At 44.9% G+C, this 121896-nt stretch overlaps 2 protein-coding genes across 2 annotated transcripts; one reads left to right on the top strand and one right to left on the bottom strand.

The window, feature by feature from the left end:
* Positions 1-16092: 16092 nt before the first annotated feature.
* On the bottom strand, positions 16093-61461 carry SLC37A3 (solute carrier family 37 member 3). Its single transcript, XM_040345743.1, has 15 exons — positions 61352-61461; positions 58742-58919; positions 54095-54209; positions 51108-51200; positions 45352-45435; positions 44763-44908; positions 43945-44041; positions 42585-42669; positions 41322-41509; positions 36137-36278; positions 32130-32231; positions 31074-31121; positions 30048-30199; positions 20539-20604; positions 16093-17217 (listed from the first exon to the last, which is right to left on the bottom strand). Exons 2-15 carry the CDS (start codon positions 58840-58842, stop codon positions 17125-17127), a joined length of 1512 nt encoding a protein of 503 aa, XP_040201677.1. The 5' UTR covers positions 58843-58919; positions 61352-61461; the 3' UTR covers positions 16093-17124.
* A 15663-nt stretch (positions 61462-77124) lies between these two features.
* On the top strand, positions 77125-104415 carry RAB19 (RAB19, member RAS oncogene family). Its single transcript, XM_040345742.1, has 5 exons — positions 77125-77321; positions 80766-81065; positions 96183-96453; positions 100392-100575; positions 103510-104415. The coding sequence occupies exons 3-5, from the start codon at positions 96217-96219 to the stop codon at positions 103773-103775; spliced, it is 687 nt and encodes a 228-aa protein (XP_040201676.1). The 5' UTR covers positions 77125-77321; positions 80766-81065; positions 96183-96216; the 3' UTR covers positions 103776-104415.
* Positions 104416-121896: the final 17481 nt, after the last annotated feature.

Genomic DNA, 121896 nt, shown 5'->3' with positions numbered 1-121896 from the left:
ACAGTGCCTGCGTTTGATGGGCACAGTGGCTGCAATTGATGGGCGCAGTGGCAGCAATTGATGGGCACAGTAGCTTTTTTCGTTTGTTTGCGTCCCCCCAAAAAGTTTGAGCACCAGCCGCCACTGGTTCCAATGCTTTTTGGTGCATTTTTTTAAGCAGTCCAGTGCATTTTCCTCCTCTTTTTTTCTTAATCTTAAATAAGGACATGTGGGTTCCAGTGCGTTTCATATGCGTTTTACAATGTTCCAGTACAGTCCAGTGCATGAAAAATGCAGCATGTTCTACTTATGTTTCTAAACTGGAACGCACTAGAACTGCAAGCACTGGTGTCAACTATGCCAATGAAAACCATATAACAGTGATGGCGAACCTCGGCACCCCAGATGTTTTGAACTACATTTCCCATGATGCTCATCCACTCTGCAGTGTACTGGAGCATCATGGGAAATATAGTTTTAAAACATCTGGGGTGCCAAGATTCGACATTACTGCCATATAACCTACTTTCTATGTGTTTTTGATGAAAAAAAAAAAAAAAAAAGCACTGGACTGCATGTGGCGTGAACTGGCCCTCAGGAAACGGGTCTAATGCAATGGCATGCAGTTGACAAGAAGTTGCTAAAACAAGCTGTAGAAGATAAGCAGCACATCATAATCAAAAAAAATAAGAAGGGTTGCTATGGAAATGACTACCGCAGCTAAACGCGGCCGCATGTAACTGCACGTAATGGCAATGTACAAATGCAGCTAATCCCAGTGCCCGGAGCCTTGAATTTCACAGAAAATGTACATGCTTTTAACTGCGGCAAAACTGCCGTCCGCGTGAAAGGGGCCTTATGCCGCGTACACACGATCGGTCCATCCGATGAGAATGGTCTGATGGACCGTTTTTATCGGTTAACCGATGAAGCTGACTGATGGTCCGTCGTGCGCACACACAATCAGTTAAAAAAACGATCGTGTCAGAACGCGGTGACGTAAAACACGACGTGCTGAAAAAAATGAAGTTCAATGCTTCCAAGCATGCGTCGACTTTTTTATGAGCATGCGTGGATTTCTAACCGATGGTTGTGCCTACTAACGATTGTTTTTTTTTCTATTGGTTAGGAATCCATCGATTAAATTTAAAACAAGTTGGCTTTTTTTTAACCAATGGATAAATAACCGATGACGCCCACACACGATCGGTTTGGACCGATCAAAACGGTCCATCAGACCGTTCTCATCCGTTTAACCGATCGTGTGTACGCGGCCTAAGTGTTACTGAACTGCCGCAAAGAAAAAATCAGGTCTCCTTCCAGACAGGACTGTACCGTGTGGCAAAGCTGTATAAATCCCAGGGCTGGATGACCAGATGTACAACTCTCTTTGCATATAATGCAGCTTTCTTATATATATTTCATTGTTGTATTTAATTAATTAAGGTGACCAGATTTTTAAAATGAAATCCGGAGACGTTTTTTTTTTTTTACCAGTAATGGCTGCAATCAGCGACTTTCTGCCCGTCGCCGCCCGCCTCACAGCCTGTCAAGTCTTACTCTCCAGCCCCCCGGCTACTACTGGGTGGGGAGCGGAGGAAGATCACCCCGCCAGGGACGGCAAGGAGATAAGCAGGCAGGCGGCTGCTCGGGACTTGAGCCAAGGCAGAAGAAAATGCGAGCGGAACTGAATGGGCATGCGCCCGAAACGGAAGAAATGGTCCCTCCGCTTCGACCAGCACATGATCAGAAAGGGGCTCAGATAATGGAGAAAAATACATCCCCTAAGCTAGTGTGTAATTCTGAATTTTTTTCTTCAATTCTGCACTGACTGTCTTTGAAATGGCCCCAGCCCCTGTTCACATCCAATCGGGGGACAAAACGGGGGACAGACTTGGTCCGGGGACAGTGTCCTCTATCCGGGGACTGTCCCCTGAGACCGGGGATATCTGGTCACCCTATATTTAATGCTTTGCCTGAAGTTTAGCTTTCATTACACATTTTTGCAAAACATTTGTAGAATATAGCCTGTTTGTAGCCAGTCATTGTCTGCGATGGCCCATTTACACCTGCGGGAGCGAGTCCCATGTTTGTGCAGCCAAACAGACGTATATTTCCTAAAGCACTTCCCCAAACCCTCAGGACAGGCCGATAAACAAACACAAGGGACGGAAGACATCCATCACCAGGCCCTGTACATGAGCCTCTGTGTCCTGTCTGTGTCTCCATTACCCCGTCTGGACCAGAGGTCAGAGGGATTTATTTTAGGAAGCTCAGGTCAGCAGGGCAATCAGTCCTCTTGAAACAATGCACTTTTTTAGTTGGTTTAACAAGGCCTGTCAAGAGCCCCTTGTTTGGACCCACGTCTCTCTCAGGTTGAAGGCTAATTGCGGGCACCACAGAAACTGCCATTCCAGGCTAAGTGGCTCTGCTAATGGCCGCCTCTGTAGGCCGGTGTTTACACTGGAGGCAGTTCAGGCCATGCTGAAGATTTGTGACAGTAGGCTCCTTTTATAAAAAGTTGTGGAAGGAGGGTGTGTGAGAAAAGACGCCGTTACCCCCAGCCAATTATCAGCCAAGAAAGGTCACCTAAACTCCAGGCTCTAAGGCAAAGTTTTATTTGGACCTCCAGTGAGGCCTGGTGGGTGCTTGAAATGCGGCATAATAAACATGAAGGTTACACAGAGGTAGCATAGCAAGATTTGTTACTAGAGTACTACAGGGGTACCGAGCTGATTGCATTGCTATAGCCGCATAATTCCATTCTATCAAAGTTACCCATATGATGATAGTAAATCATTTCAGCAGCGTGACAACATGTTATACAGATAAGGACACTTACTAGAGTGATCAAATAAACGAGTGTAGCAGTGCTCTATATTACACAAACAAGCTACTTTCATAAAGGAGGTACATTGCCTTGAAAAAGTATTCATACCCCCTGCAATTTTCCACATTTTGTTACAACAAAAAAATTAAATGTAAAGTGGAAGGAAAATGATAAATGGTTTTCAATTAACACATGAATATGCTTTGATCTAAACCATTCCATCAGTGGCGGTTCGTCCATAGAGGGCGCTGGAGCGCCTCCCCCTCTGGCTCTCGCCCGCCGCTGAGTCTAATAACATACATTCATGTATTGCATGAATGTATGTTATTGTTGCCAGCTGCCGCTGGTCTATTCAGAGATGGCCGGAACTTGAGTGCCGGCCACCTGAATAACGGCAGCTGGTTGGCTGTGCGGAAGTGCCTATCAGAGCCAGCGGCTCTGATAGGCTTTCCGAGTACAGCCCTCGGCTCCCGGATGTCTTATCCTCGGGACGTACGGGGGGTGCGTTCCTTGGATAAGACTGACGGCCGTTTTAGCCAATCAGGTTCCCCGATTCTAGTTATCGGTAACCTGATTGGCTGAAGCGTCACCAAGGCGGGAGAAGACATTAATGGACGTGGAAGGAGTAAGGTAAGTGCATTTTACAGGGCACAGCGGCGACAATGGGCACAGAGGCGACAAAGGGCACAGTGGCATCAATGGGCACAGTGGTGACAAAGGGCACATTGGCATCAATGGGCACAGTGGCATCAATGGGCACAGTGGTGACAAAGGGCACAATGGTGATAATGGGCACAGTGGCAACAATTAAAGGGCACAGTGACATGCACAGTGGCAACAATGCGCACAGTGGCGACATTTAAAGGGCACAGTGGTGACAATTGGCACAGTGGCGACAATTGGCACAGTGGCGACAATTGAGGGGCACAGTGGTGACAAAGGGCACAGTGGCATCAATGGGCACAATGGTGACGATGGGCACAGTGGCAACAATTATAGGGCACAGTGACATGCACAGTGGCAACAATGCGCACAGTGGCGACAATTAAAGGGCACAGTGGTGACAATGGGCACAGTGGCGACAATTGAGGGGCACAGTGGCTGCGTTTGATGGCATGGCACAGTGGTGACAATTGATGGCATGGCACAGTGGCTGCCTTTGATGGCATGGCACAGTGACTGCGTTTGATGGCATGGCACAGTGGTGCGAATTGATGGCATAGTGACTGCATTTGATGGCATGGCACAGTGGTGATAATTGATGGCACAGTGGCTGCGTTTGATGGCATGGCACAGTGGTGACAATTGATGGCACAGTGGCTGCGTTTGATGGCATGGCACAGTGGTGACAATTGATGGCACAGTGGCTGCGTTTGATGGCATGGCACAGTGGTGACAATTGATGGTACAGTGGCTGCGTTTGATGGCATGGCACAGTGGTGACAATTGATGGTACAGTGGCTGCGTTTGATGGCATGGCACAGTGGCTGCATTTGATGGCATGGCACAGTGGTGACAATTGATGGCACAGTGGCTGCATTTGATGGGCACAGTGAGGCTGCAATTTTTGCGCCCCCCAAAAATGTTGAGCACCAGCCGCCACTGCATTCCATTGTAGGTCTGTATGTTTAGGGTCGTTGTCCTGCTGGAAGATGAACCTCCACCCCAGTCTCAAGTCTTTTGCAGACTAACAGGTTTTCTTCTAAGATTGCCTTGTATTTGGCTCCATCCATCTTCCCATCAACTGACCAGCTTCCATGTCCCTGCTGACGCTGTGTTTAGGGTGATGGGCAGTGTTAGTTTTTTGCCACACATAGCGTTTTGCTTTTAAGCCAAAAAGTTTAATTTTGGTCTCATCTGACCAGAGCACCTTCTTCCACATGTTTGCGGTGTCCCCCACATGGCTTCTCGAAAACTACAAATGGGACTTGTTATGACTTTCTTTCAACAATGGCTTTCTTCTTGCCACTCTTCCATAAAGGCCAGATTTGTGGAGTGCACGACTAATAGTTGTCCTGTGGACAAATTCTCCCATCTGAGCTGTGGATCTCTACAGCTCCTCCAGAGTTACCATGGGCCTCTTGGCTGCTTCTCTGAATAATGCTCTCCTTGCCCGGTCTGTCAGTTTAGGTGGACGCCCAATGTCTTGGTAGGTTTGCAGTTGTGCCATACTCTTTCCATTTTTGGATTATGGTTTTTATAACCTAACTCTGCTTTAAACTTCTCCACAACGTTATCCCTGACCTGTCTGGTGTGTTACTTGACCTTCATAATGCTGTTTGTTCATAGAGGTTTTCTAAACAAATAGTGAAAAAAAGGAATTTATATGCGCCCTTCAACCTTCTTCCACCCCACTGCGCCAAACAATGTAAAAACCCAAAGAAAAGCAGCTACTTAAAAAATGTGAATGACATGTGAAAGATTCTGAATGAACAAAATAGTAGCGCTATGTGCAAAAATTATTTTGAACAATCCTAAATAAATGTGAAAATAAATGCAGATGTTACGTGACATACGTCCGGGTTAACGAGCGGACGGTGTATAAAGGGGAGGTTATGAGACCGTGTAACCAATCCTATTGAAGAAGTCCTGAGCGACGAAACTGGTCTAGGAGTGGTTACACGGCACACTACTCGTGTTCCAGGAAAACGTTTGGAATACCGACGACCGTGTGTGTAGTGCTTTGAAGTGAAGAGTGGAACGAACGGAACAGGGGGTGAGACTGACGATTTACCTCAGGTCTGTGTTGCCACGCCACCAAAGGGATGTCATAAAACCAGAGTGATGCCATAAAACTGGAGTAATGCCATGATACCAGGGGAACAGTATGACACCATGACAGCAGACTGATGCCAGAGTGATCCCATGACACCAGAGTGATGCACAGTATCGTGGCAACACCATCACACCAGAGTGATGCACAGTATCGTGGCAACACCATGACACCAGAGTGATGCACAGTATCGTGGCAACACCATCACACCAGAGTGATGCACAGTATCGTGGCAACACCATCACACCAGAGTGATGCACAGTATCGTGGCAACACCATCACACCAGAGTGATGCACAGTATCGTGGCAACACCATGACACCAGAGTGATGCACAGTATCGTGGCAACACCATGACACCAGAGTGAGACAATGATACCAGTGTGAAACACGATACCCGAGAGATGCCACTGCAGCTCCTCAGTTAGTTTCTTCTCCAGCATGGGGAACAGTGAGCAGCACAGTACTGACATCATCAAATGTCACTCAGGATCTCTGGGGACAGTAGTGTTTTAAATGCATGGTGGTGCATTAGCATTTATTGTGGTGTGCTGCAGTGCACGTTGGTCAGCAAGGTGCATTGGGCTGCCATTTGGAATGAATATCTCTACATTTGCACCAAAGCGTGTGTTGTGGTAGTGTGCCAATGATGTGAACAGGCCCAAGTCACTGTTCTGATGATTTTTTCCAGCTGATTGCTATTGTTTCTTTCAGTGGAGAAGAATGCACTCTTGGTAGTGCAATTATGCACATTTATTTCACGTAACCATTTGCAGCCTATTATTGAATGCATAAAGCTAATTGTCGTTCTAGATTAGCGTTTAGACTGTAATGAGAGAATAAATGCCTTTTGCACTCATGAGCTACTGTGCACTCCTTCACAATATAATGACTATGTAATCTTCCCTCTGCTGGTCACACTGTGCAATGACATGCAAATAAACACAAGTCCTTTGTTCTTCCTGGATAAAATAAGGGTCCTATTGCCAATGTAATATGCAGACACAGACCAGCATCATTATGTAAAGAAGTGTAGCAGGATCTCCCAACTATCATAATAAAACTATTACAAAAAGAGAATGCAGACGAGGAGCTCATCGTGAGGAAAATAACATTAATCTGTTTTCAAATATAAAATTTTACAGTAAAAGAAAAACCATGCAGCCACTTTCACATAGCATACGCAATGTACAAACTCAATAACCAATCAGAAGACACTCGTTATTGGTAGCCACGTATTGCCATTCTCATGTTTTTACCAACTAAAGCTGGCCATACACTAGTAGAATTTTAAGAATCTTTCATTTTCCATTCCTTAGTGAAGTCAAATCCACATTTGTTTTTGTAACGACAAGAACAGTTTTCTCAAACAAATGAACAAAATGTGGTTTGATTGGGAAACGCTATTCACTCCAAAATCGAATGTTGAAGGCAAATGTTTTTTGAAGTACATTCGAATCATATTCATCAAATGTACTAAGAATTTTGGTATGAATGTTTATTTGAAAATCTACTACTATATGCCCAGCTTAAAGCAGGACTTTGCCCATAAAAGCTTGAAAAAAAAATGTTCTTTAGCAAGAAGCAGATTCCACTATTCCATTTTGCTACCAAAATGAATTTGTGCTGTAAATGTTTGAGGCTACCATTTTGAAGCCCAGAGCCCCCGAGCAGCAGTAAATATGCTGTCAGCAGATCTACATTTTGGCACAGTGCCAAAAAATAGAGAGCAACTTAGCCTGTGCAGAGCAGGGTGAGACAGACATTAGGGCAGTGGTCTCCAAACGGCGGCACATTGCTTGCTTTTATCCGGCCCATGGGACATTATTCCCTCCACTGTCAACAATGGGGCATAGCTCCTGCCTCTGACAATGAGGCACTATTACTCCCACTGATACTAAATTATGGGGGACTATTCCTCCCACTGACATCGATGGGGCACTATTCCTCCCACTGACACCAATGATGGGCCCTATGCCTCCCACTGACATCGATGGGGGACTATGCCTCCCACTGACACCAATGATGGGCCCTATGCCTCCCACTGACACCAATAATGGGGGACTATGCCTCCCACTGACACCAATAATGGGAAACTATGCCTCCCACTGACATCGATGGGGCACTATTCCTCTCACTGACACCAATGATGGGAGCACTATTCCTACCCCCAAATAGGAGATGCCGTTAACTCCCACTGACCAGAGTCCAGCTCCTCTAAAGTTTAAAGGACAGTAAACTGATCCTTTGTTTAGAATGTTTGGAGACATCATTTAAAATAAATGTTATATGCATTACTAGCCTAAAAGCAGATGTGAGGCTGTGGGGCTCCAGCACTCTTGCCATATTGTGCAATGAAAGGTCCGCACTCCCCCTCATCATTCTGCCGCTGCCATTAGCTCCCAATTTTCTTCTGGGCCAGAGGCTTCTATCTGGATGAGGGAATTCCTGTACATGCAGATGGGAGTTGGTTTGTCCCAACACTTGGCTCTTCCCCCACCAAAACATCAAACATTATTCCTAAGGCCCCATGCACACGAGACGCTGCCAAACTCGAGTTCAGAGGCATTTGGGCATTTTTTTCAACTGCCCCTGAACACATTTAATGTTATCCTATGTGTCCATGCACACAATCACGTTTTTTGGCGTTTTAAAGCAGTTGGGTTTATGTCTGTTTTTTCAGACGCAAAATTTTGGGTTCAGAAGCGTTCAGTTTTCGCGTTTCAGACGCAAATCGCGGTAAAACGCTGCTAATCGCGGAAAAACGCGGTACCGGCGTTTTGCTGCGATTTCGTTTATAGGCATTTTTAAAGGTGACCTATTTTTTTACATTAGAAATCTCAAAAATGATGGCAAATGATGAAAAACCATAAAAAAAGCCATAAAAAAATGTAATTGCTTGCATTGCATTGTGGACAATCCACAACTTGTGGCAGGTGACGTGGCCAGTGGCCAATCCGTAACTTGTGGCAGGTGACATGGCCAGGTGACGTGGCAAGTGGACAATCCACAACTTGTGGTAGGTGACGTGGCCAGGTGATGTGGCAGGTGACGTGGCCAGGTCACGTGGCCAGTGGACAATCCACAACTTGTGGCAGGTAACATGGCCAGGTGATGTGGCAAGTGTACAATCCACAACTTGTGGTAGGTGACGTGGCCAGGTGATGTGGTAGGTGACGTGGCAAGTGTACAATCCACAACTTGTGGTAGGTGACATGGCCAGGTGATGTGGCAGATGACGTGGCCATTGGACAATCCACAACTTGTGGCAGGTGACATGGCTAGGTAACGTGGCAGGTGACGTGGCCAGGTCATGTGGCAAGTGGACAATCCACAACTTGTGGCAGGTGACATGGCCAGGTGATGTGGCCAGGTGACATGGCCTGGTGACGTGGCAAGTGGACAATTCACAACTTGTGGCAGGTGACGTGGCCAGTTGACGTGGCAGGTGACGTGGCCAGTTGACGTGGCAGGTGACGTGGCCAGTGGACAGTCCACAACTTGTGGCCGGTGATGTGGCAGGTGACATGGCCAGGTGACGTGGCAAGTGGACAATCCACAACTTGTGGTAGGTGACATGGCCAGGTGATGTGGCAGGTGACGTGGGCAGGTCACGTGGCCAGTGGACAATCCACAACTTGTGGCAGGTGACGCGGCCAGCGGACAATCCACAACTTGTGGTAGGTGACGTGGCCAGGTGACATGGCAAGTGGACAATCCACAACTTGTGGCAGGTGACGTGGCCAGGTGACATGGCAGGTGATGTGGCCAGTGGACAATCCACAACTTGTGGCAGGTGACGTGGCCAGGTGATGTGACAGGTGACGTGGCCAGGTCACGTGGCAGGTGACATGGCCAGTGGACAATCCACAACTTGTGGCAGGTGGCGTGGCCAGGTGACATGGCAGATGACGTGGCAAGTGGACAATCCACAACTTGTGGCAGGTGATGTGGCAGGTGATATGGCTAGGTGACGTGGCAAGTGGATAATCCACTTGTGGCAGGTGACATGACAAGTGGACAATCCACAACTTGTGGCAGGTGTCGTGGTCAGGTGACGTGGCAAGTGGACAATCCACAACTTTTGGCAGGTGATGTGGCCAGGTGACATGGCAGGCGACATGGCCAGCGGACAATCCACAACTTGTGGCAGGTGGCGTGGCCAGGTGACGTGGCAGATGACAATTCACAACTTGAGGCAGGTGATGTGGCAAGTGACGCGCTAAATACACGTACACTGCTGCTCTCTCAGCTGCTCTGGTCTCACAAAATGGCTGAAATGGTTAAATAATACTGTTTTTTGAGCTTAGGGAGGGTCTTATGATGTTTCTTAACCAAATGCTTATAAACGCAAACGCCGCGAAATTCGCGGCAAAAACGGGCGTTTTAAACGCCGGTTTTTGCGTTTGAAAACTTGTGTTTAGATGAGTTTGCATTTGCTTCTCGTGTGCATGGGGCCTAAAGCATCCTTTTTACAGCATTAGCAAGATGTGAACCTCAACATTAAGGTCTAGATAAGGCTACACCTAGGATATATAAAAACATTCATAAACACATAGAAAGACATAATCGGATCAAGCTTTTTAAACATATGACCCAAACCGATCCCATAGTAATGGTATAGCAGCAATGAATTGCTCGAAGTGTGGCAAATTCTATGAACTCTATGGAACCAAAAACCAGAAAAAAATAAAAACCCTGGCCCTTTCCATAAAATGCACAGATGTGAACTACATCCATAGGAAACCATGTTAAATAGACTGTAGTGTGTTTCTGCAAAACTAAAAAAATGCATAGGGGTGAACCAGACCTAAAAGGGTTTGGTTTTCAATATCTCGCCAAAAGAGGATCTATCAAGGCCCATGCCATCACAAGGGATGTTGTTCATCATTTGTGATAGTAAAGTTAATCAAAAAAATTAAAAAAAAGTTAGAGGTGCAGTGTAAAAAGAAAAGCCCATATCAATAAGATAAATAAATAAAGTTTTTTTTTTTAATGCCAACACCCCCCCCATGCTCACACACAAATGTGACTATGCATACATATATGAATGGTGATCTCATGTGAGGTACTGCCACAAATGTCAGAGTGAGAGCAATAATTCTAGCACCAGACTTCTTGTGCAACTCTAAACTGGTAACCTGTAAATGCTTTAAAAGAGTTCCCTATGAATAATTTGATGTACCATATTCTGTCTTCATTCCACGGGCATGTGCAATTTTAAAGCGTGACATGTTTGGCATAACATCTTTTAGATCTTACAAAAATATTGAGAATTTCGCTAAAATTAATTGATATGTATATTTTCCAGAAAATTTGCATTTGATAAACTGCTGTTCACAAATTGTGTAAACAAATTGCAACTACCACCATTATATTCACTAGGATCTCTACTTATCTAATATACATAATAATAAATTATAAAAATATATAACGTTTGGGGTTTTTAGGTACTTTTTAAACCAAGCTCTTTTGGGGCTATCCCCCCTCCCCTTAATATCACTGCTAAAAGGGACAGAAAGCGAGGGGAAATTTTACCTTTCCCTATTCTATAGTAGTACATTATTCCGCATACACTTAAAAAGGTAACTCTACTCTCGTGGGCAAAAAAATTGCAACTAAAGAAAAAGTATATAGCACATATAATTGCGACACTCATCATATTGCAATTGAATGTTATTAAAAATGACCTTTCCTTTTCAATCTGCAGCCACTGTAATTTTCTGAGAATGCATTGTAATATGGCTACCTGGAGTTGTTCTGTACTGACCACTCCCCAGAAACATTTCCTGCTTGTGTGATTGGCTCACCAATTTTCCCAGAAGTCTGCCTAATAAGTCAGATTTCAGGCATCAATACAAAAAACAACTGTCACTGCCCCTACCTATGACTGGTCTTCACAGCAAAGAGCGCTGGAAAGGGCGAAAGTATTTCAAAAAACCCTTACTAACCAACCAAATTCACCTGTCTAACAGTACGTTAAAAACAGGGGTTTAGTTTCACGCATTTGCAAATACATGCGTAAGCTGCAGGCCCCAAGGCTCCCTGTGTACTGCAGTCCTAACTCTAAAATTTAAAGTCTCCTCAGTGGAAGGCATCCCCTGCAACAAAAATGTCATTTTTGGCAAGATTCTTTCAATAGGAACACTTCTAAAAAAGGGATGCAGGCCCAGCAGATTTCCTCATTAGTGCCCTGCAGCTGCACGCCTGACAGTTAGAGCGGTTGTATACCCGCAAATATATATCTTTTTTTTGTTCACCTGTAAGGCAAAAGCCATAATGAGCTAGTATGCACCGCATACTAGCTCATTATGAAATACTTACCTTAAAACGAGGTGTAGGGAACTTACCTGGTCCACGCCGAGCGAGATATCATCTTGCCTGGCGTGTCTTCCGGGTATCGCCGCTCCAGCGCTGTGATTGGCTGGAGCAGCGATGTCGTCACTCCCGCGCATGCGCGCGGGAGACTTCGGGCCGGCCCTTTAGCCAAGGATCTCCGCTGCGCATGCGCCGCTGCAATCAGCGGCGCATTGCGGGGGGGGGGAATATCTCCTAAACCGTACAGGTTTAGGAGATATTCTTTATACTTACAGGTAAGCCTTATTATAGGTAAAAGTAAAAAAAACAAGTATACAACCACTTTAATTATGAAACCACGCCCATTAGACGCATTTAGAACAGAGGAACAGACAAACACACACGGATTACTTCAGAATAACAAAAAAGGTAGGAATCTGCAACAAAGGTCGTTATATAGATCACCCAGAGGGAAAAGTTTTTTTTTTTTCTTAACAAAATTGGAGTTACGCTAAAAAAAAAAAAACCACACACAAACATTCTGTAATTTTTCCAAACTGTATAGAATCACAAAAACTGACAATACTTTGCTCAACAGAATACTTTATTATGTGGTCCAAAAAAGAAGATCTCGATCCCTTAGGTAAAAACAAACAAATCCATGACATGAATGCTTTAAAATGAACCCAATATAAGCCATATCCCTTTACATTTCACGGTTTACAATTTGAGCGAATGCAATATAAAAGTTTGGTAAAAAAGAACCATTTCCTTTACAAATATACAAGAGTACATATGATTCTGCCCAGAGTCGGCAGTGACAAAAACGGATAAACACAGCTGTCAATGGAGATCCAATACATTAATACATACACAAACTACTAGAGGTATCGATTCTGGTCATTTATTCAATAGCGTTGCTTATTCTGTAGTGTTCTTGTATACCTTTTCTGTTCATATGGCATACAGAATTTAACATTTCTGATGCTTCACCAATTATCCTGTACACAAAAATGTTGTTTGCTTTGCATCACACTAGGTGCGATGCAGCTTTTTCCCTTGATGCAGAAAAATTCAAGTAATTAAATAATGAAAAATAATATACACATAATCTGTATGTACGTCACCCATTTCTGTATTGTTTTATTAAAGCTGAACTCCAGGCAAAAAGCAAAATACACAGCTAAAATGCATACAAATTCTTTCAATGCAGTCATTTTTCGGAGTCACCTCTTCCGAGCTGCACAGCCAGGACTAATTCCACATACAGCGACCTCATTTTCTCCAATTTACTTTAAGCGTACAGCATTTTCTCCACTGTTTCCTGTCCTGTGACTGGACAAGGAGGGAGCAGCAGCAAACCGATAAGGCCTCGATGTGCTTTCTACCGGGTCAGTAAGCTACCAGTGTTAGAATGACAACACTCGTGCAATGCCGTAGAGCCAGATTAGCAGGCACGGTTATTCTTCCCTCTCTCAGCCCTGCAGTGTTGATTACAAAAGCTAAAATAAAGCCAGGATTACTAAACCGTCCTCATTCAATGTGGAAGAAAAGGATTATTTTTCAAACTCTTTTTCTGAGGCGACCTAGAACCTTGCAGTATCATGTTTGATACATCATGTATTTACTCAATGTGCACACACTTTAAAATTTCCCGATATGTGAAGATCAGGCTACATTCATTAATTGTACCGCATAATGAAATATTAAAAAACATCCTCCCAGTAACATTTAACTTTTGTAAGTGTTCGAAATTATGCGAGCCGATGAGAAATGTATTTTTAAACTTACTTTATTAAAATGTTCACATAAAAAAAAAAAAAATACTGGTCCTTATTCTAGTACATAAAATGATACCTGTCTTTCACAGGTATCCTGTCCCCACTTACAGGGAGCCTGTGCCATGGCCCTTGATGTCACTGCTCAGCTCCCTCCTCCTCCCCCCCTGCCGGGCCAATAGGAAAGCGAAGTGGAGCCTCGCGCATGCACAGTAGGGTTCCTGGCATTAAGCCGTAAGGCTACACTGCCGGGTTCCCTTATTTGCAGTGGTGGCGGCAGAACCCGACAGCTGACAGAAACATCATCTGCGATGCCGACATTGCTGGACTCCTGGACCAGTAAGTGTCCTATTATTAAAAGTCAGCAACATACAGTTATTGGTCGCCAGTGACCAGCCCTGAATGTTAAGGTGGTTTTCCTGTTAAGTAGGCTCAGTATAAAGTAATGGCTCTCAATCTAAATTCAGTATGCAGAAGATACGGTACGTAAGGGCAGAATTTAATTTCCCCCTCCCCTCCCCCCTTGTTCTGAGGTTTATGCATATCAGTGAGATTCTCACTGGTGGCACAATATTTAAGGCAAATGTGATTAGAAAGATTGCGGCAAAGGTGGAGTGTATATGCAGAGAATAGGCTCATGTATTATCTTTCAAACCAGTATACCCAAGACCTGCCCATTCTATGCAGAGCTGGTGCAGCTCTGCATAGAAACCAATCAGCTTCTAGGCTGTCAAAGCTTAAAGGGGTTGTAAAGACAAAAATATGTTCCTCTTAAATTAAAGTAGCTGATAAAGTAAAAAGTAATGTTTTGCATTATAACTAGTTTGATACCTGTTGAAATCGAGCTCTTTTATTCACCTCCAGCTTTTCTGAATCATTATTCTCACTGACTTCCTGGTTTGCGGTGCGCATTCATTCTTGCTACATCACGGCCTAATGGGAACTACAGTTCCCATTAGGCTTAGCCTCCATGCCTGTGGGGGATAAGAGAGCATCTTCACGCAGGGCTACAGTCATAGGGAGGGGGTGAGCACATTCTGCTTTCCACCATGCAAAACAGCTCAGATGCTGGTGGAAAGCAAGAAGAGGAGTGACAGGTAATGGCATTTTCAGACCTGGATTACTGTATTTTGGAGGTCAAAAGGAAAAACGAGGTAAGTGATATTAAAATGCTCTAGCTTACAGCAATCAATGGATCTAATAAAAAACTAACCTTTTGTGTTCCTTTAACTGAACAAGCTGAACTTAGAAATCGATTGGTTTCTATGCAGAGCTGCACCAGATTTTGCACAGCAACCCCATTCTCAGGGCCCAGGGACTTTTTATTATAGCAAAACAGAGTTTTTTTTGTTCAACAGACTTCAATGGAAAAGCTGCAGAAAAGCACGTAGTGTGTTTTTTAATCTGGTCAACAACAAATTGGCCAAAAAAAAAAAAGCATAAAGAACGCAAACATGGTAAAATCACGTGTGCAAAAACGCACTGCAGAAACAGATCAAAAGCAAACTGCATAGGTGTGAACCGAGCCCAAGAGCCCATTCACACAGGGGCGGCACGACTTTGGGGGGCGACTCGGCAAGGCGACCTGAAGAGGTCTTCAGAGGAGACTTGCAAAATAACTTCTGTATAGAAATCAATGCAAGTCGCCCCCAAAGTCGTACAAGAACCTTTTTCCGAATCGGAGCGACTTGTGTCGCTCCTATTAGAATGGTTCTATTGCACAGAGCCAGAAAAAAAGAGGAAAACTAGAACCCCTAACTGGACTTTTAAGGCACTTGTGGTGAACAAATTGTGTATAAGGAAAAGTATATCTTTATATAATATTTATTAGAAAACTCAAAACAATTAATTAAAAAAAAATTTGCATGATCGGAGGTAGACATGAGATATTTGTACCTCCGATCATGTTCATTTTTATTGAATTAATTGTTTTGAGTTTTCTAATAAATATTATATAAAGATATACTTTTCCTTATACACAATTTGTTCACCACAAGTGCCTTAAAAGTCCAGTTAGGGGTTCTAGTTTTCCTCTTTTTTTCTGACTTACATTTGGATGTGGCACTATACAGGATAGACACCGATAACTCCTTTCCCGCTATTGAACAGAGCGGGACACGACTTGTCAGGTGGCTATCGCCTCCAACGAGTCGCTTTTGTGTAAATGGGCTCTAAAGGAGCTACAGTTTGTGATCCTATTTCCCTGTGAATGGTTATACAAACATTACATTAATTTTCTGACACAGCATTTCTCATTGTACAATTGCTTTTTTTAGAACATGGGATTCTGGGTTGGGGACTGAGTTCCCCCACTTTTATTCCCAGCACCAGTAAAATTAAACAATTGCCTGAAGCTGCTGTTGCATGGGCAATATTAAAAAAGGAAATACAAGTTGGTATTGGGCTGTATGTAGAACACCAAAACGGCCAATTTATATATATGTGGTCTGCTTTATCCAGTAGGACATCTGTATATTTGCCTGGAGTCCAGCTTTAACAGTTGACAATGATAAAAAATACAAATAAAATAATAGCATCCAAGAACCTTAACACAACAGACCTGTTCAAAAAATTCCCTTTTCATTGTTCAGAAATAAACTACAGAGCCGCTGAACACAGTCTGCTACCTGGCAGCGTAAAAACAGATCCATACATCGATACATGGCACTATCCAAAACTTCAATCAGGATCCTAAATATCAGTGTGATGAGATGTCTTTGCACTGGCCTTGCAGAGGCAGTCCAAAAGCAGAAAAAGCATGAAAGAGAATCCATTTAAACAGATCCCATCCATTCGAAGAGCAGCTTTGTCAGAGATACAAAAATGAATATAGGAGGTAGGCAACCACCCCATGGCAAATGGCTCTTGAAGATTAAAAGCGGGCAGGGGGTTGTGGGTAAAAATAAGTCTTATAATAGGCAAGTTTTTAAAAAAAGTTAGCTTTGCATCTGAATAAATGTAAGTCTTCTAGGCACAGCGAGTCATCATAGTACCAAATCTGTTCAAGTGAAAGAATATTTAACAAATAACGGATGATAAAGTGCTGCTTGTAGTGTCTCTCGCTTTAAATCCCCTTTTTTTTGGCTTACATTGCCAGGTGCCGTCTGTACGGTGAGTGTGACATCACAGTACGAACATGAGTACAAAAACAAAGCACAGAAAAGGATGTGGATTGCAGGGCATTTTAAGAGGTCAAACCTGGAATTTTCTTCTTTTTGTTTTTGATAACAAAGGTTTTTTTTCCCCACAACACTTCAAATCCAGTGTGAGAAATAACAGCTAAAAGCAATCGCAGATTGTTGTAGCATGTCTGTAAAGCAACACATTTTACAAAAATATAGATTACTAAAACTGACAGACGTAATCCACAACAAACTCTTGTCCTCCTTATCCCCGGTCTTTACTTGACTCCCAAAGCAAGTTCTGATTGTCTCATGTGGATGTGAACAGGTGTCAGTGGATGTAATTGTCACCCTGCCAGTCGGGAATTGCGTCGGTTCCTCCAGGCTGGTCTCAGCTCCCGCACCAGGAGTGGAATGATGAATAAGAGGGTAAGTAAAGTCTGCGGGCACAAAAAGGCATAAGCTTTAGTTAGGACAATGGGATGCACGCCCTCATACATTATCTCATGAAATGACACTGTTAATATTTATTTTTGTAAATTAAATTCTGCATAAAACATTTAAAAGCTTCATCAGTGCACATGGATCACATGGAGGAATCGGGAGGAGAGTCGGCCGGACCAAAAAAAAAAAAAAAAAAGAAGAAGAGGATCTCCCTTGGATCTGTAACGCTGCCTGCTGTCAAACAAACTCCGGCCTCCTATCATAGATGTCACATTACTTCACTTTCCCAGCATTGGACCAGTGTGCTTTCTATCATAGGAGCTGGTCCAGGAAGCGATCTGGCTGGTTCTCCTCTTTCTCGCCTTCCCCACAGTTTCCTGGCAGATTGCTAGGAGAAAACCGTCTCGCATTTAACCTCGCCTACAGGCGGTGCCCACCTCCCCTCCCCTCCAGCTCTACACTGTGGAAATTGAGGGCTGCACTAGAGGCCAGTGACATCACTGAAAATGCAGCCTATTTATTAGAAACCAGTGACATAATTACAGCATTACCCACCTCTCCCCCACCCATGTTTTGCCCCTCTTGCCTGTAGTGCTGCATTCTCTTCAAAACACACACAGAGAATCCAGCACTGCCTCACTGCAAGCCACCATTCAGGTGCCATAGGACCTGCACTGCCATCTAGTTCCCCCTTCAGCCGGCTGCCTCTTCTGCATGCACCCCCCTGGCCCAACCCTGAGCTGCTGTGTGCCAATTTGGCAGCCTCCCAGAAGAAGTGATGCAAGTATCCCAGGAGGCTGTAGGACCATGTACGTGTCATTCTGGTCTGAGCTGGAATAGTGCGGGGCAAAAAAAAAAAAAACTCTTTTTTTTTTTTTTTACATTTCCAGCAATACTTCTTGGGGAGTAAGGGAGTGTTAAATGGAACCAACTAACTTTTTGGAGTTAGGCTCTGCTAGTCCACTCATTAGAAACCAGCGACATCACTGAGAAAGCAGCCTATCCACTAACCATAGAGTCTATCCTTTGCTAGAGACCAATGATATCCGAGAATAGAGCCTATCCTTTACTAGAGACCAATGATATCACTGAGCATAGAACCTATCTTTTACTAGAGACCAATGATATCACAGAGAACGTAGCCTATCCACTAACTGAAGAGACCAGTGTCATCACTGCAGCCTATCCATTCAATAAAAACCAGTGACATCACTGAGAATGCAGCCTATCCATTCACTTTAGACAGGCCATACTGACACAGCTGACAAGCTGCAATCCCAAACACTGATAAGCATCTGCATTACTTGAACTGTTTAGTCTGAAAGCCGCCTGCTTTCAATTTAACAGGGACACCATGACCCAACATAGTGGAAGAGTAAACAAACCTTTGTATATTGTGATCACAATCTGTCCTCAAAAGGTTTACTTTCTGGTGCAGTTATCTGCATACCACTTGGCTGCTCCTTATACACAAAATTCCAAGGTAGCTTGCAAGCTCCAAAATGAACAAAACACTACAAACCCCTTCAGGATAAAAGGGTACAATGAGATATTTTCGATCCTTGACAGACTACAGGTCATAGCCAGGACTAGGGAGAATCTGATCATCACTAAAAAGTGACCACAGGACTTAAAGGATAAGTTCACCATTCATAAACATGTTACACCCATATTCAGAGTGTAACATGCTATGAATGCACCAGCCCCCCTCCGTCCGATCCCGGTGTGACAGCAGATTGGGGGATCTTCTCCCAGTGTCTGCTGCTCACCCGGCTTCGGCACTCATGCACAGTCCTCCATGAATGGAAAACGACGTGGTCTGGCAGTCGTTGTGGCTGTCGGCTTGTCGTTTTCAATGAACTACCATGGCATTGTGAGCGCTGTGGTAGTTCATGGAGTCTGTCAGAATGTATTGGCTTCCTCGTACGAGGTAAGGTCAAGCCAATACACTGACAGATCTGCAGGAGACCCGTATGGCATCGGCAAACTGCTGATAGCTGGTACAATGCTTTACAGGTTCCCAAAAATAAATGCATTTTTGTTTTACCTGCAAAAAAATGTGCATTTATTTTTTTTTTTGTCAAAAGGTGATCTTATCCTTTAACAGGCACCCAAAGCATTAGCAGAAGAGACTGCATTACAAAATGTAATCTAGGCAAACTGCTAAAGACACAGACGAAATAGAATGCAACAGTTTTGAGTGCCACATCATTTGTATTTCTATCCACCCAGTCCTCAGATCAGCCAGGCTGAAGACACTTTCTCATTTAAAAAATGAAGGAATACAGTGATGTCTTCATATCAGACTGCTGACTAGATAGTGAAAAGAAGATTGTTGAAGGTATTCCACTTCTGTCTTTGCTCACTCCTCCTATCAGCATGTCCCTAGTTAGCACTTCTGCAAGCAAAACACCTTAAAGGGTCACTAAAGGAAAAAAAATGTTTTGCTGAAATTACTGTTTACAGGGTATAGAGACATAAAAGTTAACGGATTCCTTTTAAAAATGATTAAAATTAGATAAAAATCAATCCTATAATGTGCCTACAGTTTCACTTTCGTTTTTAAACTGGTTTCATGTTTCTGTGAAATAGAGAGAGACACAGAACAAAAACAAACAAATCCAGGGCAGTGTTTTGTTTTTAAAATGAATCTGATGAGGAGTTTTAGACACACAGCTTGGACCACAGTGAAAAGCTGCCATGAGATTTTTCATAAGGAGCCAGACAAGCAGGAAGTGTGGAGATCAGAGCAGAATTACAGCAACTTCAAAGCAAAAACGAACAATGAGGACATGAAACCAGTACTGCAGTAAGGTAAAGGAAGCTATTTAGCTAAAAAAAAAAAGGTTTTCCTTTAGTGATCCTTTAATGAAGTACAGATGGAATATACCCAAGCCAATATTGCTCTATACTAAATAAAATCTTAATAGCCAATTTTTTCATTCAACAAGGGAGCGTTGTGGTAAAAATCAAAGTCCTCTAATTTCACCTTAATTCATGCTCGATATAAAATGAATGAGACAGAAGACCTCTGGATCTCCATGTCCCATGGGAGTGCAGTTAGACGCTAAGGGGCAGAGCTGGGAACCTTTGTCTGTAGAATCAAACACTCCTAATGGATGGACAGTAGCAGGTCTGAAGCTTTGGTCAGGTCTTGAATGGTACAGTACTTTTTGTCCCCAGCCCTTATAAGGTCCAACAGCATGAGAGGATGTACAGCACACACAAAACAGGTCTCCAGCCATTTTTTCCCCCCATTTATTCCACTTGTCATTCAGCCCTGCTGTGCCACAAACATGGGTGAAATGCAATCTTACCATGAGAATGAAGAAATAAAAGACCCACATCCAGCCCAGTCCTCCTTGGATCACCGACACCAAAACCTAGAAATTAGAGCAAAGTCAGTGATGAGACCCACAAAGACTGATATTCTATGATGTTCATAGTAAAATGTGTACACGTAACAAAAATGCTCCTTCACATTCGGCAAACCTGGTATACTCAGGCAGAAGAATTGAGTATATCTAAAGCTAAAACATTTTTGTTTGGTTTTAATAGCATATAGAAGGGTTAAAACCCATCAGGTTTTTCTTTTTCTTGCTGCCTGGGTCTCATTGGGGAAACTTCCTCTCAAATCCATCTATCTTAATTTAAACAGAAACAGGAAAATCCATTGAAAGTGAGAGAAACCCTAGATGATTGTCACCACATGTCCCCATTGGAGGATTCCCGCTCTATTCTTGCTTTTGTGACAACTCAAAATTGTTGGATTTCCCCCTTTCTCCAGTTTTGGTGTGCAGTCTTACAGTTCACACTGTCACAGTATTAATCTAACTTCCTAAAGGAATTCAAAGTACAAACCAACCTTACAATTTTCTGGTCTCCGTTAAAAGAGAACCAGTCTTAAAAAGATTAAAAGAGAAGTGCAGGAATAAAAAACAAATATGCATACTCCCCTAGATGGCTGCAGCATTGATCAGAACTGCAGCTGTCCCGCCACCGCTTTACATCAAGAACTGAGCAATCAAAGACCACTGCTCACTCAGTAATCAGGTCTATTCCGAGCAGAGATTGGCGACTGTCAGTTTCCAATCTTTGCTCAGCCCCTCCAACGCTCACTAGACTGTAGAGCGAACTGAAGTGGCCAACTCAGGCTTTCAGCGGCATGCTGAGCAGCCGAGCCAGACATCTGGGCAGATCCTGACATTATTGTCTGGATCTCTGCAGCGCCTGGGCAGGCTCTGTGATGTCTGCCAACAATAAACTTTAGCCCGCTGTCAGTGGAATCTGAGTCCCAGGAGCGCAGAAAGTGCACTACTATTACCCACAGGAGAAGTATGGCCAAAAGAGCTTTAGCAATACTTCTCCTTTAACCACTTCCCGCTCGGCCTATAGCCGATTTACGTCCGGGAAGTGGTTATGAAATCCTGACAGGACGTTCCACAACGTCCTGCAGTATTTCATGCCGCGCGCGCCCGTGCGGGCGCGCATCGCGGCGATCGGTGATGCGGGGTGTCAGTGTGACACCCTGCATCTCCGATCTCGGTAAAGCGCCTCCGGCGGAGACTCTTTACCACGTGATCAGCCGTGTCCAATGATGGCTGATCACGATGTAAACAGGAAGAGCCGTTGATGGCTCTTCCTCACTCGCGTCTGACAGACGCGAGTAGAGGAGAGCCGATCTGCGGCTCTTCTGACAGGGGGGGGGTTCGCGCTGATTGTTTATCAGCGCAGCCCCCCCTCGGATCGCCACACTGGACCACCAGGGATGCCCACCCTGGACCACCAGGGAGGGCAAAAAAAAAAGCCTGCAAAAAAAAAAAAAAGACGTTAAAAAAAAAAAAAAAGCATTCAAAAAAAGAAAAAAGATGCCAATCAGTGCCCACAAATGGGCACTGACTGGCAACCTGGCAAAATCAGTGCTGCCCCACAGTGTCCATCAGTGCCACCCCACAGTGTCCATCAGTGCCACCCCACAGTGCCCACCTATCAGTGCCCATCTGTGCCACCCATAAGTATCCATCAGTGCCACCCATAAGTGCCGCCCATGAGTGCCCATCTGTGCCGCCTATGAGTGCCCAGTGCCGCCCATGAGTGCCCATCAGTGCCACCTATGAGTGCCCATCAGTGTCGCATACCAGCGCCGCCAATCAGTGCCACCTCATCTGTGCCCATCAGTACTACCTCATCGATGTCCATCAGTGCCATCTCATCGGTGCCCATTAGTGCCGCCATATCAGTGCCCGTAATTGAAAGAGAAAACTTATTTACAAAAAAATTAACAGAAAAAATAAAAACGTAATTTTTTTTCCAAATTTTCAGCCTTTTTTTAGTTGTTGCGCAAAAAAAAAAAAAAAATCGCAGAGGTGATCAAATACCACCAAAAGAAAGCTCTATTTGTGGGGAAAAAGGGACGCCAATTTTGTTTGGGTACAGTGTAGCATGACCGCGCAATTGCCATTCAAAGAGCGACAGTGCTGAAAGCTGAAAATTGGCTTGGGCGGGAAGCTGCGTAAGTGCCTGGTATGGAAGTGGTTAACCACTTAAGGACCGGACCAATATGCTGCTAAATGACCCAAGGGGTTTTTACAATTCGGCACTGCGTCGCTTTAACAGACAATTGCACGGTCGTGCGACGTGGCTCCCAAACAAAATTGGCGTCCTTTTTTCCCCACAAATAGAGCTTTCTTTTGGTGGTATTTGATCACCTCTGCGGTTTTTATTTTTTGCGCTATAAACAAAAATAGAGCGACCATTTTGAAAAAAATGCTATATTTTTTACTTTTTGCTATAATAAATATCCCCCAAAAACATATATAAAAATATATTTTTTCCTCAGTTTAGGCCGATACGTATTCTTCTACCTATTTTTGGTAAAAAAAAAAAATGGCAATAAGCGTTTATCGATTGGTTTGCGCAATTACAAAATAGGGGATAGTTTTATTATTTTTTTTTTACTACTAATGGCGGCGATCAGCGATTTTTTTCGTGACTGCAACATTATGGCGGACACTTCGGACAATTTTGACACATTTTTGGGACCATTGTCATTTTCACAGCAAAAAAAGGATTTTTGTACTCACCGTAAAATCCATTTCTCTGAGTTCATAGACGGACACAGCATCCTTTGACCTTAGGGTTATGCTTCTTCCTACCAGGAGATTTAGGCAGAATTCTACAGCACTTAAGGTGTTAAAAACTTTCCTTCATGCCGCTCCTCCCAGGGGGCGTGGCTCCCCCAGGCATAACCCCCACTCTGCTTCAGCAGCCTCAGTTCGTAACAAGCAGTACAAACAAAGGAGGGGTGGGTGCTGTGTCCGTCTATGAACTCAGAGAAATGGATTTTACGGTGAGTACAAAAATCCTTTTTTCTCTTTCGTTCATAGACGGACACAGCATCCTTTGACCTTAGGGACGTCCCCAAGCAGTGTCAAAAAAATTCGAGGGGTGGGAAAATAACACAGCAAAAACAGGTTACACCCCAAACAAAACCGGAGTTACTCAACGGAGGAACTCCAACCTTAAACTGCCGCCTGTAACACCCTGCGGCCGAAGGAGGCATCAGAAGATGCACTCACATCCACCTTATAAAACTTTGAAAAAGTGTGGAACGACGACCAGGTCGCTGCCTTACACACCTGTAACACAGAGGCTTGGTGTCGGAAGCCCAGGAGGCCCCGATCGCCCTGGTCGAATGCGCCATGACCCGAAAGGGAGGCGCCCGCCCCTTCAGGACGTAGGCCTGAAGCACAACCTGTCGGATCCACCTGGAAATGGTGGCCGACGAGACTGCCAGGCCCATACTGGGACCGGACACAGACACGAACAGCGAGTCCGACTTCCGGAACGGAGCTGTCGCCGACAAGTAAACTCGAAGGGCCCGAAACCACATCCAGAGAATGTAAAGAGGCTTCCTTCGGGTTCTTCGGCTGAGGACATAATGATGGAACAACAATGTCCTCGTTAATGTGAAAAGGCCGAACGACCTTCGGAAGAAAAGAGGGCTGCGGGCGCAGCACCGCCTTATCCTGATGGATGACCAAGTAGGGGGCCTTGCAAGACAAGGCCGCCAGTTCAGACACTCGTCTGATAGAGGTAATAGCTACCAGAAAGATCACCTTCTGCGACAAAGTCAGCAAGGGGATCTCCCGAATGTCCTCAAAGGGGGCACGCTGAAGCGCCGAGAGGACCAAGTTCAAGTCCCAAGAAGGTAGCGGAGGGCGCACCGGGGGGGCCACATGCCGGACCCCCTGCACAAACGTGCGAACCAAAGAGTGCGCTGCCACGGGACGCTGAAAATAAACAGCCAGAGCAGAAATCTGACTCTTGATCGTGCTCAAGGCAAGAGCCTGGTCCACTCCCCGCTGTAGGAACAGCAGGATCTGGGACACCACGTACGTACGGGGGTGCCACTTCATCTCCTCACACATAGAGATGTATGCTTCCCATGTACGATGGTAAATTTTTCGAGAAGTGGACTTCCGTGCACGCATCATGGAAGAGATTACCGGGCCCGACAGGCCCCGGTCCTTCAGTACCTGGTTCTCAACAGCCACGCCGTTAAAGCCAGTGACCGTAAAGCAGGATGGAAGATCGGGCCCTGAGACAGGAGATCTTCCCTCAGAGGCAGGCGCCAGGGGGCGTCTGCCACCAGACGTACCAGGTCCGCGTACCAAGAGCGACGCGGCCAATCTGGGGCGATCAGGATCGTTGGAATCCCTTCGGCTTCCACCCTGCGCAGCAGGCGGGGTAGGAGCCTTAGAGGAGGGAAGGCGTAAATCAGGTGATATTGACCCCAGGGAGCCACCAACGCGTCTGACGCGTCTGCCCACGGGTCCCTTGACCTGGCCACAAACCGTGGCACCTTCCGATTGAGACGGGACGCCAGAAGGTCTACGTCTGGAGTGCCCCATTTTTTGGCACAGGATCTGAAACACCTCCGGGTGGAGAGACCACTCCCCTTGATCCAGAGTCGTGCGACTCAGGAAGTCGGCTTGCCAATTCCGAACTCCCGGAATGTATACCGCCGACAGGGCCGGAACGGACCTTTCGGCCCACCGAAGTATGTGAGCGACCTCCGTCGCCGCGGCCGAGCTCCTTGTGCCGCCCTGATGATTGACGTACGCCACGGCCGTGGCGTTGTCGGACTGGATCCTGACAGGACGGCCCTGTAGCTCCAGCGACCACCTGACAAGGCACAGCTTGATTGCTCGGAGCTCCAGGATATTGATCGGCAGGCGGGACTCCTCCCGAGTCCAGCGCCCCTGGGCTGACTGGGTGCCCCAGACGCCCCCCCAGCCGAAGAGGCTGGCATCCGTCGTGACCACTGTCCAGCGGCACGGAAGAAAAGACTTCCCGGACCGAAGCACCGGAGACGTCAGCCACCATGCCAGGGAAGATTTGGCCAGATGGCTCAACCGAATCTGGCGATCCAGAGAAGATGGGACCCTGTCCCATCGTGACAGAATCTCCTTCTGTAGTACCCTGGTGTGGAATTGGGCATACAGAACCGCCTCGAAGGAGGCCACCATCAGACCCAGAACCCGCATGCAGAAGCGAAGAGATGACCACTTCTGGGTCAACAACTGTCTCACTGCAGATTGCAGGGTCAGCAGGTTTTGCGATGGGAGGAACACTTTTGTCTCCCCCGAATCCAAAACCAGCCCCAGGTGTTCCAGCCTCTGGGACGGAACCAACACTGATTTTCTGAGATTCAGAAAACCAGCCGAACTCCTGCAGAGTCCGACACGTGATGGACACGTCCTCCTCTAACTCTGAGCCTGAAGAAGCTCTCAGGAGAAGGTCGTCCAGGTATCCCACGATAGCGATCCCTCGCTGCCGTAGCAAGGCCAGGATCGGGGCGAGCACCTTGGTGAACACCCGTGGTGCCGACGCCAGCCCGAACGGGAGGGCCACGAATTGATAGTGGTCCTCCCCGATCGCAAAGCGCAGATACCTTTGGTGGCTTGTGCCAACGGGAACATGCAGGTATGCGTCCATGATGTCTAAGGACGCCATGAAGTCCCCCTGGTGGAGGGACGCTATGATAGAACGGACCGACTCCACCCTGAATCGCTGCACCTTGACAAAGGAGTTGAGGGCCTTTAGGTCCAGGATAGGGCGAACCCCTCCCTTCTTGGGGACCACGAACAGATTGGAGTAGAACCCCCGAAACCGTTCCAGCGAGGGGACCGGCACAACCACCCCCCTGTCCAGAAGATCCTGGACAGCCCCGGACAGGGCTAGCCGACGATCCGGAGGAAGCTGGAGGTTGGATGGAAAAAATCTGTTTTGGGGGACAAGAAAGGAACTCTATCTTGTACCCCGAGGCGACCACCTCGCAAACCCAACGGTCGGATAGAAGAGAATTCCACCGATCCACGAAGTCGTGAAGCCGTCCCCCCACCCGAGACCCGGGCGGGGGCAGACCTTCATGCGGAAGCAGGCTTGTCCGCAGGCTTGTTCGGTTTTTTGAACCAGGGGCGCTTACGCCCGGCAGCAAGGGCTTTTGCACCTTGCGGACCTTTTCCAGCCGCACGAAAAAACCGCTTAGGGGGTAGTAAAAGTAGGACCTTGCTTGCGGCGAGGTTCCCTACCCTTCCCCGACTGAGGGAGCAAGGTGCTCTTACCTCCAGTGGCATCCTTAATGATGTCATCCAGGGATGCCCCCAAAAGCCGTCCGCCCTTAAAAAGCAAATCTATCAAGGCCTTTTTTGAGGACTGGTCAGCCGACCAGCACTTCAGCCATATAAGGCGGCGCAGAACCACTGCGTAGACAGAAGCCCTGGAAAGCAAAGGAATCTAATCCATATCCGCCTCGCAGAGAAACTTCTGACCCTGAATCAACTGTTCAGCCAGGTCCCTAGAGGACTCGGAAGCACCCTAGACCTCCAGATCCTGCAGCAGGAGCTTCGCCCTTTCAGTTAGCGTCTGAGCAACCAGGGCGCCGGCCAGAGCCGGCCTTACCGCCGAACCCACCACCGAGAACAGGGAGCGGGCCACGGCCTCCACTCTCCTATCAGCGGGGTCCTTGAAAGCAGGAGCCCCCTCCACAGGCAACATAGTAGCCTTACTCAGTCTGGACACAGGAGGGTCCACCGACGGAGGAGTGACCCACTTTTTTTTTTTTTTTTTTTTTTTTTAAAAGTCCTCCTCCAGGGGGTAACGGGTAGCAAAGCTTTTAGGAATAGTAAAAGCCTTTTGCGGTGTATCCCATTCCTTATACAACAAATTGTCCAAATAAGGAACACAAGGGAATACCTTAGCGGTACGCGGTGGTTTGCGGAATCCAAAAGGGACTGACACCGCTGGTGTCTCCGCCACATCCTCTAAATGAAGAGTCTCACGCACCGCAGTAATAAGAGCTCCAACAAATTCCTTGTCAGCAGACTCCGCAGCAGAGTCATCCTCGCTGTCCATGTGGGTTAAGCCCGCATCCTCTGACATGACAGAACCAGAAGCATCAGATTCTGCGTCAGAGATATCCCCAGAAACAGCCTCCGGGGGGGGCGCTTTTTTACCCCCCAACCGAGCACTGGCTGCTCCAAACCTGGTGAGAAAAAGACTCCAGGACAGCCGACACCGACTCAACAGATGTGGCAGGGGAAGGGGCGCTTAAGGGTTAATTCCGGCATTGTGAGGAATGAGGGGCCTGATTCAGGCTCCATATTGCAGCTGCCGTGTCACCCCCACTGCCAATGGCAGGAAAAAAGTCCCCCACAGGTCACCTCCCGGCCGCTAGAGCACAGTATGGGGCCCCCTGAGACTCACCACCCTCTCGTACAGCGCGGTCTGTGAAGGCAAGTGTGTGCTGAGGAGAAGCTGCAGCGCTGCGTCTGTCCCCTCAGATAATTCGCGGTCTTTTTTCCCCGCCGAAACGGCCACTAGAGGCCGAACTAGTGCTGAAAACGGCGCCGGCCACAAGAAAATGGCCGCCGAATAATACAAGCGCGGCTCCGGCAAAATGGCCGCCGTTGCGCAGTTTTAAAAAGACAGTGTACCCAAAAATGACAGTACACCAAAACAGCACACAGCACACACAAAAATGCCCAGAATGTCCACCACAGTCCCCTGCAGTGACACAGAACAGCCCCAGCCATACCACGAGTGAAAAAAATGAGCCCCAGAGAAAAAAAAACCCTGCACAGCCGTCACCCAAAAGGGGAAGGAGGGAGAGGAATAAGGGAGAGAGGAAAGCAGGGAAAAACCCTCAGTCGACCTCCCAAGGGAAAACATTCCAGCCAGACCACTTACCTGAGTAAGGGGCCACTACTTACCTGTCCTGCGACTACCCGGCTGGAGGTATCCCAGACAGAACCAACGTCCGCGAACGGCATGGTTGTCAGCCAGACACACTGTGACAAGGCCATAGAGACCGGTCATATGTGTGCCCTAGAACCGAAGTTCCCCGGCCGCCCCTGGAGCAATGGGGCCTGTCGTGGACGTCCCAAAGCGGAGCTGAGGGCCGGCACACGCTCGAAGGCCGAACCTGGGGGGACTACAAGGGTCGAGGACCCAGCCTGTCACCCAGTCGGCTGTTGATAGAAGAATCGCAGGATTCAAAAATAAAATAAAAAAGCGAGGAAAAACTCGCAAAAAGCAAAAAAATTTGCAAGAAAAAACTCCAGAGTCCAGGACTCCAGAGAGAGCCTGACTCTCCTGACGGTTAGGCAGAAACAAACTGAGGCTGCTGAAGCAGAGTGGGGGTTATGCCTGGGGGAGCCACGCCCCCTGGGAGGAGCGGCATGAAGGAAAGTTTTTAACACCTTAAGTGCTGTAGAATTCTGCCTAAATCTCCTGGTAGGAAGAAGCATAACCCTAAGGTCAAAGGATGCTGTGTCCGTCTATGAACGAAAGAGAAAAATGCATTTAAATTGCATTGTTTATTGTGAAAATGACAGTTGCAGTTTGGGAGTGTGTGTTTACAACTGTAGGGGGGTGTGGCTGTAGGTCTGACGTCATCGATCGAGTCTCCCTATAAAAGGGATCACTCGATCGATGCAGCCCCCACAGTGAAGCACGGGGAAGCCGTGTTTACATACTGGCTTATTTAGCTTTACTTTGAGGCTGACACTTTAGCTTCAGAAGGCCAGAGATTTGAGGTGAAGTTTGACAGCTGTTGTCATAAAAACTGCTTGACCTCACATCCTATCCCCCTAGCATTGGAATAAGTCCAATAACAGAGGCATATAGTAAAGAGAAATCCAACACTAAAAGGCTCCGTTATAGGTCTCTGTTATGTACTGTCAGGAGCTCAGAGACAGTCTGAGATGTCAGTGAGTTTGAAAAGCGGCAGTTGTCAGACTTTCATATGAATGTGAAGAAATTGGTGCTTGTTGTGCCAGAAAACTGGTGCAAGAGATGTGTGCCACATTTAAAGGATGCAAGAGAAGCAGCTGAAGCCAATCTGCTCAATATGCTAGGTTTAGCGCAGACGCATAGTAAACAGAGAAGATTACCACTAACTAAAGGGCTTGCACCTCTTTGTTAATTAGGCTTAGTTGTGCTTTGTTTTCTCAGTTTTTAAAAGTGCAGCCCCCCCCCCCCCCCCATCAATGTTTTAGGAAGGTCAAATATAAAGATTTAAAAAAAAAGTCAGCTCTGTCACTATAATAATTTGGCAATCTACACATTCAATATAATTTGCAGCTGACAGCCAAGGTTGTTCATGGGGGTACCAGATCAATTACGCATTAAGATTCAGATCAATTCCTACAACAAGCACAAAAAGGACAGGTAAAACCAAATGTGTGTCTATATAGCAGCTCTGCAATGAATTGGCACCCTCTTAAGATCACAAACCTTTACTCAGCATGTTCGTACTCACTTGGCCCACAGCAGCTCCCATGCTTCCAGTTCCATCTACAATGCCAGTTACTGTGGCTAGGGCCTCACTGCTGCCTCTCACCATCTCCTGTCGGCCCAGGTCTGCAGAGATCGCTGAGCTGATCATGTTTGAGGGACCACCAATGAAAAAGCCTAGAGGACAAAAATGCACCACTAATTATCGTTACAGGAAACAAGTAAATACATTCTATTACGGCAATTGTGCTATTAAATGAAAGGGGTTACTTTATATCTCAAAACAGAATCATGACATTTTCTATATTAGGATACGAAAAAAGTAATCAAGTTGATCCCTAGGCATTCTAATAGAATTCTGTATTCACTAATACACCATTACAATTTTTTTTACTTTTTTTAATGCAAGCATTAAAAGTACCTATACATTATAATTCAGACAGGAAGAGGCAGTACAAGGAGCCAATTAGTTCATGTGAGGAAAAGGGACATTCTGATAGAACAGAGCAGTGTGACAGACGAGTTCAGTCTACTGTAACTCTCACTTTCCAGTCACAGCCTGGGGGCAGGTCTCTGACAGCCTGAGCTCAAGGAAAGTGGGTTGAATGATGCCGACTATCATGCAACATGAAAGACTGAGGACATCTAGTGGTGGAAATGTGCTGGAGATAGCTCCTGATTGAAGTCAGCATTGCAGCAAAAGCTATTTTGAGGACTGAATTACTCACCAGCCCCTTATTTCTCAGAGGTCACAATGGTAAGATTTGAAAATGGTAGCTTGTGTCTCTGCCCTGCCCACAATGCTATTACAGTGTTGTTCCAGCACAGCTAAACTCCATACTGGTTTATATTACATTATGAAAAATCAACGGGAAAGACAGCATCATTTAGCTTTGTAATAGATGTAATGGTTGGGCAGATCTGGAAGTTGCTGGTATGGATAATTTGCTACTAATCCTTGAGATATAAGAAGAGCGCATGCAATTCAAGTTGTCAGAAGGCATGCAACACTGAAATCTCAGTTTTTGGTGGGCTGGACTTTAGAACTTACCAGTGATTGCCATTAAAAAAGCATTCAAGGGCTTGTTATTTGGGGAGCCTAGAGAGAGAGAGAAAAACAATTATACTCTAAAACAGTAAAATTATATATATTACACACACACACACACACACACACACAAAGTATAGTTTACATAATGTGTGAAAGACAGATCAATGTCTAGAATGGCCATTACAGGGCTGAAAAGTTGTATTTTAAAGTCCCACTCTGGGCTGCTGTTAAATTTATGCAGTCAAGTAGCAAAAACATATTATGCAGTCTGTCACAAATATCAATATGGAAAGGTTTTTCGGAATTCCCCCTGTAACAGTTTTGTTGCCTGCTTTTCCTGCCAGTAGATCTGTACAACGCTTTTCCTTCTGCAGAAAAATTGCACAGCAGCGCTATCATGTGGATAGGTTAGTGCAAGACAGGACATGTAGTTTTAAATGGACTTGAGACAAACAGGAAATCAGCTAACAGCATGCGCAGTACTCCCGGTTGGAGAATTTGATAAGTTGTAAATTTTGACAGAACACCAACTGCAGTTGCATGACACAGCGGGACATCAAAAGGTAAATGAGGCTGCAGATGGGCACTGATGAGACAAGTTGGCACAGTGAGGCTGCAGATGGGCACTGAGACAGGTGGACATAGTGAGGCTGCAGATGGGCACTGAGACTGCAGATGGGCATTGATGACCCTCTTTTCCACTTACAGTAGATACTGCATTTTCTCACCCTAGGCTTATACTCAAGTCAATACGTTTTCACATTTTTTTTCTGTGGTAAAATTAGGTGCCTCGGGCTTATATTCGGGTCGACTTGTACTCGAGTATATACGATAAGTTCACCACAATTTTTTTTAAATCTTTTCAGGTGTGCCGTGAACATTTTTTGATATTTTTGGTGGGCCACTAGCAGTACAGATAGTAAAACAGTTATAGGGGGACAAAACGGCTGTTAATATTGACAGATTACAAAAAATATGTTCTTTTTGGTTTTGCACAGTTACACACTTTCATTCCTTCACTGCAAATCTATGGATATTGGAGGAGACATGACTTACGGCTGTATCCAAATAGGGATCCCACTGCACACACCAGACTAATAGCCAAGACAGGTGATCTTTTTTGCATGATGTCCGAAATAACGCCCTGGACTGTTCCTCCTGTGACGAGACACAAGGCACCAATCAGGATACATATAACTGATACACTTACAGATCATGCTTTTGAATACTGAATACTTGCAATGGGTAAGTGACATGGAGTAATAAATCCACTGGATCAATGTGATAGCAAGGAAACTAGCATTTTCAGAAAGGTAGGACTTTCCTGCATATTTCTTTTCCTGAACAGATGTTCCTTAACCACTTCAATACTGGGCACTTTAACCCCCTTCCTGACCAGGCCAATTTCCAGCTATCAGGGCTTTCACACTTTGAATGACAAATGCGTGGTCAAAGTGAACTTGTTATCATTGTTTTTTAGGCAACTAGAGCTTTCTTCTGTTGGTATTTATTCACCACTCGTTTTTTTTTTCCTACTTTAGCAAAAGAGTGAAAATTTTGAAATTTCTTTGACATTTTGTATGCAGTCAGCTAGCTGGTGGTGAAGAGGGGACACCATTGTATTCATTCACTAGATGTACTGTGTGACAGAGATATACATGTCTCAGTAAAGAATAAACAGAAGTACAGTAAAACCTTGGTTTGCAAGCATAATTTGTTCCAGAAACATGTTTGTTATCCAAAGCACTTGTATATCAAAGCATTTTTTTTACAGGGTATAAAAGAGAAGAGGGGCACCTCTAAGTGTAGCAATAAGTTGCTAAATGTTGTACTTTCATTAAATGTAACCATATTGCTACACTTGGAGGCTCCTCTCTTATTTGTTATACTCAGTTGTGACATGACGCTACTCTTATATCAAGACATCGCTTGTATATCAAGGCAAAATTTATTGAAATATTTTGCTTGTCTTGCAAAAAAAACACTCTCAAACCAAGTTACTCTCAAACCAAGGTTTTACTGTACAAATTCTTTGGCAGGTAAATAATTCCAAAATATGTATCGGCTGTTTGTCTGAAGTTTAGCCGAGTGTGGAAAAGAACATAATTGAATACCTGCACATTCTCTTCACCACTATAATACAGACTAAAACACACGTCTGTTATTCAGCTGTATTCCAGCAGTCAGCCCACCTCAGCTCAGTGAGTGAGACCGTTTTTATGGGGTGAACAGATGTGCAGTGCCAGCAGGGTGACTGATTCAGTATAATTAGGCTGCGGAACTTCCCATATAGTCTGATGACAGACGGCATCAATGTGGCCCACCCGTGTGATCGTGTTATGACTACCTCCTGAAGGCCCTTCACCCATCATCTGTCACCAGCCTCTGCAGTTTTTTTACCCTTAAATCCAGTAATAGGAAAAAGTGCTGAAATGATATAAAACAAATTAAAGCTGGACTTGAGACATCCCTTCAGTTTTGCACAGTTATACAGGCTTTTCTCCTGAACTATAATCGCTTACTGCGGTTTCACTACATACCGCAAGCTTCTCACACTGTGTATTAGTAGCTACAGAAAGCCAGTTAGAACCTGCATCAAGGACCATCCAGCATTATCTAAAACGTTCTCCTCCCCAACCTGTCACCGGCCTGTCCCTTTCATTCATTGGATTTCCATTTTTTCAATCATGGATGCTCACCATCACATGTGGGAGCTACCATAGCTTCCCATTTTCAGTATAGCCCCTCCCACCAGTCATAATCTGTCTACGTTGCATAGAAAAGCACAGAAATCGAGTGATGACTGCGCTGGGTATCATTTAGAACTTTCATGGTGGTGGTGGTTACCAGGGAAAGCAAAATGTAGGCAGAGTAAACCTTAACTTTGAAGTGGTTGTAAAAGCACTGTGCTTAATTACTAGAATCCCCTCTGTTATTTGAAGCCATGTTGCAGTGCCTTTCTTTTAAAAAAAAATGTATGCAGTGCAATACCTTATTTCACAGTGCCGATTTGTGGTCATGTGACGTCTCGCAGCTCTCCTTCCCCAATCTGAGGGCTACAGTGGGAGGGGCTGAGATTCCCCACTGGCATCAGCCGGGAGGAGAGGGACGGGCGGTCATGTGAATGGTCTGCGGCACTCTGAAATAAGGTATTGAGCTGCATAATTTTTATATTACAAAGACACTACAACATAGATTTACCGTATTTATCGGCGTATACCGCGCACTATTTTGCCCTGAAAATCAGGGCAAAATCGTGGGTGCGCGATATACGCCGATACCCGCTTTCCCGCCATGAGTTTGAATACTGCGCCCGCATATAGCGAGCGCAGTACACTCGTGAATCTTCGGCCAGTCTCGGCGCCTCTCGTACTGACGTCCTGACGTCCTGACCGTACAGGACGTCAGTGCGAGAGGCGCCCGAGCCTGCCCGAAGATTCACGAGTGTACTGCGCTCGCTATATGCGGGCGCAGTATTCAAAGTCGTGGCGGGAAACGAGCGGGAGGACGCCGCCGAAGATGGACACCGGACCCGCCGAAGATGGACACCGGACCCGCCGAAGATGGACACCGGACCCGCCGAAGATGGACGCCCGACCCGCCGAAGATGGACGCCCGACCCGCCGAAGACGGACGCCGGACCCGCCGAAGAGGACACCCGACGAGGCCGCAGAAGGACGCCGGACCCGACGAGGCCGCAGATGGACGCCGCGCAAGACATCAAAACTGTAAGTACAAAACAACAAAAAATCTTTTTTTCCCACAGGATTGGGGGCCACTTTGGGGGTGCGCGGTATACGCCAGAGCGCGTTATACCGCGATAAATACGGTATATAAAACAATGGGGTTTGTAGTTATTGGGCAAAGTTAAGGCCCGTACACACAATCAGAAAATCACACACAGCTTTTATCCAAAATTTTGCAAAGGGACAAACATGAAAATGTTTCTCATACGATATCAGATCATTTTCATTTAATCAGTACAGTTTTCATTCGAAAATAGAATACATTACAGTACATCACTTCTGAAATTTTTATTCTGGTCTGACCAAAATGTTTGTACTTTAGTAACCTCTTCATTTTTGATAAGGAGACTAGCATGCTAAACAAAATGGAAGGTCATTCATTCGATAATCTCATGGTGTGCCCCAGGCTTTATTTTTAAATGCATAGCAGCAAGAGGGGAGGGGCGGGGTAGATCGGTACTGCACCAATAGCTGACAGGCAGGGAGGGAGGGGGAGAGGGAGAGACTTCAGGCTGACAGGAGGCACATAAACCGACCACAGTATCATCGATCAGCAGCCTTGATTCCCGTGGTTAACACACACACACACACACACACACACACACACACAGGCAGGTATTTTACAACAGCGAGGGACACAATTACTCCCACAAGCACTAAGCTGTATATTGTGCTTTAAAAGGAACAGGATCTTTCCAACATCTGCAAAAGTTTAACTTCCTCTCTTGGTGGAAGTACAGAAAAATAACTGTTGATCCTGACAGAAATCCAGTAGGCACCAATGTTCCTGTAGTGAGCCAATAACTCTGCTGCCTCTGCTGAACTGAAATCTCAAGTAATGTAGTCAGGCCTGCCTGGTTCTCATCTGCTGGGTTTCAGAACATCTTTTTTCCTCTTCTTTTATAACATTGGCAGGCATTCTGTAGCCTGCAAAAAAGACCTAGGCAGGGCTGACAACACTGCTTGGGATTCATTGCAGCAGAGGCAGCACTGTCAGCTCAATATAGTAACTTAGAAGCTCAATTCATTTTTGACAGTATCAACAGGTATTTTTCTGTACTTGCATGCATCTGTGTTTTACAAGGATAAAAAATGGGAAAATATGCGCATGTAATGCAAAGATTATATATATATATATGTATGTGTATGTAATTATATATATATATATATATATATATATTACAATTTTTTTTTTCTTCATTTAAAAATTGTTCCCAAACATACTTTGCATTCCATCGCACCTGCAGGGTGATCTGTCCCTATACCAGCCTTCAGCTCCTACAAATGGATCTCATAAAACAGGAACATTTCACTGACCTATAATTCCTCCAATGTCATACCAGATAGACAGCTGGTCTGCCTCTGCCTCTTTCCAGTGGAAGTTTATGCTCAGATAGAAGGGAAGCCAAAAGAAGAAAGAGTAATTCACCAGCTTCAGACAGGCGTAGGCCAGAGAATACTGCAAGCACATGAGGGAAGAGTTACAATGTGACCTATAACATATGGACAAAGCACACAAAGGCAAGTCCCTTTTGACACAAAAATAATAATAAAATGAGAATATATATATATATACATATATATATACACACACACAAATATATATATTAGTGATGCACCGAAATGGAAATTTCAGAACCGAAACGAAACCGAAATAAAAAAAAAATTCAGTCCGAAACCGAAAATGACTTTTCTTTGTTTTCCCCCTATTTCATTTTTTTGGCACAGTGGCTGCGTTTGATGGGCACAGTGGCGACGTGTGTTGGCACAGTGGCTGCATGTGATGGCACAGTGGCTGCGTTTGATGGACACAGTGGCTGCGTTTGATGGGCACAGTGGCATAGTGGCTGCGTGTGATGGCATAGCGGCTGCATGTGATGGCACAGTGGCTGCGTTTGATGGGCACACTGGCGGCAATTGATGGGGCAAACTGGCAGTGGCAATAATTGATGGTTATAGTGGCTGCATTTGATGGCACAGTGGCTGCACGTGTTGGCACAGTGGCTGCACGTGATGGCACAGTGGCTGCACGTGATGGCACAGTGGCTGCACGTGATGGCACAGTGGCTGCACGTGATGGCACAGTGGCTGCGTTTGATGGGCACAGTGGCTGTATGTGATAGCACAGTGAGGCGGCAATTAATGTTTTTTTTGGTAGTCAGATAAGGCAAGCATGGCTCAATAACACACAAACGTTTTTTTTAAAAAAACGTTTGTGTTATTGAGCCATGCTTGCCTTATCTGACTACCAAAAAAAATATCAATTGCCGCCTCACTGCCACTGTGAAAAAATGGCAGATAATTTTTTTTTTATCTGGTCACCTCAGTTAACCACTTACCCCGCAAGACCCGCCCCCCTCCCGGAACTAGCCATTTAACATGAACAGTTTGTAAAACTTAATTTCTTACAGGTTTTGTGCCGTTTGCTTACTTTTTTAACGGAGTACACTTCTAGGTTCCTCCTAGGCAGGCAGTGCCTGACTGTGTCACACTCACAGGCTCCGTCCGACACAGCTCCCTGCGCGCTCCGAGTCCTCCCTCGCCTCCGGGCCGTGACGTCACGCCGCTCACGCCACTGGACTACACCAAGAGACTCCCCCATAGGGGGAGTCCAAAATTTAAGTAATAGGAGCTAGGAGGACACGGTGGAGCGCGATCGGCAGCCGGCACACAATTTGTACAGTGCCGCTGCTCGCGCTATGTACAGGTCTGGCGGCCAGCGTGTGGGTCTGCGGGAGCCAGCGCCGAGCTGGCTTGCCGCGATAGAGACAAAGCCGTCATAGAGGCGACGGGAGATCCGACTTGGATTCCCGCCAATTCTACACGTGTGCGGCGTTTGTTATGAATCCTGAGGGGGAAGTCCCCGCCGGATTTTAAATAAAAATCCGGCATGGGTTCCCCCCTCAGGAGCATACCGGGCCCTTAGGTCTGTTATGGGTTGTAAGGAGAGCCCCCCCTACGCCAAAAAAATGGCGTAGGGGGTCCCCCTACAATCCATACCAGACCCGTATCCAAAGCACGCTACCCGGCCGGCCAGGAAAGGAGTGGGGACGAGCGAGCGCCCCCCCCCCCCCCTCCTGAGCCGTACCAGGCTGCATGCCCTCAACATGGGGGGGTTGGGTGCTCTGGGGCAGGGGGGCGCACTGCGGCCCCCCCACCTCAGAGCACCCTGTCCCCATGTTGATGAGGACAGGGCCCCTTCCCGAAAACCCTGGCCGTTGGTTGTCGGGGTATGCGGGCGGGAGGCTTATCGGAATCTGGGAGCCCCCTTTAATAAGTGGGCCCCCAGATACCGGCCCCCCACCCTAAGTGAATGGATATGGGGTAAATCGTACCCCTAACCATTCACCTGTAGGAAAAATGTTAAAGTCAATAAACACAACACAAGAGTTTTTAAAATAATTTATTAGTCTGCTCCGGAGGCCGCCCCCTGTCTTCTTTAGCTCCGTTTACCAAGGGGGGCTTCTTCTTTGATGTCTTTGGGTGGGGGGCGCTCTTTGCCGCCGTCCGGTTCTCTTCCACCGCCGGGGGGGGGGGGGTCGCTTTTATAAAAGCGCCCACTCCTCGGCGGGTTTCCTCCGACGTCTTCGGCGGGGGGTGGTGTGCTTCTTCTTCTTCCGCTATCCGGGGGGGTCTTCTTCGGCTATCCGGGGGGTCTTCTTCACTCTCCGGGGGTCTTCTGCTATGTTCGCCGCTCTCCGCTGTGGACTCTGCGCACCCCGGTTCTTCCTCCAGCTGTCCGGTGCCTTCTCCTTCAGCGCTGAACGTCTATCTTCTTCTTCCGTGCTGTGACGTATTCTTCTTCTTCCGGGCTGTGACGTCATCTTCTTCTCTTCTCCAGATGTTGACACGCCGGCTCTTCTCGCAGAAATGACGTGTGCGGGGCTTGCATCGGACCTATATAGGCCTCACAGTCCCATCATGCTCTGTACCTACCCATGTGATACCTACCCACATGGGTAGGTATCACATGGGTAGGTACCAGAGCATGATGGGATTGTGAGGTCTATATAAATCCGATGCAAGCCGCGCACCCGTCATTGCAGCGAGGAAAGGCGACGTGTCAACATCGGGAGAAGAAGAGAAGTGAAGAACATGACATCACAGCACGGAAGAAGAACTCACAGCACTGAAGGAGAAGAAGACGTACAGCACGGAAGAAGAAGGCACCGGACAGCGAGAGGAAGAACCGGGGTGCGCCGAGTCAACAGCGACGAACATAGAAGGAGACCCCCGGAGAGTTGAGAAGACCCCCCGGATAGCGGAAGAAGAAGCCCCCCCGCCGAAGACGCCGGAGGAAACCCGCCGGGGGGAGGGGGCTTTTTTAAAAGCGACCCCCCCCCCCCCCGGCGGTGGAAGAGAACCAGACGGCGGCCCCCACCCACCCGAAGACGTCAAAGAAGAAGCTCCCCCTGGTAAAAGAGCTAATAAAGAAGACAGGGGGAGCCTCCGGAGCAGAAAAATAAATTATTTTAAAAACCCTTGTGTGGTGTGTTTATTAACTTTGACATTTTTCCTACAGGTGAATGGTTAGGGGTACGATGTACCCCATATCCATTCACTTAGGGTGGGGGGCCGGTATCTGGGGGCCCCCTTATTAAAGGGGGCTCCCAGATTCCGATAAGCCTCCCGCCCGCATACCCCGACAACCAACGGCCAGGGTTGTCGGGAAGGGGCCCTGTCCTCATCAACATGGGGACAGGGTGCTCTGAGGTGGGGGGGCCGCAGTGCGCCCCCCTGCCCCAGAGCACCCAACCCCCCCATGTTGAGGGCATGCAGCCTGGTACGGCTCAGGAGGGGGGGGGGGGGCGCTCGCTTGTCCCCACTCCCTTCCTGGCCGGCCGGGTAGCGTGCTTTGGATACGGGTCTGGTATGGATTGTAGGGGGACCTCCTACGCCGTTTTTTTCGGCGTAGGGGGGCTCTCCTTACAACCCAAAACAGACCTAAGGGCCCGGTATGCTCCTGAGGGGGGAACCCATGCCGGATTTTTAGTTAAAATCCGGCGGGGACTTCCCCCCTCAGGATTCATAACAAACGCTGCACACATGTAGAATTGGCGGGAATCCAAGTCGGATCTCCCGTCGCTTCTATGACGCGCTTGCTGGGATGTGCTGTCACTATTCCAGTGAGTGCGAGATGTCGGCGAGATCTCGGCACCATGTCGCCGAGAATCAGCGCGATGCTGTCGTGCTAAAAACACAATATCACAAACACCTACTGTACTACTGCACATCTTTGAATACATGTAGCATCTGCAGCTGAACAGCAGATACAAAGCTCAATGCTGCCACCTGCAGGTCCCTGAAACATCTGTGGAATAGGTTAGCATCTTCATGAAAAAGGCTGCCCATAACATTAATTAAAAAAGATAAAAAAAGAAGAAGAAGAAATCATCATTTGTTTACACCATTCATACATTTGATGTAGATGGGCTAATCCTCCCACTGTGGTATTGTATTCTGACAGTGGGGAGCCTTCCCTGCCATCAGAATACAAAAAAACAGTGTTGCTGGCTATAGCTGACAGCACTGATTGTCCTGGAAAAACCTGACAGGCTGTTTGAGCAGTGGGTGGCTGTCGGCACCAACTAGCTCATCAAAGACCGATTTAAAAATAGGCTGATACATTTTCACCTGGCTCAGTCAAACAGTGACTGCATCCCATTGGATGCATTCAGTCACCATTTGTATATTCAGAAAGCTGCGGGTGCACAATAGCCAACTTTGGAGATCCCGCCATCTATACTGAACAAGAGAAAATCAAGCCATGTATAGCTAGGTTAAAAGATCAGAAATTCTGATATTCTAAGGATTGCAACGGTGTGGCGATTCCCAATCAGGCTACGTTCATGCTGTCAAAGTCCATCAAGTTCAACCAATAGAAAAAAAATAAAAAATTATATGCAGACATCTCTGTACAGGATAAGCATTTGGTGGTGCAGGAGGTACAGTATATACCATCAACGATTTTTAGCTTTCATCACAGGTGCTTTAAGAAAAAGTAGGGAATGGTTAGAACTTATGACATTGCTCTTATTGCTTTATGTGACTTTCTTTTCAGTGACACCTGCACCCCCTGCTACTTGTACAGGTGTCACAGACAGGAAGTGTGGTAAAACGTGTAAACCCAGTGAAGTGACTGGCCTTGGGTGAAACAAAGCTTACTAGATACCCGTTTATCTACATTCTTCCGTTCTCCATCCAAAGTCCAGAAATTACACACTGCAGAGCTCAGTGAGGAGAGCTCTGAGAGCTGATTGAAGGGAAGAGACACACACACATTTACTGGCTGTCAATCAGACTGTGTGCTGGAGTCTGCATCGCCTTTTTTCTGTGTCAGGAAAACAAGATTCATGCAGATAGAGGAACGGGCAGCAGATCAAACTGACACTTGCTCTGGATTGAGAAAAGTACACACTGTAGAAGAATATGCTTTGCTCATATTTCATGTCTGCGTCTTACAACCACCTTAATGCTAGACTTAAATAGAAGTAGTTCTCACCAGCATCACTCCCGGTAAGCACCAGGCTTGCATAAAGCTGATGGCTTTAGGTGTACTGGCAGTATCTGGAGCCTGGATAGAATAACTGGCATCACTGTCCACCTCATTATCCTCACTGATAAGTGGTCGATTTGCCTCTTCCTCCTGGTCTCTGCTCTCACCCTCCTGTTCCCCGGCATCTGGTAGACCTGTGGCAGAGAAACATTCATTGGGCCAGTGCAGGCAGACTTTGATGGACAAATGCAGCTTGCTTCTGATATCAGTTTGAGATGCTTCTGAGATCATTCGGAATTGCTTGACCTGCTTCAGATGCTTTTATATTCCCACTTGTATGGGGAGAGAAGCAGTACAAAAGCCCATCTGAAGATACTGAATTAACCATTTGCACACGGTTAGACATCCTTACATATTTCACGCAAATGTTTGCATAAAAACAGGGATTCTTGGTTTGTACATATTGCTATTCATGGTCAAGCTGGCCAATTGCAACAAAGTGATCCCTCTGTCCTTACTCCAATGTGCAAAATGTCAAACACTTATTTGCTCATATCATACTTTAATTGGAGATTTACTAAAACTAGAGCACTCATAATCTGGTGCAGCTGTGCATGGTAATCAATCAGCTTCTAATTTCAGCTTGTTGACAATAAAACCTGGAAGCCGATTGGTTTCTATGCAGAGCTGCGCCAGATTTTGCACACTCAGTTTTAGTAAATAACCCCCATAGTGACATTATGCTTTAGGCCCTGTACACACGACCGAGTTTCTCTGCAGAATTCAGCCAGAAACTCGATCGGAGCCGTATTCTGCTGAGAAACCCGTTCGTGTGTACACTTTTGGCCGAGGAAGCCGACGAGGAACTCGTCGAGCCAAATAGAGAACACGTTCTCTATTTCCTCGTTAGTCAATGGGGAAATAGAGAACACGTTCTCTATTTCCTCGTTAGTCAATGGGGAAACTTGGCTCGTCGAGATCCTCGGCGGCTTCACAAGGAACCCGACGAGCAAAACGATGTGTTTTGCCCGTCGAGTTCCTCGGACGTGTGTCCGGGGCCTCAGACAGACACAGTTTCAGGAGAGCTACAAACTCAGGTGTGGTTATTGACTTGCACTATACAATAGAAATGGAAGTCAAATCCAAATATCTTACATATACAGAACATATGAACTCTAAATGGGTGTGACAAAAGCCCATCAATGCTGGCCCATATAATGGAACTTGTCTATGCAGAAATCTCATTATTCAACACTCCGCTTATCTTACCTAGCTCCTTTGGAGAGGTCACCAGGCCAAAGAAAATGATCACACCACCAGCAAACTGCACACATGCCGTTACGAGGAATGCATACTGAGAAAAAGAACAAATACTTGGTCATAGATCTGTCAAAAATATTAACTACAAATTTTTAATAAAAGTGTTTTATAAACCAAAACAATAAAACTTTTTTTTTTATCCTTTACGGTTTGTTAAATAGCCCACGTGAATCATTTTGTTTGACAAGCGCAAAAGAATATGTTAATCATAGCAAAAATCTTGTGAGCTGGTAACTTCCCATGTTCTCTTCCTGTGCTCTACTGTTATCAGTTACACTGTTCCAAACTCTGTGGACTACAGAACACCACCTTACTTAATGGAGATGAGCGAGAATTCTGTAGTGCAAGCACACTTCCCAATCTAGAGGGACAGCACTGCTTCTCCAATGATACTGTACAGCGAGTGAACATTGTCACTCTAGGATGGGAATCACTACTAAAGATCTGAAAAAAAAAAAGATATATTGATAAATTGTTGCGACGACGAAGCTCAACTTGGACTGTTCCATACTCTTCCAATTGGTAAAAATTGATTTTAAATATTTTTTTTTCCCCTTTTCATATCATCTTTATATGTATTTTATTTTCTCACCCCCCCTTCTTTTCTATAAGTGCCCATATATAGACGGGGCCAGGGTGGGGGACATTTGATAAAATATGTAACATTAATAAATAATTTTTTGCAAATTTATTTTCAATCACAACAATAACCTCTGAAGAAGACCTTTAGGGTCGAAACGCGTTATTTTTTATATATGCTATGTTTACAATTATCAAGCTGTATATTAGCTTTTTGTGTGCTGTAAAAAGTTATGGAGTTTTAAAATGCTTTTGTAATACCGCAACTCATATCTTAACGATACTCCCCCCCTTTTTTGTATGTGATATTCCCAAATAAACCTTTTTTACACAATGCAACTTAATTGATTATTTGAGCTGCCTAAAAACCCCACTGGGGAAAATTCCTCTGATGTCACTTTCGGGGTGAGCAGCAATTTCTCTCTACATGACGTGTTTTGTCCCTTTTGCAGTTTTCGTAAATCGACCCCACTCTCTAATAAGAGCACAAAGCTTTTTGTGCAAGAACACAGAAGCTATGGTTTTGCTGTCTCTGGTGGACAGATAATTTTGTGTGTGCAGTCAGAAGTTAACCGAACCTTCAGTATAATTAGGTCTACAGTGCAAATGACACTTGTCTACAAATTGGCCTGGTGTGTTTTAATACATAGAAAAAGAAGCTGTAAGTAATTTAAACACCTTTAAATTGCATCGCAGCCCTAATCTCATCATTGTTAAAGTCAGCACATACCTCATAGCCATATTTTAGAACAGATGATGCAAGGAAAGCCCCCAAAATATTCCCAACAGATGCGCAGGCACTCCAGAGACCAAATACAAGGCCACGTCTGTACAAGTTAGAAATGGTAAATTAGTACTTTTTACAATGCAAAATAGGTATATTGCAGAAATGTATTTGGATCCCCAAGACAAGTGAGAGCAAATCTCTCTAAAGTGGCACACCAAAATGTTTCTATTACTTTAAGTAGGGAAGGGTTGGAACCACTGTCAGGTTTTACTACAGAGGCAGTAATCCTGTCAGAACACAATAGCACAGCAGGGGAGATTGCTGTACCAACATACCACAAATTTACCCCGACTTCCTGGCCTGCTGATAACAATTTCATTAGACAGGAAGTGGAGAGAAAAACTAAATCGACCTCATTGACACAGAAGACCATGAGTCTCATAATACAGAACTGTTTAATAAAATGTCTTGTAGATGGTGCTTTCTTAGAATCCCCAGTATGCTTTACAAATGGTGTCATGGAAGTAAAATGTAAAAAAATTAAATAAAAAAAAATTAAAAAAGTTTATGTATATTCATGAAAGAAAGAAAGAAAGAAAGAAAGAAAGAAAGAAAGAAAAAATAAAAAAAAGAAAGAAAGAAAGAAAGAAAGAAAGAATAAAAAAAGAAAGAAAGAAAGAAAGAAAGAAAGAAAGAAAGAAAGAAAGAAAGAAAGAAAGAAAGAAAGAAAGACCAAAAACCATCTCAGTGTCTTTTGGCATGAATGCTTAACTGGTTTTCAACCAAGTGATAAACTCCAATAGTAACTGAAACATACATACCCAGATTTTCCAAACCAGTTCCCCATAACAGCGACCACACAGGGCCAGCCTGTGGACTGAAGCAGACCATTTAGCACCCAGATTAAGCAGTAGAAGACCTTGTTATAGAAGTGAAGCCACTCTGTGAGCGTGCCGAACACAAACATCTGCAAGGAATAGAAGATTCAGGATTGTGAGGGAGGTCAATAACTGCTTTAGGACAGAGAGGGTCGGCAGTGGTCTAACAAAAGCCATAGCTATGGGGCCCTGGATGGGATCTGCAGTGCATCTCTCCCCTCACAGGCTTTGCTGAGACAGCGGGACCCATGGGAAGTGGCACTCGAGGAGGAGGAGCCAGACAGGGGACCCGAGAAGGATGTTTGGGGCCACTCTGTATAATTCCATCGCACACAGCTCTGTGAGGGGACCACTCCTCCAGTAAAATTTACATTAAACCATCTATAGTTCTTGCTAAGAACAGGCAGTCAGCTTCCATATGTTAAATTCTTTTTCAGTTAGCAAATAAAATGCAATGACTGCTTGCTGTGAAAACAACTTGACTTTTCAGGAAATACTGGGGTACAAGATAACGTGAAAAATTAGTACTCACAGTTACAGCCGATGAACACATGCCAAAAGTGAGTACATAACGCATGTTTAAACGGTCGCCTATAATCCCGCTGACAAACAGACCCTGTTATCAAAAGAAACATATTTCAATGTAGATACCAATTTTCTTTCATTAAAAAGCAACCCAGGAAATATCATTTGAGTAAAAGCATCACTTCCCCAAACATGACCATATTCATTCAGAAAAATGAAACTTCTCCATAGAAGTGTCACGTCAACACTTTAATTCGAAGGGCTTGTTCACACTTGACTAAAATTTCCAACACTTAAATGCTCCTATAGCGTTAGTATGGGCGTTAGACTCTCATTAACGAAATTTAGTGTGGGCATTAAACTGGCATTTTACAAGCTCTTAATGAAGAGTTAAAAATGTTCCTCAAATTCCCTATGGGCAGATTTGAAGCGTTTGAGGAGCGTTAAGGCGCATTAAAACTGCTCCACAAATGCCTATTCCATTACAGGCAATGAACTAATCTTAACATACCACAACTGCCTGCCAAAGCATTTGCGAGGCGTTACCATAGACTTGAATGGGCCTTCAATTTTGAAGGGACACAACAATACCGCTTCATGTTTTGATAGCGAGAACAGCACTGTATGCTGTTTATTGTATCATCTGCATAGGCGTTGGAGGGGCGTTTTTAAGGCCTCTCAAATGCCTGTTTTAAAGCAGGTGTGAACTTAACCTAAGTGATGTTCAAAATTTCACATGTTGAAATATTTGTATGTGCTTTTATAGCTGGAGCACCATAACGAAAGACCATATGTAAAGTATGTTTGGAGAAAACATATTACATGCACATTTCCCAGTGTTTAATAGCTTTAAAGATATCTCTCTCTACCTCTCATATATATTACATACATACCAGTGATGGGAATGGGGAATGTTGGGACTAGGAGCCGAACCAATATGTCCAAGCCCACATGGAAGCTTTCACTTGTACAGGCTAATTATCTGTAGCCAAGGCATTCCAGACTTTGTAGCCACATGTATATATGGACCTTGTATGGGTACGGTTCTGGAGTAGAGAATGCCCCAGCTACAGAAGAATGGTCCGACAGCTGAAAGCTTTGTGGTGGACTCGCAAATGCGGGTACGGATCCTAGTCCAAACACGCCCGAGCATATCACTATCTACAACCCCCTCTCCTCATCTCTATAACATAAGGCTGGGAGAAAACAGGTAAGGCCCCATGCACACGAGACGCTGGTAAACGCGTGTTCAGTGGCAGTTGGACAGCTTTTTCAACTGTCCCTGAACACATTCAATGTTATCCTATGTGTCCATGCACAAAGTCTCGTTTGTTGCCATTTTTAGGCAGTTGCGTTTAACCTTGTTTTTCCAGAAGCAAAAAAAATTGTTTCAGACGCAAAAGTTTTCCACGTTTCAGACGCAAAACGTGGCAAAACGCGGTACCGGTGTTTTGCCGCGATTTCATTTATAGGCGTTTTTAAAGGTGACCTATTTTTTTACATTATAAATCTCAAAAATTATGGCAAATGATGAAAAACCATTAAAAAAACCATAAAAAAAAATGTAATTGCTTGCATTGCATTGTGGACAATCCACAACTTGCGGCAGTTGACGTGACAAGTGGACAATCCACAACTTGTGGCAGGTGATGTGGCCAGTGGACAATCCACAACTTGTGGCAGGTGGTGTGGCAAGTGGACAATTCATAACTTGTGGCAGGTGACGTGGGAAGTGGACAATCCGCATCTTGTGGCAGGTGATGTGGCAAGTGACACGCTAAATACAAGTACACTGCTGCTCTCTCAGCTGCTACTCACTCTGGTCTCACAAAATGGCTGAAATGGTTAAATAATACTGTTTGAGCTTAGGGAGGGTCTTATGAAGTTTCTTAACTAATTGCTTATAAATGCAAACGCGGTAAAACAGACATTTTTAAACGCCGGTTTTACCCTTTAAAAACGTGTGTTCAGCAGAGTTTGCACCGGCGTCCCGTGGGCATGGGGCCTTACAGTTACATAGTTGGTGAAGTTGAAAAAAGACACAAGTCCAACCTGTGTGTGTGCTTTTATGTTAATAGTACATTGTATACCCTTGTATGTTGTGGTCGTTTAGGTGCCTATCTAATAAATGTAATTATCCATGCTCCCTGCTGAAACTGCTTGTGAAAGAATTCCACATCCTTACAGTAAATAACCCGCTATCCGATTTAAGGTTAAAACCGCTTCTCTTTAGTGAAGAGACGACCGTCTTTTTAAATTCACTTGCTCTGAAAAGTTTTACCCCTATTGTGGTGTCACCAATGCGGTATTTGTACGTTGAAATCATATCCTCCCTCAAGTCTCTCTTCTCCAGAGAGAATAAGTTCAATGCTTGCAGTCTTTCCCCATAGCCGAGATCCTCCAGTCCCTCCATTAGTTTTGTTGCCCTTCCCTGGACTATCTCCTGTTCCAGCACATCCCTCCCAAGGAGTGCAAAATCCAGAATTGGACAGCATACTCCAGGTGCGGCTGGACCAGAGTCTTGTAGAGTGGGAGAATTTTCGTTTTCTCTCTAGAGTTAATCCCCTTTTTAATGCATGCCAATATTCTGTTGGCTTTGCCTGCTGAGCCTGTCATCTACTAGGACCCACAGGTGCTTTTCCCTTCTAGATTCCCCCAAAAGGTTCTCCTCCTAGTGAGTAACTTGCGTTCATATTTAGGGCACCAAAATGCATTATTTTAAATGTTTCAACATTAAAACTCATTGCCATGTAGTTGCCCACCCCATTAATTTGTTTAGATCCTCTTGCAAGGTTTCCACATCCTGCGTAAAAGTTATTGCCTTGTTTATCTTAGTATCGTCTGCATATACTGAGATTGAGCCGTTTATCCCATGCTCCAGATGAATAGATTAAATAGGATTGGTCCCAAGACAGAACACTGGGAAATTCCACTTTCCACAACAGACCATTCTGAGTACTCCCCATTCCCCACCACCCTCTGGACACCTTAGTTTGTCTGGTAAACGTATATGAGGAACTGTTTCGAAAGCCTTTGCAAAATCCAGATACACCACATCTACATGGCTTTCTTTATATAGATGGCAGCTCATCTCCTCGTAGAAGGTTAATAGATTGGTCTGGCAAGAATGATTCTTCATGAAACCATGCCGATTACTGCTAATAATACAGTTTTATTACTAAAATCTTGTATATAGCTCCTTATCATCCCCTCCAAGAGCTTGCAAACTATCGATGTTAGGCTAACTGGCGTGTAGATCCCAGGGATGTATCTTGGCCCTTTTTTAAATATTGGTGCTACATTGGCTTTTCTCCAATCAGCTGGTACCATTCCAGTCAGTAGACTGTCCATAAAAATTGAGAACAATGGTCTGGCTATCACTTGACCGAGTTTCTTAAGGACCCTCGGGTGCAAACTGTCTGGTCTCGGTGACTTATTAATGTTACGTTTTTCAAGTCTATTTCTAATTCTCTCCTCTGTTAGCCATGAGGGTGGTTCCTGTGACATTTTATGAAGATAAACATTACAGTCTTGGTTACTGAATCCGCCTCGTTTCCCTTGTGAAGACTGAGAAGAATAAAATTCAAAACCTTCACCATCTCTCCGTCTTTTGTAACCAGATTCCCTTCATCATACTTTATGGGGCCAATATGTTCCGACCCTTTCTTACGATTTATATACTTAAATACCGTATTTATCGGGGTATTGCACGCTCCGGCGTATAGCGCGCACCCCTAATGTAGACCCGAAATTCCTGTAAAAAAAAACATTTTAATACTTACAGTTTTGGTGTCTTGCCCGGTGTCGATCGGCGGCCTTGTCCGGTCCGGCGTCCGTCTGCGGCCTCGGTGGCGTCCTCCCGGCTTCTCCCGCGCTGTCTCAGAGTCGAATCCCCGCTTCCCGCACTCAGTTTGAACGCCTCCGCCGACATATACCGAGCACAGTACACTCGGGCACGCTCGGCTTCTCACGCATAAACGTCACAGAGCGTGACCACAAGCAAAACCGAGCCTGGCCGAATGTACCCGAGTGTACTGCGCTCGGTATATGTCGGCGGAGGCGTTTTTCCCCTTATTTTAAAGCGGTAGTTCACCCTCACTGGCTTGATTTTACCATCGAGACAGGCATTGTAGCGCGAGCTACAGTATGCCTGTCCCGATTTTTTTAACCCCGGACTCACCTTGTAATCGGACATCGTAGATTTCGGCTCCCGCGGGGAATGGGCGTGCCTATGGAGAGGGAGGATGATTGACGGCCGGCCCTGGCACGTCACTCTCCCCGAAGACAGCCGGAGTAGGTCTCGGCTCTTCACGGCGCCTGCGCACAGGCTATGCGCAGGCGTCGTGAAGAGCCAAGCCTATTTCGGCTATTTCCGGAGAAGCGTGACGCGCCAGAGCCGGCCGTCAATCATCCTCCGTCTCCATAGGCACGCCCATTCCCCGGTATCTTCGATCTACGCGTACAAGGTGAGTACGGGGGTAAAAAATTTGGGACAGGCATACTGTAGCTCGCGCTACAATGCCTGATTTTATGGTTAAAAAAAAAAAAAATTTTTTTTTTTCGTTGATAGGGTGAACCCCCGCTTTAAGGGGAAAAAAGTGCGCGGTATACGCCGATAAATACGGTAATTTCTCTCCTCCGCTTTCATGTCCACGTTTTGTGTCCTATCTTAGCCACCTGGATTGCACCCTTACATTTCTTGTTGCATTCTTTGTACAGTTGGAATGCTGACAATGACCCATCAGCCTTGTATTTTTTTGAAGGTCTTCTCCTTTGCTTTTATATGAATTTTTACGTTGGAGTTAAGCCACCCAGGACTTTTATTATTAGCCCTTTTAAATGAATTTCCCATTGGGATGCACTGGCCAATACGTTTATTTATTATGCTCTTAAAGCACTCCCATTTTTACTCCGTGTTCTTTGCTCCTAGGATTTTTATCCCATTTAATATCTTCTAGCAAGGAGCTCAGTTTAGGGAAGTTGGCTCTTTTGAAATTCAGTGTCTTTGTAATACCCTTGCGTTTCCCATTTCTGTGATTTATGCTAAAACCAATTGAGCTCTGATCACCGTTTCCTAAATTGACCCGTATTTACACATCCGCGATCAGGTCTGTTTGTTAGTAATCAGTAGGTCTAGTAACGCTTTGTTTCTTGTTGGTGCATTTACCATCTGACCCATGAAATTGTCCTGCAAGACATTTAGGTAAAGCACAGTTCCTTCCGCCCAGTCTATGTCTGGATAATTAAAATTCCCCATTATAAATGGCACTTCCCATCCTTGCCTCTATTCCAAAATGTGATATAAGGTCCACCTCCCCCTGATTAGTGAGCCAGTAGCATACTCCCAGTATTACTTTCCCCTTGGTTTTCTCCCTTTGAAGCTCTACCCATAAGTATTCCACCTCCTTCCTTGCTCTATTAGTGATGTCGTCCCTCAGATTCACATATACATCATTCTTGATATACAGGCATACCCCTCACTCTTTTCTCTGTGATATAGGGAATACCCTTGAATGGTTGTCAGCCAATCATGAGTACTGCTGAACCAAGTATCTGAAATTCCCACAAAATCGAAATCCTCCTCGTACAACAGCAGCTCTAGTTCTCCCACCTTGTCAGCCAGACTCCTTTTTTTTCTCTCCTTTTCTTGAGTTGTTTTTTGTTTAATGTGATTTTGTTTGTATAATTTGTCTCTGTTGTCTTAATGTTTGCATAAATAAAATAAAATAAAATAAATAAATGTAGCTGGTGACAATAACTTACCACTGCATAGGAAAAGAGAAAAATGGTGTCCAGGAGGCCCAGGAAGATGGTCGCAGAATTAGAATTGGGGAAGAGGTGACTGCCATTCCAAGTCTGATGAAAATAACAAACTTGTTAGAAAGACTTTTCTTATGAAAAGGTGATTAGTAATAAAAATATTTGATAATTGCCTGTCCAACAAATGAACTTTGTTTTATCTCTCTGAATATCTTTTAGAGATTCACTGGCCAAAACACATCAGCCGAAAATGGTGTTGTCTGCATTTTTCCGATATGGGAAAAAGGTGCCGATAATGGCGCCAAAAATGCACACTACTTTGCCATGATTTTACTGTGCTTATGGGGTGTTTTTTTTATAGGTCATGTGACTCAAAAAACACATTAAAAAAATGTAACATGGGTTCGTTGATGCATTCTTGCAATTTCAACGATGAGGTGCAATTTTTTAACGGACCAAAAATGCAGCAAGCAGGTTTTTTTTTTTTTAACACAACGGAAGCACAATGGACCAATAACGGCAAACAAATTAATATTCATGATATTAATTAAAAAGTTGAATATAATACAATTATATATATTTTTTTTAAAACTGTCATTTCTGGTTTTTGGCTCCTGCATTTTCAGTGCACCTCTAATATCTTTGTCTTGTATTGCGTTAGTTTACTGTAAGAAATGTTGCCCATATATATAGCAACATCTTGGTTTTTGTATTTTCTGGTATAAACTGACACCTGGAGACTGATTGCTGCCTGTTCCTTCACCGCTTTGTTGTGTGTAATGTGGGAATGTAAAACGTCTCTTACTCTCCTCATCCCAGACTATGCCCCCTTTGCAGATCCTGGTCAACATGATTATATGCCACTTCTGCCTCTGTAAAAGTATAGAAAGAAGTGGAGAACTACCGTATATAAGCCAGCCCTGTGTTTTAAAGTGGAAGTCCAGTCAAAATGTTATTGTTTTTCCTTTTAATAGTATGTTAAATATTGTTATTTTTGATATTATAAATTTTATGGCTAGCTGATTGTTTGGCTTAGAAAATCGTATCCAAGGTAGAAAATCAGCTTCTTCATGTTCTTCACTGACAACGCTATCTCCCTTTATCTGAATTCGCCAAGCGGTCTCTCACTTCCTAAAAAGGAAGTCGGTTGTTCTAAAGCTGCTTTCACACTGAGGTGCTTTGCAGGCGCTCTTGCGCTAAAAATAGTGCCTGCAATGAGCCCTAAAAGAGCCGCTCCTTTTCTATCCAGTGTGAAAACCTGAGGGCTTTCACACTGAAGCGTTGCGCTGGCGGGACGCTAAAAAAAAAAGCCCTACCAGCCGCATCTTTGAGGAGAGGTAAAAATACCACTCCTATAGCGCTCCTGCCCATTGAAATCAATAGGGTAGCGCCTCCAAACCACACACAAAGCGGCGTTTTTTGCGGCCAGGTTTAACCCTTTTCGGCCACTAGAGGGGGTTAAAATAGCGCCCCCAAAAAATGCGGCGCCCAAAAACTGTGGCAAACACAACTGTAAAACGCCGCTAAAAATAGCAGCGCTTTACCGCCAGCGCACCAAGTGCCTCAGTTTGAAAGTACCCTTAGACAGGCATGCCTAGCCCCACGCCTAGCCTTCAAAGATTATCTCCTCCTGTCTTCCTTGCCTCGTTTTGGCCAGCAGCTGAGAGATCGAGAGAGGGGGCAGGCTTTGGAAGCACGTTACGATTGTTAGAAACGGCAAGATAGATTACAATGCAATATGCTGCAAAAAAAATTACAGTGTAGAACCACGTGGTTGTTTCTGCATGGCACTGAATCCATGGTGTGGCACACGCCCAGCTGCTGTGAACAGCGGAGGGAGCTGGGGAAGAGATATAAAAAAAAAAAAAAAAGGTATAAAGGAACATTTTTGAAAGTTTGGAAGGATACAGATTGATTTCTATTGCTCATTAGATCAATGAGTTTAAGGCTCTGTTTGCACTAGTGCGACTTGGCAAACATTCCCATCTATGTGACTTTGAAAAGGAGCCTGCACTACTTTGATGCAACTTTGATCCAGAGTGTAAAGTTGGATCAAACCTGAACTCGGTTGCAAAGCTTTGAAGTGCGACTTTGGAGTGTGACTGATGCAAATGCAGTTTTTATCCAACTTTACACTCTCTGCATTAAACTAGTATGCATCAAGGTAGTGCAGGTACCTTTTCAAAGTTGCATAGATGGGAACGGGTGCCATTGAAATCAATGGGCTGTGACTTGTCATGTGACCTTATTTGCATGACAAGTCATATTTAAGGAAATGGTTGCCTGTACTGTTCCTTTAATGATCATTGCAGACTGTAAGCCGAGACCCCAAAGCACTTCCAGCGATGCACGGGGGAGGCCCTCCTGCATATTGACGTTTTTTTTAACTTCATGCCACCTTTAGAACCATTTTAAGCTGCCTGAATAGTTTGGTGTGTCAGATTTGTACAATTTACAGATTGTAAGTGGAAAGTGCTATTGAGGGCGCTAAATTTACAGATTGTCTAGTGTGAGGGCCTTATAAACATTTACCCATTTTTTTTACTCTTTAAACCCCCAACAGAAATGCAGTAGGCTTCTAACTTTCTGTAGTTTCAACACTGTCTCTGCTAAACCGAAGTTCCAAGCAGTGTTGGCATCCCTGCTCAGTTCTCCTATGTTGGTATTGTCAGCTCAATACAGGGAGTTGGGAGCTCACTGGATATCTGTCAAAATCAACAGGCAATTACAATGTTTTTAAAGAGATAAAAACATGTGTATATATAGTTGATCAAAGTTCTTCCTACAATCCAAAAAAATACTGGCAGATTAATTGACATCCACCTAAACTGCCTCAATCATATGTATAATAGGAGGTAGGGACATAGTGCAATCTCTTCCAAGGCCTAAGACTTGTGTATGCTCCATGCACTCTGCAAACACAATACTGGTGCCAAGTATATTACATCTTTTCTATTCCTGATCTTGCTCTGCTAACAGATTAGCCTCACCGAGTTTGGGTCCAAGATGGTTATAGAGGTGTTTAGGCTGGGTGGAGTCCACTGGTTGTTTATACTGACTTTCACATTGCTGAATGCTTTTCTGGAGGCATGGAGCAGCGAGTAACTGGGGAAGCAGAATAAAAGATACATAATTAAAATAAAAATTATAATTATAATACACACACATAACATAATTAATACAAAACATAACATTTTCATGTTAAGCCCATGTTAATTTGTGCAAATGTGTTACTGCGCTGATCCTAATATTGATTATAGTGAACATATGAATAATAAACATATAAATAATGAATAAACCAACAGCATATTATAATCTCCAAAATAAAATAAAAAGATGAATAAATGCACCAAAAAAAATCCAAACAAATCCAAAGTGACTAAATATAACAAAAAAATAATGTAAATTCAATGTGTGAAAGTCCAATACACCAAAACTCAAAAGTGCTCCTTAGGGTAAATAAATGGTGAATCTTCCACCAAGTTGTCCCACCGCCACCAACTTCCAAAATGCACACTCACCAGACTCAAATATAATAATTGCCTTAAAAATTCCTCCTCTTTACAGCCAACACGCTATTTCCCAGATGTAGAAATGGGATAGATGTTTCCTCTCTTTACAGCTCGCCGTTTCCCTCTTATCATGCGGGGGGTGATACCTTGATTTTCTTAAAACAAGGGGCTCAACATAGTGTAGTATGCTCAAAGAACCGCTTTATTTAAAAACATATGAAATACACTCACATGGTATTGTGCCTCCAGACCGGCACCAGTCTCTCTAGCAGTACCGAGCGTCACCAACGTTCATCCGTGTGTTGTTCGTCTGGCTCTGACCCTTTGGTGCCTGCTCACCACAATCACGTGTAAACACATCCGGTTTCTCTGTTTACAAGTGACAGCTCTGCACTCTGTGTGTAAACCCCCTAAACTCTGCACTCTGTATGTAATGCAATCCTGGTATTTAATGCCCCATTAAGACCCTTCTGCTGTTTGTGAAATCTGACCACACCCACTATTTGATGTGATTTGGAGGGTGTGTGGGGGAGGAGGGGTTTTGGTGGGGGGGGGCCGTGGTTGAGTTCCAGCACCTATTGTTTGAGGGGGGGGGGGGGAGCCCTGCCCATGAGGCACTGCAAGACTCACAGGCATGACTTCCAGAGGCACAATGGGATTTGTACTGTAGATTCACCACAGCTGAACTACCAAGGTTGCCTACCACTGCACTATATTATGCTGACAAAACTTGCAGTCTAGCATCATGGAATGGAGTTTCACTATTTTAGGCCTGTGCAGTTCTGACACAGTGACCACGTGTGAAAGCAAATAGACAATTTGTATGTCTCCTGGTACATGAAAATGTGAGATGCATGGACACAATGGGGTTGATTTACTAAAACTGGAGTGTGCAAAATCTGGTGCAGCTGTGCATGATAGCCAATCAGCTTCTAACCTCAGCTTGCTCAATTAAAATTTGACAAAAATACTGAAATCGGATTGGTTGCTATGCAGAGCTGCACCAGATTTTGCCCTCTCCAGTTTTAGTAAATCAACCCTAATGTTGCAAGTACACTTACCAAAGATTGCAGATTTTCCATTACAAGGTTATTTGCTCATTTCAAATACAAAAAGGCTTAGGAGTTCTTGTTTAATCACTTCTTGGTTATATGGGTTAGTATTTTAAGATAATATCTCACAAGGTCATTGCCTCCGTCAATAAAACCTCTTGTTACTGGAGGTTCCGTCAACATTCACACAGCCTCTAATGACTACATGATCTATAATACAGCTGCCAAGCATTCCAAATCACATGACTTGTACATCCTGGCTTGTAAACCTACAATTCAGGTCAGACAACACTTAATGATGCTTTATGTTGCAAGCCTAGATTTTATAAATTCTTAAAACAAATACAAAGATAATAACCTGAATCTGTGATCTTTCATCTGCAGCTGTGTATTCTGACAGCAGGGAGACTTCCCCGCTGTCAGAATACACTGATCAGCGATGTCAGCTATAGCTGGCGGCACCGATTGTGTGGACATTTTCCAACCGGCTGCTTGTACAGCCAGCCTGCTCATACACGGATCAAAATGTGGCCGGTCCCTGGTAAACCAGAAGAATTTTGATCCATGTATAGCTGGCTTTACTTCAAACTGATGATCGGGATCACATTTCTTATTTACATACAGGGCTGCAAGTCTCCCCTGTCCGGGCCATTTCTGTGTATTGCAGCCCTAAAGACCATCTCCAACTGTCTACAGCCTCAGGACAAAGGCCTACCACTGGATAAAAAGGAACAGCGGACTATGACCATAGGATCTAAGCAAATATGCATCTGTGGAGGGGGTTGGTTTAGGTCAGGGGTGCCCAACCTTTTCAAGAGCGGGGGGCCACTTAAGCAACTTGGTAACTGGTCGCTGGCCACAATGAGCAGAAGGGGTGGACGGGATGTCCGTGTGCGCTCTCTGCACACAGACACAGCCCACTATACTCTGTGAAAAGGGCTCAAGGCTGCTTTCACACTGATGCAATGCGGTTTTTCCTGCAGGTTAGCTGCACTTTGCAATAGACTTCTATTATATTCTGCAGGTGTGGTGCACTTTCAGAAAGCTCAAACTCGCAGGTAATAACCAAAGTCTATGGCTCAAAGCAGGTAACCCGCAGGTGCACTGCTCTGCCCCTGCAGATCAGTTTGAAAGCAGCACAATAACCACTACAGAAGACATATGCCCATATATACACTGTGATTTTAGTAATACAATTACCTTTAATAACAGTATTCTATTCCATCCCAGAGCAGGAGGTCGCAGGCCACATCAGAGGGCTCCGCGGGCCACATATGGCCCCCGGGGCACTGGTTGGGCACCCCTGGTTTAGGTGAAAGGAACGAGGGGGCAAAAAGGATAAATGCACTTTGTTTTAAGTCCACTTATCCTTTAAATGCCCTATACGCCCCATATAAAGCCACCTTTTCTTTGTGCCCCTACTGCTCCATTTGGCTGTCTGATATGAAAAGAAATGCCCAGTATTTCTGGATATGGACTTAAGAAGGTAGTAATCAATAGCCAGTCAACAGCATTCTTACATGGGAACAGGGAGGCAAGTTCTCTTGGTAAGCTCTGACCAGATCAACAGGGCAAAGCACTGTGCCATGCTTTGCACATGAAAGGTAAAGCAATAAATTTACTTTAATCCCTCCGCACAGCACACACTCACCTTTCCTTTCCCTGCTGATTTGTTTTGCTACCAGGAGCACAAAAAAAATAAAAAAAAATAAAAAAAATGGTACTTCCAGAGATGGAGGGGTATGTGACAATACTGGGATTATCACCAAGTACCCACAATGTGACATTGGAGAGTTCATAGCCCTTTGGAATTTAAGCAAATCGTATATTAAAAAGGACTGGTTCTCCTGCTCCCAGCAGCCATATAGAGTGGTATGCTGCCCAACACGCCCTCTACAAAACCAGAAAGGGAAGAAGTGATGCTTCATGGCATCCTGAGCCTACATCTGTGGAGTCCTGCAGGAGAAATGCACTCCAGTCACTGTACCCTCTGCAATTAACAGTCAACATTAGGGCACACACCTATATTACATCTCTAATGGCACCTGCCAGATGAGGATTGCTTATATGCCTTGTAACCTGGGGGGCCTTGTAACCAGGTAGGCAGTACAAAGCTCCCTGGAATAAGCAGTCTTTCAGGTACAGATACCAAACCCAGTGAGGTAGTGACAGACAGTGCAGTGTTTATTGGTGCTATATACAGGTGCTGTACAGTGTTCAGAAAAAACAAACAGAACAAAAATAGCCAAACAAAAACCTAAAACTACACAATATATATGCTTGTCAGAAAAACTGCTTACCGGCTTCTTACCAACCTTTTTTCTCTCACAGACCAGCGTTGTCTGTATTTCCCAGGCAGAGAGCAAAGGCTGTCTGCTCAGATGAGCTTAAAATTAGCCTAGGGAAGAGGACCAAGACCCGAACCATGGATAAGAGATTCCTGAATGTGTATGAGAGGAGCCTGGGAGACATATAAACCCCGAAGAGGAATTTTCCTGGCTCTCTCTGGGAAGCTCTGCTACAGCCTATAGCAGGGATATGCAATTAGCGGACCTGCAGCTGTTGCAGAACTTCAAGTTCCATGAGGCATAGCAAGACTGACAGCCACAAGCATGACACCCAGAGGCAGAGCATGATGGGACTTGTAGTTTTGCAACAGCTGGAGGTCCGCGAATTGCATATCCCTGGCCTTTAGAGTCCTATTTTTAGGTATGCTGTGTCAATTTGAACAAACATAGCAAGTGTTTCCCAAATTTAGCTGCAAAAATGAAAATACACCTCAAAAGCAGTGAGGTTTATTTACTAAAGGCAAATCCACTGTGCACTGCAAGTGCACTTGGAAGTGCAGTCGCTGTAAATCTGAAGGGCAGGATCTGAAATGAGGGGAAGCTCTGCAGATACAGTATATATCATCCAATCATGAGAAAGCAAAAATGCTGTTTATTTTCCTTGCATGTCACCCTCAGCTATACAGCGACTGCACTTCCAAGTATTTAGTAAATAATCCCCAATGTGTCCCTGTGGAGGAAATATGCACTGGCAACTTCAGCATTTTAAGATCTCCCTCACTTACCTGAAAAATGTTAGGAGGAAAACCGCCAAGTGATGGTGTGTATACTGAGCAAAGAATCTAAGACGAGGGGATGCCCTGCGTGGGGACCCAGGGAAGTCCATGTCTGCAAGTCCTCAAACAGATGTACACATCAGCCTGAACTTCTCCCCAAACAGGAAAGGAGATCCTTTATAAAGGCCTGCAGAAAAGAAAGTACATTATACAAAATAGCTGTGTATGATTATACACCACAGTGGTGTGTTTAAATATAATGCAGCCAAACCATTCCTTGCAAATAAAGGGGGGTCTGGGCAAACGTTCAAGCCCACAATAGTATTTTTAGGATGCAAATTCCAAGATTGTAATCCTTACCCAAGGATGAGAATGACCTGGAAAGTGTGTAAGCTTCAGGTCAGTGATTTGCTAAGATAGAAAAAAGCCAAGGCGGCGCTGGAACCTGCACCCCAGGTCAGCAACATCAGCTCCTACATATATACCTTTTACTGGTACCCCATGAATACTGACCTCCTGGCACCAACCTCTGGGGGCACAAGTCATACAAAATGTATGGCTATGGCATCATCACAGCTGTGTTGTGAATGGCTGGTGTTGCCATTGGCAAGGGCTGTACACATCACTTTCAAAGACAGACACCGTGAAGCTGTGCAAAGCCATAACCCCTGTGTGTATCCTGCCAGGAGCAGGGAGAATCTGTCAGCTTCTCATAGGCTTTATTAGTATAGGACAGCGCAGTCTGGTGCTGCCCTTGCGTCTCCCTCTCAACAACTAAAGGCAAACATTTTTTTTTGTGAATAGGGTGGAGATGGATGAGAACCCCTGTCAGTTTTTTTGCTGTCTGTGAACCAATAGAGAGATTCACCCCATTTACCATTAAAACTGAAGGTACAAGAAAATTCTGGGTTGACATAACAATAAGGCTATATACACACACCGGTGATTAGGGCCAACGCAAACTGGATCGGCAGGTTTTAGAGATTCCTGCAGTAGCTCTGAACAATTATGTGCAGCCACTGGCCCCCGTTCACTAGGATGACAGGTCGCTGTCTGCACTGCCAGCAATTACCTCCTATGGTGATCACAGCTTGATGCACACAAAGCATATCCAGCAGTGATCACCAAAAAGTGGCTCTCTGGCTTTGCAAAGAGCCGCCAATAGCTGTAGCCCACCAGCGACCCGTCGTTATAGTGAACTGGGCCGCAGGCCACAACAAACCGCTCAGGGCCACAGCGGGAAACTCAGATTCCTGCCGCTACAATTTACATTGGCCCTAATCACTAGTGTGACTGCAGCCATATAAAGAAGAAATCTTCCATTGGGGGACACTAGTTCTGTTTGGCTATGGGACAGGAAGTGAAGGGAAATCTCCCCAATGGAACACAGAAGGCAAAAACTGACAGCGATTATAACCCTTCCCTACTCCATTCAAATTAAAGCAGGGTTCCACCCGCGATTTTTATTTGTATAACAATTTTGAAAAAAAATTCTATACTTTTTGCTATAATAAATATCATATATATATATACATATATACATATATAAAAAAATGTTTTCCTCAGTTTAGGCTGATACGTATTCTTCTACTTATTTTTTTGAAAAAATAAATAAATAAAGCAATAAGCGTTTGATTGGTTTGTGCAAAAGTTATAGCATTTACAAAATAGGGAATAGTTTTATGGCATTTTTATTAAAAATGTTTTTTTTTTTTTTTTTTTACTAGTAATGGTGGCGATCAGCGATTTTTTTTCGTGACTGCAACATTATGGCGGACACATCGGACACATTTTTGGGACCATTGTCATTTTCACAGCGAAAAGTGCTATAAAAAAAATGCACTGATTACTGTGAAAATGACAATGGCAGTGAAGGGGTTAACCACCAGGGGGCGCTAAGGGGTTAAGTGTGCCCTAAGGGAGTGATTCTTACTGTAGGGGGGCGTGGCTGTAAGTGTGACGTCACTGATCGTCATTCCCTATAACAGGGAACAGACGATCAGTGACACTGCCACACAGAACGAGGGGGAAGCTGTGTTTACACTCACACCTCTCCCCGTTCTTCAGCTCCTGCGATCGGCGGCGATCGGGTCCGGGGGTCCCGCGGGCGTGGTCACGGAGCTTCGGGTCGCGAGCGCTTAAACCCACGGCTGGGCTCTTAAAGCCGATGTACAGGTACGTGTCTGTGCCCAGCCGTGCCATTCTGCTGATGTATATCGGCGTTAGGCGGTCCTTAAGTGGTTAAACAGCGACAGCGCTGAAAATTGTCCTGGACAGGAAGAGGGTGTAAGTGCCTGGTATTGAAGTGGTTAATACCCCATATGGCAGCATATCCCTTCTGTATTACACCATATCCCTCTAATACAGTGGTATATCCCTTCTGTAGCATATCCCTCTAATATAGTTGCATATAACTTTTATTTGGGAGTATGCAGTCTCTCAATCTGGAACATTTACGGTAACTTCTCCCCAGTGTAGTGTATTTTTAATAGCAGACCCCTATTCATCCTCTATATGGCAGGCTATCCTTGCCCACAGCAGACCAACTCTCCACCCCCTCTCCATACAGCAGAATACAGGCTGTCCTCCCTGTGCCGGTTAGCAGAGCCCCTCTCTCACCGGAGTCTCCCCGGGCCGCTCTCCTCCTCACCCGGCTCATCGGTGTTGGACCAGCTGTTGCCGACTGTGCAGAGACCACTTCCGGGATCACATGACCGCACAGATACGGCGAGCGTGGCATGCCGGGAACTGTGGTGAGTGAGTAGCGGCGTGGGCGTGGCCTGTGAGGCTGTGCAGAGTCGTCGGCAGTAGAGAGACTGGCATCCCTAGGGGTTTCCTGTATGCTTCTGGCTTCAGTAATGCCAGTGTGTGTGCTGCACAAAGTGAAGTTACAGCCGCATAACTCCATAATTCTGCTGGGTGCGTGAAAGCCAGGAAACTAGTATTTTGTATTGGAGTGGTCAGCAGTGTCAGTATGTATATATATATATATATTGACCACTCCAATACAAAATACTAGTTTCCTGGCTTTCACCCACCCAGCAGAATTTTGGAGTTATGCAGCTGTAAATTCACTTTGTGTAGCACACACACTGGCATATATATATATATATCCACTTCATTACTGGGCACTTAAACCTCCTTCCTGCCCAGACCAATTTTCAGCGCTGACGCATTTTGAATGACAATTGCGCGGTCATACAACACTGTACCCAAATTATATTTTTATAATTTTTTTTCCCACAAATAGAGCTTTCTTTTGGTGGTATTTGATCACCTCTGCGGTTTTTATTTTTTGCGCTATATACAAAAAAAGACAGAAAATTAAAAAAAAAAAACACATTTTACTTTTTGTTATAATAATATTGCACATTTTTTTTTTCAAAAACATTTTTTTTCCTGAGTTTAGGCCGATACGTATTCTTCTACATAAAAAAATCGCAATAAGCGTATATTGATTGGTTTGCGCAAAAATGATAGCGCCTACAAAATAGGAGATAGATTTATGATTTTTTTTAATTTTTTATTTTTTACTAGTAATGGCGGCGATCTGCGTTTTTTTTTTGTTTTTTTTTGTCAGGCCTACGATATTGCGGCGGACATTTCGGACACCTTTGACACTATTTTGGGATTATTCACATTTACACAGCGAACAGTGCTAAAAAATGCATTGATTACTGTATAAATGTGACTGGCAGTGAAGGGGTTAACTCTAGGGGGCGAGGAAGGGGTTAAATGTGTAAACTGGGTGTGTTCTAACTGTGTGTGGAGGGGGACTCACTGGGGGAGGTGACCGATCTGTGTCCCTATGTACAAGGACTCCTCTCTCCCTGACAGGATGTGGAGCTCTGTGTTTACACACAGAGCTCCACGTCCCTGCTCTGTCACTGCCAATCGCGGGTACCTGGTGGACATCGCGGCTGCCAGGCACGCGCATTGGCTTCTCAGCGATGCGCCGGGCACAGTGTTTCCCCGCTGCGCGCCCCCATCGGCGCGCGCGGGGAATGTAAAAAAAAAAAGCAGGACATCCAGGGACATCCACCCGGCACTTGAGAGCCGCACTGTGGACGTCTTTCGTCTATAGCGCGGGTCTCAAGTGTATATATATATATATATATATATATATATATATATATATATATATTACAAGGCCACTGATAAGGCAGTACAGCCAGCCCTACTATACTGGGCCCAGAGTCAGGTAGGCAGTATGGGGGCCCATGATTTCCAACAGCAGCCCTGTGTGTGTGTGTATGTGTGTACAGTATATATATATACAATATTGTCAAAAGTATTGGGACACCTGCATTTACACGCACATGAACTTTAATGGCATCCCAGTCTTAGTCTGTAGGGTTCTCAACGTCCGATATTCGTTTCATTAGTACGGTTTTCGTACAAAAAAAACTACACATGCTCAGGAACGAAAGAATACATACAAAATTATTCAACACATTATGTCACTTCTGACGTTGTATTCTGTCGTACGTAAATGTTCGTATTGTGAGTAACCTCTTCACATTCGACATGAGACTAGCATGTCACACAAAAAATTTAAGTTTTTTCGTCCAAAAAATCTAAGCTTGTGTACGAGGCTTTAGTCTGTAGGGTTCCATATTGAGTTGGCCCACCCTTTGCAGCTATAACAGCTTCAACTCTTCTGAGAAGGCCCTCCACAAGGTTTAGGAGTGTGTCTATGGGAATGTTTGACCATTCTTCCAGAAGTGCATTTATGAGGTCAGGCACTGATGTTGGGTGAGAAGGCCTGGCTCACAGTCTCCCCTTTAATTCATCCCAATTGTGTTCTATCGGGTTGAGGTCAGGACTCTGTGCAGGCCAATCAAGTTCCCCCAAACTCGCTCATCCATGTCTTCATTATCGGTGTTCCAAACATAGATGTCCCCATTATCATTGTCCCCCACATAGATGTTCCCATTATCAGTGTCCCCAGCATAGATATCCCCATTATCAGTGTCCCCAACATAGATGTCCCCATTGTCAGTGTCCCCATTATCAGTGTCCCCAACCTAGATGTCCCATTATCAGTGTCCCCAGCATAGATATCCCCATTATCAGTGTCCCTAGCATAGATATCCCCATTATCAGTGCCCCCAACATGGATGCCCCCATTAGCAGTGTCCCCAGCATAGATGCCCCCATTATCAGTGCCCCCAACATAGGTGACCCCATTATCAGTGTCCCCAGCATAGATGTCCCCATTATCAGTGTCCCCAGCATAGATGTCCCCATTATCAGTGTCCCCAGCATAGATGCCCCCATTATCAGTGCCCCCAACATAGATGCCCCCATTATCAGTGTCCCCAGCATAGATGTCCTCATTATCAGTGTCCCCAGCATAGATGTCCCCATTATCAGTGTCCCCAGCATAGATGCCCCCATTATCAGTGCCCCCAACATAGATGCCCCCATTATCAGTGTCCCCAGCATAGATGTCCTCATTATCAGTGTCCCCAGCATAGATGTCCCCATTATCAGTGTCCCCAGCATAGATGTCCTCATTATCAGTGTCCCCAGCATAGATGTCCCCATTATCAGTGCCCACAACATAGATGCCCCCATTATCAGTGTCCCCTCCCCAGCATAGATGTCCTCATTATCAGTGTCCCCAGCATAGATATCCCCATTATCAGTGTCCCCAGCATAGATATCCCCATTATCAGTGTCCCTAGCATAGATATCCCCATTATCAGTGCCCCCAGCATAGATGACCCCATTATCAGTGTCCCCAGCATAGATGTCCTCATTATCAGTGTCCCCAGCATAGATGTCCCCATTGTCAGTGTCCCCAGCATAGATATCCCCATTATCAGTGCCCCCAGCATAGATGACCCCATTATCAGTGTCCCCAGCATAGATGTCCTCATTATCAGTGTCCCCAGCATAGATGACCCCATTATCAGTGTCCCCAGCATAGATGACCCCATTATCAGTGTCCCCAGCAAAAATGTCCCCATTATCAGTGTCCCCAGCATAGATGTCCCCATTGTCAGTGTCCCCAGCAGAGTCTCCTGTACATGTACAGTATATGTGCAAATTAATGCCCATTTCACGCTTGCCTGTACAAGCCGACTTCAGCTCTCCTGCACCTCCCGACTTCCACCCACTGCTACACACGCAGGCTGTAATTTAGAAGGATTCCTAATGTAAACAGCAGGCAGGAAGCCGGGAGGACCATGCTGATGACGTTGCCTCCTAGCAGCCAATCCTCTGGCAGCACGGGAGGGTGTGCGGAGAGTGGCTTTTTGTCCTGGACCTGCTAGACATTTACTGCCGATAACAGCAGCTGCTTTTAAAAGCCAGCAGATCGGCAGTGCTGTGTTGGCAGAGTCTGGGCAAGCTGGTGGCCGGACAAAACACACACACGGGTTTGGAGACCCCTGCACTAGCTTAAAGGAACCTATTTAGAATATAAAAAACTAACCTTTACAACCCCTTTAATCTGACTCCCAATTGGGAAAAAGTCTGCCTTCATTATCACTACAAGAGGAATCAGTGTTTTAAAGCGGTGGTTCACCCTCCATAGCATAATTTTAGCATAAAATTAGGCATAGTAGCGCGATTTTTTTAGCCCGGTACTCACTGTGCAATCGTACATTGAAGATTCTGTCTCCCCGCGGGGAATGGGCGTTCCTATCCAGACGGAGGATGATTGACGGCCGGCTCTGGCACGTCACGCTCCCCGAAGACAGCCGGAGTAGGTCTCGGCTCTTCACGGCGCTATACGGCGCATGCGTACAGACTATGCGCAGGCGCCTAGCCGGCTATTTCCGGAGAAGCGTGACGTGCCAGAGCTGGCCGTCAATCATCCTCCGTCTGGATAGGAACGCCCATTCCCCGCGGGGAGACGGAATCTTCAAAGTAGGATTGCACTGTGAGTACGGGGATAAAAAAATCAAGACAGGCATACTGTAGCTCACGCTACTATGCCTCATTTTATGCTAATAGAAATTTTTTATTTTTTTTTGTTTATAGGGTGAACCCCCGCTTTAACAAGAAAAGTTGCAGTCTGCAATTCTTCAGGCTGGAATGAACCTTAGAAAATCCCTTACCAATCATAAACATCGGGCCAGATTCAGAGAGAGATACGATGGTGTATCTCCTGATACACCGTCGTATCTCAGAGTTAGGCCGGTCGTATCTATGCGCCTGATTCATAGAATCAGTTACGCATAGATATGCCTAAGATCCGACGGGTGTAACTGTGTTACACCGTCGGATCTTACCTGCAATTTAAAAATGGCGCGGGGGGCGTTCTCGCTGATTTACGCTGAGAAATATGTAAATCAGCGAGATACGCAAATTCACGAACGTACGCGGACCCGACGCAGTGTTGTTACGACTTTTCCATATCGGTTTTCCCGGCGTATACTTACCCCTGCTTCTATGAGGCGCAGCCAATGTTAAGTTTAGCCGTCGTTCCCGCGTCGATTTTGAATTTTTTTTACGTCGTTTGCGTAAGTCGTTCTCGAATACGGATGGACGTCATTTACGTAAGCGTCGAAACCACTGACGTCCTAGCGACGTCAGTGGGAGCAATGCACGCCGGGAAATTTAGCGGACGGCGCATGCGCATTTAAATTGGCGTGGGAACGCGCCTGATTTAAATAGTACACTCCCCATAAACGCGGAATTTGAATTCCGCCGGGGGTTTTACGATCTGCCGCCGCAAGTTTGGAGGTAAGTGGTTTGTGAATTACCCACTTGCCTCTCAAACTTGCGGTAGCGGATCTTAAAGCGGGGGTTCACCCTGTTAAAAAAAAAAAAAAAGTTTTTTTTTATTAGACCATTAAATTCGGCATCGTAGCGCGAGCTACGGTATGCCGGTCTTACATTTTTTATGCCCGTACTCACTGTGCTATCGATGATTGAAGAATCCGGGGAATGGGCGTTCCTATGGAGAGAGAAGGTGATTGACGGCCGGCCCTGGCACGTCACGCTTCTCCGGAAATAGCCGAAATAGGCTTGGCTATTCACGGCGCCTGCGCATAGCCTGTGCGCAGGCGCCGTGAATAGCCGAGACCTACTCCGGCTGTCTTCGGGGAGCGTGACGTGCCAGAGCCGGCCGTCAATCATCCTCCCTCTCCATAGGCACGCCCATTCCCCGCGGGAGTCGGATTCTTCAATGAGCGATAGAACAGTGAGTACGGGGATTAAAAATTTAAGACCGGCATACCGTAGCTCGCGCTACGATGCCGAATTTAATGGTCTAATGATGGTAAGGAGGGTGAACTACCGCTTTAAATCACATAGATCACGTGGATCTAAAGATCCGCTGATCTATGTGAATCTAGCCCATCCTGTTGAAAGGCTGCCTGTGATTTGATTGCACAGTTTGGACTTCTGGGAAAAGCAGGGAACCAATTACAGTAAAACCTTGGTATGAGAGTAACTTGGTTTGAGAGCGTTTTGCAAGACAAGCAAAATGTTTTAATACATTTTGCCTTGATATACAAGCGATCTCTTGATATAGTAGTGTCATGTAGTGTCATGTCACAACTGAGTATAAAAAAGAAGAGAGGAGCCTCTAAGTGTAGCAATATGGTTACCTTTAACGAAGGTACAACATTTAGCAACTTATTGCTACACTTAGAGGCGCCTCTCTTCTCTTTTATACCCTGTAAAAAAATGCTTTGATATACAAGTCTTTTGGATACAAGCATGTTTCTGGAACAAATTATGTTTGCAATCCAAGGTTTTACTGTACATGAGAGGAAATTAGACTTCTATATACAGTGTACAGAATGTCCTCAGGTTTCCAAATGGGAAGGACACAACATTTAATTGTTTTTTAAATAATAGCTAACCACAAATTAAGATGAAGAGGTCGGTCGCACCGAATCGCACCAGTGTGAACCGAGCCTTGGTGGGAGCAGTCAGGTGACATTTGTAGGCTGTATGCTTGGAGGCTTGGTTCACACTGGTGCGATTCGGGAAACCTGCGAATACACTGCGGGTTCCCACATCGCACCCGACTGCCATGGCAGTTCACACTGCCATATGCGAACTGCTGGAGAGTGCCATACAATGGTAATGTCACCCTCATTTCAGCTCGCATATCGCACTGCGAACTGACAGTTTGGACATGAATCGGATCGCATAGGTGTGAACACCCATGCGATTCTGGTGTGGACCAAAAAAAGGGTCCTGTGCGTGTTTGGTCCGAATGAGATGCGATTTCAGCCATACAGTTTGTATGGCTGAAATCGCATCGCACAGACATCGCATGTGATCTGAACAACAGTGCGGTGCAAATCACTTGCTTTCTAGCACAGCGCACTAATGTGAACCAGCCCTAAGTTCATTCAGCCTTACTGGGTGTAAGTATAAAAAGTGAGAAATCCACCCCTCCCCCACATAACACATCCTGGTAATATAAAGAAATGTTGCATATGTGATCAGGTGACCTCAGACACACCACATTGCAATAGAACAATAATAATAAGAAGAAGATCACTCAAGCTCTGACTAAATACATCTTCCCTAATCACTTGTCTATGTATATTCTGCTGGCTGTTCACTGCACCATACATTTCTCACAATGAACTGTGGATCACCTCATATTATGATAAACATCCAGGAATGTGCATGTGTCCAAGCTAGTGCACGAGATATGTAAATAACCTGTCACTCGAAGCAAGGGGACGGAAAGGACTTTTTATTTAGACAGGTTTTTATCTGGAAGTCTGTTAATTTTCACTGAACAATAAAAGAGGATTGCTCAGAGCTGGATTAACTCTGTGTGGCAAAACTGGGCACAGATGATAGAAAATCTTATACTCTACATTGTGACATAAAAAAAAAAAAAATTGGGGTTTACATCCACTTTAAAGCGGAAGTAAACCCATCGATTTAACAGTTTCAAAAAGCAGTTGCATTTCCGGCATGCCGGGATTGCTAACTGTCCCATTGGTTGTGCTCTCAACCAAACTGTCAAACCATCCAATGGCTGGTGTCATAACTGATCACATGTGCAGCACCATGGCAGTTGAAGATTAAATATAGGCCAAGATGGCAGCTTCCTTGGCTGAAAATGATAGGTGGGTTTACTTCAACTTTAAGCTTTTTGACCTCATGACCAAAGCCTCTCTATCATCTACCAGAAGACACATTTTTTAAGAATAATGGCCCTTTAAAGAATAAATAAAAAAATGCACGTAAGTAAAAAAAAAAAAGGGAATTTTTTTTTCAATTCAGCAGATTGTGGGTGCAATGAACTACGGGCAAGCTCACCAGTGCCCTCGTAGTTCATTTAGTACCATTAGCCATCTGCCTCAATGGAAGATGGTAGTCTATTCATTCACAGGAAACTGAATAAGGGCCATTTCACACGGGCGGATCAGTAATGATCCGCCTCGGTGTGTCCGCTTTGCTCAGCAGTGATCGCTCTGTAAAATCCCCGCTGAGCTGTCGGGGAGAGCGGAGGAAAGACAGGGTGGTCCCTGCACAGTGTGCGGGGACCGCCCTGTCTTTCCTCCGCTCGCCCCTATGGGGGGATCGGATGAACACAGACCGTATGTCCGTGTTCATCCGATCCGATCCGGAAGAAAAATTAGGATTTTCTTCCGTTCGAAAAATCAGAGCTTTGCGAGGCGGACGATTACGGGTGTCAGCGGATGGTCATCCGCTGACACCCGCAATCACATAGGGACCCATGTATGTCCCATTTTCATCCGCAACGGATGGATGAAAACGTGGACATACGGTCCGCACATGTGAAAGGGGCCTATGTGACGTGGCCAATTGTTACATGTTATATTTTAGGCTGTTAAATTATACATTCTAAATACGGGTTCAGAAAGGTGAACTTAGCCTTTATCCATAACAGCACACTTCTCCCAATTACTCAATTTTAGTCTATTAATTATAGTACTGAAAGGGCTTTGCTGGATCTGAATAATACATGCAAAAGAAAACAAAACAGGTGATCATGTCAAATAACTAGGGCTGTTACTGATTAAAATTTTAGTGTTCAATTAATCGTTTTTGTTTTTAATCGATTATTCGACTAATTTCGATTAATTATAACGCACATACAGATCCAACTACTTTTAGCTGGTCTCCTTGCAGGCTGATTCCCAGTGCAGCTACCAACCACTGGAAAAATGGATAGCAGGATACAAAAAACACACTAAGGCAGCGCTCAATGAGAATAGCATTAAAACTTTTATAGTCTTCAAGTCGGTAACAAAATAAATATTGCACTGGAGATAAAATCGATGTAGCTACATAAACTGTAAAAGTGGTGCGAGTAATCCAGTGGTCCAGCAGCCTATCCCAGATGACGTCCTTTGATGACGAAACGCGTAGGTTTAGCCTAGCTGAGTGGAACGTCATCACGCATTGTTTACGGAGATGCGCAACCACGGAGCCTAGCAGACAGGAGAGGATCAGAGGAGACGCCACTTTTCCTTCACACTTACATATACTGCGCCATTTTATCTACATAATTGTAAGTGCAATTTACTTTTCTATTAAACCCGCTTCCAAACGGTATTATGCTATGGGGTCTTCCTTTATTTCTCATTTCATGAGAGTCTGAATTATCAACTCACCTCTTGGAGCGAGTGCATTTTGGAATTACACCTGGAGTTAGTCTATTCGGGAAGACTATAAACATCCCTGTGCCTGATTTGACCGATGTAACGACGGTCACTTATATGTGGTAAGGAGACTACATCTCACGATTTGGGTGTCCTTTTTGGTGGAAGAAGACTTCTCTTTTCCTTTTCACCTCCATTTGATGCATATCACTATTTTTGGACTTCTTTTTATTCACCTTAATTTGTTGTGGATCATAATTTATGGACTTCATTATTCCTAATTGGAACTTTATGTCACAGTTGTTTGTTTTTCACCAATTCATTTCATGTGGTTTTGGTTATATCATCATTCACTTAGCGCTGTACCTTGTTTTTATATTATTTTATAATACCAAACGGTAGCAAAAGCAGTCATAAAAACCTGTAGCTAAGTATGATACTGGTATAAAAATGTGTACAACGATACCACTGCTGAATCCAGATGAGGGGGGGTTAACATCAGTCTGTCGGCATGTAGATGTCCCGTGAGGGGAACTATCACAACTCCCAGTGGATGGCTGTAGAATCCCAGGTTGATAGAGGGAAGTGATAGAGGGAAGTGTAACAGCCCTTGCGTGTGGCAGATAGTGAGGTCCCGTCGGCATGCAGATATGAAGGCACAGCAAAGGAGCCCTTCAGATGGACACGGCAAGCCCCGCCGGTGACGGTGATGTCACCGGATCTCAGACGGAACTCCCTGAAGACCTGGAAGCCAGCGGAGAGGTGAGTACCAATCAAAAGAATTTTGATTGATCAACATTTTTTACGATTAATCGAGGAATTAATAGTTAATTTCCACAGCCCTACAAAAAACCCAATGACCTTGTAATGCCCTGTGTGCTCTCTGCCTGTGTTGACCGTTAAGGATGAGCTCCAGCGTGTTCCCATAGAACACGTGCAGAGCTCACCAGGAAGTCTGCACGGCTGGCATTTCCTGATGCTCGGCTGCAGAGATCAGGAAATGTCTCCCTGGCTGTGATTAGCGCAGCGCTGTGCAGACTTCCTGGCGGGCTCTGCACGTGTACTATGCGAACACGCTGGAGCTCATCCTTATTGACTGTTATCAATTAGCATTGTCCTTAGCTCACTCTGTGGACTACAGAACACCTCCCCCTGTGTTATAAATATAAACAGAGGAAAGGGCTGTCATCCTATCACAATTTATGTCCTAGGGTGACATTGCTCCTTCTCCATACAACGTACAGTGAGCTAGCATGGTCAATCTAGGACAGGAACTGTATTACTGGCAAAATCACCAAGTAAGAATAAAGGAAAAAGAACAAATGAAGATCTAGGGAATGGTAAGCAGCAATATATTTAATTTTTGTTCTTTAGTTTAAATACATTGTATCGCTTCAATGTTGAGTATGGTGTGATAACCACCTTGGTTGGTATAGTACTGTACGCGGAATGTGATCGCCACCTTATGGCTAGAAGCTGTAAGTTCCTGCTGTCATTCCAAACAATGACACCTCCTAGTAAAATATCAAGCTGTATTGACGATACATTAAAAAAAACAATACAAGAGCAAACGTGATTCATGAAGATCCATGAAGAAATGGTAAACAATAATTATTGGATAACTCATCGTTCATACAACAATCATCATACATACAACAAAATGCATAATGTTACAGTCATTATTTACATGAATGCCACAGTGATGAATCTCTTAAATGACACAGTGGGTATGTACAGTATGTCCATGTGTATTGAAGAAATGAAGCCAACTCAGCACAGCAGACATGCAAAAACTATTTGAACCCTTCCGTATGCCATATGCACATTTCCAGCTGCTGCTTGTAAGTTTGACAAGGCCGACCTTCGGCTGTCAGATGAAAACCCTACCCTACCCTCACATACATGCATACAAACATTAACACATGTAACGAGGACCACTACACACAACAACATCAATTATGCCTGAAGTGACAGCAATAATTCCAGGCCCATTATTCATGGTTGACTCTAAACTGATGACCTGCAGGGGCTTTTAAAGCATTGCCTATTGGAAATTTAGGGTAGGCTTGTAGCAGTTTCATGGGCGCACACAATTTTAAGGCTTGATATGTTGGGTATCTATTTACTCAGCGTAATCTCCTCTTACATTTTACCTAACATTGGGTTATACATTGCGTGTGTGTGGCAAAATGGACTTTAGTGTATTTTTTACTATAATTTTGTGCTTACCCTTATATCACGCGACATTAAAAGAAGGAAGGAAAATATAAGTAGGTAAGATTTGAAGTATTTGTGTATTAAAAACTTTTTTTGTTTTGGATAGAGAAGGGAAGATTAAAACCCCCATCTTTGCCAGCTGTTTCCTGTTGGGGAGATTTCACTTCCTGTCCTGGAGATGCAACAGGAAGTTAGGGAAAATAAAGCAAGGGAATTCCCCTTCAGGCCCAGTTCACACTGACAGGGCCATCTTAATAGCATCTTGGGCCCCTGGGCAAAGTAATGCGGGGGGGCCCTTACAGGTGTAATGCAAAATAAAAATAAAAAAACAGGAGGGGTTCCGGCCGGACCTGTAAGGGGCCCTGGGGACCATCGGGCTCCTTACAGGTGTAATGCCTGTACCCCCCTGATGGACCCCCCTTAAATGATGACAGTTCAGGTAAACAGACATCAAGTAGGTAGGAGGCAGACTGCCTCTCCTGTGTATCTATCACTCTCAGTGCTTTAATGGGGGCCCCCAATTTTGGGGCAGCTCAAGGACCAGCTTTGGGCCAAGTGCAGGGGCCCCCCATGCAGCTGGTGCCCCTGGGCAGTGCCCAGGTGTGCCCTCTCATTAAGACAGCCCTGCACACTGATGTGACAATCGCTCCGACTTTAGAGCACTTGTTGCATCAAAAGTCGGACCCCATTTTGTGCATCGGAACCATTCTAATCGGTGCCACTTCAGTTGCTCTGACTTAGAAAAAGGTTCCTGCACTACTTTTGGTCTGACTTTGGCATGACTTGCATTGACTTCTGTTAAAGGAGACGCATGGAAGTTGTGCTGAAGTCACGCTGGGGTCCGAGTTCAAAGTTGTCACTGGAGTAATTGCCCTCAGTGGAAAATGTACTCTCACTTCTGGTTCTGGTGACACAAAGATGAGGCGCTGATCACATGGTGTAAACCAGTGGTTCCCAACCCTGTCCTCAAGTACCCCCAACAGGCCATGTTTGCAGATTTTCCTTTATCTTGGACAGGTGTTTTAAATCAGAGTCAATGGCTTGGTATGTTGGACAGCTATTTTATCTAAGAGAAATTCCCAAAACGTGGCCTGTTGGGGGTACTTGAGGACAGGTTGGAGAACCACTGCTGTAGACCATATACAAGCCAAAATATCATCACACCATACTTTATATGGAAGCTATACAAACATGTAAGTGTATCTGAACCCAATAATAAATATAAGCTTGTTGCTTACCAGTCCTTAGACATGGTGGCTCCTTTACTTACATTTTCAGGCTCTTTTTTTTTTACCCAGTGATCCTGCACATTATTACTCTTTCTGTCCTGGGGTGACAACACTAACTCAGTGTACTGTATGTATAAAGTGAATAAAAGTAGCATTGTCACCCTAGAACAGGAAAAGTGTTAGGATTTCCCTCTGATTATCTCTATAACACCGAGGGGGTGTTCTGTAGTCCGCAGAGAGCTGAGGACACCACTTACTGATAACAATCAGCAAAGGCACATGAGTACACATGATTTCTGTCAGGATCAATTGGTATTTTTTGGCAGATGTAACAAAACCCTTTCAATGGTATGGTTTAGGATTTCACATCACATTCTCTGTGGTCGCTAGGGGGAATAGAAAGGGTTATTGTTCCCAGAAGGAAACACAGACAACAATACAAATCTGACTGCTAAGGCCGGGTTCATATTGGTACGACACGACTGTTGTACAACTGTCATCCTACTTTGCCCTGCGACATCGGTCCTACTTCCATCTGACTTGAATGAACAGGATAAGATTTTGCTCTGACTTTGAGATAATCAGACTTGTCCTTTCACCAATCAATGGGGGGTGGGGAGTATTGTCGGGGATCGAAGTCGGATCCATGTTCATTGAAGTCGGACACATGTCGGACTTCAAGTCGCAGGGAAAAGTCGGATCCAAAGTGGTACGACTGTCGTGTCATACCAGTGTGAACCTGGCATAATCACCATATCTGATGTCACAAGTCAGATGGTTAGGACAAGGATCCGACTTTGATCCGACTTCAATGATATTTAATGGGCTGAAGTAGGACCAAAGTCGGCGAAAGTAGTGCAGGAACCTTATTCAAAGTCGGACTGCCTTGTGTCGGACTAGTTAAGACGACTCTCATAGGAAACCATTGACTTATACACGTCATGCCACATGCGCTCCCAAATCGTGTATGTCACACCAGTGTGAACCCAGCCGGAGCCTTATAGGACAGCTGAAGTTTTTTAGTTCCACAAAAAAGTTTAACCCCCTTAGTTTCGGCTTCTAAATGATGTGACTGTTGTGATTGGCTCTCACAGCGGTCACATGATCAGGAAACTGTCCCCCTGGCTACTGGGATCAGATAGTGTGCAGGGAGTGCGCAGTGAGCACAACCACAGGCCTCCATGGATGAATGCATATGTGTAATGGCTTGGTGTTAAAGCTTACTTTTCTTGCCACGACAGATGTGGTATGTGGTCAGCAAGAAGTTTGTATTAGTCTGGGTCCACACTTATGCGAATTGGATGCGGGTTTCCCTGCATCCAATTCGCATTGACACGAGACTATGACCTTCTCTAAATAGAGCCGGTTCACACACCTCCGTGACAGCCGCGGTCCGCATTGGAGAAAGGTCCTGTGTGTCTTTGGCTCAGTTTCAGGTGCGAATTCAGACACAAATTTGGACCTGATTCGCGCCTGAATCTGTGTACAGGGACGCACCGGACTCCTGCTTGGTACCCGCAGCCGCATCAGTGTGAACCTCAGGGGCGGACTGACAACTCATGGGGCCCCCGGGCAATAGGAGATTATGGGGCCCCCGGGCAATAGAGATTATTGGGCCCCCCGGGCAATAGAGATTATGGGGCCCCCGGGCAATAGGAGATTATGGGCCCCCGGGCAATAAAGATTATGGGGCCCCTGGCAATAGGAGATTATGGGGCCCCCGGGCAATAGGAGATTATGGGCCCCCGGGCAATAGAGATTATAGGGCCCCTGGCAATAGGCGATTATGGGGCCCCCAGGCAATAGGAGATTATAGGGCCCCCAGGCAATAGATTATGGGGCCACACAGTATACACACACACATACAGTATACACACACAGACAAACAATATACACACACAGTATACACACACACTGAAAAGGTACTGGAGAGGCGGGGCAGCTATAATCTTGGGATTTTTTTTAAAACACAGATTTTTAAATACTGTCCCTGGTTTTACTGAGGCTGGCAACCCTGGTGGGGCCCCCTAGTGGCATGGGGCCCTCGGGCAGTGCCCGAGTTCTCAAATGGTCAGTCCGCCCCTGGTGAACCTGGCCCGAGGTTTGCTGAGTATTTGTGAGCAAGAGCATTAATCACTTTGTAATAATATCCAGTATTATCATTAATTTATGATTGTTGCTACTATAACTTGTATCCAAAGCAATTGTCCCGCTAGCGTACTGACTATGCTGACAGCTCCCCTGCTGCCTGTCATCGATTTAGACCTCCTTTATGTTAGGATCAATGACACGTATTGTCACAGTTGACACTGCCAGCTGCTACATAGAGAGTAAGCTGGGGGTCCCCTTCCAAATTTTGCTTTGGGCCTCATGATTTGTAGTTAGGCCTCTGATTATACATACATATTTGAAGCATATCTAAACCCCAAACAAAAATCATGGCTAAGAGGAGGTGTTTTATAGTTCACAGACAATAGCATGGAAAGCTAATATTGTTTGACATTGCAGATCAGTGCACAAGATGTTACAAGGATATTGGATTCCTTTCAGATCAACAGATTTCTGTACTTGCTTTAAAAAAGAAAACTAATACAACCACTTCACCTAAACATAGGTAAGCTGCAATATATATATTATTTTGTTTTTGGGTTTGGATACATAAGGCTTGTTGGCCCTTTAAATGGCGATGGTTGCCTGGACAATAACTGGCATCAGTTCAGCTTGGGACAATGCTAGTGCCTGATTTACTGCTTCTCATTATAATAATCACAGAGGTCTCTTTGTGCTCCCCCTTGTATAAGATGACAGTGTCAGCCCGAGAAATGAGCGCTGACATTCATTACAGCCAATGTCTAGCAAAAGAGGCATCTGGCCTGTCAGTTTGTAGTCACAAACCTAGTAGATCCAGAAGATCCAGCTCTCTGGGACAGAAATCTTTGCATGTGTGGAAGGAGATTTTTAAGTGGGTCTCACACATTGAAACAATGTATTTTTTTTTTTTGTTTTGTTTTTTTTGTCATTGCCAAGAAACCAACACTGAGGCCCCGTACACACGACAGAGGAACTCGACGTGCTTGGCACGTCGAGTTCCTCGTCGAGTTTTGGGATGAAGCCGCCGAGGAGCTCGGCGGGCCGCCTTCTCCTATAGAACAACGAGGACAACGAGAAAATAGAGAACATGTTCTCTATTTTCTCGTCGAGTTCCTCGGCGGCTCCATCGAGCCAAAACTGTACAGACGACAGAGTTTCTCGGCAGAATCCGGGTTTTGACCGAGTTTCTCGGTGAATTCTGCCGAGAAACTCTGTCGTGTGTACGAGGCCTGAGAAGTTCATCTCTCTTTTCCATTTATCTACAGCTCTGCACCTTGTGTGGAATCAGAAACTCTATAGACTGCTGACTACTAAACTACATGGTCACTCCCAGAGTTCCCTGCTCATTCAAACTGCATTGTATGTAATGGCTGGTCGTTGTCCTGATCACACAGGAACTGCTCCACTTCTCAGACAGGCTTTGTCTTTTAAAAACGGCAAACTCTACTATGTTTTATTTCCTCCAGACAGCGCCAAGACCAATGCAAGAAGGTAACTTTTCACTTTGCATACTTCCTGGTGAAACCTGTACCGTGACCTGGAAAATTAGATTACAGATATCACCACAGGATGGCACTGTGGATACCAAATTGATCTATATAAGTGCCACGTCCCCTTTGTTAGGAGATAGTAATGGAAAATGAATACTGGACTTTATAGGCACCAAGATACACAAAATTGTATAAAAAAAAAATCCTTTTATTAAATTGATTAAAGCGGAGTTCCGACCACAATTTCACTTTTCAAATATAAATACCCCTGTAATACACAAGCTTAATGTATTCTAGTAAAGTTGGCCTGTAAACTAAGGTCAGTTTTGTTTGGTTGTTACAGCATTTAGACACTTTATAAAATAGAAATTGACTGGGGCCATCTTAAGTGTGGGCATCATGAAGCCAGACTGTATGACTTCCTGGATTTCAGCCTAGCAGATCTCGAACATGCTCAGTGCTGCACAAGCAGTGTCAGATCAGATTTCAGCACCTGTGCTGTCCAAGTCACATGATTCTTTGAGACTGGGGAGTGCACAGACTTCTGGAAAGTTACACCCACTACATTCCCAGGAGTCTGTGCGATGTAGGTTAGGAAGCATTAAGCACCTAGGTGCAGGAAGTGGGAAGATTAACTATTCTGCCTAGCAACAACACTTTGAAGGCATCTAAAAAGAAAAAAAAATTTCGTAAAGGACTAATGACATTTTTTTAAAACTACTGATGTAATGTTATATTTATGGGTGGAACTCCACTTTAAGAGCGAAGAACATCAGCCAAACAATAGTTAAAAGACTTTGCAAAGTGAGGGTTTCTTAGACACTATTGCCCAGATTCTCAACCGAGATACGACGGCGTATCTCCAGATACGCCGTCGTATCTCTGCGTTGAGCCGTCGTATCTATGCGACTGATTCTTAGAATCAGTTACGCATAGATATCCATTAGATCCGACAGGCGTAAGTCTCTTACGCCGTCGGATCTTAAGTGCATTTTTTTTTGGCCTGCTAGGTGGCGCTTCCTTCGAAATCCGCATTGAGTATGCAAATTAGCTAGATACGCGAATTCCCGAACGTACGCGCGGCCGACGCAGTAAAGTTACGACGTTTACGTTAGGCTTTTCCCGGCGTATAGTTGCCCCTGCTATATGAGGCGCAGCCAATGTTTTTTTTTTTTCACAAGAAAAGGCGCAGCCAATGTTAAGTATGGCCGTCGTTCCCGCGTCGAAATTTAAAAAAGTTACGTTGTTTGCGTAAGTCGTCCGTGAATGGGGCTGGACGTCATTTACGTTCATGTCGAAACCAATGACGTACTTGCGACGTCATTTGGAGCAATGCACACTGGGATATTTTACGGACGGCGCATGCGCAGTTCGTTCGGCGCGGGGACGCGCTTCATTTAAATGATACAGGCCCCCTACCCGCCGAATTTGAATTCCGCCGGGTGATTTACGCTACGCCGCCGCAACTTACGGAGCAAGTGCTTTGAGAATACAGCACTTGCCCATGTAAGTTGCGGAGGCGTAACGTAAATGAGATACGTTACGCCCGCACAATTTTGCGACGATCTACGTGAATCTGCCCCTAATACCGCACACCTGTACTTTTCTGTTAGGCTTGATTCACACTTATGCATTTTTAGTGCTTTTTGCATTTTGCAGATTTGCTGTACAGAAAATGTTCAATAGGAAACCATGTTAAAGGGGCTGTAGTGCAAATCTGCAAAAGGCAAAAAGCACTAGGATGCATAGGTGGGAATCAAGCCTTATGCCGCGTACACACGATCATTTTCGGCATGAAAAAAACGATGTTTTTCGGCATGTAGAAAAAACAAAGTTTTTTCAACTTCATCATTAAAACGACGTTGCCCACACACCATCGTTTTTAAAAAATGCTCTAGCAAAGCGCGGTGACGTACAACGTACGACGGCACTCTAAAGGGGAAGTTCCATGCGGATGACGCCACCCTTGGGGCTGCTTTAGCTGATTCCGTGTTAGTAAAAGACGATTCACGATTTTCTGTCTGTTACAGCGTGATGAATGTGCTTACTCCATTATGAACGGTAGCTTTACCAGAACGAGCGCTCCCGCCTCTGAACTTGCTTCTGAGCATGCGCGGGTTTTTAACGTCGTTTTAGCCCACACACGATCATTTTTTTACAACCCGAAAAACGACATTGTTTAAAACGTCGTTAAAAAATGCAGCATGTTCGAAAAAAAATTGTCGTTTTTCAGAACCTGAAAAATGATGTGCAGCCCACACACCATAATTTTAAATGACGTTTTTTAAAAACAACGTTTTTTTTATGCTGAAAAATTATCGTGTGTACGCGGCATTAGAGCCTGCCTCTCCAATGCCTGCTAAGATAAAAAAAAAAAATACCACCATGTTTTTTACCTTATTGAGTGAGGTTAGACAAGTGACTCTGCCACTCACAGTTCTGCTGTTGCCAATTTCAATAAATAGGATTGCTAAGACCCGGTTCACACTGGGGCGACTTGTCAGGTGACACAGCCGCCTGACAAGTCGCGTCCCATTGTAGTCAATAGAACCGTTCTAATAGGAGCGACGCAAGTCGCTCCGATTTAGAAAAAGGTTCTTGTACGACTTCGGGGGCAACTCGGGGCGATTTGCATTGACTTCTATACAGAAGTCATTTTGCAAGTCGCCTCTGAAGTCGTCTTCAGGTCGCCTGACCGAGTCGCCCCCGAAGTCGTGCCGCCCTAGTGTAAACCGGCTCTTAGACTGGTCTGTTAGTCCCCTGTGGAATTGCTCCCCCGCGGGCATCGCTAGCAAGCGAGATTCAGCCACGTTCAGGCCAGCGACATTCGAATGCACACAGGCTGAATGTCGGTCGTCTTTTTCTTGAATCGGCAATGGTCTCCCAACATTCAGCCCGTGTGTACGCGGCTTTAGGCTGGTTTCACATATATTCCAATTAGGTACGTTTGTTTTTAACCGCATCCAATTCGCATAACAGGTGAACGTGACTGCCACTCAATAGAGCCGATTCACGCATGTGTGGGGCGGCCGCAGTGCCGTTTTGAAAAGGGACCTGTACGTTTTTGGGTCTGGTTCAGATGCAAATTCAGGGAAAAATTTGCACCTGAATCGCACCTGAGCCGGTGAACAGAAACGCAGCGGACTCCAGACTGCAAACCGCAGCCGCATATATGTGCACCTGGACTTAGATCTTTTAACAGACATCTGACTAATTGGATACAGGTTGAATGGATTGTTTAGGTTTGTCCTTATGGTAAATTTATAGAAACTTGTACAGAGATTGTATAGTGCGTGGCCAGCTTTACGTAGAGTTTTATGTGTATCTTTAAGTAAGACTCTTTGTTGTAAAACAGACAGGGGCTGCATTTTTATATCACACTTCTTTTTGCTTTTACATTTTATGTTGTAATGTACACAATTTTCTTGTATTTTCAACCATTAAGAACAAAGAAAAAGCCTCAAGGACAGTGAAAGGTCTATTGGCAATAAAAGGAGCACGCATTTCCTTATTGCTACCTTTGTCTCTGGACTACACGTTCCAGAGTGCACCAGTGGAGAAGGCGGGGAGGAGAGGCTGGCGTACCTGTTCACCCAGGTGACATCCAGTCCCAGGAAGGTGTGTGACAGAGCAGGTCCCTGCAGGCAAGGCGAGAGGGAAGACATCAGACAAGGCTGGGAGGACTCTAGGAAGAGTTTTCGGTTGTCGAGTCACCTAATACACTCTTTGCCAATTCATTGTAGAGGTAAGGATCTTACAGTTCTGTTACTTGTAGAACTACCAATCCCAGCAGGCTAGCCGGTAAAGCGTAACCTGTAATTCTTTGTTCTGATTGGCTGAGTGATCTTATAACTCTTTTTCGCTTCTGTAGTTATTTTTCTGGTAGAGAATGGATTTTTCTTTAAACTGCTCAAATTTTGTTTTTATTCACTCCTGCGTTTTATCTTATCAGCATGTAACACATATGATGCTATTGTTGTTATGCAGGATTTATATAGCGCCAACAGTTTGCGCAGCACTTTACAATATGAGGGCAGACAGTACAGTTACAATACGGGAGGAATCAGATGTCTTCTATAGCCACTCATTGCATCATACACCAACTCTTTATTCAGAACCACATCAATATCCCAAAGGAGCTCACAATCGAATGTCCTTTAAGTACCGTATTTATCGCGGTATAACGCGCTCCCGCGTATACCGCGCACACCTAAAGTAGCCCCGAATCCTGTGGAAAAAAAGTTTTTTTTGTACTTACAGTTTTGGTGTCTTGCGCGGCGTCCATCGGCGGCCTCGTCGGGTCCGGCGTCCGTCTGCGGCTTCAGGTGTCCTCTTCGTCGGGTCCGGCGTCCTTCTGCGGCTTCGGATGTCCTCTTCGTCGGGTCCGGGGTTCGTCTGCGGCTTCGGGTGTCCTCTTCGTCGGGTCCGGGGTCCGTCTGCGGCTTCGGGTGTCCTCTTCGTCGGGTCCGGCGTCCTTCTGCGGCGTCCTCGCGTCCTCCCCGCTCGTTTCCCGCGCCGAGTTTGAATACTGCGCCGACATATACAGAGCGCAGTACACTCGTGTATTGTCGGGCAGGCTCGGCAACTCTTGCGCTGACGTCCTGTACGTCCAGGACGTGAGCGCGGAAGGAGCCGAGACTGCCCGACTATACCCGAGTGTACTGCGCTCGGTATATGTAGGCGCAGTATTCAAACTCGGAGCGGGAAAGCGGGTATCGGCGTATACCGCGCACCCACGATTTTGCCCTGATTTTCAGGGCAAAAAAGTGCGCGGTATACGCCAATAAATACGGTATATCTAATTTATATATATATATATATATATATATATATATATATATAATTCGTTTTTTTTACCAGGGTTAAAACTTCTGTTCCTTTTTTTTATTTTTTTGTCATCTGTGACCCTAGGGGAAGATTTCTCAACAGTTTCTGACCACAGACACCTCAAAAAGGGAAAGGAAATCTCTACAAAGCTATGGAAATCCTCTACAAGTGTCTCATTGAAGGATTTCCCCTCTATTCTTGTTCCAGTGAGAACTTCAAATTTTGAGTTGCCCCTATTTTTCCTAGAGGGGACACAGGAAGCAAGATAAATAGATACATACATAAAATAAATACTGTCAGGGCTTCTAACTCTGACCTACCCTGTTGCAAACTAAAAGAAATAGACAGTGCGGCCAGTTTTATAGGTAGCCAATAAAGTATAGAGGTTTATTTGGATTGTGAAAAGAAAACCCATACACGGACACGGAAATGTACAAACTCCAGGTGTTGAACCTGACTAACAGGCTGTTTTATGTGTCCTTGTAATTTTATATCAATATTAATTTACCGCTTCTAAATATTGTTTTGGTAGAGGGATTTGTCAAGCAAGATACAGCTTCTTGAACATAACCTACCTCATGCTTAGCAAAGGAGTTTTATGCACGACAAACCCAATTCAGTTATGCCCTGCAGATGATAAATTTAAAGTGGTTGTAAAGGCTCAAGGATTTTTACCTTCATGCAGTCTACACATGAAGGTAAAAAAACCTTCTTTGTGCAGCAGTCCTTCCATACTGGCCTGAGCTCCATCGCGATCCAGCAATGTGCACACGAGCCTCGGCTCTCTGGGGACTCTCCCATCTAATTGGCTGCCATTTGCTCCCGCTGCTGTCAATCACAGCCAGTAAGCCAATGAGAAGAGAGAGGGGGTAGGGCTGAGCCACAGCTCTCTGTCTGAATTGACATGCAGAGCCGCGGATCGGGAGCAAACCTGCTTGGGTGCCCCCACGTCAACTTTTTTGGAATTGGAGTTTTATTTTTTATTTGTATTTTTTCTAATTTCTTCATTTACCCAAGAAAGTTACATGTAACATCAAAGAAACCAATGTTTACAGTATCTCAATTGGATAACATATAGGCACTCGAGAGCTAAGTTGTAAAACAACAGACCCAGCATTGCACCGAATAGTCGGACATAACAATGAATACAGTTGCAAAGATATTGCTCAATGTATCGCGCTGGGACATCTATCAAATATTTATATACAGGACCAAGGCAAATATGCTTGAAAAGCCTAAAACAGTAAAATAAACTAACATAAAACATATGATAGCATGAAAGGTGGCAGCCCGTCCATAGGGGGCGCCGCCCCCCTCCTGTAGTCACAAAACATTGTTTTTAATACTGCCCCTTAAAAATTTAAAAATTCAAAAAAATTCCTTTTGCTACAGTAAATGCACTATGTGGCGCCGGCCACGTGCATTATGGGAAGCGCCACGTCAATGCAATCACGAGATGCGGTGCTTCATTTGCGGGCTTTTGTCCCGCCTTGTGGCGCTTTCCGATGCGCCACAGCTTCTGCCCGGCGCTCGTAGTATCTATTACTACGGCCGGGCAGTTTGATTGACATCTGTTAGATCATGATGTCACTTCCTGTTTTCTCTCTCATTGCGCCCGAGAGAGAAGAGAAAACAGGAAGTATGAGGAACGGAGGAGTGGAGGAAGAAGACACAAGGAGGACAACACACAAAACCCTAAGTCCCGCTGTGTGATCTGTGTGATCTATTTCTCGGCGTTCGGCAGGACCCGCCCCCCCATGCTTATTAACTGTAATGTAAATGTAATTTTCAGAATTTCGGTGGCCCTGGATGGGGCAGGCTGCATTTGATGAGGGACAGGCTGCATTTGATGGGGGACAGGCTGCATTTGATGGGGGGCAGGCTGCATTTGATGGGGGACAGAGGCTGCATTTGATGCGACAGGCTGTAATTGATGGGGGACAGGCTGCATTTGATGGGGGACAGGCTGCATTTGATGGGGGACAGGCTGCATTTGATGGGGCAGAGAGGCTGCAATTGATGGGGCAGAGGATGCATTTAATGGGGGACAGAAGTTGCAATTGATGGGGGACAGGCTGCAATAGATGAGGGACAGAGGCTGCAATTGATGGGGGACAGAGGCTGCAATTGATGGGGGACAGAGGCTGCAATTGATGATGGACAGAGGCTGCAATTGATGGGGCAGAGCCTGCTCTTGATGGGGGACAGGCTGCATTTGATGGGAGACAGGCTGCATTTGATGGGGGACAGGCTGCATTTGATGTGACACAGGTCTATATGTAAGGAGGGACTCCGCTATGGGCACCTGATGTAAGGAATGTAAGGAGGGACTCTGCTGGGCACACCTGATGTAAGGAGGGACACCTGATGTAAGGGTGGACTCCGCTGGGGACACCTGATGGCATCTGGTGGCAGGCGTCACGCTCAGGGCTCCCACTGATTCTGCATTATGGTGAGTTTAATCATATCATTTTATATTACAATGTAATAATAGAAATAATGTGCTTCAATAATCCTGACACCATAACAACCATGGTGTCGGGATGATTGAAGTATATTTATCTGCTGATTGTTAAACTTTCTAGAATACACATATTTATATTGTTGCGTAGGATCTGGGCCTCCCTCTCCCTCCATCCCTCATTCGTCTCAGATGCTAACCACACCACCTTAGAGCTACGCCCACTATTTCGCTGAAACCACAATCATTTGCACCAAGTGGGAGGGGTCAAAAAGGAAGGGCGGGGTCTGGTGCCCCCCCATCCTAAAACTTCACCAGCCGCCACTGAGCATGAAGTAACTTGGATTGGGATTTCCCAATTAACTTTGCGGGAAGTAGAACCTCCCCTAGGCCCAATAAGCCCAGGGATGGGGCAATATAGAAGCGAAATGTAGACAAGGATATACACCTTATCTGTATAGTATTTCCCACCCCATAATCTTGAAGAAGGGAGAAAAAAGTAGGGGAAGGGGAAAAACAGAGGGGGAAAGGATGTTGGGAGTAAACGTCCCCAGAACAGGAAAGAGTTTTACTTTTGAAACCCCTACATCTGTGGTTTTAGGTGATTCACTATGACAGTTTATCATGTTATTTTATTATTTGCTTTTTCTGTTCATGCGCACAAAAACAAAATTGAACCAAAAAAAGTGTATGTTAACACACAAAAAAGTGCACTTAGGGAGTGTCAAATGGCAAGGCACACTCGGGTCCACCTAGTCAAAAGACCCAGTGGACCACGCTACTCATGATTAGCCAAAGCCAACCAAGTACATCGTACAGGTTTGGTCACAGTTGCTTTTGGGAAACCGACCACTTGGGAGGGAACCAGAATACCGATCTTCTCGCTATTGGATCACCTGGTATCATGCTTCATGACTTGCTGCAATGTACCTTGCACTAGTTCTGGTTACCCATAGCAACTGCATTCCTCCTCCAACTTGTCTTGTCGAGTAAACCTTTTGTAGTGTCTTTCTTTCATACCCCACAAGTGTTTTACGGACCCTGTTCTTTCATATGACAGAAACCATCATGTACCGCTTTGAATGACTTCAGACCAGGCTAGAGACAATTTCTTAAGGGAGAACAGACCATGAGTCCAGAGCCTATACTGACTAGAAGAGGTGGATGCCCAATGCATAACTTTACAGGTGCTAGTCCAAAGCTGGTGATCCCCAATTACTATTAGTGTCCACCAGAGCATTTTGTGCTGATTACATGTGGATTCTTGAGTTCCATGTACTCTGGTGTTACTCATTCTCAAGCTCCTGCAAGGCTCCCCATGCACCCCCCTGAACTAGACCTTCCCCCTTTTTATGTGTCACACAGGGAAGAAGGCCACGTGTCCTGTCTGAAGAGCCAACTCGTCAAAATCTTCAATTACATCACTTCCAGTGATTCTCCAGCAGCAGTAATTGCAGATTTCGACAACCTGGCTGTTTTCACAGAACACCGTATACGCTACTACGGTACACGATATAATGAGCTTACATTGTTAGCCTGCCCGCTACTAACCAACAACATGGCCACCTCCAAGGCGGGGACAATCTTTGCCAGTGTTCTGTGAAAACAGCCAAGTCATCAAAATCTGTAATTACTGCTGCTGGAGAATCACCGGAAGTGTTGTAATTGGACGAGTTGGCTCTTTTGATAGAACACTTGCTCAAGACCAAAAAAGCCTGGGAACTACGGTGCTAAAATGTAACCCTTTCCCCAGCCTAGCCAAACCAACTACCTGACAAAAAACTCACACTGTAGGCAACCTGCCTACAAGCTTTAACACCAGTATTCCCATTATATTCAAAGATGCCCGTTCACACCTGAGCATTGTGTCACTTGTAACTTGTCACACAAAGCTTGAAAACATACATACATTTTTTTGGGAAAGTGTCACTTGTTTTCAGCCCCTGTAAACTTCAGTGAAAGTGCCTGAAAGATGATGATTATTATTATTTTTTGTGCAAATTCTTACCTTGCCTAGTAACTAGCTTTTCATTGGCATGACATTTTCTGAAGCACTTGTGTACAAATGCACAAAAAAGAAGCCCATCAGTGTACCACACTTGAATTTCTATTATATTCAGTGGTGCCCATTCACACCAAAGCATAGTGTTACTTGATTGTTGGTTGAAAAATTGCTTCTTTTGAAGAAAAATCATGCATTTTTGCCCCAATACACCACAGCGCCTAAAAAAAAAAAAGGAAGCATCGGGCATTTTCTTGACTAGTAACTAAGTTTCCATTGGCTAAAAATGAGCTAAAAATGTAAATAAAAATCATTCAAATTTAAAACATGTGCAGAAACATATGTACAAAGGTTAAGAAAACAGCCAAAGATGCTGAGCTCAAAGGAGAGAATGGGGCCTTAGCCCTACAACCCTACAAAAAACAAAAACAAGCCATCGCATTCACACCCCCAGGGGTTGGGATGAACTATACTGCCAGTAACACAGTTAGGCCCCTTTCACACGGGGCGGATCAATAATGATCCGCCCCGTGAACTTCCTCTTGCTCAGCGGGGATCGCTCCGTTGATCCCCGCTGAGCCGGCGGATTACAGGGCGGTCCCCGCACACTGTGCAGGGACTGCCCTTTCTTTTCTCCGCTCTCCCCTATGGGGGGATCGGATGAACACGGACCGTCTGCCCGTGTTCACCCGATCCGATCCGCCAGTCGGATGGAAAAGTAGATTTTTCCTCCGTCACACTTTGGTGGATCGGAGCGGTTCGGATGTCAGCGGGCATGTCACCGCTGACATACGTGGCTCCATAGAGGAGCACGGAGCGCCCGTTCAGGTCCGCCTAAAAACTGGCAGGCGGATCTGAACGGTCCGCCCATGTGAAAGAGCCCTTATACAGTAGTTCTTTTTTCCCAAGGTTTAAATATGTTCTGTAAAAATTGCTTTTGCAGCTGCTGGATCACCTGTCTGTGTCACCATTTGTCTCAACCTCTGTCACTGAGGATCAACAAAGCAATGGCAGCAGGTGCCCTAAATGTTGCTATGTAACTGAGATAATATACTTTAATATATGGGGAATTTGTCTGCTGCAGAGATTCAGTATTTGTCAGGTGCATTTACACCTGGGAGTCATCTAATGCACTTAATGAGGCTGTGAAATCAAAGTCCATGCTGGCTCTTGAGGCTGGGTTCACACTATACTACACTACAGTAGTACGACTTTCATCCTACTTCCTGCAAGAAGTCCCACTCCTCCTGAAGCCCCCACTCCCCCCCCCCCCCAAAAAAAATGACATGCCAAATGTGGCATGTAAGGGGGCGAGGAGTGGATTAAGCAGAAGTTCCACTTTTGGGTGGAACTCCGCTTTAACGAGTTTGCATTGATTTTAGCATGCATGGAACACTTTGCACATGCTGAAATCAATGCAAACTCATTAACCACTTCCATACAGGGCACTTACGCACCTTCCCGCCCAAGCCAATTTTCAGCTTTCAGCACTGTCGCACTTTGAATGGCAATTGCGCGGTCATGCTACACTGTACCCAAACAAAATTGGCGTCCTTTTTCCCCCACAAATAGAGCTTTCTTTTGGTGGTATTTGATCACCTCTGCGATTTTTTTTTTGCGCAACAACTAAAAAAAGACTGAAAATTTAGAAAAAAAATTACGTTTTTATTTTTTTCTGTTAATTTTTTTGTAAATAAGTACGTTTTCTCTTTCAATTACGGGCACTGATATGGCGGCACTGATGAGATGGCACTGATGGACATCGATGAGGTAGCACTGACGGGCACAGATAAGGTGGCACTTATTGGCGGCGCTGGTATGCGGCACTGATGGGCACACATAGGCGGCACTGATGGGCACATAGGTGGCACTGATGGGCACTCATGGGTGGCACTGATGGGCACTCATGGGCGGCACTGATGGGCACACATAGGCGGCACAGATGGGGACTCATGGGTGGCACTTATGGGTGGCACTGATGGATACTTATGGTTGGCACAGATGGGCACTGATAGGTGGGCACTGGGCATGGATGGGCACTGTGGGGTGGCACTGATGGACACTGTGGGGTGGCACTGATGAACACTGTGGGGTGGCACTGATGGACACTGTGGGGCGGCACTTATTTTTCCTATGTTGCCAGTCAGTGCCCATTTGTGGGCACTGATTGGCATCTTTTTTTATTTTTTAATGGCTTTTTTTTAAACTTTTTATTTTTGAGACTTTTTTTTTATTTTTTTTGACTTTTTTTTTTTTTTTTGTTGCCCTTGCCTGGTGGTCCAGGGTGGGCTTCCCTGGTGGTCCATGTGACGATCCGAGGGGGGGCTGCGCTGATAAACAATCAGCGCGAACCCCCCCTGTCAGGAGAGCCGCCGATCGGCTCTCCTCTACTCGCGTCTGTCAGACGCGAGTGAGGAAGAGCCGTCAACGGCTCTTCCTGTTTACATCGTGATCAGCCGTGGTTGGACACGGCTGATCACGTGGTAAAGAGTCTCTGTGAGAGACTCTTTACCGAGATCGGTGTTGCGGGGTGTCAGACTGACACCCTGCAACAACGATCGCCGCGATGCGCGCCCCCGGGGGCGCGCAGCGGCTTAGAATCCTGAGGACGTCATATGACGTCCAGTCAGGATTCTACAACCACTTTGCCGACGTCAATCTGTCATTGGCGGGCGGCAAGTGGTTAAACAGTGCAAATTCAGTGAAAATTAATGTACCGCAAAGTTTGTTTAGTGCATTTGTGGCACGGAACACTTTATTCATCCCTGTCTTCAGGCTTCTCCTTCAGGTCACTGAAGCTCCTCTCCATCATCATCTCCAGCCAGTCCTCCTCGGAGGGAGCGGGGTGCTCGGCGCTCTGTTCACCCATGGATGATGATGCTGCTCTCTGTCACTCAGCAACGCTGTCACTGCACTGTCACCCCCTGGCCACCCTTCAGTAACCGCCATTATCACCCCCGGCCACCGTTCATTCATCACACGCTGACAGGATCAAGAGCCGAGCGGGACAAACGTGATTAGAGGAGTACGCAGGAGGGCGGGCAAGTCACCAGCCACTCTATGGGGGCACCAGTCCCTCCCCCCTACCCAGCCAAGTACGCTCCATACTGCCCATAAGTGCCCCGCGACAGCAATTCGCAGCTGGGGACTGTATATTTGCGGGAGTCAGAAGGACTTTTTTTCATGCACAGGGAGGCAACTTTTTTCCCGCCCCCCCTGCAAAGTGCCGCCCTAGGGCCTGGGCCTTGTTGGCCTAGGCCAAGATACAGCACTGCACCCACTATGCTTTGCAACCCACTCTATACAGAAGGATGTCAGCTGTCCCTGGCTCTGGAGGTTCTCATTAGACTAAAGGAAGCCTAGAACCTTGCTACACTTATTTAAACTGAAGTCCTGCTTGGCAGACATATTCTTCTAATCCTAGGTTCACATTGGTCCGATTTGGCATGCAATTTGACATGTCTAACCCTCGGCAATGTGAACCTAGGCTGAAGGAAAGAGACCTTAAAAACACAAGACACCCATTTTCTCTCATGTGATTGGTCCAGGGGTGGACTGGCCATTGGGACTACAGGGAGTTTCCCGGTGGGCCGATGGCTCAGTGGGCCGGCTTCAGTGACAGTGGACCGCCACCCCCCCTCCGCTCCTCTGTCTCTCCCTTCCCGCAGCTCTCACCTCCTCTCCCTCCCCGCAGCGCTCACCTGGGGGGAACAAAGAAGCAGGGGGAGGACCAGAGGAGCAGGGGGGACAACAAGGGAGCATGGGGGGAGGGGACAGACAGCTGACTCAACAGCTATGGCCTGGGAGTTTCTCACTTCTGCCTAATCTTGTCCCATAAGGGAGGGCACCGAACTGATTCTTTGCCCCAGGTGAAATAATGTCTAGCTTCCCCACTGGTACTGCTTATAAGAGTACCAGTACCAGTCGTTCTACTCTAATAAAGTAGAACGGCTAGTGGCTAGTGAAGGGGAAGAGGGGGCTTGGGTGGCCAGGGGGGGGGGGTGCGGGAGTTGTCCGGCCGCCGTGGGAGAGACCTGTCAAAGTGGGCCAGTCTGGATGAAGTCCAGGGTCAAATTTTTGTCCCAGTCCAGCCCTGGATTGGTCCCATCTCAACACCATCTCTGGAGTGATTTCACTTTATTTTTGAATGAGTTTTAATCTTGTCACGTAATACAACCGGATGGCTGCAACTTGAAGCCAGGTGTGCCTGGAGGCCGAGCAAAGGTCATTAATATTTCACAGAACTGGTTTCTCTGTCAGTCATCAGAGATAAAAAAGCCATCTCAGCCCATTCGGCATCCACATTACACTTTATTCCTGGATAGCTTGATGATCAGTCAGCCAGCTTTTGTGTCTGTGTTTTTGTGTCTGTGTCTGTGTTCATCTCTCACAGCAACAAAGGATGGTATGTGCTGCATTCAGTGTCAGTTCATTCCGGCTGCAAAAACAGGTTTTGTTTCCTTTTGAAGGTCCAGCAGTAAGAGTTTGATCACCCACTGATTTTTTATGGTTTTGTGTGACCCCAGAATTAATATCTCATCCCGTTTCTGGTCCTGATATGACAGCTGGGCTCTGCCTAAAGTATATATAATCCCTTACAATGAACTTCTCTTAAAATGCTTGTAAACCTCTGAACTGAAAAATGAACAAAGCATGACCTCTCTATAGTGCTTGCTTGCCTCAATCTAAAACAGGGATCCTCAAACTACGGCCCTCCAGCTTTTTTAGAACTACACATCCCATGAGGCATTGTAACACACTGACATTCACACACATGACTAGGCATGATGGGAATTGTAGTTCCTGAACAACTGGAGAGCCGTAGTTTGAAGACCCATGATCTAACACATCTATGTAGCACCCTGCTCCTGATGACCAGGCGCTATTGTTTAAATTTAGTGGGTGTCTGAGCTGGTAGTTAGCTCAGACTCCGATGATTAAGGCTAAATCGGCCTCTGTTCCGGCTATGGCTGTGCTTGGAGGGTTTTCCCATTGTTTGCCTGTAGGTGCCGTTACCAAAACAGGCCAATGTTGGAACACAGGCAAGCCAAAGTGTATTGGGTGTCTTTCCCCGGGAAAAGCCCAGTGGGAGTGGTCTCCCCGCTGGGCATGCTGGGGAAGGATACTTAAGGGCAGACGCCATTTTCTTAGGTCCCTTTGCCTCGTGGCCCTCCTGGCTTGAGGTATGTGATGGTCCATTTTCAGCCACAGGACCACGTTAGCCCAAGGCTGCAGTTCCGCCAGGTAGGCCCAGTCATCTTGACTGGGGCCTGCACTTTGGAAGTGATCCTGTTCTGTCTGTCCTGCGGGAGGAAGCCACTCAATGGAGGAAACCAGGGGAGGACCTGTCCTGGAGAGGACCAAGCGGAAGGCTGGTATCTCGGGAGAGGCCTGGTAACTTTATTGGAGGATGCACCGTATTCTATGATGCCTTACAGTGTTCTAAAGGCTCTGAAATGTTCCAGAATCCTGTCCGTGCATCATCCCAGCTGCTAGGCCAATGGGAGAGGCCTATCCGGGTGAGCAACACCCACTCTGAGGGAGTGAGTTGACTTTTGAAACCATAGAAGTTTCCCAGTGATCTGCATCGTGTGCCTGAACCTTCTCCTAACCCTCTGTCCCTCTACCTATACAAGTTTGTGTGAAAATAAAAACCTGACAGAAAAGGGATTTACAACTTGTGTGGACATTGAAGTTCTTAGACTCTCATCTCATCCCCTAGACCAGGGGTCTTCAAACTTTCTGAACAGGGGGGCCAGTTTACTGTCCCTCAGACTTTTGGGGGGCCGGACTGTGGCCATTGGTAGTAGAAAAGGTACAAATGTCAGTGGGAATAAACAATGCGCCACCTTTGATGTCAGTGGGAAGAATTGTGCTCCTTCATTGGTGTCATTGAGAGGAATTGTGCTCCATTGTTGGTGTCATTGGGTGAGATTGTGCTCCTTTGTTGGTGTTGGTGGGAGGAGTTGTGCCCCATCATTGATGTCAGTTGGAGAAATTGTGCCTCGGTGTTGGTATCAGTGGATGACATAGTGGCCCAAGGGCCTGATAAAAGCAAGCAAGAGCCACATCTGGCCCCCGGGCCGCAGTTTGGAGACCACTGCCCTAGACAATGAAGAGCGAGGTAACGTGGGGTAGTGCTACATCTGATAAGGTCTTTCCTTGATCTGTCCTCTGTCTGCTATCTGCACAAGTCCCACCCTACACCTACCCCCCATAAAGCATAGCAGGTGATTGACAGTCTCAGCTGTGCATTGTTCCCTATATTTCTGTGTAGAGGAGGGGTGTGTCCATTCCCTTCTTTCAGTTCTCAGATTACACTGAGCTCTCCTCTAATGCAGTGCAGTGTGTGACATCAGATCCCTGCCCCTTGCCTTCTGGAGCTCAGAGAAAGCCTTTAATCTGTGTGTTTTAGAAGACTGACGATAAACAGGTACCATTTATGTAGAGGGATTTGGTTAATCTCTGTGTATCACCAAAAGTTAGTCATGTTACTGGGTATATGACTAGCTTTTTTAGTGCTGCATAAACTGTTGGCGCTATATAAATCCTGTATAACAATAATAATATATGCAAGGGCCCTTACACACGTGTGGATGAAATACGTCCGTACATGTATCCCTATGGGATAGCGGATGACACCCGATTTCATCGGTCCCCGCTATGCTCCGATTCTGCAGACGGAGGAAAATCCTATTTTTCCATCCGTCTGTGGATCGGATCAGGTGAACACAGACAGACAGTCCGTGCTCATCCGATCCCCCCATAGAGGAGATTGGTGCAGGGACCGCCCTGTCATCTGCCGGCTCAGCGGGGATCAACAGAGCGATCCCCACTGAGCAAGCGGATATTAAAGGAACGGATCCTCACGGGATCCGTCAGTGTGAAAGGGCCCTTAGGGTTTACAATGGCTTTAATTGTTTCACTTTGGTCTGTTAAATATACCATTGAAAGTGCTTTGTTATATCTGTTTGATAAGTGCAAAAATGACCTGCTGATCCTGCCAGAAATCCAGTGCTGTCCTGTGCACTCTGCAGTGACATCTCAAGCAATGTTATTTGTTAGTAAGTTTGTTAGGATTACAGAAAACCTCCCCACTATGTCAAGGAGATGAGGAAGAAGGAGGTGTTCTGTGTTCCTGTCCAAGAGTGACGGAACTGCCCCCCCCCCCCTCTTAGATACAGTACAGCAGATGAATGTTTTCACCCCAAGACTAAAAGTCTGTTACTGGCAGGACCAAGTAAAAAAAAAAAAAAAAAGAGTAAAAGCCTGAAAACGAATGCAATCATCACATTCAAGGACTGGTAAACTGCGATATATTACATGTTTGATCTTGGGTTTGTATACTTTAAAGCATATCTAAACTGATAAACAACATGTGATATAATGCAACCCAGAAGTGGGAAAAGGTACCTGTCAAAACTGACACCATGACTGTTGTCCCAGGTTTCCACTTTTAGGCCTCTTGCACATCATACTTCTGTTTTTCAGACGTAATTTCAGGCAATTTTTTTGTAATATTTGTGCATATTCTCGCGCATATGCATTTTTGCGCAAATTTATTTTCACATTCTTGTTCTGTACAATATGCAGATGGACATTTGCACGCACTTGGGTGCATTTGTGCACATTTGAGTGCATGAGTTACTGACCAAAAATGCAGATTTTTCTTTTTTTTTTTTTTACTGAACAATGCACGGCGCATTGGCACTGTGTGCATTGGCACATTACAATTAATGGGCTGTACTTTAGCTCAGTAAAAAAGAAAAAAAAGCTGTAGTGACCTTTTTCAAGCTGTAGTGTGCAAGAGGCCTTAGGATGGCTCCTTTCTCTTGCACTGTTCTATGGAGCCACCCTTACATGCATGGAGTAGAGTTGTGTTTCCCTATGCTGCGTGCATCATTAGAAACACACAACCCCGTAGCCTTGGATGGCAAAGCGCACCCCTGCTCCTCCATCTCTCCCTCCTCCCTCTCCAAACTAACAGACTGGCTCCAGACCACACTGTCCACTGGTAACTCTTTCCTGTGAGTACTAGAAGTTAAGGGAAGTAGCTCAATAAAAAGTTTTTACAGTATTAAGTGCTTTTGTAAGAACTTAGTTTACTAGGGAATGTTTATTTTATTATGCTTAACCACTTAAGCCCCGGACCAAAATGCTGCTAAAGGACCCGGCCAGGTTTTGCGATTCGGCACTGCGTCGCTTTAACAGACAATTGCGCGGTCGTGCGACATGGCTCCCAAACAAAATTGGCGCCTATTTTTCCCACAAATAGAGCTTTCTTTTGGTGGTATTTGATCACCTCTGCGTTTTTTATTTTTTGCGCTATAAACAAAAATAGAGCGACAATTTTGAAAAAAATGCAATATATTTAACTTTTTGCTATAATAAATATCCCCCAAAAATATATAAAAAAACTTTTTTTTTCCTCAGTTTAGACCGATACGTATTCTTCTACCTATTTTTGGTAAAAAAAATCGCAATAAGCGTTTATCGGTTGGTTTGCGCAAAATGTATAGCGTTTACAATATAGGGGCTCGTTTTATTGCATTTTTATAAAAAAAATTTTTTTACTATTTATGACGGCGATCAGCGTTTTTTTTTCTGGACTGCGACATTATGGCAGACACTTTGGACATTTTTGACAGATTTTTGGGACCATTGTCATTTTCACAGCAAAAAATGCATTTAAAATGCATTGTTTTATTGTGAAAATGACAGTTGCAGTTTGGGAGTTAACCACAGGGGGCGCTGATGGGGTTATGTGTGACCTCGTGTGTTTACAACTGTAGGGGGGTGTGGCTGTAGGTGTGACATCATCGATTATGTATCCCTATAAAAGGGATCACACGATCGATGACGCCGCCACAGTGAAGAACGGGGAAGTCGTGTTTGCACGCGGCTCTCCCCGTTCTTCAGCTCCGGGGACCGATCGCGGGACTCCAGCGGCGATCGGGTCCGCTGGTCCCTCAGAATCAAGCAGGAGAGCCAAACTGCCTATTGAACTTCATTGATCGTCGTACGTGTTGTACGTGTTGTACGTCACCGCGTTTTTGACGTTTGTAATTTCAGACAAGATTAGTGTGACTGTGTGTATGCAAGCCAAATTTCAGCCATTTTTGTACTGGAAAAAAAACACGGTTTTCCTGTCGGAAAAACTGATCGTGTGTACAGGGCATTAGACTAAAAACCGCTGAGGGTGTAATACTACTTTAAAGCTGGCTTCACGCCATTGCGAATTGAATGCGGGTTCTCAGCATCAAATTCGCAATAGCAGGATATTTTGACGGGCTCTTTATGGAGCTGGTTTACATATCTCCACTGCGGCTCGGGTTTGAATCTGCACAGGAGCCCTGTCGTCTTTTGGTTCATTTCGGGTTCAAATTTAGTCCAAAATTTGGGCTAAAATCAGACCTGAAACAGTGAACGAGGACGCACCGGACCCCTGCTGGGAGCCGCATTCGGCAATGGTGTGAACCCAGCCTAAAGCTTCCCATATATAGATGGCTATATGAATACTGGTACTCTGGAGAAAGACACTTTTTATTTACAGTTGTCTCTTTTTTGTCTAGGGATCTGCATCATGTCCCACCGTTCCTGACCTGGATGGAAGCTCCCGTGGATCCGGGGCCCTCAGCATTACAAGCCATGTCTGGAATTAGCCCACCAGAGGATGACCCTTTTGATTTCCTCTTCAAAATAATTCTGATTGGTGACTCAAATGTTGGAAAGACATGCGTAGTGCAACGCTTTCAGTCAGGCGTCTTCAGCGACAAACACCAAAACACAATCGGCGTAGACTTCTCAGTGCGCTCACTAAACATTGAGGGCAAAAGGGTCAAGGTAAAAAAAGACATTGTAGCACTATATTTAAAAAAACAGATAATATAAGCTGGAATGTTCCTGTTCTCGGTGTCGCTATTGCCATTAGGGAGATTTTTTTCTCTCTTCTGCAATGGCTACATTAGTCAACAAGACAGGAAGTGCGAGTACAAAGACAGCAAGATAAACCTGGAAGAGGTTCTAATGCAGGGGTGTCAAGCTCAATTTCATTGCGGCAGTATGGTTTCCCTCAAAGGGCCGATTGTATCTGGGGTGCGTTGCATACAGAGCGCAAAGTTCAGGGGTGCGCTACATGGAGAGCTCAGGGGTGTGCTACGTTCAGAGTTCAGGGGTGTATGCACATAATATAACTGGATACTAATATTTTATAGTTAAAGTTGATCCAGGGAATATCTGATTGCTTGTTGGGGGATCAGGAAGGAATTTATTCCACCCCGCTGGAGAAAATTGAATCATGCTTTGTTTTTTGGCCTTCCTCTGGATCAACTGTGGCTATAGGATAGTGTATATAGATGTTTTCTCTTTGTGTGATTTTTTTCTGTGTTGGTTGAACTAGATGGACTTTTATTCAACTAGGTTAACTTTTCCACATTTTGTCATGTTACAACCAAAAACGTAAATGTATTTTATTTGGATTTTATGTAATAGACCAACACAAAGTGGCACATGACTGTGAAATGGAAGGAAAATGATAAATGGTTTTCAATTTTTTTTACAAATATGTGAAAAGTGTGGTATGCATTTCTATTTACCCCCCTAAAGCCTCGTACACACGATCGGATATCTGATGGAATCTAATCCGATGGATTTTTTCGTCAGATATCCGATGAAGCTGACTTTCATCAGTCTTGTCTACACACCATTTTTGCCTTCCTCTGGATCAACTGTGGGTATGGAGTTGGGTGTATGGGATTGTACTATGTTTTTTATTTTGTTTGTTTATTTAACCTACGGGGTTAGTGCTACATCTAATAAGGTCTTTCCCTGGTCTGTCTGCTATCTGCATAAGTCCCACCCTACACCTACCCCCCATAAAGCATAGCAGGTGATTGACAGCCTCAGCTGTGCATTGTTCCCTATATTTCTGTGTAGAGGAGGGGTGTGTCCATTCCCTTCTTTCAGTTCTCAGATTACACTGAGCTCTCCTCTAATGCAGTGCAGTGTGTGACATCAGATGCCTGCCCCTTGCCTTCTGGAGCTCAGAGAAAGCCTTTAATCTGTGTGTTTTAGAAGACTGACGATAAACAGGTACCATTTATGTAGGGGGATTTGGTTAATCTCTGTGTATCACCAAAAGATAGTCATGTTACTGGGTATATGACTAGCTTTTTTAGCGCTGCATAAACTGTTGGCGCTATATAAATCCTGTATAACAATAATAATATACGCAAGGGCTCTTTCACACGTGTGGATGAAATACGTCCGTACATGTATCCCTATGGGATAGCGGGTGTCAGCGGATGACACCCGATTTCATCGGTCCCCGCTATGCTCCTATTTTTACATCCATCTGCTGATCGGATCAGGTGAACACGGACAGACGGTCGGTGTTCATCTGATCCCCCCATAGAGGAGAGCGGAGATCTGACAGGGCGGGCGGTCCCTGCACAGTGTGCAGGGACCGCCCTGTCATCTGCCGGCTCAGTGGGGATCAACAGAGCGATCCCCACTGAGCAAGCGGATATTAAATGAACGGATCCTCATTTTTTTTACAAATATGTCAAAAGTGTGGTATGCATTTCTATTTACCCCCCTAAAGCCTCGTACACACGATCGGATATCTGATGGAATCTAATCCGATGGATTTTTTCGTCGGATATCCTATGAAGCTGACTTTCATCAGTCTTGTCTACACACCATTTTTGCCTTCCTCTGGATCAACTGTGGGTATGGAGTTGGGTGTATGGGATTGTACTATGTTTTTTATTTTGTTTGTTTGTTTATTTATTTATTTTTTTTGTGGTTGGACTGGATGGACTTGTGTCTTTTTTCAACCTGACTAACTATGTAACTATGTAACTATCAGTCAAAAATCCGATCGTGTCCAAACGCGGTGACGTACAACACTACGACAAGACGAAAAAAATGAAGTTCAATGCTTCCAAGCATGATTCTGAGCATGCATGGATTTTTGACCGATGGAGTTCCATACAGACGATCGGATTTTTCTATCGTTTTTTTATCCATAGAAAAAATTTAAAACATGTTGTATTTTTTTTTCACCGATGGAAATCAAACCGATGGGGCCCACACACGATCGGTTTGTCCGATGAAAGCGGTCTTTTTTTTATCGGACAAACCGATCATGTGTACAGGGCTTAAGTCTATACTTTGTAGAACCACCTTTCGCTGCAATTACAGCTGCAAGTCTTTTTGGGTGTGTCTCTACCAGCTTTGCACATTTAAAGAGTGACATTTTTGCCCATTCTTCTTTGCAAAATAGCTCAAGCTCTGTCATATTGGATAGAGAGCATTTTTAAGTCTTGCCACAGATTTTCAATTGGATTTAGCTCTGGACTTTGACTGAGCCATTCTAACACATGAATATGCTTTGATCTAAACCATTCCATTGTAGCTCTGGCTGTATGTTTGGGGTCATTGTCCTGCTGGAAGGTGAACCTCCGCCCCATTCTCAAGTCTTTTTCATACTCTAAAGCCCTGTACACACCATCGGTTCGTCTGATGAAAAGGGACCGAATGGACCGTTTTCATCAGACGAACCGATCGTGTGTGGGCCCCATCGTTTTTTTATCCATCGGTGAAAAAAAATAGAACCTGTTTTAAATTTCTCTTATGGTTAAAAAAACGATCGTCTGTGGGAAAATCCATCGGTCAAAAATCCACGCATGCTCAGAATCAAGTCGACGCATGCTCGAAAGCATTGAACTTCATTTTTGTCAGCACGTCCTAGCGTTTTACGTCACTGCGTTGGACACGATCGGATTTTTAACGGATGTGTGAAGGCAAGACTGATGAAAGTCAGCTTCATCGGATATCCGATGAAAAAATCCATTGGATTAGATTCCATCAGATATCCGATCGTGTGTACAGGGCTTTACAGGTTTTCTTCAAATATTGCCCTGTATTTGGCTCCATCCATCTTCCAATCAACTTTGACCAGCTTCCCTGTCCCTGCTGAAGAAAAGCATCACCAGAACATTTTGCTGTCACCACCATGTTTCACGGTCGGGATAGTGTGTTCAGGGTGATGTGCAATGTTAATTTTCCGCCCCACAAAGTGTTTTGCTTTTAGGCCAAAAAGTAAAATTTTGGTCTCATCTGAAGGCAATTGATTCCACTAGACTTTAGTTAGGGGTATTAGAGTAAAGGGGACTGAATACAAATGCACACCACACTTTTCATTTATTTATTTGTAAAATATTTTAAAAACCATTTATAATTTTTCATTTCACTTCACAATTATGTGCCACTTTGTGTTGGTCTATCAGATAAAATCCCAATAAAATACATTTACGTTTTTGGTTTAAATATGACAAAATGTGGAGAATTTCAAGGGGTATGAATACTTTTTCAAGGCACTGTAACTGTGTACAGAGTGCAGGGTGTGCAATCCCATCCCCAAATCGCTCCAAAGCTTCCTCGCATCTCTCTTCTACCTGGAACGGCTCTAGTACCTCCCTGTGTAGGCGGCGCTCCTTGCAGGGAGATTGTCCTCTATCCCTCTGGAGATCTGCTGTGAGCGAGTGCGGGGATCTGTTAGATCCGGGAGCTGTTAAGTAAAGCTGTCCCTTGTAAAAACAGAAGGCTTCTGTGTTTGTGTGTTTACAATTGACAGTAGGGAGTGGGAGCGGAGAGTGAGAGCCGGAGGCTAATGGGCCTTATGTTCGACGCATATGTTCTAATGCTTCCCCATTCTATTTAATACTAGAAAATAAAGTTCACTGAATGGAGTTTGACTTTACATTGATTCATGGCAGGTTCAAGTCTGGGATACAGCTGGCCAGGAGAGATTCCGTACAATCACCCAGAGTTATTATCGAAGTGCTCATGGGGCCATCATTGCCTATGATATCACTCGCCGGCAGACCTTTGATTCTGTCCCTCACTGGATCCATGAAGTTGAGAGATATGGAGCAGCAAATCTCATGGTGATGCTTATTGGTAAGTTAAAGGGTTTGTAAAGGAATTATTTTTTTTTATCTTAAAGTGGTTGTAAACCTTAAATTTGCACTTTTACCTACAGGTAAGCCTATAACAAGGCTTACCTGTAGGTAAAAAGAATATCTCCTAAACCTGTACGGTTTAGGAGATATTCCCCTCGCAATGCGGGCGGCGCATGCGCAGGAGGGATCCACGGCGGAAGATCCGGCAGCCGCCGGACCTTGCCGATTTTAAATCTCCCGCGCGCATGCGCGGGAGTGACGTCATCGCCGCTCCAGCCAATCACAGCGCTGGAGCGGCGCCGCTCCAGCCAATCACAGCGCTGGAGCGGCGATACCCGGAAGACACGCCGGAGCAAGATGACATCTTGCTCGGCGTGAACCAGGTAAGTGTCGTTCACCTCGTTTTGAGGTAAGTATTTCATAATCAGCTATTATGCGGTGCATACTAGCTGATTATGCATTTTGCCTTACAGGTAAAAAAAAAAAAAAAAATTATATATGCGGTTTACAACCGCTTTAATAGCTTTCTTTACCTTAATGCAGTGCTGTTTTCATGTCTTCATTGTTCGTTTTTGCTCTCAAGTTGCTGTAATTCTTCTCTGATCTCCACACTTCCTGGTTGTCTGTTTCCTGATGACCACAGTGCTGGGAGCTTTCTCTCTGTGGTCACTAATCAAGGAGGTGTGATTACTGTGGGTCTAGTTTCTAGTTTTGTTTTCCAAACCATCACTGCTCTATGGCTCTGTAAGGCAGAGAGGCAGGAAACAACATGCAAAAACGAAACTAGAAACTACAGGTACATTATATGATTGATTTTTATCTATTTTTAATAGTTTTTAAATGGAATCAGTTAACTATTATGGGCCAGATCCACGTACATGCGCCTATCTTTAGGCGGGCGTAGCGTATCTCAGAAATGCTACGCCGCCGTAACTTAGAAAGGCGAGTACTGTATTCACAAAGAAGTTACGCCTTTAGTTACGGCGGCGTAGCGTATATCGGGCGGCGCAAGACCGCCTAATTCAAAAGAGGCTGGTTGGGGGCGTGTTCTATGCTAACTAATCGTGACCCCGCGTATTTGACGTTTTTTACGAACGGCGCATGCGCCGTCCTTGAAAGAATCCCAATGTTCTGTCATTGCTCTTCGATATAAGGGCCAACAATGTAAGCTGCTGTACTCCTAGGTACAGAATGATATTTGTGTTTATGACATAGGCCTATATTTCAACCTGGTCCTCCATGGCCTGAGTTATAATTGAACTTGGTGTCTATTATGTGTTCATGCGCTATTTCTTATATTTTTTTTTGTTGTGTGTTCTATGTCGCCCCTGCGTGGGCAAACCATGGCTTGTTATAATTTTTTTGAAAAATTCAATAAAATATTGAAAAAGAAAGAATCCCAATGCGCATGCTCCAAATTACGCCGCAAATCGTCAATGCTTTAGACGTGAATGTAACTTACGCACAGCCCTATTCGCGAACGACTTACGCAAACGACGAAAAACGTAAACATTTTGACGGTGGCCCGACGTCTATACTTAACATTGCGTACGCCTCATATAGCAGGGGTAACTTTACGCCGAAAAAAGCCTTACGTAAACGACGTAAAAAAATGCGCCGGGCGGACGTACGTTTGTGAATCGGCGTATCTACCTAATTTGCATATACCTCGCGTAAATATACGGAAGCGCCACCTAGCGGCCAGCGTAAATATGCAACTAAGATACGACGGCGTAAGAGGCTTACGCCAGTCGGATCTTAGCAAAATTCCGGCGTATCTAGTTTTCTGAATACAGAAAAAAGATACGCCGGAGCATCCTAGAAGTTACGTGGCGTAATAATAGATACACCAGCGTAACTTCTTTGTGGATCTGGCCCCATGTCTCTATACCCTGTAAACAGTCATTTCAGATTTTTTTTTTTTTTTATTTACAACCCCTTTATTTGGTCATTCTGCACAGTAGTAAAGTGGACAGCGAGACAAAAATAGCAAGGGGAAGTAATAAGGCAGTGTACAAGATTTCCTTTCTTTTTCTTTCCCTTTTCTACTTTATTTTTTTTCCTCCCCCTCGTTCTCTTTTCCTTTACATTTCTTCTTTCCTCATTCACTGCTAAACTCCCTTAGGTAGATTCAGGTACATTGGACTAACTTTAGGGCGGCGTAGCCTAGCCTGTTTAGGCTACACCGCCGTAAATTAGCTAGGCTAGTAGTGATTTTCAATCTACTTACCTGCTAATCTACGGCAGCGTAGCCTCAAATGAGCGGGCGTAGGGGCGCCTAATTCAAATGACTTGGAGGGGGGCGTGTTGTATGGAAATGAGGCTTGACCTCACGTTTTTTGACGTTTTTTTACACTGTGCATGCGCCGGGCGCCTACATTTCCCAGGGTGCATTGCGGCTAAGTACGCCGTACGGCCTATTGATTTTGACGTGGATGTAAACGACGTAACTCCCGATTCGTGGACGACTTACGCAAACGACGTAAAAAATTCGAACCTCGCGGCGGGAACGGCGGCCATACTTTAACATTGTTATTCGACCTCATAGGCGTACGTTCGGGAATCGGCGTAAAAGCTCATTTACATAATCTACGCCGGCCGCAATGGAAGCGCCACCTAGCGGCCTTCCGAAAAATTGCAAGCTAAGATAGGCCGGCTTGCGCCGTTCTATCTTAGCTTTGTTTAAGCGTCTCTCTGTTTGAGCATACGCTTAAACATACGGCGGCGTAGATTTCGGAGTTAGGTCGGCTTATCTACTGATAAGCCGGCCTAACTCTTTGTGAATCTACCTACCTGTCTTACATTTTTCTATCCTTCTTCTCCACCTTACTCCCTCTCCAGTTTCCTTCCTCCCTCTCTTCTTTTATTGTTTACTATTTCTAAATGCTATTGGTAAAATGCTTATATGGGTTTATCCATTCTCTTTTTATAGGTAATAAGACAGATCTGACAGAGAATCGGCAAATCTTGTTTGAAGAAGCTTGCACGTTGGCAGAGAAGTTTGGCCTGCTTGCTGTCTTGGAGACTTCAGCTAAAGAATCTCGGAACATTGATGAGGTCTTCCTCCTCATGACAAAAGAACTGATTGCTCGGAACACCATGCACTTCCACAAGGACGGACCACGGAACAGTTTCGTACTGGACTCACGGCCTATTGTGGCAGCCAAGGAGCCCGAAAAAAACTGTCTTTGTGGGTAATTGAGGGGTGACATTACAATGGAACCAGAAAAAGAAGTGTCTTATTGTGTCAGTATCAATCTTGGTCCATAGCTTGGAGTCCTAATGGAACCACGTCCAAATTTGCAGGAAATATTGACCTGATTTGGAAATCCTTTGGAAATGACCCTGAACCATGCCAATAGTGGAAGGCTGGCAGCTGGTGGGTTTATGGGAAATATGCAGAGGTAGCAGTCACCACACTTCTGCAGCTTTATTCTCCTGAAGGACAGTTATGGTTATAATTGTGTCCTTTTCTCATTATCTGTGAAATGATTATTTATATACGTATATTTTATATTTTTAACCAGTGGCATCCACTGGATTGACCATAGATTGTTTTTATCAGTCACTGACAGAAGCACCGTCGTCCTATTGGTGGTCTGTTGGGAAAATCAAAGGTGATTGCGACTATGACAGACATTATCATTTCACAGTGGCTACAGCATGAAAGGTGCTTATTGGAATTACATTTATTGAGACACAATCCCTATATTTTTAGCACTATGGGGCAGGGGCGGACTGACAACTCATGGGGCCCCCGGGCAATAGAAGATTATGGAGCCCCTGTGCTTACAGATGGCTACCACGACAGGAGGCAGTGCAGAGGCGGAGCAGCTAAAATCTTGGGATTTTCACATCAAAAGCATGTCAGTTTCGGACATTTCAGGGACAGATGTAAAAAAAAACATAGATTTTTACATACTGTCCCTGGTTTTACTGAGCCTGGCAACCCTGATGGGGCCCCCTAGTGGCATGGGGCCCTTGGGCAGTGCCCGAGTGACTCAATGGTCAGTCCGCCCCTGCTATGGGGGTATATGAGCTGATGGTCTCATGTCATCTGGATTCAAACCACACTTTCTAACACCTCCACTTTTAGTAAGACTGAAATCTCCTTTGGACTCTGAATGAGGATGGACTTCTCAAACTGTATTTTGTTTACCAGAATAGATTACATGCACTATTGGGCTCTTTTAGTAAACCTCAAAACATTAACACTTCCTTGGTGTCATGTTTGAACATCATCTTTGGATAACCAGAACTGAACTGAAAGAGAAGCTGAATGGGCAACTGAGAGGAGTCACAGGACACTTTGAAGCTCAGGTATCCTGTGGCATTTTGTTCTGAAAGCTCTGGATTGATGGACTATATAGCCCAAGTTGTAGCTCTATGTAGATGACAGGCAGCTTGCTGTTATGTCTTCAACTGTTCATTCTGGCTTCACTTGAAGCAGTAGTAATTGGCCAGTATGGTTGTTGACAAAAGGGGTGGAGCTTTATAAAAGGCTGTCATGGTCTGTATGTCTATGGCAGTGTGATCACGTCAACAGCTGTAAATAAAATTCATTTTTGTCTTACACTATGGAATAGGCTTAAAGAGTAACTGCAGTCTGCTCACATTATTTGTAATAAAAACATCTTTGCCATTCTGAAGCTTCCCTTCAACCATTCCCTTTGCATATTATTTTATATATACTTTGATTCTGTACTTGCCAAATATGCTGCAGAAATCTCCCTCCACCGAGTTAGGCTGCAACCATTTTACCTGTGGGCAGCTGAAGCTGCAGCCTGTTCAAGTTCTGGATATACACAGACACCAGGGGAGGGCTGGCAGCCTTAGGCCTGGGGGTAGGGTGACCACGTGTCCCGGATTGCCCGGGACAGTCCTGCATTTTGTAGGTCTGTCCCAGGCACCTTAATTCCAGGACAATACAGTGTCCCGGAATGAAACTGACACAGCCACCCCCAAGCCAAACTAATGCCCCCACAAAAGGCCTCCACATCACCCCTTTACTCACTGAAAGTACTTGTCCAGGAGGACAATGCCTGGAGGAGCAAAAGTCCCCGCCCCTGCTTGTGATTGGAGAAATCATAAATCCTGCCTCTTGTATCCAATCACTGTGCTGTGATTCATTACAGCACAAGCCTATTTTTGGGAAGGGGGGTGTCCCTGAATGGTAGTTTAGAAATGTGGTCACCCTACCTGGGGGGTAAGTCCAGTCAAGTGGCCCATAGAGCGTGGAAAAGTGATGGATCGAGGAAAACAGTCTAAGATTTTTCATGATCACAAGAGTCCGCACAGAGGCCTCCCCTTACATCAGAGTCCGCACAGAGGCCTCCCCTTACATCAGAGTCCGCACAGAGGCCTCCCCTTACATCAGAGTCCGCACAGAGCCTCCCCTTACATCAGAGTCCACACAGAGGCCCCCCTTACATCAGAGTCCGCACAGAGGGCTCCCCTTACATCAGAGTCCGCACAGAGGGCTCCCCTTACATCAGAGTCCACACAGAGGCCCCCCTTACATCAGAGTCCGCACAGAGGGCTCCCCTTACATCAGAGTCCGCACAGAGCCTCCCCTTACATCAGAGTCCGCACAGAGGCCTCCCCTTACATCAGAGTCCGCACAGAGGGCTCCCCTTACATCAGAGTCCACACAGAGGCCCCCCTTACATCAGAGTCCGCACAGAGGGCTCCCCTTACATCAGAGTCCACACAGAGGCCCCCCTTACATCAGAGTCCGCACAGAGCCTCCCCTTACATCAGAGTCCACACAGAGGCCTCCCCTTACATCAGAGTCCGCACAGAGGCCTCCCCTTACATCAGAGTCCGCACAGAGGCCTCCCCTTACATCAGAGTCCACACAGAGCCCATATACATCAGATCTGATGTAAGGGGTGTTCTGGGAAACTTGATTTAAGGGTGCATGCTGTGGACTATTGTGTAAAGAGGGTCTCTGCTCACCAAAGCCTGCCCCCCCTCCCCTTTAACAAAGTCCACAGAGCACCCCTTTTTATACACTGGGAGGCAAGTGAGACTAGAGAGCTTACCAGGATGGAGGCTGAGGCGCAGGCAGGCTCCCCCCGGGTCACCAGCCCGGGGGGAGATTTCCACCCTGCCCCCCCTGCCAGCCCTCCCCTGACAGACACTCTCATTGGCCCTCTTATGACTCATCCCTCCTCCCTTCCTGGCAAACTCTCACGAGAGATAGAGAGAGCTGTGCATGATGTCGTAAGCCTAGGCTTTTTACCAGACAAGAAACAGGAAGTGGGCTGTACAAGGTATTTACTGGCAGAAAGAAAAATGTTTTACTATCCAAAGTGCAGGAGATTTAATAGATGGAAAGTTGAAAAAATGACTGAAGGTCCACTTTACTAAATACCTAAAAGATTGTATATTATTACCGTATTTAATCGGCGTATACCGCGCACTTTTTCCCCCTGAAAATAGGGTCAAAATAACGGGTGCGCGATATACGCCGATAGCATTCCTCGGAGGGGAAGGAGGGGGACGAGCGCCCGCCGGAAATCACCGAGCCATCATCTCCTCTTGGTTCTCACTCGGCTGTCACGTCACACACGCACAGTCCCGCCTCCGCCACCAGCATTGGACCAGTGTTCTGTTTGTCACAGGAGATGGTCCAATGCCGATGGCGGAGGCGGGACTGTGTGTGTGTGATGTGATGTGACAGCCGAGTAAGAGCCGAGTGGAGATGACGGCTCGTGATTTCCGGCGGGCGCTCGTCCCCCTCCGAGGTATGCCATAGGTACGCGCTACAGTTCTGCCCACGTTTAAGGGTTTCCTCACCCTCCCCTTCACCACAGAATGAGAATGCTGAACATTTGGGTATAGAAGCCCCAAGCCGCGCTACATGTGTCAGGTAAAAGAAATTCTGCTTATTTTTTGTGACATCATGAAAGTCTAGATGGGAGAATAAGAAGTCATTTTAAGAATTCATAAAAAGTTTGTGTCTAATGTTAAATAGTGATTATAAATAACTGTAACTGTAGTTTTTCCAGAAAATTCCCTCTTAAAATTGGGGTGCGCGTTATACGCCGGCGCGCGTTATACGCCGATAAATACGGTAATAAGTGAGCCAGTACCCATCCAACACATGCACGCCAAACAGGCCTTTTAGCATTAATAGCATTCGATAGGCTTGAAAAACAGATTCAGCATCCTTTACAGCTTCAGTGCCTTGAAAAAGTATTCACCCCCTTAAAATTTTGAAATGATACAAGAGACTTTTAGAGGCTGCAGACATACTACAGGAGACTCTGAAGACTGCTAACATACATTGCCTTGAAAACGTATTCATACCCCTTGAAATTTTCCATATTTTGTCATGTTACAACCAAAAACGTAAATGTATTTATTGGGATTTAATGTGATGGATCAACACAAAGTGGCACATAATTATGAAGTGGAAGGAAAATGATAAATGGTTTTAATTTTTTTTTTACCAATAAATATGTGAAAAGTGTGGCGTGCATTTGTATTCAGCCACCCTGAGTCTTTTTGGGGATACCAGCTACCAACTAGAGAGTGACATTTTTGCCCATTCTTTTTAGAAAAATAGCTTAAGCTCTGTCAGATTGGATGGAGAGTCTGTGAAAAGCAATTTTCAAGTCTTGCCACAGATTCTCTTTTGGATTCAGGTCTGGACTTTGATTGGGCCATTCTAACACATGAATATGCTTTGATCTAAACTATTCTATTGTAGCTCTGGCTGTATGTTTAGGGTCGTTGTCCTGCTGGAAGGTGAACCTTCGCCCCAGTCTCAAGTCTTTTGCAGACTCTAACAGGTTTTCTTCTAAGATTGCCCTGTATTTGGCTGCATTCATCTTCCCATCAGCTCTGACCAACTTCAATGTCCCTGCTGAAGAAAAGCATCCACACAACATGATGCTGCCACCACCATGTTTCACGGTAGGAATGGTGTGTTCAGGGTGATGTTCAGTGTTAGTTTTCCGCCACACATAGTGTTTTGCTTTTAGGCCAAAGAGTTAAATTTTGGTCTCATCTGACCAGAGCACCTTCTTCCACATGCTTGCGGTGTCCCCCACATGGTTTCTCGCAAACTTCTTATGGCTTTCTGTCAACAATGGCTTTCCTCTTGCCACTCTTCCATAAAGGCCAGATCTGTGGAGTGCACAACTAATAGTTGTCCTGTGGAAACATTCCACCACCTGAGCTGTGGTCTCTGCAGCTCCTCCAGAGTTACCATGGGCCCCTTGGCTGCTTCTCCGATTAATGCTCTACAGCCCAGCTTGTCAGTTTAGGTGAATGGCCATGTCTTTGTAGGTCTGCTCTAACAAACCTCTAAGGGCCTCACAGAACAGCTGTATTTATACTGAGATTAAATTACACACCGGTGGACTCTATTTACTAATTAGGTAACTTCTGAAGGCAATTAGTTCCACTAGATTTTAGTTAGGGGTTTCAGAGTAAAGGGGGCTGAATACAAATGCACGCTACACTTTTCAGATATTTATTTGTAAAAAATGTTAAAAACCATTTATCATTTTCCTTCCACTTCACAATTATGTGACACTTTTTGTGTTGGTCTATCAGATAAAATCCCGATACATTTACGTTTTTGGTTGTAACATGACAAAATTTAGAACATTTTAAGGGGTATGAATACCTTTTTCAAGCCACTGTAGACCTGCTACTTGAGGACAATGCCTCACCCATAAAATGTACAGCCAGTGTGACACATGACACCTCCCTCATATATGATACATGGTACAAGTAGCTGGCTTATAGAAAACTCCCTTTATACTGTAAACAAAACAAAAGAACTCGCCCTTTTTCCGGAAGAAAATACTTTTTTAGTAACACTGTGACAAACGGCTCCAATTTAGGAACTAGAAGTATGCACATGGCAGTCCCAAATTATATAAGTGCAGGAAATCTGTATATAGAAACACAAAACGTGGATATACATAATAGAGTACATGTAGTAAACAACCCCCTTTCCTCAGAGACCTAAATAAAAATAAAAAAAACATATCATACACATGTAAGAAAGTATATAAAATGTCATTCATAAAAAAATAAAAATAAATCATAGATATATACAGTGGGGAAAATAAATATTTTCCTCCTGAGATGTGTGCAAACCTGGTCACTAACTGCAAGAAACATCTTACCTCTGTGCTTGCCAAGAAAGGTTTCTCCACCAAGTACAAAGTCATGTTTTGCTTGGGGATCAAATATTAACCCCCCTGACGGTAAACCCGAGCGTGATTCGGGGTTGGTTTTACATGTTAGGATCGGCAAACCCGAGTCACGCTCGGGCTGGACGGGCTTACCTTTCGCTGGATCCACAGGCTTGGTTTACTCACCTTGTCCCTGGATCCAGCGATGCCACCCGCTGTGTGAGCGAGCGGGTCCTCCTCGCTCGATTCACAGTCCCCGTGTGACGCCGATCTCCGTTCCCTGCGACGTTACGACGCACGGGGACGGAGAACGGCGCCAAATTCAAAAAAGTAAACAAACACATTACATACAGTATACTGTAATCTTATAGATTACAGTACTGTATGTAAAAAATACACACCCCCCTTGTCCCTAGTGGTCTGCCCAGTGTCCTACATGTACTTTTATATAATAAAAAATTTCATTTCTGCCTAAAAACTGTAGATTGTCCAAAAGTGTCCCTTTATGCCAAAAATGGTTTTAGATCAGCTAGAAAACAGCGATAATAAATTATAATCACTTGCAGAAATGTGCGATAGCGATTTGCGGGGAAATTCGTCATAAAAAAAATAAAATAATGACAGCGACAATTCTGCAACTGCAAATTTCAGTGATTTTGAGTTGATTACATTATTGAATAATTTTTATTATAATTATATTATTATTTGTTATAATTATTTATTATATTATAATTTATAATTTTGTTTTAAAAAAAAATCATGCCCGGGATGCCTACAAGACTCTTGCTTGGTCAGATTTAAGTGAGTTATTTCTAAAAATTACAGGCCTACAGTATAAAACGCCAATTTCCTTGCAAAATAAATGTACCGCATTTGGTACGTAATTCCAGACAGAATCATACCGCCAGGGAGGTTAATTTTACTCACTGAACTGCAACTTAAAGGGTCACTAAAGGAAAAAAATGGTTTTGCTGAAATGACTGTTTACAGGGTATAGAGACATACAAGTTAACTGATTCCTTTTAAAAATGATTAAAAATAGATAAATTGATCATATAATGTACCTGCAGTTTCACTTTCGTTTTTAAACTGGTTTCATGTTTCTGTGAAGTAAAGAGACCCACAGAACAAAAACAAACAAATCCAGGGCAGTGTTTTGTTTTTAAAATGAATCTGATTGGTTCTGAGGAGTTTTAGACACACAGCTTGGACCACAGGGAAAAGCTGCCATGAGATTTTTCATAAGGAGCCAGACAAGCAGGAAGTGTGGAGATCAGAGCAGAATTACAGCAACTTCAAAGCAAAAACGAACAATGAGGACATGAAACCAGCACTACAGTAAGGTAAAGGAAGCTATTTAGCTAAAAAAAAAAGCTCAGCGAAGCTGGCCCCCCTACAATCAGCACAAATAAAAACTCAAGTGTGTTTCTTTAGTGCTACGTTTGTGCTGTTTTGTGCCGCAAAAATTTACGTTTGTGCTGCTTTTATTTTGAAGATATTAGCAATTGTTTTTTCCAGACTATGACATCACACAGCCCCCCTACAACAGCCAAATGGCACAAAACTGGTCTCGTTGGTTAGTGCTACGTTTGTGCTGTTTTGTGCTGCTATTATTTCCGTTCTATCTTTTATCGTTTTTTGCGTTATTAATGATTTATTAAAGGTCACCAAAGGTCACACAGCCCCCCTACAACCCCAAAATTACACAAAACTGGTCTCGTTGGTTAGTGCTACGTTTGTGCTGTTTTGTGCTGCTATTATTTCTGTTCTATCTTTTATCGTTTTTGCGTTATTAATGATTTATTAAAGGTCACCAAAGTTCACACAGCCCCCCTACAACCCCAAAATGACACGAAACTGGTCTCGTTGGTTAGTGCTACGTTTGTGCTGTTTTGTGCTGGAAATTTTTTTATTTGTGCTGTTATGGTTTTAAAGTTATAACAGTTTGTTTATTTTTTTCAAACCCCACTCACTTTGCCCACCTTACAATCAGCACAAATAAAAACTCAAGTGTGTTTCTTTAGTGCTGCGTTTGTGCTGTTTTGTGCTGTTTAAATTTCCTTTCTATCTTTTATCGTTTTTGCGTTATAAATGATTTATTAAAGGTCACCAAAAGTCACACAGCCCCCCTACAACGCCCAAATGACACAAAATTGGTCTTGTTGGTTAGTGCTACGTTTGTGCTGTTTTGTGCTGCTAATATTCATGTTCTATCTTTTATCGTTTTTGCGTTATTAATAATTTATTAAAGGTCACCAAAGGTCACACAGCCCCCCTACAACGCCCAAATGACACAAAACTGGTCTCGTTGGTTAGTGCTACGTTTGTGCTGTTTTGTGCTGCTATTATTTCCGTTCTATCTTTTATCGCTTTTGCGTTATTAATGATTTATTAAAGGTCACCAAAGGTCACACAGCCCCCCTACAACGCCCAAATGACACAAAACTGGTCTCGTTGGTTAGTGCTACGTTTGTGCTGTTTTGTGCTGCTATTATTTCCGTTCTATCTTTTATTGTTTTTGCGTTATTAATGATTTATTAAAGGTCACCAAAGGTCACATAGCCCCCCTACAACGCCCAAATGACACGAAACTGGTCTGGTTAGTGCTACATTTGTGCTGGTTTGTGCTGCTAAAAATTGTATTTGTGCTGTTATGGTTTTTAAGTTATAACAGTTTTTTTGTTTTTTCAAACCCCACTCACTTTGTCCCCCCCTACAATCAGCACAAATACAAACTCAAGTGTGTTTCTTTAGTGCTGCGTTTGTGCTGTTTTGGGCTGTTCAAATTGTCTTTCTATCTTTTATCGTTAAGGTCACCAAAGGTCACTCAGCCCCCCACAACACCCAAATGACACAAAACTGGTCTCGTTGGTTAGTGCTACGTTTGTGCTGGTCTGTGCTGCTAAAATTTTTAGTTGTGCTGTTATGGTTTTTAAGTTATAACAGTTTTTTTGTTTTTTCAAACCCCACTCACTTTGTCCCCCCCTACAATCAGCACAAATAAAAACTCAAGTGTGTTTCTTTAGTGCTGCGTTTGTGCTGTTTTGGGCTGTTTAAATTTTCTTTCTATCTTTTATCGTTAAGGTCACCAAAGGTCACTCAGCCCCCCACAACACCCAAATGACACAAAACTGGTCTCGTTGGTTTTCAAACCCCACTCACTTTGCCCCCCCCCCCCTACAATCTGCACAAATAAAAACTCAAATGTTTTAGTGCTATGTTTGTGCTGCTAATATTTTTATTTGTGCTGTTATGGTTTTTAAGATATAGCAGCTTGTTTTTATATGATAACAACCCACTCACTTTGCACCCAATGTTATTAAATCTTAAAAACAAACATACTATTTGTTAGTGCTACGTTTGTGATTTTTTGTGCCATAAAAATACAAATTTGTGCTGCTTTTATTTTTAAGATAATATCAATTCGTTTTTTCCCAAACAATGACATCACCCTGCCCTACTGTCCCATACCTGGTTAGTGATCTCCCGGTTAGACAGCAGCAATTGGAACACAGCGAGGTATGGGTGCCTGTGATCAGTCCACTAGACTGCGTGGTGGCAGCAGAACCGGCTGGTGGCATATAAGCCTGCACTGAGCTTGGCTGGCAGCAGACTGTGGGTAAGCAGCTGGAAGCAGGAGACAGGCGAGACCTTGCTGGACTGAAGAGCTGTAGCAGGCTTGATGAGCAGGATGCAGGGTCAGATGAGCCGGGTCCATAATGGTCGGGCAGATCAGGCATAGACGGCAGACAACAGGATAGTCGGGTCACAAGCCAAATCAGCAACGGGAGTTAGATCAGGCAAGAACAGATGGCAGAATCCAGAGACAAGCCATGGTCAGGGAAGGTAGCAGTCAAACGGAGGTCAGGAGCAAGCTGGGTTAGGATCAGAAGTCAAACACAGCAATCAGGAACGAACACACAGAAGCTGCACACCAAACTGCAGCCTGTTTAAATAGTCTGTCTGGCGCCAGCATTGATGACAGGCTCGCGCTCATCTGCCTGACCAGTTGCCAGTCTGCGCATGCACATATGTATGCACAGGGAGACATCATTTGTGCTATGGGCAAGCCTTTGCTGAAAAACCCTACAACAGCCAAACAAAATGAAAAGGGGCTGGTTGGTTGCAGCATAAAACAGCACAAACGTAGCACTAACCAACGAGACCAGTTTCGTGTCATTTGGGCGTTGTAGGGGGGCTGTGTGACCTTTGGTGACCTTTAATAAATCATTAATAACGCAAAAACGATAAAAGATAGAACGGAAATAATAGCAGCACAAAACAGCACAAACGTAGCACTAACCAACGAGACCAGTTTCGTGTCATTTGGGTGTTGTAGGGGGGCTGTGTGACCTTTGGTGACCTTTAATAAGTCATTAATAATGCAAAAATGATAAAAGATAGAAAGGAAATTTAAACAGCACAAAACAGCACAAACATAGCACTAAAGAAACACACTTGAGTTTTTATTTGTGCTGATTGTAAGGTGGGCAAAGTGAGTGGGGTTTGAAAAAAATAAATAAACTGTTATAACTTTAAAACCATAACAGCACAAATAAAAAAATTTGCAGCACAAAACAGCACAAACGTAGCACTAACCAACGAGACCAGTTTTGTGTCATTTTGGGGTTGTAGGGGGGCTGTGTGACCTTTGGTGACCTTTAATAAATTATTAATAACGCAAAAACGATAAAAGATAGAACATGAATATTAGCAGCACAAAACAGCACAAACGTAGCACTAACCAACGAGACCAGTTTTGTGTCATTTGGGCATTGTAGGGGGGCTGTGTGACCTTTGGTGACCTTTAATAAATCATTAATAATGCAAAAATGATTAAAGATAGAACGGAAATAATAGCAGCACAAAACAGCACAAACGTAGCACTAACCAACGAGACCAGTTTCGTGTCATTTGGGCGTTGTAGGGGGGCTGTGTGACCTTTGGTGACCTTTAATAAGTCATTAATAACGCAAAAACGATAAAAGATAGAACGGAATTTGGCTGTTGTAGGGGGGCTGTGTGATGTCATAGTCTGGAAAAAACAATTGCTAATATCTTCAAAATAAAAGCAGCACAAACGTAAATTTTTGCGGCACAAAACAGCACAAACGTAGCACTAAAGAAACACACTTGAGTTTTTATTTGTGCTGATTGTAGGGGGGCCAGCTTCGCTGAGCTAAAAAAAAAAGATTCCTTTAGTGATCCTTTAATTTATAACATTTGTATCATGTGTTTTTTTCTGGATTGTTTATATTTATATTCGGTCTCTATCAAAATACACCTGTGATAAAAATTATAGACCCTTAATTTTTTTGTAAGTGGGCAAACTTACAAAATCTGCAGGGGATCAAAAATGATTTTCCCCACTGTGTGTGTGTGTGTGTGTGTGTGTGTGTGTATATATATATATATATATATATATATATATATATATATATATATATATATATAGTAAGATTGGGGTGATCAGACTCCAGCGGTAGGTGCGTTTTTAGTGAGTATGCCATTCCAGAACTGAATTTTTAAGGGCCTGGTAGCCCACTTTTATTTAAAAGCACAAAAAGTTCATCAATTACATCAATTGTCACCACTGTGCCATGCCATCAAATGCAGTCACTGTGCCATGCCATCAAACGCAGCCACTGTGCCATCAATTGTCACCACTGTGCCATGCCATCAAACGCAGCCACTGTGCCATGCCATCAAACGCGGCTACTGTGTCATCAATTGTCACCACTGTGCCATGCCATCAAACGCAGTCACTGTGCCATCAATTGTCACCACTGTGCCCTTTAATTGTCGCCACTGTGCCCTTTAATTGTCGCTACTGTGCCAATTGATGCCACTGTGCCCTTTAATTGTCGCCACTGTGCCCATTGATGCCACTGTGCCCTTTAATTGTCACCACTGTGCTCATTGTCGCCACTGTGCCCATTGATGCCACTGTGCCCTTTATTTATCGCCACTGTGCTCATTGTCGCCACTGTGCCCTGTAAAATGCCCCTCCCCCACCCGACACTTACCTTTCTGGGGGTCAGCCATCCTCCTTCCACGTCCCTCGATGTCCTCTCCCGCCCTCGATGACGCTTCAGCCAATCAGGTTACCGGTAACCAGAACCGGTGAACCTGATTGGCTGAGACGCCTGTCAGTCTTATCCAAGGAACGCACCCCCCCGTACGTCCCTTAGATAAGCATTCGGAAGCCGACTACAGCCTGAGGGCTGTACTCGGAAAGCCTATCAGAGCCGCCGATTTTCACCAATTCCAACAACATCTCCGTTATTTTTAGACATGCCGCATCTAAACACAGAACTCTAGGAACTTTTCCTTTACTAACGATGTGGAGGGGCTCATTTGCTAAGGCGTGAGAGGCTGAGACACTTAAAGAGACCTCTACCTCAGAGGCAACTGACAAAACTTGCAGCTCCCCCTGAGCACTGCAAATCGCATGTATCATACTCATCCTCTCACTTTCAGCCACACTGAGCTATTCCAAATCGCTATCCATTACCCCATCAACCTGACTCTGAACATTCCCCATCTCTTTTGCTGTGGACAAAACCTCTGCTATGTATGCGCCATTTTCAGATCCTTCAAACTGGAGAGGGTTAACGTCTACAAAAGCCAAGGCACCCATGTCTACTGGCGCTGCAGTCTCTCCATTTAGCATAGCAGAACTTGTGTCCACTCCACTGTTACCCATTGAGCCTTCTTTCAATAAAGCCAACAAACTTATGGCCAATCTGTCCCAGTCTACTTTTCTGTACTCCCATCAGAGGTACTATGCAGTATGGCTCCAGCTGCCAAAGGAGACACAGGACAGAGTGGCTCCACAGCAGACACATTTTTAAACACAGCAGGCTGCAATAACATAACTTCACCACTTTGCTCGGGTGGCGCTTCATTAAACTCATGAGGACTTTTTCTGCCAGCAGTGACAGACCGCAGTAACCCATTATCACTACAAGTAATTTCAAACATTTAAGTTTTACCATTTTTCTCATCACCAAGGTCAAGTAACCTCTTATCCATCAGAGCTGCACCACAGTTGCCTTAGGCAACCTCTGGCTCCAACACACAGAGCTCCCTGGAGGTTTCTAAGGACACCTCTGCAGCCTTATATACTGTTGCTAAGGGGAATCGCATATCCTGCTTAGCGAACACCCCTACCTCATTACTAGTGAACACATCACCATAAGTACATGTATCATCAGCAATATCTTCATCATCAGCATTCATAAACATAGCAGTTTTATAAGCTCTATCAAGTTGTCTTTTGTCATAACGCATGGCACCCTGCGTGCCACTCAGCACACCACCCTTCCTCTCCAAAGGAATTCTTCTGCCCACTAGGGCCGCTTCACAGTTGTCCTGGGAAACCACTTGACTCATCATTACAGGCTCCTTGGAGGTTTCCCTGGGCAACTCTGCAGCACCTGTCACTGTCACTAGGGAACATGGCACATACACTTTTTTGGTCACCCCTACCACATCTCTCCCAGCACTCTGCTGGATTAACTTAGGTGCACACAGAGTCCATATGTCCTTTTCAGTCCTTGACCTTGCTGCAAGCAGGGTTTTAACCTGTGTCTCCCCACTGATCTGGGTAGCACACTGCAGCAAGTCCATTTTTACACCTTCTGCAGATCTCCCCATTGGGCACACTGCCACTTCACTTGGATCCCAAACTGCAACAGTCTTACCATATCCTGTAGCAGGTAACTCTGGCTTCATTTGAGTGCACGGTCTCTCAGCTGCATATTTACTGGCCAACTCCCCCTGGTGGCCACAGGATGAAATCACAGCAGGCATCTCCCACTGTTTAGCACCCCCTGCAGACACAACAGAAAACTCCTTGTTGCCAGGGGTGACTGCAAACATATCTGTAAAGGAATCTTGGCCCACAGATAAAGAGTTCTGCTCAGCAACCTCAGCTGACCACATTCCAGGCATGGTGTTTGGCGACTTTCTCCTGTTGCTGATTACACTCTCCCAACACGCAGAATTTCACTGGTATCTCTATGGGGATGGTGGTATACCTCTTCCCTGTAGCTCCTCCTTCCCATTGGCATATTTTCTCCTGTTGCTAACGGAAACGGTGCTCTCCCAGTGGCACTTTGCTGGCTCTCCCACACATGTAGACTTATCTCTCTATGAAGCGGTGTTGCTTTAAACTTGCCACGACCCTCTGTAAGCAATATCTTTGTCTTGAGGTCCATCAACCTGACATCAAAGGCGTTCCTATGGGCAACTGCACCCATCTGCTCACTCTTTACACTTAGAACAGGCTTCTCATACCTTTGCTTTGCTGAAGCCTGGGACAAAGGGCACTTGGAAACTTCATGCCCCCACTCACTGCACAGCAAACAGCGCACTTGGTTCTTAACACTTTGCACATTGATAGCTGGCCAGCTTGCACCAGCGTTGCCAGGGGCAACAGCATGCACTTCCATTTTAACTTGGTTCAGTGCGGCCAGGTGTCGCTTGCACCAGTCTGTGGCTTGTTCTGTCGGTAACAACCCCTCCAGCCACAAGGTTCTGTCTCTAATCTCAGCAAACATTGCTTCCTTTTTACGATTTGACCTCCCCATCGCAATCAGGCCAACAATGGTTTTTAACACAGTTCCTTTTTAACACAGGAACATTTTGCGTACTGTCTCCAAGACTTGCAAACAGCACACTTTCACATGCAGACTTCACTCTTTTCGATTCCGCTTGAACCATCCATTCACTGGACCTTCCTAAGTGGATACATCTTCTCAGGCCACGCTGAGCTCACTTCCACAGGTACACCACCTGTATGCAACACAGTCCATCAATTGAACTCCTGTGCAAAGCAGTTCGCCTGGCTGCCACACACAGCTAACAGCAGTTCACCGCAGAAAACTTTGACATTTTTCGTTCACTTTGGCTGCTCATCACAGCATTGCTGCAAAACACACAGTTTCTTTTTCACTGTTTTTGGTATGCGAGGATCTTCCAAAACTGCCCGAAGCAATACCTCCACCATATGTAAGATTGGGGTGATCAGACTCCAGCAGTAGGTGCTTTTTTAGTTAGTACGCCAGTCCAGAACTGAATTTTTAAGGGCCTGGTAGCCCACTTTTATTTAAAAGCACAAAAAGTTCACAAATACATCAGTAGCACTCACAGGGGGTTCCACCATTACTGTATCTTGCATACTCAACACTTTAGTCTCCTGGCTTTCATTCTTGCCATGCGGCTGTTTCAGGCCTTTTGCCTAGGCCTTAAATCTGCTCCTCAGAACAAACAGTTTCCTACTCCTAGAGTTAAGCTCTCTCGTAGCTTACTCCTGATCAGTGCCTTGCTGCTCAATCACCAATTACATCTGCCTCCTGCAGACATGCAGCCTCTGACTCCTCTCAGAGGGATGGGAGTCCACCTGACTCCCAGCACAGACTTCCTGTCTGTTGGGTGGGGCCCTGAGCCATAGTCAGGTCAGAACTAAATAGCCAAACACACAGCTGTGCAATTAGTGTGTCCTTCTCTCCAAAATCTGGTGTAAACCAGCAATCTTTAAGATAGCACAGGGTCCCACCACCACAATATATATATATATATATATATATATATATATATATATATATATATATATATATATATATATATATATATATATATATATATATATTTCTTTTTTTAAATAACAAACATGTTACACTTGCCTGCCCCACAGAGCAAGCAGCTTGCACCCAAGTAGGCTCACACCCAAGCTGCTGCTCTGCATGTCCATTCACACACACACAGCCATGGCTAGGCCCCACCCCCTCTCTCTCCTCATTGGCTCACTGGCTGTGATTGACAGCAGTCAGAGACAATGGCTCCCGCTGCTGTCTCAGACAATGAATGAAGGTAAAAAAACATGAAGGTAAAAAACCTTGAGCCTTTGGAACCACTAAATTATCACTAGAGGGATTATCAGCAGGAGGAAAGAGGTCCGATTCCCCTGTAGAAATCTTTAGGTATCACCAGCAGGAGGAAAGAGGTCCAGATTCCTCTATATAGATCTTTAGTTATCACTATACTGTAGGGATCACTGGCAGGAGGAAAGAGGTCCAGATTCCTCTGTATAGATATTTAGTTATTACTAGAGGGATCACCGGCAAGGGGAAGGAGGTCCTGATTCCTATATGTAGATCTTTAGATCTTCATTTATAATACTCTGCCCAGTTTTGGAGACCGTGTTTACAAAAAGATATTGATAAGATAGAAAAAAGGGTGAAAGGTCTGAGGGATAAAATATATCAGGAAGACTTCAGGAATACAATATGTACATTCTTGTGAAAAGAAGGGGCATGGACAAGTGCAGTAATGGTGTGAATAAGGTTCAGGAGGACAGTGTTGGCAATATAAAAGCAAGAGCAACGAAAGGGCATGCTCTATGCAACAGGCGTTACTACACAAAAATGCTGTTTATTGCAGAAGAGACATGCAACGCACTATAATAAACTTAACTTCATGCTTGCAGTTTTGTTAAAAATATACACTGTGCTGTGCATTTACAATCACTGTTTGCCCGAGTTGTGTCATTCCACACCAGCCAATCAAAGTGGCCAAAAACTGGGCCCCAGAAGAAAGCTGTGTAGAAGGTGCTCGTACAGACGAGGGACCTGACAGGTGTCTGACTATTGGCACTAAGGTAAGTGTTTTGGAGTTTACCTGTTATGACATGGACAAGCCCTTAGAGGTTGAAAAGGCGAACACAGCCAGTGCAGTATGAGAAAATGAATGGGGGAATCTTGGTTTTACAGGTAGCAGACCTCATGATGATGCACTTTTTGTTCTGAATGGTTCCTCTAAACCAGGGGCATCAAACTCAAGTTCATTGTGGGCTGCATCAACAGTATGGTTTCCCTCAAAGGGCCAGTTGTATCTGGGGTGCACTATGTACTTGGGTTCAGGTGTGTGTTATGTGCAGAGTTAAAGAGTGCACTACGTACAGAGTGTAGGGTTCAGGAATGTGCTACATACAGAGTGTAGGGTTCAGGAATGTGCTACGTACAGAGTGCAGAGTTCAGGAGTGAGCTACATACAGAGTGAAATGGACGTCCCCTGGCACAACTCCAGGGCAACCTAAAACTGCCTCTGACCCAAATTGTGAAAGCATGCAGATAAAGAGAAACAGTCTGCTTCTTTCAATGTCCCACCGCAAAGAGAGGGAACTTTTATTGTTACCACAGATTTATAGACAAAATGACATCATTCATATGAGCACAACTGATTTGCTTAGTCCATATATGGCTTTCTTCTTTTGACGTCTATTCTAGACCTCGTGGCTTTCATTTCACACTCATTCACCATTTTGCTTCTTCGGTGGAGGGGGCCGGAAGGAGTGAGAAGTAACAGCTGTTTTCACTTATCACCCCTGAAGGTTTTTTAACTTTATAATGACTTTTAAGGAAAATAATACTTGTTGCAACACACCCACACATATCTATATATATATATAGATCAAGAAATAAAACAATATAAGAAAGGAAACCAATATTTGAGTGGTTTAGGAGAAAAATAACATAAACACAAAATAATAATTTTATTAACTTCATCACAAGAGTGCAGAGCTCAGGCATGCACTGCAAACAGTGTTTAGGGTTCAGGAATGCACTACTGTATGTACAGAGTGCAGGGTTCAGGAGCGCGCTAAGTAGAGAGTTCAGGGATGCACTACGAACAGAGTGCAGGGATCAGGGGTGAGCTTACGAACAGAGTGCAGATTTCAGAAGTGCATTACGTTCAGATTTCAGGGATGCACTGTATACAGAGTGCAGGGTTTAGGAGTGCGCTACGTACAGGGTGCAGAGTTCAGGAGTCTGCTACGAACAGAGTGCAGAGTTCAGGAATGTGCTACATGCAGAGTTCAGAGTTCAGGAATGTGCTATGTACAGAGTGCAGAGTTCAGGGATGCACTACAAGCAGAGTGTAGGGTTCAGTGATGCTCTTACGAACAGAATGCAGATTTCAGAAGTGCGTTACATTCAGATTTCAGGAGTGCACTGTATACAGAGTGCAGGGTTTAGAGGTGCACTAAGCACAGTGTGCAACCCCAATTTCCCCTCCCTGGCCCGGGTCTAGTACCTCCCCGTGTAGGCGGATCTGCCTCTCCTTGTAGGGAGATGGTTCTTTCTCTGATTCTGGAG

The sequence above is a fragment of the Rana temporaria genome, chromosome 3 (assembly GCF_905171775.1).
Source record: "Rana temporaria chromosome 3, aRanTem1.1, whole genome shotgun sequence".
Taxonomy (NCBI): domain Eukaryota; kingdom Metazoa; phylum Chordata; class Amphibia; order Anura; family Ranidae; genus Rana; species Rana temporaria.
Note: the sequence above shows the minus strand (reverse complement) of the source record. Positions and strands in the feature narration are given on the sequence as shown.

Coding starts and splice junctions, on each gene's coding strand:
- SLC37A3 (XM_040345743.1), bottom strand. CDS start 58,842: ATGGACTTCCCTGGGTCCCCACGCAGGGCATCCCCTCGTCTTAGATTC. Junction 45,436..51,107: donor TTCTCTTTTCCTATGCAGTG/GTAAGTTATTGT, acceptor TTTTGATAACAG/GGTCTGTTTGTCAGCGGGAT. Junction 36,279..41,321: donor GCTTACCGGGAGTGATGCTG/GTGAGAACTACT, acceptor ATGTGCTTGCAG/TATTCTCTGGCCTACGCCTG.
- RAB19 (XM_040345742.1), top strand. CDS start 96,217: ATGGAAGCTCCCGTGGATCCGGGGCCCTCAGCATTACAAGCCATGTCT. Junction 96,454..100,391: donor TTGAGGGCAAAAGGGTCAAG/GTAAAAAAAGAC, acceptor GATTCATGGCAG/GTTCAAGTCTGGGATACAGC. Junction 100,576..103,509: donor TCTCATGGTGATGCTTATTG/GTAAGTTAAAGG, acceptor CTCTTTTTATAG/GTAATAAGACAGATCTGACA.